Genomic DNA, 144,179 nt, shown 5'->3' with positions numbered 1-144,179 from the left:
TGTATTTTAGAATGTTCCATGTGCACTTGAGAAGAATGTGTATTCTGCTACTTTCAGATGGAATGTTCTCTCTCTATATGTATCTATTAAGTCCATCTGGTCTAGGGTTTCATTTAAGGCCAATATTATCTTGTTGATTTCTGTCTGGACAATCTATCCATTGATTTTAGTGGGGTATTAAAGTGGTCTACTATTATTATGTTGCTGTCAATTTCTCCCTTTAGGTTTGTTAATAGTTGCTTTATATATTTTGGTGCTCCTAGGTTAGGTGCGTATATATTAATAAATGTTATGTCTTCTTGATGGATTGTCTCTTTCATCATTATATAATGTCTATCTTTGCCTCTTGTTATCTTTTTTTGGCTTGAAGTCTATTTTGTTTGATATAAGTATGGCTACATCCACTTTCTTTTAGTTGTCATTCACTTGGAGTATCCTCTTCAATCCTTTCACTTTGAGCCTACTTTTTCTTTAGAGCTGAGATGAGTCTCCTGGAGGCAGCATATTGTTGGGTTTTGTTTTTTAATCCATCCAGCCACTCTGTGTCTTTTGGTTGGTGAATTCAAACCGTGTACATTTAGTGTGATTATTGAATAATGAGGACTTAATACCGCCCTTTTATCTTTTGTTTTCTGGTTGCTCTATATTTCCATTCTTTCTTTTTCCTTGTGTTATTCTCTGCCATTTTAGTATGGGGTTTTCTGTGATGTGTTTCTCAGTTTCCTCTTTTTTTTTACATTTTGTGACTCTACTCTGAATTATTGTTTTGTAGTTACCATGAAGTTTGTATAAAAGGTCTCATAGATGATATAGTCCTTTTTCCACTGATGGCATCTTATCTTCATTTGCCTATGCAGGTTCTACCCTTTTCCTCTTCCCCTTTTATGTTTTTGTTGTCACAAATTATCCCTTTTTGTAGTCTGAGTTTTTTTACCAAATTAAAGTGATTATAGTTATTTTTAATGCTTTCTTTCCCTTTAGCCTTTATGTTATAATTGTTTACTAACCTATTCTGATATAGAGTTGAAAATGTCTGACTCTATCTGTCTATTTTTCACCTTGCTTAAAGTTTTGTATACCTTTGTCTTTTTGTTTCAGGTAGGAGAGCTTTTTTCATTATTTCTTGTAAGGTAGGTCTAGTGGCAATGAATTCCCTCAGCTTTTGTTTGTCTGGGAAAGGCTTTATTTATCCTTCAATTTGTGAAAGTAACTTTGCTGGATAGAGTATTCTTGGCCAACAGTTTTTTTCTTTCAATATTTTGAATACGTCATTCTACTCTCTCCTGGCCTGTAGAGTTTCTGCTAAGAAATCTACTGATAGCCTAATGGGTGTTCCTTTGTAAGTTATTGTTTTTTCTCTCTGGCCACCCTTTATGTTCTTTCCTTGTCACTGACTTTTGACAGTTTTAATATAATGCGCCTTGGGGAATGTCTTTTTGTGTTGAGATTATTAGATGTTCTATTAGCTTCATGTACTTGTATATCCAGTTCCTTCCCCAGGTTTGGGAAGTTCTCAGCTATTATTTCTTTAGATAAGCTCTCTGTTCCCTTATCCCTCTCTTCTTCTAGGATACCCATTATCATTATATTGGTTTTCTTAATTGAGTTATTTCTCATAGAATTTCTCCACTTTTAAAAATCTTAGTTCACTCTCTTCTTCCACCTGAATCATTTCTAAATTGCCATCTTCAAGCTCAGTCATTCTCTCTTTAATACGGTCTGCTCTACTTTTTATACTTTCTACTTCATTCTTCATCTCATTAATTGAGTTCTTCAGCTCCAGCATTTCCGTTTGGTTCTTTTTTAGTGTTTCCATCTCTTTTGTGAAGTACTCCTTTTGTTCATTAATTTTATTTCTGAGCTCATTGAGCTGTCTTTCTGAGTTTACTTGTAGCTCGTTGAGTTTCTTTATGAGAGTTATTTTGAATTACCTATCAGTTACAGTGCAATCTTCTGTAACTTCAAGTTTGACTTCTGGAGAATTGTCATTTTGTTTTTGTGGTACTATGTTACATAGGTTTTCATGGTGCTTAATGACTTTTTCCTCTACTAGCACATTTGTAGTAGCAAACACCTTTCTTTTCTAGGTAAGGCTTTGTTTACTTTGACTTTGAGCTGCTTTTGATTGTATTTGAGAGCCTGTGCTTTCCACCATCTATTGTCTCTGCCGGAGGTATCATCAGTGCCCTCTTTGTGCGGCTTGTGCTTCTGAGGTTGCTGGTGCCTTGTTGCTTTTTGTGCCACTACAGTCATGGGCATCGCCATCTGGAGTCACCAGGCTGGCAAGCACATCTGCTGCTTCCAGGGAACTTGTAACAGGGGAATGGAGAGGATGGAGTGGGAGCTGTGATCACAGGCACCTCCGCCATGTGAGGGTTTGTTGAGTCTGCAGGTACTGCTGCTGGGGTGGAGAGGCCAGAGTTGCAGGTACTTCTGCAGCTGTGGTGGACCAGGGTCATGTGCTTCACTGTCGCTGTTACTGGGTTCTCCATGGCCCTGGGTGCTGACACCACATGTGCTGCTCTTGCTTCTGCTCCCAATGTTTCTGGGGGTCCTGGCACCACTGTTGCTGGGGGGCACTGGGTTTTGAGTGTCACCACCACTGCTGGGTGGGCCAAGGTCATGGGCACCACTGTCACCAGCATGAAGGGAGGGGTACCTGGGTCACAGGAACCACTGTGGTTCCTGGAGCCTGTGGTCTTGGGCAACGGTATGGTTCCTGGAACCTCAGGGCATGGGCATTGTCATTGTTGCTGGGGGCACCAGGGTCTCAAATTCAGCCCCTGCTGTTGGGAAGGCCAGTGTCAGAGGCACCACCACCAACGGAGAGGAAGAGAGTGGGTCGAGGGTGCTGCAATGGTTCCTGAAGCTTCTGGTATTGAGTGTTGCAGTGGCTTCTGGAGCCTCCAGGAACATGGGCTGCCTTGATTCTTGGAGCCTCCATTCATGGGTATTACCACAGTTCCTGGAGAATCTAGTTGCAGGCATGGCCACAGTTCCTGGAGTCTTTGGTCTCAAGAGCTGCCACCGCTGCTCCCCTGGTTCCACTGTCTCCACTAGATGCAGTCCACCTACCTTCAGATGTATATATGTGAGGATCTCAGGTGTTCTGGTGTGCTGTGCAGAGAAGATTTTTTTGCCTGTGGATTTCCTACTGGTTGTAACTTAGAGGGGGAGAGACAAAGGGAGCAATTCACTCTGCCATGATGTTGATGTTACTCTCCTATTCTTGTCCTCTTTGAACCTTCATTTTTCACCTGATTCTGCACTGCCATGAGTTCTCATATGCTTCCTTGATGATCTATTTTTTTTTCACATTGATCCAATCTCTTTTATCAAGGCTAGTAAGCCTACAGACAGTTTGTTGTAATTACTCCAATTTCAAAGATAAAGAGACTCCATTAAGAGTATTTCTATAGCTCATGCTAGATAATAAACAGATGTGTGCAAATACTGGGGATGGGATTCTACTCTATGACATAGTCCTTGGAAACATTAACTCCTTGTTGGGAATTGTTGGGAATGCATGTGATCACACCACCTTCTACATTTCCTCTTTTAATTTTTCTCTTCTTTCTTCCTTCTTTTTTTCCCATTATTAGTTTTTGATTTTAAAGAAAAGAAAGGTGGCTTTTATAAATAAAATAAAATAAAATAACTCTTTTAAATGAACAAGCAAACAAAACAAAAAATCTTTATGGTTATATTTTGGTTGGCTACTGCTGGAGTTTTGTAATTTAATCATTTAATTCCTATTTGTGTAAGTAACACACTTGTATGCTCAATATAATTTTGTTGAGATGATTTGACTGCATACAAATGTGTTTGATCAAATTTCTGTGTTGTCTGTTTACAGTGGTCATTTGGTGAACAGTATCATCAAATGATTAATTAGTTAGAGGGATAGATGCCACAAATCAAATTAGTAATATGTTTTGGAAAATGATTGCTTTATATAAAACAAGAATATATAAAAGTATGAAGAATGATATCTAGTAGGTGAATAGCCTGGTTAATAGCCAAACCCTTCTTTTGGAAGGAAAGACAGTGAAGCTATGAGAGTAGTAGAGTAGGGTGAGTGGGAGACTCTAGGAAAACGAAAATTCTGACTCATTAGGAAATTCTTCAAGCAAAAGTTTAATGCTAGCATCCCTATTCTAATATGTCTCTTCCAGGAATAGACCTCATGAAATAACTATCAGGAGGGCACCATTACTGAACCAGGGGCTCTAGGCTTTACGTACCCCAAGCACACACTGTATTCAATCGTTTGGGAAAAAACAAGTTCTTAATCCTGTAGCTTCCCTATCTTATTATTTACCTAGTGGGCAGACTTCACTGCCATTACTTCTTCCTTGCTACGTTTTGTCTTCAGTGCCAGGAGTCTGGACCTCCATTCATATTATTCTCCCTAGAGCATAATGTGTTGTATCAACATCAGTTCCTCAGTCCACAGGGGTAACGTCAACACCAGTGATATTTCTCAGTTTTCCTGGTGCTTCAGAAAGAAATACACTTCAAGATTTCTCATCAATACAACTTTCTAGCTTCGTATCCTTGTAATGAAGCACCGTTAGTTTTTAATTATAAGGCATCACACAAAAGATGATAGTGTATCAAAATCAACATTAAACATCTGGAAGAGCAACGAGTGCTTTAAGGTCCTTTTAACCTGAAGTCCTTGAACAGTTCGAGTTTGGTTGTGTTTATGTGATGACATTTATAATGACAAGTCATCTGGATGAAAAGTAAAAGTTCTGTGAATCAACCAGATGTGTCCAAGTATCTAAATTTTCAGCATCAAAAGACTGAGTGAATTTTTATCTTAAGATAATTACTTTCTTGTTTGACAGTGAGATTGATTGGAAGATTATTATATCACCAATGGTCTGCAGCACTCTGATAACATTTAGCCATCATCCCTTGATTGCAAAGAATTAGTAGAGGGCAGTGCTTAAGAGTGGGGCCTTGGGAGTTAGACAATACGTGGTTTGAATGTGACCTCTCCGATGTGGTAGCTGGGCACACTTGAGAAAATTATGAAACTGCTGTTCTCATCTACACTATGAAGATTTTAATCGTGTCTACCTTCTAGAGTTGATATGAGCATTATAGACATTGTTTAACATAAAGTAAGTATTAAGTCAATATTAAATATCAATTAAATATTGTTGCATGCATGTTTTATTTTTCCCACATATTACTATCCTCAATGTCAGCAACTGGTTTAATATCTTCCAAAGTGCCTAACATACAGGAAGTACTCAGTAAATATTTAATAAATAAACCTTAACAAAATTTCGTTACGTTACGTCAGATCCTCTTTTTAACATAGATTAGGTTTTTAAGTCCTCCCAGTTCTATCTCTGATAGTATCCATCAACTGATTAGTGCTGTCTCCTTTGGGTAAAGAGGTCACAACAGATGCATATCTTAGGAGAAAGTTAGTTGAGAAAATTAAAAACTTCTTACTACCAAAATTAAAAACAACGTCAAAATAGTTCTTTTTACTTTCTATTATTATGATAAAAGTCTTTTCACTATAGATGAACAAAGTGAGGTTTAGAAGTTGCTGAAAGCTGCCCAGCTATCAGGTGGGAGAAGTGGGATTCGAACCAGGTATTGTCTAACTCTCAAGGCCCCACTCTTACCACTGCCCTCTGTTAACTCTTTATAATCAGGGGGTGATGGATAAATGTCATCTGAGTGCTGCAGACCACTGGCGGTCTTGACTATAAGATTGGAAGATAAAAATCAGTCCGTCTTTTGATGCTGACAATTTAGATATCTAGATATTGTCACATTATTGTGACAAATGTACATATTCTACATAGTGAAATATATTTTTTTAAAAAATTTTAAGAATAGTATGTAAGTATGAATTTTATTTTATTCCTTTGTATACGTATTCCATATACACTTATTGGGTCCCTACTATACATGATACTCTGGAGGTATAGAATTATTTGTATTAGATATGGTTCTGGCTCCAACTTGCAGACTAATAGAAGGATACAGGCATACAAACAATTACAACACAACTGTAATCCAATATTGTAGATATGCGCAGAGTACAGCAGTGGTAAGAGGAGGGAGTGGTCAATTCTACCAGAGGGAGGGAAGAGTAGGATCAGGACAGCTCTAACAGAGAATGTGATACCTAATCTGAGTATTCAAAGAGTAGACCTTCAGTATCAGGACCAGGAAGACCATTACAGTAGAGGGGACATTAAGAGCAGAGGCATTCTCATAGCAGTATTATTCACAATACCCAAGATGTGGAAGCAATCCAAGTGTCCATTGACAGGTGAATGGATAAAGAAAATGTGGGGAATATACATAAAATGGAATATTATTCAGCCTTAAAAAAAGAAGGAAATCCTGCCATTTGCAACAATGTGGATGAACCTTGAGGACATTATGTTAAGTGAAATAAGCCAGTCACAGAAGGACAGATACTTCATGATCCCACATATGTGAAGTATTTAAAACAGTCAAATTCATAGAAACAGAGACTACAATAGTGGCTGCCAGGGGTTAGGGATTGGGGGTTGGGAGAAATGAGGAGTTATTTAATGGGTATAAACTTTCAGTTATGCTAGATGAATAAGTTCTAGATATCTGCTGTATGACATAGTATCTATAGCTAACAATATGGTATAGTGTACTTCAAAATTTGTTAAGAGAGTAGACCTCATGTTAAATGTTCTTACCACAAAAATAACACACACATACATACAAAACATAAAAACAAAGGGACACAAGACACTCTGGGAGGTGTTGGATATGTCTATTATCTTGATTGTGGTATCATGGGTGTTTGTATATGTTCAAATTCATCAAATTGTACAGGTCAAATATGTACGATTCTTTGTATATCAATTATACCTCAATAAAGCTGTTAAAAAAAAGGAGCAGAGACAGAGGCACAAAACACCATGGTTCATTTGGTGAACTGTGAACAACTCAGTTTGACTGTGATGCAGAAGAGCACAGAGGAGGAGAGGTTATGGAGAGAAATGATTTTGGATAAACAAGCAGAAAATAGATGATGGAAGTCTGTGTATGTCCTTCTTCAGTGTATGTGCTTAATGCTGGAGTCAACATTAGCCGTTGAAAGTTTCTAAATATAGATTTTAAGAAAGATCACTCTATTAGGAATAAAAAAAATGGCAAGACTGGAGACTGAGAGACCAGTTAGGAGATTACTATAATAATCTAGTTGAAGGGTGATTATGGCCTAGATGAGTGATTCTCAATACTGGCTACATAGTAAAACAACTTGGGGAATTTTCGAAATTATAAATTCCTGGGATCCACTCTAGACTAATTAAATCAGAATCTCCAGGGGGTAGAACCTGGCATGGATATTTAAAAAAAAAAATCCCCAAGTGATTGTAAATAATTTTGAGAACTCCTAGCCTGGACTATGATAGTAGCAACAGAGATGGAGAGTGGGAGTTAAATTAGAGAGGTTTTTTTTTTTTTTTTGGTGAGGAAGATTGGCCCTGAGCTAACATCCATGCCAATATACCTCCATTTTGTATGTGGGATGCCATCACAGCATGGCTTGATGAGCGGTGTGTAGGTCCGTGCCTGGGATCCAAACCCACGAACCCTGAGCTGCCAAAGTGGAGCGTGTGAACTTAACCACTATGCCACTGGACCAGTCCCAAATTAGAGAGTTTTTAAGACATGAATTATAGAGCAGTGCCTCTTAAACTTTGCTTTATATAAGAACAAACAGAGGATCCAGCAAAAAATGCAGATTCTGAGTCAGTAGGTCTTGGGTGAGAGCTGAGATTTTACGTTTCTAACAAGCTATCGATGGTGTCAAAGCCATTAGTCCTTAGACCATACTTTGTCGAATGAGATTATATATTTTGTAGGGGAGAGAGAGAGAGAAAAAATAAAAGTCAAGAATGGTTTCTTAACTCTGACTAGGATGACTAAGGATATCTGATGATACAAGTTGGAAGGAATATCTTGAATTCAGTTTTGAGCATATTAAGTGTAATGTGCCTGTGAAAAATATGAGAGAACATGCAAGTTCTAGAGCTTGGACTAGACCTCTGCGCAAGAGAGAAAGATGAGTATGTCATCAGCCTCTTAAGAGTAGTTGAACCATAGGAATTGAGAAAAATGCCTGGTGTGTGAGATGCGGCCAAAGATAGAATCCTGAGAACAGAAAGAACGGGACACTAAGGGGCAGGTTAACTGTTAAAGGAAAAAATACTAAGATTTTCCAAGATATAGGAGGATAATCAGTAAGACAGTATCACAAAAGCCAAGGGAAGAGAGAGGAATTCATCTGAATGGTTAACTCTGTCGAAACTTGCTTGAGTGTCCTTATACGATTACTAAAAGAGGCCCGCCAGATTGACCAAAAAAGAGCTCACTGTTGATCTTGGTGAAGGTGGCTTCAGAGTCCATTGATTGGATGAATGAATTGGAGGCAAAGAAGTAGGACAATATTTCTCAGAGATGCTGGCTGGGTTGTGGAGAGAAGAGGAAGAGGCAAATGGACAGGGGTAGTTACAGGGTCCAGAAAAGGGATTTTTTTTTTCTTTTACTAATTTGTTTGCACATTAATTTTGACCATCTCTCTTTTTAAGAGTTGGTTTATTATGTCTTTTACATATGAAAAAAACACATTTTTAATTGATTTTGTCCTGACCCATTACTTTAGTTCACACTATGCTGCTGGTTTGAGTCACTAAATACCTCCTTAATGTCTTTCTATTGCTAATTCTTGTTTTAATTCTGAGGATAAATTGCTCACAAAGGGCCTTTAAGTTCTAACATAGACAGTCTTCTCCCAGTCTCTGGTTCTCAGCCTTACTGACTGTTCTCAGTTCCCTCCTCCTGTGCAAGTTCACTTCACATCTGTTCTTAGCACTTTCTTTCTATCCAGGGTGCCTGAGCTGGTAGTAATTTCCTCTTTCAAGGCTGATCTTTTTATTCAGAGTGCTACAGTCTGACACTGTAGGGTGGATGTTTATCCTTGAGTGTACATTAGAATCACTTTAGAAATACAGATGCTCGGACCTCACCGCAGGCCATTTAAATCAGAATCTCTGAGGAAGGACCCTGGTCTTAGCATGTGATTCTTTAACGTGCAGCTGGGGTTGGGAAGCATTGCCATATAGACAATGGGACTTCTGCTTCTTCTGCACAATTTGAAGCAAAACAAAATATCTGTTTTAACAAGTTAACAGGTTTCTTCATGCATACGTATATAAACATATTGATTTGGGGAATGTTATTTTTATAATGTCACAAAAACTTATTGAAAGAAGAAAGAAGGATCATAGGCAGAAAGTTTAGGGCTAAGAAAACTCCTGGGAAGGAAATGCGAATTAAGATAGGAGATGGAAATGGAGGAAGCATCTAGAAACATCACCTGAAAATCTAAGAGATTGAATAGAAGTTTGGAAAGATATTAGAATCAAGCCAGAAGAAGCTGTAAGAAGGACAATGAAACTGCACATAGGACAGGGCACCAAGGGACAGATGATTCCATGGGATTCTGCATTTATGATGAAGGGAGAGAGCATGAGCAGCTTGGAGTGTCAGGTGGGCTTTTAGGAAAGTAGTCTCTACTTGAAACATGAATTACAGACAGGGAACACCTTGCTTTTATCAAGAACTCAAGAAATAGCCTACCCAGGCTGGAGGTAAAACATGTTAGTAATGAGACAGTAAGGTTTGCCAACCTCTTGTAACCTGGCTCTTTCCCGGTAATTTGCCAACAACATAATACCCTCATTTCAGGGTATTATGATTTACATTAATTCTGTGTTTGAGATATAGATGGTTTAAGTGAAGTTATGTTTAAACTCCTATTTCCAGCTGTGCCTATGACCATTGATTAATTTGAAGTTTGTTTCTGCTGTAGAAATAGATGGCCCATCAGTCAGTTGCTAAATGATCACTGCAATTTAGACACTGGCATTCAGATTTTTATTTAGTAAGTCCAAATGACCATTTAAACCACCAAATTTAAATGGCCTTTCATGACTGAACAATTGCTCAGTTCTCAGTAACATAAAAGCTGAAAAAGTATAATCAAACAGACAAAAAGCTAATTCAGGTCAGAACTAATTGAGTGTAGTTTTGGTCACATTACAATCAATTTTAGTAGTTTTTCAGACTTTTTAAATTATTGAAATTAAAAATTAGAAAACATTTAAATTCATTTTAAGTTCCCATAATAGCAATGTTACAATATATTAAGGATAAATGTTGTCAGCTCCTACAATTAGCCCACATTTATCACAGTAATTATGAACTTGCTATTGTTTATTGTTGCATTAATTTGATTATAAATGCCAAAAATAGTTTTAATGAAACACTTCTTTGTTGGTAAGGACATATTAGTATGAGGTAATTATATTGAAACTTCATAAATTGTTACAACACTAATATGTAATCATTACAAAGTGAAAAGTTAATACTCAAAAAAGGAACAACTATTAAATCTAGGGTATTAGAATTTAATTAGATAGCTAATTGTAATTTATATTGACATTAATTCAGCTTAGAAATTAATACATATTAGTTTGGAGAAAAGATTTTATTTCCTATACTTTTTTTTTTGACTTTAGAAAAATATTCTCTTGTTTGTGAAGCAAACAATTTATTCAATGACCTGTGTTTCTCCTCATCTGATACTCTCATTGACATTACCTTATTGGTTCTCTAGAACTATACTGCCCAGCATGAGTGCCACATGTGGCTGTGGCGCACTAGACGTGTGGCCAATCTGAATCGAGAAGTGCTGACTTAAAACTTAGTATGACAAAAGGGATATAAAATATCTTATTAATACTGTTATATTGATTATGTGTTGAATAATAATCAGTGGATATATTGGTATAATAAAAATGAACCTGGAGAGGTGGGCAGCAGTCAACACTAGGACTCTGAGGATACTGGTAAGGATTTTGGATAGACATGGACAGGTTTTGAGAAGGTAGTAACATGACTGGTGTTTGAAGAGATCGTTTAGTTTCTGTGAGAAGCGTAGAATTGGGGCAGGGGGGTGAGATTGATGTGGGAAAATTGCGATTCTTGCATTAACCGAAGTGACTTAGGCTAGAGTGCTGAGGGTGGAGATGGACAGAACTTATGGCTTTATTTTGAAAGTCGAATAAAATGAAGTGATGATAGAAGCAATATTCTGGAATGTACTTGTAGAAAGACATATTGAGGAAAAAACTCAGTTTGTTTGGCATGCAATGTCCAGATTTGCTCTCTTTGCTGACCTAACTTATTATCAATCTCTTAAAATTCAGCGTCTCTGCGTATATAGCTCTGTAGAATATCAGAAACCCATTTAGCTGGGTTTTAGGATAACAAGAAATCTCTCAGAAGAGCCTGTATTCTACCTGTCTTCTGAAAGCGTTAGGTCATCACAAAAACTCACTGGCCCTACTTATTTGCTATTACAGAGAGAACTGATTTTACAGGAGGGAAGGTGCTTTTGTGTGCTATGCTATTAATCTTTATGAGCCTGATATCACCAAAATTCAACAAGAGGGGAAAACTATCCAAAGATGTGGGGGGAAAGAATCTGTGCCTTCCACGGCTTTTATATATTTTGCCTGCTTGGAGCCTTTGAATCGAGGCTGCATCCCACTCAGCGGTGCTTAAAAAAATGAACACAACGCAGACATTTTTACTTTGGGTGCCTCAGTCACTATTTAACATTCCATCTTCATATACTGTCTACATTGTTAAATTGCCTGAAACTGCAGAGCAGTGAAGCAGTACACAAATTAAGCCACAAAGTAATCGGATTTCAATCACTAAATATTCACAGCTCAATTAAGTTATTTACTGAGATGTTTGTCTTAGCTGTTGAAATCTTTGCATATTTATGGGCACTTCACACTAACCTTTTAAAAATATCCTGATGTGAAAATAAAAATCCACATTTGTTTTATAAGGTAGGTTAGAGTTATGGCTCCAGGTATTCAAAAATGAATAAAAAGTCAATTACCTTCAAGTTTTCCAAGAGTATGATTTGGTATCTATAATAGGAAGCTGACTATGAGTTGCCTGATTATGCTTTTGTTTCTGAAAAAGAATACTTAAAAAAAAATGTGATCCAAGTTACAATTTAATCTTCTGTTCTTCCCTCCATTTTGCGATGTTATAGATGGATCATATTTCCCAGATTCAGCACTTCTATCTTCTGCTTCGTATTTAACCGTAAAATTCTGAGAGTGGCTCTGGATAACTTCGTTCAATTCAGTTTTTGAAGTTTCATTTCCTACACAGCAACGAGGGGATAATAATAGTTATCTAAGACAAGGTGGTTCCAGTGTTCATCTGATAATAGTAAAAAACACTCTTGAATGTCTGGTAAAAAGTATGTGCTAGTATATTTATAATATGTGATAACAGTGGCTGGTATTTGTAGCAAGGCCTTGCTAAGAATTAGACATTATTTAGAGTACTCTACAAATACTTCCTTTAATCTTTTCAAAAACCCTATTTTTATTCCTATTTTACACATGAGAAATATTCAGAATTGAGGATGTTAATTGCCTAGTCTACTAGTACATGACATGAGGCAAAGCAGCGTGTTCTGACTAGGTCTGTCTGAATTCAGAGCTTAATCTCTCAAATATTATACATAATTGATTCTCTGATACCAAATGATATGACTCTCATTGTATTAGTTTCCTGTTGCTACTGTAGCAAATGACTACAAATTTAGTAGATTAAAACAACACAAATTTATTATCTTGTGGTTTGGAGGTCAGAAGTCTGAAATGGGTCCTACAGGATTGAAATCAAAGGCTGAGTTCCTTTTAGAGGCTGAAGGAGAGAACCTGTTCCTTCTTTTTCCAGCTTCTGGAGGCTGTTTGCATTCCTCTGCTTCTGTGTCCCTTCTCCTTCTCTGGCTTGACCCTCCTCTTATAAGGACCTTTGTGATTCCATTGGGCCCACCTGGATAACCAAGTAAATCTCCCCAGCTCAAAACTCTTAATTTAATCACAGCTGCTAAGTCCCTTTTGCCAGGTAAAGTAACATTTGCAGGTTCTGAGGATTAGGATATGGCGTCTTTGGTAGGGGAGGAGGGCATTATTTTGCCTACCATATTCATACTGAAATAAAAAATACACTTTAGAATGTGTCTTGGAAAATGGATACTAATTCTATATATGGCAGTAAAGCATCTTATTCCTAGTGTGGTATAATTCAGTTGGTATTTTTTATGATGAAAGCTTGAGTAAATTTGATCATCTAAACTCTGAATCTGTAGGTTGCAAACTTTGGCCAGTGAGATTGTCAAAAGTTACCATGCAAGCTTCCTGCTAGGAGGTAAATTCTTTCATCTAAGGGCCATCTACAGAGGGCAAATCTCTATCAGTTAATATTTGTCAGACTTGGAGAATTTGTTTTATAATCATATGTGATAATTATGTCACACCATTTAAAATTTTCTACCCAAAATACTCCTGGTGTAAAGACCATTTACTTAATGACCAAATCATAGTCATTTAGAAAAAAATTACTTAAGGTAAGAGGGTAAGAGAGAATAAGAACAATATCTATTTTTTTAATTTCTTAGAATTAGGAGATATTTAGGACATTATAAAGACGTTTAGGGTATTAGAAGATATTTATGAGATTAAAAAATCATTAACTTAAGGGTATTTGTTCTACCCAAAAATAAATTTAATATATCCAATATTACTGTCAAAAAGTGATACATATTAACTTTTCCATGAATGGCTCAATTGAAAAGATTGTCATTATTAGCACTAGACTTTCAATTCATAACTTCATAGTGGAAATTCCTGTCCTTCGTCTCATCCCCCAAAATACCAATTAAGGAACAAACTTTTTGTTATATTGTGAGAGAATAATTCCTGTTTTCTTTCCTTTTTTTCTTCTTTCCTTTTTTCCCTCCTTCCTTCTTCCTCCCTCCCACCCCCCCAGCCCCTTCTCTCTCTCTCTGCTTTCTTCTTTCCTTCCTTCCTCCTTCCCTCCCTCCCCCCTCCTTCCCTCCTTCCTGCCTCCCTCCTTCCTCCCTCCCTCCCTCCCTCCCTCCCTCCCTCCTTCCTTCCTTCCTTCCTTCCTTCCTTCCTTCCTTCCTTCCTTCCTTCCTTCCTTCCTTCCTTCCTCTGTACCTCTTCTTGTGGCATACATAAGAGAAGATTATAGTGTAAAAGGACATGGTTAGAATCTCTTTATGCCCCCTTGCCTAAGTTAAAATGACATTAAATTTTCCCCCAAAATTAAATATGGGAGGACTTTTTCCTCCCACTCCCCCTGTAGCTGGGGCATGCTGCCTGCCAATTCCTATTCTTGGACCAGACACTTGGCAGGTTAAGAAAACTAAGGAAGGAGAGGGCTTCCCCCTGCCCCCCTAATGCAATTCAAAACAAAGAAAGAGACAGACATTTTTAGCATAATGCACCAAGGAAATGCCTCCAGGTGCATGGTTCTGAAGTCCTTTTCAGCATCAGAGAAAGTAAAACTGCAGGAAAGAAATGATTGGGCGTCTGGATCTGAGGCTGAGGAGAAGATTAGGGACATTGGAGGGTGGGAATGGAGAAGAGAAAGGGTTTGAGAACCTCAGAGAACAGTGGGGAGGGTATTGGAGAGAGCCCTGGATACCTTTAGGGATGAAAACCAGGCTGCCCACCAGTCTAGGGATAAGTAGGTGCCCTGCAAAGATTCCTGTCCACTGAGCACTCTGTGCATTGCCAGCATGGCTTGAGCCTCGAGTTAGAGCATTTCTGAATACCTGTCGAGACGTACCTCATCAGTGCTTCTGAGGAGCATTGAGGTTTTATTGTTGTTATTATTGTTTTTTCTTTATAGGAAATAAATGTGTTGCCCTGACTTTCTGATGTTAAGTGTGTAGTAAAAAGGGGTTGCACAAGCATTAAACTTATTAGAAATCATGTTTCAAAGGAAAAAGGCTTTGTTGGTGAAGGGCCTGGAATATGATTTGACCTGTCACTGAAAACAAAAATGCTATTGTCATATTTTCTTCTTTGAGGCTGGCAATACTGATTACTTCCTATAACACAAGAAATGTAGGAGCTGATAAATGAATGTTGGTTTTCTGCATCCAAAATTTCTTTCCAAATTGCTGAATCATCTTACTATGCTATTAGCTTCATTTTCTCTGAGATAAGACATTAAAAAGTTTTACTTTCTTTTCAGGATAAATGAAAGTTCTTAACAGGACCTTAGAGCATTTTAGAATTCAGGGCAATGTGTGTGTGTGTGTGTGTGTGTGTGTGTGTGTGTGTTTTAATTTTCAATGAAATAGTAACACAATCTGTTCTAATTATTTTCATCTTGCAAATTTTATGCTCCACCATAATGAGGCGTATTCCTCTATTAGAACAGTGACTTTACAGTATCTACTTACTTACATGTTTGTCTTATCATTAGACTGGAAACTCATTGAGAATAAGGACTGAGATTTTTATTTATTATATAAGAGAAACTCAAAAATTATCCCTTGATTAATAAATTAAAAATCAGTTATCTATTGGGATCTGGAACTCAGATGAGCAAGTTCACAAATAGACTCTGTTATGGTTTGAATTGTGTCCCCCCCAAAAAAGATATTTTGAAGTCCTAAGTCTCACTACCTCAGAATGTGAACTTTAGAAACAGGGTCATTGCAGATGTAATTGGTTAAGATGAGGTCATATTGGAGTAGAGTGGGCCCCTAGTCTAATATGACTGGTGTCCTTTTGAGAAGACAGTCTTGTGATGACAAAGACACACAAGGAGAAGTCTATATGATGACAGAAGACCAGAGTGAGGCTTCCACAAGCCAAAGAGAAGCTATGGAAAGGCACGGAAGGATTTCCTTACAGGCTTAAGAGGGAGTGCCAACACCTTGATTTTGGACTTCTAGCTCCCAGAACTGTGAGACAATAAGTTTCTGTTGTTTTAAGCCATCTAGTTTGTGATACTTGGTCATAACAGCCCTAGGAAACTGATACAGACCCTCCATATGAAATATTTCTTAATTATAAGTCTGACAGAGTCTTAAGGAATGTTCCTTTCTATTATGATAAACTAGTATATTTTAGAAATGGTATGTTGTAAATTTATCTAAGCCAGTTTGGTGGTTTATGTTTATTATATTTCCTTCTGCTGATATCAGTAGCCCTTAATTTTTGAAGGTAGGTAATGACTGTAGGCTTCCCACACAACCTTACCACCTGGTTGTATATTAAAATAAAGCAAATTACAAACTAAATTCTGCATACTTAAAAGCATATATTAGAGAGCAGACATGAAAGCAATTGTTCATGTTTTTTTTGTAAGTTCCATGAAGTCCCAGCTCTGTCATTTTAGGCACTCCATGAAGCGTCTTCTTTAAAAGTCTCACTTGAGGCAGAGGCAACAATAATCTAGAGCAGTTTCTCCCAGCCTTTTCTATATCATGACACCCTCAGCAACAGATACAACTGTGGGGAAAGAATGAGGTTACCCAGGGCCAGAGATGCTTGACCATTGAGTTTGGCTGCCTAAGACTGTACCCCGGAGCCCTGAGGTTCAGACTCCTCTGCACATTTCTGAGCACGAGGTTGAACAGAGCCCTAAGTTATAAACATCACAGGCTACTGAGCTTGTTAGATTCTCAGACCATGCTCATGCCAGAGCCGAGGGAACTGTGATGTGTTTCCAGTCATCCACGTATCATGGACAAAACTCATTCTACCAATTAAATATCATTTCTAAATCCTTTATGCCAATTCACAGCCTTGAAGTGCTTATGATAAAATAAAGATAATTAAAGCTTTTGTAGAAGCTGTCTCTGGAATGAGAATTCCTGGTTGAGAGTGTTTAAAATGCTAACTAACCACTTTGGCGTGTGTAATCCTGATTAAAATATTGCACATTTTATCTAATTGCCCATAGGGTGAACTATTATACTATCACACTATTTATGCTCAAGTATTTTAAAAATAAATGTTATAGCTTATTAGAGGTAATAGATTCATTTATTCAATAATTATTTATTGAACATTCATTATGTGCCAGACACGGTGATCGAACCTGGAAATGCCAAGACATATAAAATATGTTCCCTGCCCTTAGGTTATTCAAAGTCTAGTGCCGATAAATATGGGCATTAAAGAAGCAATTACTTGTGTGCCCTTGGGATTTGTGTGGGTAAAGCAAACCTGGATATGGTGCCTGTAATAATTCAGATATGTGTCTTTAGAGTATCTATATGCACATACATTCCTAGCACCATACATTGGCAATCTTCCTCAAATCTTCCAAATCTCTTTGCAATAAATAATCTGACTCCATGTTTTTGATGTTTGATTGCTGACAGATTTAAGCTTCACACCTTCCTTTTCCTCTCTACCTCTGTGCAAGCTAAGAAAGCCTGGATTCTCCATTCTTTGGCACTGGTGGAAAATTCAAACCACTCTAGCTCCTGAATGCATGTAGGATCCCCTAGCCTGGCCCAAACTCCTAATCACAATAAAACCTCCAAGCCAGGTTACTTTTCTTGCTCTCTCAAGCCATGTCAGACAAGCTTGGGAGATCTGCCTGCTCTCCCTGAAAGCCTTATTATGTAAGTAATAAACCTTTTTTACCCTCTTGGTGTGTGTGTGGCATTATTGATATTCACACTAAATTTAGGGTGAGTGGGGGTCCATCTTGCTTCTTCAGGGTGTCCAAAACACCCTTAAAATTAGGACAGGCCTCAAGCCGTAAGGCCAAGGTTCTCCAGATATGTTTCACCTAATACAATACAATGATATTTATGATGACTATCATAAGATTAAATGGCTTTCATCACTACCTAATTGCCTGATGACTTTTATCCTCTATTTTGCACTACAGTACTACAGTTTTATGTGGAAAACTTGCTTTTTAATATTAATCATACATCTCTTTCTCTGATTCTTTGTGGTAGATCTAGCACTATTTTTTGCACAATATTTGCCATCAATTATGGGTCAAAACCATTTGCCAAAGTATAAATTGATGGCAAAACACACAAGGCAGACATACATTCACATTGGGAAGAATTCTAAGCTGACCCAAATAACCTACACTCTTGTATAATTCCCTCTCCTTCTGTGTAGGTAGAACGTGTAACTTCCTTCTAACTGATAGAATATGGTAAAGGTGATGGGATGTCATTCTTGTAACTATGTTATATGACAAAGTGAAGGATTTTACAAATGTAATTAAGGTCCCTAATAAGTCGACTTTGATTTCATCAAAAAGGAAACTGACATCAGCAACATGGCTGAGTAAGATATTCCTTTTGTGTGTTCCTCCTTAGCAAAAACAATTTGTCATCCATCCATGGATGAATACAAATAGTAGCCTACTGACATGAGGTAGACACCTAGAGCAATGGAACAGAATAGAGAGCCCAGAAGTAAACCACTATATTTATGGTCAACTAATACGTGACAAGGGAGCAAAGAACACTCAGTGGAGAAAGCATAGTCTTTTCAACAAATGGTGTTGGGGAAACTGGATAACCATATGCAGAAAAATGAAATTGGATGCCTACCTTACACCACTCACAAAAATTAACTTGAAATGTATTAAAGACTTAAACCTAAAACCTGATTACTGTAAAACTACTAGAAGAAAACATAGGAATGATTTTTTAGATATGACACCAAAAGTACAAGCAACAAAAGCAAAAAAACCAACAAGTGGGACTACATCAAACTAAAAGGCTTCTGCACGGCAAAAGAAAATATCAATAAAATGAAAAAGCAACCTATGGAATGGGAGAAAATATTTGCAAACCACCCAATAAGTGGTTAATATCCAGAATACGTAAGTTACTTATAACTCAATAGCAAAAAATGAAACAATCCAATTTGGAAATGGGCAGAGGAACTGAACATACATTTTTCCAAAGAAAGCATCCAAATGGCCAACAGGTACATGAAAATAGAGGCTCAACATTACTAATTATCAGGGATATGCAAATCAAAACCACAATGAGATACAACCTCACACCTGTTAAAATGGCTATCATAAAAAAAGACAAGAGACAACAAGCGTTGGCGAGGATGTGGAAAAAAGGGAATCCTTGTGCACTGTCAGTGGGAAGGTAAATTCGTGCAGCCACTGCAGAAAACAGTATAGAAGATCCTCAAAAAATTAAAAATAGAGCTACTATGTGATCCAGCAATTCTACTTTTGGGTATACATCCAAAGGAAATGAAATCAGGATCTTGAGGAGATATCAGTACTCCCATGTTCATCGCAGCATTATTCACAGTAGCCAAGACTTGGAAACAGTCTAAGTGTCTGTCTACAGATAAAGAAGATGTGATATATGTGTATAATCTATATATACATATAAAATGAAATGTTATTCAGCCTTGAGAAAGAAGGAAATTCTTCCATTTTGACAACATGGGTGGACTTTGAGTGTATTAAGTAAAGTGAAATAAGGGAGACAGAGAAAGACAAATACTGTATGATATCACCTATATGTGGAATCTAAAAAAGCTAAACTCATAGAAACAGAAAGTAGAATGGTGGTTGTCAGGGGCTGGGGGTTGGGGGAAATGGGGGGATGTTAGTCAAAGGGTACAAACTTCCAGTTATAAGATGAATAAGTTCTGGGGATCTAATGAGCACCGTGGTGGTTATAGTTAATAATACTGTATAACATACTTGAAAATTGTTAAGAGAGTAAATCTTAAATTTCTCACCACACACACACACACACACACACAAATGGTAATTATGTGAAGTGATGGGGGTGTTAACTAACCCTACTTTGTTGATCACTTTGCAATATATAAGTGTATCAAATCAACATGTTGTACACCTTACACTTACACAATGTTATGTGTTAATTACATCTCAATAAAGCTGGAAAAAAAAAAAAAACACATACATATAACAAGAAAAGAGAAAATGCAAAGCCACCATAGGCCTGGTTTCTGTAATTTGTCATGAGGTCACAGTTGATATATAGCTTCCACCTTCAACTACCCATTCCATATTTTTCTTGCACACAGCCAGAACCTCAGTTGCTTTTCCGTCTTTACCTGGTGGAGTGATCCAAACCTTCCTTCCCGAATGGTCTGAATCCTCATTCATCCTGCCTTTTTCCGATTCCTGTAGTTTTCTGTTCACCATTACTCTTGGCATGGAAGTACTAAGAGGTGCCTCAGAAAATCTGGGTCCCAGACATAGTCCTCCTCGCTTCCATTGTAGCAGCAACCAATTCTCCTTGGTCATTGGGATCAGTCACTACAACCAATAGATTAAACTCTCTCTTTTTTGCCCATTGGTTCAGTGGTATAAGGAGTGCAAAATGGCCAGGTGGCAGTCTGTGGTAGGCAGAATTCTAAGATGGACCCCATGATTCTTTTTCCCTGGTGTACACACCCTATATCATCTCCTGTTGAGCATGGTTGGGATCTGTAAATATAATTGGATATCACCCCCTTGATTATGTTATATGGCAAAAGGGATTTTGCAGGTGTAGATAAGGTCCCTAATCAGTTGACTAGAATCCAAAGGGAGATTGTCCTGAGTGGGTCTGACCTAATCAGGCAAGTCTTTTAAAGCAGAAGAATTCTCTTTTCTGGAAGAAAAACAACCATGTTGTGAGAGGATGGGTCATATTGCAAGGACCTGCGGGCAACCTCTAGGAGCTAAAACAGTCCTCGACTAACAGCAAGAAAATGGGAACTTCAATCACACAGCCACAATGAAGTGAATTCTGCCATGAGCTAGGAAGAAGATCCTGAGCCTCAGATGAGATCACAGCCCCAGCTAATACTTTGATTTCAGCTTGGTGATACCCAGAGCAGAGGACTCAGCTAACCCATACCCAGACCCTTTACCTATGGAAACTCAGTGATAAGTAAATTTGGGTTGTTTTAAGCCAAAAAATTAAAAAGAAAAAGAAATTATTCTATGTGGGTTTGACCTAATCAGGGAAGCCATTTAAGAGAAGATCTTGAGGTCACAGAAGGGAGAAGCAATAGCTGTTGCTCTCCTGCTGGCTTGAAGAAACAATCTGTCATGCGTAGAAAGGGTCGCTGACCAGGAACTGCCAGTAGATTGTAGGAGTTAAAGGTCTCTGTCCTACCACAATAAGGAATTGAATTCTGCCAGCAACAAGGGAGTTTGGGAGACAAACATGAACTTTACGTGAGATCACAGCTCAGGCTGACATCTTGAGCAGAGGCCACAGCTAAGTCATGCCTGATCCACGGAAAGTGTGAGATAATAAATGTGTGTTGTTTTTTAGCAGCTAAGTTTATGATGATTTGTTACACAGCATAGAAAATTAATACGCATATTTATATAAGCATACTGGCATTTGAGAAAGATCCCTTGATAGGTCAAAAATTATTCATAGGGATATGTATTAGTTTTTGATACTGCCTTAACAAATTACCACAAACTTAGTGACACACACTTAAAACAACACAAATTTATTATCTTACACTTCTGTAGATCAGAAGATGCACACAGGTCTCACTGGGCTAAAATCAAGGTATCAGCAGGCTGTGTTTCTTTCTGGAGGCTGTAGAGAAGAACCTGTTTCCTTGAGTTTTCCAGCTTCTAGAGACAAGCTGCATTCCTTGGTTTCTGGCCACTTTCTCCATCTTCAAAGACAATAAAGTGGCAACTCTCTGACCCTTCTTCTGTCATCACATCTCTCTCTGACCAAAGCCAGGAAATGTTCCTGTTTTTAAGGACTCATGTGGTTAGATTGGGCCTATCCAGAAAATCCAGGATGATTTCTGATTCTAAGGTCTTTGACATTAATCATGTCTGCACAGTCTCTTTGCCATGTAAGGTAACATATCTACACATTACAGAGATTAGATTGTGCACATTTTTGAAGGGTCATTATTCTGCCTACCACAATGCATAGTTGGAGGTAGGGACCCTAGTTAGGAAGTTTATACAGGAATCTTGGTAAGAAATTATGAAAATCCAAAGGAAGTTGTAATGGCCAAAAAACAAAAAAAGAACAACTTGAAGAAATGATAGCAAGTTGAATGCTAGAATGGACATGTATATGGAGAGCACAGGGAAAAAGGAGCTAGAGAAATGCCTTGAATATTTAGTAACTGGGTGAGAGGCAGCATAATTTACTGAAACAGCCTCCCATGATGAGAAGATAATATAGGCAGAATATGAAAATGAGATCAATGCTTAATATGCTGGGTTTAAGCTCTTGTGGGATGTTGAGTTATAAAGGTGCAGCAAATATACCTTCAAAAATAATAACCCTAGAAATCTGGTGGTCAAGAAAAGGAAAGTGGAGTATGTGAGCCAATTAGAGTGTCCTAGAAGATAGACAGGAGAATGTGACAAGAAAAGTGATAGTCAAAATCATGGAGTGAGATTATACAGTGAAGGCTGGAAAGAGATATCAGTTGGGGGCAGAACTCTGAGAACAGCTCAATTTATGGATGATAAAGAAAAGAGAAGCCAGCTAAGAGGACTGGACTGTAATAGGTAAAAATATAAGATGAGAAATAGAGAGCACAGACAATGAAGCTGAAAAAGAAAATGTTTTCTAAGGAGTAATCGCATGACAATATTACAAGGGGACCAGGTCAGACAAAATCCAATCAGACTTTATATTAAGCACAGTTTACTTGTTTAATTGGAGGTATTGATAGTAGCTGCTGGCAGGGAGGTGGGTTGGGAGAGGGGGTTTTGCTTTGGCATAGAAGTTTAAGTCTTCTCTCTTTAAAAAGTTTCAAATAGGGGCCAGCCCCATGGCCTAGTGGTTAAGTTCATTGTGCTCCACTTCAGGGGCCCGGGTTCAGTTCCCAGGCGCAGACTTACGCTATGTGTCAGTGGCCATGCTGTGGCGGCAACCCACGTACAAAAAAAGGAAGATTGGCACAGATGTTAGCTCAGAGTGAATCTTCCTCAGCCAAAAAAAAAAAAAAGTTTCAAATAATATTGGTAATCATAATGAAAATTAGATTTTTAGTCACTGTTAGTTTTGCATATGCACACACACTTTTGATTTTTAACATTAGACTTCTGAGTAAACGGTGGGAAAGTTAACAGAAGGATAAATACATAATAGTGCTCAAAAGAGAAAAATATTGAGCCAATTTTCAGCATCTTTATTAGTATGGCCAAGATGGGTCTTTTAAATGTAAAAATTTAATTCAAATTTTCCATAAGTGGGAGTTGCAATTATTTTCTTACACAAAGGAGTTCCTACTTTGAAGAAATAACTTGTAATTATGTTCAGTTTAATTTGAATGTAAATGTGTTCCTGGCATTAGGACCCTGCTGAATCTAACACCTGCTGTCTCAAAAGGCTAATCAGTTGAAGCTGTTGCAGCTTTAAACAGCCCCTTTTCCTAGCTCCTATTTGAGAAATGGCCATTTTTGAAGCTCTCATGTTTGAAATTCTAGTTTTTCTGAAAAATTAAAAAAAAAGATTTTTAAAGAAACCCTACTACCGTCACCAACATAACAGAAAAAAGAAAAGAAGAAGATAATTCATGGAAAAAGTTTAGTTTTAAAGGTAGGAAAATTCCTTGGTCTTCTGCTAAATGCTAATGAGGCATAGCCTGTGGGCTGATGAGGAAGATAAATTAGGTTTACCTTTCTCCCTAGTTACTAAGAAAGCTATCAGATCTGAAAACATATTCTAGGCTTATATAAGAAAAGCATATCCTGCCTGTCAATATGAAGTTGACCCTATAGTTTGTAACTAGGCAATCCTGGCATTGTTGGTTTACGAGCTGTTAATTCCTGCCTTCCGAAGCCTGGCTTAAATCACGAGAGTTAACTGATTAACAATGAATGGCTGTGTTTTAGCCATCTAGGATGGGTGGCCTCAGGCACCAGTTAGAATCTTTCTGATTCCAAATCTCTCTTCTAATAGCAAGGGGTGGGTATTAACCTCTAGCTACCAAATAATATGAAAATTACTTGTTCTTGGATTGTGAGAATTTCGACTTTCTATCTTTGAGAAGTTTGCCATTAGGTAGTAATTTTTATCTTTCGGTATTAAATCAACATCATTATCCTATTTGCTATTTACATAGAATTTGCCATTGTTTTAAATACTTTACATATATTCACTCATTTAGTAGTTATGTAAAATGATACTGCACTTGGATGAAAATACTTCTTTTGAGATAAGTACATTTCCACATATAAATTGCAACAGCTTACTTATTATCTTTTCAGTTAATGTATATTAGCTGTGTATTAGTTATCTATTGCTGCATAACAGATTACTACAAAACGTAGCAGCTTAAGGCAACAAACATTGTTATCTTACATAGTTTCTGAGGGTCGAGAGTCTAGGAATAGTTTAGCTGTGTGATTCTAGCTCAGGGTCTCTCATGAGTTTGCAGTCAAAGGTCAACTAGGCAAACAGTCAACTTGGCTGGAGGTGGAGGTATCTGCCTCCAAGATCACTCACTCACATGGCCTCAGTTCCTTGCTAAATGGACCTCTCCACAGTACTGTTCATGGCATGGCAGCTGGCTTTCCCTAGAACAAGTGATATGAGAGAGAAAGAAGGAGGTAAGGATAGAGAGAGAGAGATCAAGACAGAAGCCACAGTAACTTTCACAACTTGATCTTGGGAGCAATATATTATCAGTTCTGTCATATTTTATTGGTCACACAGACCAACCCCGGTACAGTGTGTGAGAGGACCGCAAAAGGAAGCAAATACCAGAAGATTGGGATCATGAGGGGCCATATTGGAGGCTGGCTACTACACCATAACTGGTAAAATGTCTGAACATAACTAATAGAAACTTTACCTGAAAGTTGTGTGGTAAAAGAATGAATATTTTATTTCATAGAGTGTACTTATTTCAGTATTGTTCTTAACTTTATTATTCAATGGATACTTTGTCAATGACTCAATGTTAAAATGTATATTTTACAATAAATGGAAGTAAATGTGTTTTTATATACTTTACTTCTGTATGTTTATAATAAAGAGAATTTAGAAATATTTTCAAGGGCATGTAGAAACAATAGGGATAAGGCTCTTTAGGAGGTATACACACATACACACACACATACACGCGAGTCATTTTTTTCTGTTTGTTTCTGTCTATAGTATATCAGTCATCAACTGAGAACAATAAAAGATGCTATAGTGAACCAAGGCTGTCCTAAATCTAGGGCACCACTTACATGATGGGGAAATCTGGATGATTAAATGTAAGCTTGAGTTTTAATTAGACGGCTTTGGAAACTTGAAGTTAAGATCTGTTTTTCTTTCCTCGTTAGTTTGTTTTTTTGCAACAATAATATAAAGGACTATTTTTAATTTGTTGACTTCTTATATTATGATGTTGGAGTTAGTGAGGGAATTGAGAACAACAATACAGTGAAAAGCAGTGAACGAAGGTAAGGCAATAAATGGATTAACATTAGACTTGTTTCATTTAATTACATCCATTAATATAAACTATTATAGCCCTAGGGATTTTTTTTTTGTATTGTCAAAAAAGAAAAATAATTTTGACATTCAGTTCAGTAACAACTATTTCTCTTTGTGCTGATACTTCTAGTTGGATTTGAATGATCCTAAATGGTTCCTACCTTTGGGCAAGGCTTCTCTAACCTTTTAAATACCGGCCACTTCTTTGCAGATTAATCTGTTTCCAAATATGATTAGTAAGAACCTTATTATTTTAAAATGCATTTAATGTTTTATCAGTTGAAACAGACTTTAACTGCTATGGCATAGAGTTAACAAATTCTTTAGTCTATACAATGTAAACCACTGATTCTCTCCTCTTTCATTAGTCGTGTTATATCCTCTAGACTTACTTTAAAAACTTAAATACAAGCAGGAATGAGAGATACATTAGAAGTCAGATGTAGATTCAATCACCAGCCCTTTCCCAGTATTTCATTGCTGGCTGGAAATAAATGAAGACCACTTGAATGAGAACATGTACAGGCTATTTATTCAGAGCTTGCAACAGCAAGGGAATCAGACACTATCACTTGCAGTTGGCAGAGACTCAAAGGCAGGCAGGGAAGTGGGAAAGATTTATGGTGGGAAAAGGTAAGGCTCCAGGCATGTCTGATTGGAAAGGAGAGCAAATAGAGAAGCTGGCGGTCAATGACCAAGTCCTGACTGTTGCGAGCTGGTTTCTGTAGAGGTTGTGGCTCAGAGTGTGAGCCACTGGCCTTTGTATATTCAGTCCACTCTCCCTTTGTATATTCAGTCTCTCACTGGAATCTTAGAGTTGGGGCAACAGAGACCCATTTCTCCAGCAGACACAAGTCTTAGGCACAAGTCTAAGGCCTGAGAGATTTAAGGGGTCTATGGAAATATCTTGGACTAGAAAAGAAACGTTGGATGCAAAACATAAAGAGAGACTCTAAACAAACAAAATAAATAATGTACAATTAAGTGTCCACAAAATATAATAGTATGTCATCTTTATAATTTGTAAACAATTTGTGGGCTAAATTTTTCTCAATTGACTACAAAGAAATAATAGTCAATAATAAGTAACAGACTCAGAGGCAAATAATTTTAAAAGCAAATTTATAATACTCCTTGCAAAAACTTTTAAAGCAAATTTAATGTGGTTCATGAGGGCATGTGATGGGCTTGATATGATGTGGGGTGAAGCCTCCTACAGCCCAAGTGCACTGTGTATATGGGAGAATCCACCAGCACCAGCTCTTCTCCTCAGTGAGCCCCTGCAGCGGGAGTTCGGTTGATCATAAGGATAATGGTTAAGGTACACTTTCATGTTGCCCAGACTGATTCACTTAACCCTAGTTAAATTAAAAATTCTACTATCATCAGGTATCATTTAATTTAGATTGTGGGGGAATAGCCTTCTGGGATGCTTCGGATGCATCAGAGTGGCAAAGACATATTGTGCAGTTAATTAACCTGATGAACAGAAAGATGAAAGAAAACTACCCAGCAGCACAAACTTGACTTATGTTTATTTTTGTATTTGTGCTTTTGTCCTCATTTGGTTTTCTTTTCCCCAGCCCACCACCATATGCTGCTGGGACTCAGTGGTAATTATCCTACCCATAGACGAAACACAATGTGAGATAAAGCAAACGGAAACTTCACCACCGCCATTGGGGCTCTGCTTTAAGGAAAGTGCCTGCATTTAGCATGAGACAGAGCAACTCCTTTCACATGGAAAAAGGATATTGAAAAATTTCATGCAAACCTGTAGGTGTGGCCACAACTGATTCACGACTCATAAGTCTGAGCCTGTATTGAAACCCATAGAGAGAAATCAAAAAAATAATTCTATCCACTACGGTTACACATTAGAAATACCCGGGGTAAAAAAGAAAATCTAGCCCCCAGCTCCACCAGGGCCAAATGAATCAGAAATTCTGAGGGTGGAACTCAGGCATTGGTATTTTTTCACTTCTGTTCTCCACTCCACCCCCACTACTTATACAGGATTGAAAGCCACTGAATTATACTGTCTCTATATTTAAAGTAATAGTATAGCTGTGTGTGTTCCCTATGGATGTTCTCATTTGGGGTAGTTTTGTTGATGAGTAATTAATTAGTAGCCGTTGTCTTGTGGAATAGTAACTGAAGATAAACTATCCAGTTGATTTTCAGATCTAAACAACTCAGGGCTCCAGAATTTAAGCACTGTTAAGTGAAATTTCAGGGCCTTTTTCTTTGTCTTTTTGTATTGGTACAAGAGACTCCTAGAAATTGAATTTAATTATTCTGACTCTGAAGAGGTCAGTTTGGCCAAACAGAGGAAATCCTTTCATATTTTCAGTAGAGTGATTAATGTGGTGTTTTTAACAGGTCTACTCTGCTTTAAAACAAGCCAGTAGAGGTTACTTAGCAAACAGATTAGAAGGTGATAATTTACAACTATGTAAAGATCCAATTTGGAAGATAATAACCAGAGATTCCATTTTTTTCTTGTCTCAATGACAAAAAATAATGCATGTTTAATGCTCAAACTTCACTTACTTATTTCAGATCCAGAAAAACTTTACCAAAACTTATTATCTTATAAATAGAGAATAATTGTATTAAACTTTGGTTAAATATAGTCAGTGATTGTTATGAAGAAAGGAAGGCCACATCTCTCTTTTTTTTTTTCTGAGGAAGACTGGCCTTGCACTAACATCTGTTGCCAATGCTCCTCTTTTTCTCTTTTCTCCCCAAAACCCCAGTACATAGTTGTGTATCATAGTTGTAGAGTTGCAGCTCTTCTACGTGGGATGCTGCCTCAGCATGGCTTGATGGGCAGTGAGTAGGTCTGAGCCAAGGATCCGAACTGGCAAATCTTGGGCCACTGAAGCAGAACACATGAACTTAACCGCTAGGCCACTGGACCAGCCCTGGAAGGCCACATCTTAAAGAAAATTGTAAAGCAAAGCTTTATGCTACCTCACCAAAGAAGATATACAGAGGACAAATAAGCACATAAAAAGATACTCCATCTAATATGTCATCAGGAAAATGCAAATTGAAGCAACAGTAAGATACTACTAAACACCTATTAGAATGGCCAAAATTCGGAACACTAACAACACCAAGTGTTGACAAGGATGTGAAGCAACAGGGACTCTCATTCATTACTGGTGGGAATGCAAAATGGTACAGCCATGGTGGAAGACAGTATGGTGGTTTCTTATAAAACTAAACATACTCTTACCATACATACGATCCAGTAGTTGTGCTCCTTGAAAACATACATCCGCACAGCTTTATTCATAATTACCAAAACTTGGAAGCAACCAAAATGTCCTTCAGTAGGTGAATAACTAAATAAATGGTGGTACATACAGGCAATGGAATATTATTCAGTGCTAAAAGGAAATGAGCTATCAAGCCATGAAAAAATACAAAGGAACTTTAAATGCGTATTACTAAGTGGGAGAAGCCAATCTGAAAACGCTACATACTGTATAATTCCAACTATATGACATTCTAGAAAAGGTAAAACTATGAAGATGTTAAAAAATCAGTGGTTGTCAGGGACAGGGGAGGGAAAAGACAAATAGGCAGAACACAGAGGACTTTTAGGGCAGTGAAAACACTCTGTGTGATCTTGTAATGATGGATATATGTATTACACATTTGTTTAAACCCATAGGCAACCCACCAAGAGCAAACCCTAAAGTAAACTGTGCGCTGTGGGTGATCATGGTGTCTCAATGTAGACTGCTCTTTGGCAACAAATGTACCACTCTGGTGAGTGATGTTGATAATGGGGGAGACTGTGCATGTGTGGGGCAAGGGGGTACATGAGAAATCTCTGTACCTTTCTCTCAAGTTAGTTATGAACCTAAAACTTCTCTAAAGAAATGAAGTCTCAAAAAAAAACCATTGTTATGCTAATTGTGAAATAGACCATAAGACTACTAACTCCTGGTACTTCTTCAAGTTTTTTGTTGGGTTTTATTTTTTTTATTTTTATTTATTTATTTTTTAAAATTTTTTGTTTATTGCAGTAACATTGGTTTATAACATTGTATAAATTTCAGGTGTACATCATTATACTTCTATTTCTGCATAGATTACATCATGTTCACCACCAAAATACTAATTACAGCCCATCACCACACACATGTACCAAATTATCCCTTTCACCGTCCTCCCTCCCCCCTTCCCCTCTGGTAACCACCAATCCAATCTCTGTCCCTATGTGTTTGTTTATTGTTGTTATTATCTACTACTTAATGAAGGAAATCATACGGTATTTGACCTTCTCCCTCTGACTTATTTCACTTTGCATCCATGTTGTCACAAATGGCTGGATTTCATCGTTTCTTATGGCTGAGTAGTATTCCATTGTGTATATATACCACATCTTCTTTATCCATTTGTCCCTTGATGGGCCCTTAGGTTGCTTCCAAGTCTTGGCTATTGTGAATAACACTGCAATGAACGCAGGGGTGCATGTACCTTTACGCATTGGTGTTTTCAAGTTCTTTGGATAAATACCCAGCAGTGGAATAGCTGGATCATATGGTAGTTCTATCCTTGATTTTTTGAGGAATCTCCATACTGTTTTCCATAGTGGCTGCACCAGTTTGCACTCCCACCAGCAGTGTATGAGAGTTCCCTTCTCTCCACATCCTCTCCAACACACGTTGTTTCCTGTCTTGTTAATTATAGCCATTCTGAGGGGCGTGAGGTGATATCTCATTGTAGTTTTGATTTGCATTTCCCTGATAGTTAGTGATTTTGAACATCTTTTCATGTGTCTGTTGGCCATCTGTATATCTTCTTTGGAGAAATGTCTGTTCAGGTCTTTTGCCCATTTTTTAATTGAGTTGGTAGTTTTTTTGTTGTTGAGATGCATGAGTTCTTTATATATTTTGGAGATTAAGCCCTTATCAGATGTATGGTTTGCAAATATCTTCTCCCAATTGTTAGGTTGTTTTTTCGTTTTGTTGATGGTTTCCTTTGCTGTGCAGAAGCTTTTTAGTTTGATGTAGTCCCATTTGTTTATTTTTTCTATTGTTTCTCTTGCCCAGTCAGACATTGGTGTTTGAAAATATGTTGCTAAGACTGATGTCAAAGAGCGTACTGCCTATGTTTTCTTCTAGAAGTTTCACAGTTTCAGGTCTTACATTCAAGTCTTTAATCCATTTGGAGTTAATTTTTGTGTATGGTGTAAGGTAAGAGTCTACTTTCATTTTTTTGCATGTGGCTATCCAGTTTTTTGTTGGGTTTTATTTTTTTTTAGACTAGAAAAGTTGAATCCAATTTTAATGTATCTAAAATCTCACCAAATGCAAACAATTTCACTAATTTTAAAAATGGGCTTATTCCTCTGTTAGCTATAACATTGTCCTCAGCAGTTAAATGGAATAGAAGATTAGACCTTTAAAATGTCGTCTTTTAAATTATTTCTTGTGGAATTTTACCTCTTATCTCTGAAATCACAATTTAAAGCAATGAAAGAACGTATGTAATTTATAAAACTTCAATTCACGTACATTTGCTTCGGATCATGCAACTTCTCTGAAAGTGAAGTATGTCTATACACCTTGGCCAAAATCATGTGCTTGCTAAGCTGAAAGGGGCTATCTGCTTTTCAGTATGGAAAAGAAACTGATAGGCAAGAAATTTTTCCCACTTAGAGAATGCATACTTTTTTCTTTTTTTGCCAGAGGGGCCTTGGTATCATCAAGGTATGTATTTGATCAAAACCTCTACTATGAGAACATTTGTTCTAAGCTAGAGTACTTTTTTAAAGGAAATATCCAAAGAATCTGTATCTCAAAGTCAAAAATAAAGTTGCTAAACTATTTCAGGCTATGTATCAGCTTGGGCTGTGAACTAAAAATAAAATAATGATGAGTATCATGACTTTTCTGAAAGAATAACGATAAAAACTGAAAACTGAATGAAAACTTGGTAGCATTAATGTCATAAAAGGGATATAAAGAATTGACTAGCCTGAAATAGAGAAGACAAGTGCTTTGCAATCCTAGCAAAAGCAGTTGAGATGCAAAAAGTGTGTGCTAAATTGGATGGGGTTAGACACTAAAACTCAACTTCCACAGACAGGACTGACTACAAAATTTGCAGAGTCTACAGCAAAATGAAAATGTGAGACCTCTTGTTAAAATATTATTAAAATTTCAAGACAGTGACAAATAAGCATAAAACTAAGTGCAGGAGTGTTCTAGGTGTGGGTACCGTGTGACTCCATAGGTTGCAGGTTGATGAAGCCAGCCCTGACCAGAGAAGATGTAACTCAGCAAGACAATGCATAAGCAGTTTTGGTTGAATTGGAGAGTTCGGACGTGGCATGATATAAGCTATTGAGGAACCGATATCCAAGTTTGATGGCCTATGAATCTTTACGGGTTTTGCAGAGTAAGCTATCAGCAGTTTATCTCCTAGGTTGTAGATAACTGTTGAGAGTTTTTTTGGGGTAAGGCAGTAACAGAGAGTATTGTTGCTTAGGAGGATGAAACTGATGTTAATGGGACTGTGGGATGATGTCTTGACATGAGTACAGCATGTTTGGCCGCTCCATTGACCTACAGCCACCAGCACAAAAAGAAATACAAAAGCTGCTTTCTGTGTGGTGGGAACTGGCCCTTCTCCCACGGAGAGAGTTGCAAGTTGTAACATTTCAAGGCTCTTGGAGCGTTGTAGCATGGGATGGACTGGCCATCTGTGCCGGGCTAAGACGATAACCAAAGAGAACAATGCACGTACACAATTACTGGGCTGGGACGTTAGCCAACGGGCTCAATGCATGGACGCCACTGATAACCATTGGTGCATGGGAACACTAGATGCTTGCTCTGTAAACTCTGTAACTGCTTATATAAACTGCTGGAGACTGAGACCCGGTGAGAGTTCCACCTGTGGAAGGGACACCTTGCCCAGGACGTGTAATCCTTGCCCATCTGCGTCGATTGACAGGACTCTCCCGGCAGTGGGGCGTGGATGTTGTGAGTAATTGATTTATTGTGAAGTAATTGATCTGATGTGTTCTCTTTTCGGTCAACCTGGTGTTTCTCTTTCCGGTTGATTTGTGTCATTTCCCTTCAGTTGATCTGGTGTTTCCCTTTCCGATCGATCTGATGTTTTTCCCTCTTATTATATGACCTATTCGGATCTGCTGCTATCTCAGCCGGATGTGGATGTTTTCCCTTTCCAGTCAAGCTGGTGTTTTTTCCCTCTTATTATTTGACCTATTCGGATCTGTTTGCGGACTATCGCCTTTACTATATATATATTATATATAATATAGGATATATAATATCCTATATTATATATAATAAAATATACCTTCAGTCCATTTGTTTGGAGTAGAAAGTTTCTTTTATGTCTCCGATCGAATCCCCGAACCTCTCATAACAGATGAATAGAAGTAGATGAAAGACTGAAGACAGAATAGTAAAAAACAAAGCTATCTCAATAGTCCAGGAATAAGGTGAAAAAGATCTGAACCAGTATTCTGTCAGAGAAAACAAAAGTTATACATGTGATGTGGAAAGATTGAGACCATCATATATTGCTGCTGAGAGTGTAAAGTGGTACAGCTGCATTTCCACATATGTTCAATACTGAGTTATCACGTGAGCCAGCCATTCTACTCCCCACAGGCAGGCCCAAGAGAAATGAAAACATTTGTCTACATGTACAAAATCTTGTACATAAATGTTCATAGTAGCATTATTCATAACAGCCAGGAAGTGGAAACAACCCAAATGTCCATCACTGTTGGATAACAAAGCAAAATGTGGTAGATCCATACAATGGAATATTATTCAACATAAAAAGGAATGAAGTACTGATACCTGCTACGATGCGGATGAACCTTGAAAATGTTATCCCAAGTGAAAGAAGCCAGACACAAAAGGCCACATATTGTATGATTCCATTTGTATGAAATGTCCAGAATAGGCAAGTTCAAAGAGACATAAAGTAAATCAGTGTTTGCTAGGGGCTGGGAGGAGACGGGAATGGAGAGTGACTGCTTAACGGAGTGGGGTTTCTTTTTGCAGTGATCTAATTGTGAAACTAGATAATGGTGATGGTTGCACAATTCTGAATATACTAAAATCACTGACTTGCTTGCTTTAAAAGGTGACTTTTATGGTTTGTGAATTATATCTCAATACAGCTATTATTAAAAAAAGTAACACATAAGTCAAAAATTATCATATTGTACACTTTAAATATGTGTAATTTATTATATTTCCATTATATCTCAATAAAACTGTTTCCAAAAACCTTAAAAAAGATAATACTTACATAGAAAAATGCAAAGTGAAAAAAATAAAATAAAATTTTGAAGTACAAAATATTTTCAACTATTTATAAATGGAAACATTTATGTATGGATATTGAGAGGATTTGGAATGATAGAAAACTGAGATTAATATTTAGGATATTCTTTTTTTTTCTACTCTAAACTTTTGTTTGACAGTGTGAAGACTTAGGATAAAGAGGAATCAAAGAACTTGATGACTGAGTGGGTTATAGTAGGTAATAAGGGGTAAACTTGACATAGGTTGCTATGTAAACAGAGGGAAGGGTCACTTAGCAGGCATAGGGGAGGTTCTTTCAAAATTTGAGATTATTCAGGGCAAGGAGCTTATCTTTCTTGTTTATTGCTGAATCTCCAGTATCAACCCCTACCAGAGGTAGGTGAACTGTGGCCCATGGGTCAAATCCAGGCTGCCACTGGTTTTTCTATGGCCTGTGAGCTAAGAACGGTTGACCAAAAATCAAAATAAGAGTAATAATTAGTGACATATTAAAATTATATGAAATTTAAATTTCAGCATCCATAAGTAGTTTTATCATAACACAACCATGCTCACATTGTAGCTTTTGTGCTGCAACGGCAGACTTCAATAGCCACAACATAGACATATGGCCTGCAAAGCCTAAAATATTACTATCTGGGTTTTACAGGAAAAGTTTGCTGATCCCCAATCTAGAAGAAAGCCGGCATACGATAGGTATTCAAAGATCATTTGTTAAATGAAGGAGTGAAGGGAAAGGGAACTGGACTATGGAAGGGTAACACATTTTGTTTGTGATATAGTTAGTTTGACGTTCCAGTGGATCATTGATTGACAAATATCTATCAGGCATTGGGAAAAGGAATATTGGAGCATGAAGGAGGGGGATGGGATAGGGGCATCAAGTTGGGGGTCATTCCCATACAATGAAAGCTATGATGACACTAAGAAACAATTTCAAGAGAAAAAGAGTAGAGAAGTGGGAGACTAGAATGCGGGGAGCACCCTATTTTATGGAGTGGCAAGAGAAAGAGTAGGATAAGGTAGGAAAGGGTCTGTTAGGTAAGGGGAGATTGCTTGACAAGAAGAGTCACACAGAAGTCCAGAAGGAAGGAGATATTTCAGGAAGCTTAGTTTTGCTTAGTGTCAATGCTACGAGTATGAAGTTATTAGTGACCTAGAGAATAAAGTTGTTTTACAGAAGAGGAGGTAGCAATAAGGCTTGGATGAAAATACTAGTCAAATAGTTTTACTAAACATTATATTGGCTAAAGCATTGAGAGCTAAAAATCCTTTTCAAATAGTTATTATATAGGAACCTCTGAAAAGGAAATCATGCTGTGTTCAATCTGTAGAGATGTTTTGATCACCCAACCACAAAGACACACAGGAGAGCAATGCATCGTTAAAAATAAATTGTCAAATTAATTTGTTCATAACTTAAGGCAAGAAATCCAACACAATACACTTGGCTACAAGCTTTTTTTGAACTCATAATGACTGTATACATCTTATGCATTCTTGAAAGGAGAAAGATAAACACTTTAATTCAAACAACAGACATTTTCCCCATTTAATCTTTGCTATTATTTTATCATTTACAATAAATGGTTCAATAAAAATGAAATATGATTTTGCCGTCATGCTGTGGTTCTCTTCTGAGTTTCAGTAAACATTGTGTTGCATACCAGTCATTTAACTTTCCCCTAAGGTCTATTGGCATTACTAGAGATCTTGATTGATAACTGTTTCCATGCGACACTAAACCTTCTTGTGTCTTGCTTATTTCTAGTAAATGAAAGCAAGTCCCTCTAGACCTTGAGGCAAAATTTAAATCAGTATTTTACCTCACGCTGTACCAACTCACCTCTCACTGATCTAATGCTGCCAGAGCGAACGCTCTTTTTCTATCACAGCCAAAGCGATCAGGCAACTTTAATTGCTTCAAAGTAATGCAATTGAATTTATACTTTTATTGGCTAATTTCCAATTCCAGCAGTGGCTAAACCTGGGAGTCGAAGCACTTGTTATACATGTCACTTTCACTCAAATGCTTATGTGTGGTCTTTTAGTTTTGTTCTTTAACATACACAAACACTAGCATGTTCTGTTACAGTGCCACCAAATAAAAGATGTAAGAGTGGGTATTTTTTTAAAGGCTCTTTCATTTATTTTGATTATATTCTGTCTTATCTCTTTCATTTTAGACCCGTTAGGGGCAGTAGAACACAACTCAAAAGATTAGATTATAAATACACTGTATCTTTTTCATAAAACCATTTAATTTAACATGATTTGTTTGAAAAATGAATATTTTAGAAATATGTTTCAATGGAAATCAATAAGCATGTCAAATATAATAAATGTAGGAAAGAAAATAGCCTTTATCAAAAAGAATGGTTATAAAACAAGATAACGAATTCACATTGGCTTACTACTAATGTAAGATAATGTGTTTTTAATATTGATAGTGTTGAGTTTTATTTTCATTTCATCAATTGCTTCCTCTTTTGAGCTCCATAGAGTTCCCACTGTTAGTTTTATGTGATATTATTAGTCGATTTCTGTAAGAGAACGTACTTGACTTGCTGGGTCCAAACTGAGATCAACAGAGTTCAGCTCCTAAAAGCCGAAATGGCAGAAATCTGTAGAGCAACATACAAAAAGGGAATTCACTTTCTTCTGCCACTTTTTTATATCTGAACATTTATTTCTAGCCATCTAGTTGGTGGAGGTTTTCTTCTTTTAACAACTACTGGGGGAAAGTACAAGGTACTTTAGGTAAGAGCTGTGGCTAAAACTTGACCTTGAGCATTTTCAAATAAGAAGAGGGTGGGCTTGGGGGTAAGAGATACCCCAAACATTCTTATTTTAAAGCTACAAGTAGTTTTCTGTCTTAGAAGAAGAGCTCTGGATACACCTTTCTTGCTAATGGTTTTTGTAATGGACAGACCAAAGCAATGAACCGTCTCCTTCAGCAAATATATATTTAAAAAGTCCATAAGCATTGTACATCAAAGGGTTTACTCATTAGACCCACGTTGTCCAAGCTCTATACATTCCAAAGGTCTTCAGACTGGCCCTTGACCGGCTCCTGGGAGATAACCTCAGAGCCCTTGGACTATCCAGCTTGATAAGAGTGTCTTTGTTTACCTGGCACCTTGGGCCAGATAGTTTGTACTAACAGTGTGGTTTGTAGTGAATGCCTGTTTTCTTTGCCTGGCGTCCAAGGCTGTGCTGTATCAGTTCAACCTCTGGGGGTGCTAGAGACTGAATAGCTGAGGTCAATCATGCAGGCGCTTGGAGTCTCCGTGACTGAGCCCCAATAAAAATCCTGGACTCAAGGCTCTATGAGCTTCCCTGGTTGGTAACACTTTGAATGTCTTGTCACACATGGTACTGGGAAAATTAAGTTCTGTCCTTGGGCCTCCACTGAGAGAGGACAAAGGAAAGTTTGTGTCTGGCTTCTCCTGGGCTCCATCCTATGTACCTTTTTCCTTTGCTGATTTTAATCTGCGTCTTTTTGTGTAATGAATTGTAACCTTGAGCAAAACAGCTTTTCTGAGTTCTGTGAATCCTAGCACATCATCAAACCTGAGGGTGGTATTGGGGACACCCATCACAAGCAGAAATTGAGACGTATGAGAAGTTGCAACTCTAAGTTGTTAAATTACCCTGGGTAACAATGTACAATATTTTTGTGTTATAAGCAGAATTGCATCTTCATGTTATGCTTCCTCTTGAGAAAAGCATCTTTTTCAAAATAGATTTTAATTATAGTGTGATTGCAAATTGTTGCTTGTTTTTTGGAGATTCATATGTGGTTTTTTAAGATCCAGCTTGGAAGAGCCTAGAAGTGAGACTTACAAACTACAGGAAGGATCTAACTTATGCATTGTATCTTATTAAAGAGAAACCCCCAACTCTCTGGCTATCTGAGGTTCTAGCAGGATTGTGGTGTTGATGAGGACATCCATAGTTAATAAAATTGAATAATCCAAATATTAAGAAATGTAAAAGGAAAGAGTTCTTTTTTTTGATAATTCAGAAGGGTGAAATGTGATAAAATCACCCCTCTGCTATTGCACCCTTTGTACAGCTATTGGGCTATTTCAATTGTATATTATTATTATTCTCCAATTGTATATTATTATTATTATTTCAATTGTATATTATTATTCGCCATAACTTAAAGTCATAGGTAGAGGGCCGGTGCCATGGCTTAGCGGTTAAGTGCGTGCACTCTGCTGCTGGCGGCCCAGGTTCGGATCCCGGGCGCGCACCAATGCACCGCTTCTCCGGCCATGCTGAGGCCGCGTCCCACATACAGCAACTAGAAGCATGTGCAGCTATGATGCACAACTATCTACTGGGGCTTTGGGGGAAAAAATAAAAATAAACAAATAAAATTATAAAAAAAAAAAGTCATAGGTAGAGGGTGAGGTATCCGCTAAAGTAAGCGTACACTCCAGTTTCAATCACGGTGGAAAGAGGCAAGTCCTATGAAGAGAATAAGCCTTGGGGCCACTGGTTTTCCTTTTTTAAGTCTGGACTCTGGAGAGTTTAGCCAGGCTTAGAACGGTCCTGGGTGCTGGAGAAAGATAGTGTACCTCCATCACAGGAAAACAGGTTGGGAGCAAGGCAGGAGGAGAATCCTGCCTGGAGCAGGGAGGCAGGTGTATAGGCAGCCCTTGGGGATGGCCAACATTTTTCAGCTCTAGGAGCAATGTTTCCAGGAGCCAGTTGTGAGAGATCCTAAGGGTGTTTTTCTTTGCTGCTATCTTCAAGTGTTTTTCTAAAATATTTTAAATCGTACAGCCTGATTTTCTCCGTGCTATGGGAAATTAAAGAACTGTGACAGATATTTTCTGTTTGCCCCTCCAGATCTACTCACCGTTCTTCCTCTCTATTCTGTGCTCCAGGAAGCAGACCTATGAACAACAGAAATTCTTGCTTGCTGGCTTCCACTTGGCTACAGCCATGAGAGACATTATTAGGAGATCAGAGGTCAGGAAGAGATTAAGGCCAAGATGTTTATTACCCTGGCTCCTTCCCTGTTTGGGTGCAGCAGGTTGGCAGCTTCTCTCTGCCAAAGGCCGTGACTCCTTTCAGAGCTGATTTTCTCCAGATTCAGGCAACTATTCCCTCCCATTGTTCCTTCACACCCAAGGGTTGTTAACAGCTCCCACCGTTGCTAGTCCTGGTATGTGCTATTGCCTGTTGGTTTCCCTTAACTCTGTCTATAACTTTGTAATAGTCAATTACCATCTCCGAGCGTGCTATATCCTGCTAGGACCCTGGAAGTCTCAGTAATGATCTGTGTGACCTTGGGTGTTCTATGGAAAGAAGTATAAATATGCTGGAAGAATATTTACATTATTAGTTCTGCCCAGAAGCCCTCTGGTACATCTTCCTCTCTTCCTGGTGTTAGCCTAGTAATCCTTCCAGACTCAGTCTAAGCCCCTCTTTCTCCAGGAAGGCATCTCTCACACTTTTCTCCGTTTTCTATCTCTCTGTCCACTTTCCTTTGCCCGCTACTCAGTTTTGCTTTGGTGTTTTTTCTATATATACTTTATCATACCTGTGTCGTAATTATCTGTAGTTGCCTGTTTTAAATAAATAGACTGTAAGCTCTTAGAGTACTATGCCTTCATATCTCTTAACTGCTTGAACTTTGGAGAGTTTTTCTTTTTTTTCATTCTTTCTTTCGTTAATGAGGTAGACCATTGTTTCAGAGAGTTATAAAATAATTCAGAAATAAAATGATGAGAGACTATACTAGAGTAGTAATTATGCAAATGTAGAAAGAAGGATCGATATAAAAGGTATTGCAAATGAAAACATTCAAAATGTGGCAACTTAATGGAAGTATTCGGTAAGTTAATGGAATAAAAAGCAGTTAAAGATATAGGTAAAATCTGATGACAAAAAATCTCTTGTCCAAAATAGTCAGTTTTTAATTCTTGAGTTTAATGAGAAATATATTAGTTAATAGTATATTAAGTACAGATACTATATTAACAAATTAAATTAATAGTATTTATTAAGTATGTGCATAGTACTGAGGAGAAGTTGAAAAGGAATGTTAAAACATGGTTTCTGATTTCCAGGAGTTACAATCTAGTTACTAATACAAGAAATAGACACAGAGAGCAGTTGAGTAATTATGTTGCCAGAATCCAATCAAATGGATTGAAAAATGCATTAAGATTTTAGAAAAGGGAGGCTACTGTGTACTAGAAAGGATAGAAAAAGCAAAGCAAATGAACTGGGACTTCAACTGAACTTTGAACTAAGACATGGATGACTGAAATTGTGGGGAAGGACACTTCAGGCAGGAGGAACAACCTCACATAGACTAGAAGCGGGGATGGGAATAGTGTGGTTGAATGACAGGCGTCTTATAGGAGGAGGGGGCTTGTGAGGAGAAATAGGGAGAGAAATAAGTTTACACAGGTGTGTTGTAATTACATGCACAGAACCTGGAATACTCGAGTAACAAGGAACACCTGCTAGAAAAGGGAACGGCGAGTACTGAAATTTTTTGAGTGAATGATTGAAACAATGAAACTGGTGCTCTGAGAAGATTGATCTGACTATGGGGTATAAAATCAATTTGAACAGAAAGAAGCTAGAGGCTAACCAGTCAGGTAGGAAACCGATGCAACAATTAAGTTTGAGGTGGTGAGCACCAAATGCAGTTGGTGTCCATGAAATGAAGATGATCTCATTCAGATGTGAGAGATGTGGAGGAAGTAAAAGAGAGAGTATTGTTTTAGGTGACACCTATTTGGATTTAAATGATGTCTCTGACTCTTAGAAGTTGTATGAGGACTTCAGTGAGTACCAACTTTAAACTTTAGTTTTCTCATCCAAGTCATGGCAGCCACTTGAGAGATTGAGCTATTTCAAAGTAAATTACTAGAGCGCTCTGTTTTTATCACTGCTGCACCTCAAGTTTTTGGAGAAGTACCTGACACACGGCAGGTTCTCAGTCTTGTTGAATGAATAAATGAGTGAATGGATAGTGAATATAACTACTCTCATTGCTTTCATTAATGATTATAAATGAAGGAATTTGGTGATTGATTGGATTACATGGATGGCAAGTAAAAAAAAAAAAACATTCTCAAACTCAAAAACCTTATACTTGTAAAGTTGTGTTCATCTATCTGTGATCTCTATGAGTGGTCTTAAGGTTTAGTTCAGAACACTCCAAAACAATGCAGAGAATGCACAACGAATGGAGCACATGGAAGTGTCTATGATAGTAGATGACCACATTTTCTACTGGTCTTCCACCCCCATATTGCTGTTAAATTTCCCCTAAGGGCACGATAGGAGGGTATGTGATGTTGAGAATATGTGCATTGAAAGCAGAAGATTTTATCCTGTCCCAATTCTAACACTTATTAGCTAGGTGACCTAAGACAAGCTATCTGAACTTTGATTTCATTATTGATAAAACTAGATCAATGTAATCCACATCACAAGTGGTAAGTATACTATGAAAATTTGTATTCTATAAAAGAAATAAGTGAAAGACACTATCTTTATGATTAGCTTGAGAATAATATAATTATTATTCCAAGTAAAAGAGGTAAATTGCATCAAACGAATTAGGCTTAAATGAGAAATAGGACATAAAATTTGGTTATGCAAAATTGACTACTACTTGAAGAATTGGGAGTGACTTCAATTGCAGTCATAAGGCAATATTTTGGTTATTTTTTTTCTTCAAAAGGGTTTTCAATCTTGAGACTTAATTGCAATTATTAATTCTCCAGGTTTTCCATAGGATACAGTCTCTATCATATGGATAGTATTAAGCAATCTAGAAATTATTCAGTACTCTTCCTGACACAAATGATTGCTAATGTTATACATGAGGTATTTCATTAGGAAACAAGTCCTCAGTGTAATAAGTAAGGATTTCTTTCTTTTTTCTCTCTCTTTTTTTTTTTTTTTTTGTGAGGAGATCAGCCCTGTGCTAACATCTGCCAATCTTCCTCTTTTTTTTGCTGAGGAAGACTGGCCCTGGGCTAACATCCATGCCCATCTTCCTCTGCTTTATATGGGACGCTGCCACAGCACGGCTTGACAAGCGGTGCGTCGGGGGCATGCCTGGGATCCGAACCCGGGCCGCCAGCAGCGGAACGCGCGCACTTAACTGCTTGCGCCACCCTGTCGGCCCCAGTAAGGATTTCTTGACAAAATAAACATTCAACATCAGTGCACTCTGTCAGAAAGTCTCGACTCAATGTGCCAAAGCTATAAGTGTGTCAAATAATCCCTTAATTAGATTACAAACTGCAGCTATTATATGTCAAATATCTATTGATCCCAGGAAGAAAATGGCTTGAGGTTTCTTAAGTATGCAACACCAAAATTCATTTGCCATGCAATTAACTCCAAATTACTTCCTTGGAAAATTAATATTAGAAAGAATATTTAGGCATGTAAAAGCATATAATTGACATTTAGCAAAAATCTTAGTGATGAATAATACAGCGTTTTTAAAACATTTATTGTCAATGTATATGCAATTTATCATATTGCTCACTAATACCTGGTATTAACATGCATTTACCTAAGAATTTGTATGTTGGATTGCAAATGTAAAATTATTTGAGCTCTGGGAAGAAGGGATTTTTTCTTCCAACTATATAAGCCAGTATGCAACATTTGAGCATCAACTCTATTTGTGCCAAAAGGATTTAAAAGGACTCATGATTCTGGCCACATTGTACCTGCCTCAGGGGTAAGTGAGGCAATGCTATGGGAGGAGGAGCAAGTGACAGTGACGTGGACAGGACCAGGGCAACCGGGTAAGCACCAAAGGAGAGCGGATGCATACAGACAAGACCTCTTCTGGATGACTTCCCATCCTCTTGCTGGGCTCTAGCAATCTAGTGTAAGAGCTGGACTTTATTGCAGGAAGTAGACGGACCAGTTGCTGAACACAGATCTGCCTGCTAAGGAGCGATGCTCCTGCCTTGTGAGTAGGTGACAGTGCTCCAGAAATCACCCATGCAGCTACCGTTACCTATTGGAAGCAGAGTGTACAGACAGCAGGGCGCAGAAACAGGTTTCTGGGTTTACGATGGGAGGCTGGGGCTGACGATATTTGATCCCTGCATTTAATATGAGATTCAGAAGTCAAGGAACAGACACCCGTTTTATTTGAATGTTTTTTCCCTAGAGCTTATAAATGATATTGAGAAATGCTTACTATACAACTCTTTGAACTCTTTACTTCTAGCACCTATTTGGTGTTGACACTGTCTTCTGGATAACATCTTCTTTCACACTGTGTAAATTTAATAGTATGGTAGCTATCAGCTTGCCCAGTAGACTTATTATCTAAGTTTCTGGGTGGAGATGAGGGTGACACCCAAAAGGTAATCTTTCTTACTACTGTTTTTGGTTTCTGATGAATTAATTAAACATATTTACACAGTTATCTACAAATATATGTGACACATTTCCCAAAACACATACGGTTGCATTAAGATAAAAAAGAGAGAAAATAAATGTATTTTATGCTATCTACAAACACAAACAAGGCCACCAAATTTCCCGGGAGTCTCTGTAAGCGCAAATCCTGGAAAATCTGTGCATTCAATATTTTAAATGCTGCGAAAGCCAAACACGCCAAGGAGATAGACAGGATAACTGATATAAGAGGAATTAGAATGATGAATAAAAAATGATCAAGAAACAAAGGAGAGGATGGGAAGATAGACAATATTCTCAGCAGCGGTTTGCATGTATCGTCATTGCTGAATCATTTCCCAGGGAAGATCTGATCAGTTTATTTATAGGTTTAGAAAGTAACAGGGGAAGAAGAAGAAAAAGAGTAATTAAACAAAAACTCAGACATATATTCATTTCTTAGTTTGTCTGCAATACATTTGTGATATCCATGTAATAAATAAATAATGCAAGTATTTTTTTAAAGAAAATAAAGCAAGAAAAATAATAAATAATGCAAGTACTTTTTTAAAGAAAATAAAGCAAGAAAAATAAGTACAGATTTAAGAAGAGAGGAAGAGTGAAGAGGAGAAAGAAGAAAGGAGTCGTTTAAAATAGCGTTACATGCTAACATTGAGGACTCCGCGTGGGGTTGGTTCAATTTCTGTTGACTGTTAATCAACTGCATGTACCTGCAGACCAGCAATGCTGAAAATTAAAAGCTTCAGAACTGCTGCGAGGGAAGTGATTCATGGCAATATTTTGCTTCCCTCTCCAGGCAAATCTCTATTTATCTCCTACAGAGTTAGATAGTTTGGGGTTGACTTCTAAGACAGGCTGTCTTTCCCAATAGATATCTAATCTTTCCGAGAAACCAGTGCACAGCTTTTTAAAAAGACAGTGTTTATATTTGGGGGTGGGATTTCTATTAGCCATTGGATAGTTCTAGGAATTTTTTTTTAAGCAGAAACTTCTTTTTCATATATATTGTCTATGATCGTATCAGCATAGTTCCTGACAAAAGTCTGAAAATTCTAATTAAAAATCTGTGAGAAGAACAAATGAGATTTGAACTGGAGTTTTTGGAGTTTTCATTAAAATTATTACCTGAACCTTAACATAGCTATGTAATAAACTAGAGGACTTTGAAATGAATTTAAAATTATATGTTCAAGTATGATATGTGTCTACTCCTTATTAAACTTATATATTGAATATATATTAACTTATATGTTGAATGTTATATATATTATCAACTTATATATTGAATATATATTAACTTATATATTGAAACATGAAAATAGGCATAAGTATCATTGTTTATTACTGACATTTGTTAGGAAGTGGGCTCTGGAGCTGGACAGTTCTGTCCCAGCCCCACCTTTCCTCACCATGTAATTTAGTCTACAAAAAATATCAGTTTACTCATTTGCAAAGCAAACCATCTCATAAAACTGTTTCGGGGATTAATGTAAAGCTTCCTGCACAGGGCTTGGCACTGAGTACACATCCACTATTAGCTATCTGATTATCTATTTAGTATCTGTGTTTCTCTTCACCTAAACGTGTATATAAAGCATACGGCACCACTTAGAAAAGGTTCACATTTGCAATATTATTTTTCGGAAGGTGTTATTTGAAAATTAAAGGGGCAAAACAAAGGTCAATTAATATTTATTCCAAATGTCTATTATGTATTAGAGATAGCTCTGCTTATGAAAATTATAGTCTCATTTAATTCTTAAAACAGTCTTTTTTCCTTTTCCTTGTTGTGCCTCTGAAATCAAGATGCATCACCATCAGCTCTACTGGAGCCACCCATGAAAATGCATGGAAATATTATTTCCATATCTGCTTATATGGCATGGTCTGATCTGGAAATACGGACTCAATAATTGGTGCCAACTCTTCCATCACTATGCGAAGGATATAGGCTTCGTCAAGTTGGACTGATCCACCTTTTTTTTTTTTTTTTTTTTTTTTTTTTTGTGAGGAGATCAGCCCTGAGCTAACATCCGCCAATCCTCCTCTTTTTTTGCTGAGGAAGACGGCCCTGGGCTAACATCGGTGCCCATCTTCCTCCACTTTATATGGGACGCCGCCACAGCATGGCTTACCAAGCAGTACTTTGGTGCGCGCCCGGGATCCGAACCAGCGAACCCCGGGCCGCCGCAGCGGAGCGCGCGCACTTAACCGCTTGCGCCACCGGGCCGGCCCCTGATCCACCTTTTTAAAATGGATTTTCTGGACAGTGCTTGCTCTTTGGACACAACATGTAAAAAAGCTTCAATTAAAAAACAAAACAACCCATTCACAGTCTTTTGAAGTAGATGTATTTTATTCAGTTAGACAGCTGGGGCAGTAGGCAAAGAGGGAGTCATTTACCAAAAGGACGCGTTGGAAAAACCCAGCATCGGAATTTGAACCCACAGTTTTCAGCCTTTCAGTCCACGCTTTTTTCCATGTCATCACCTTGCATCTTCTACACAGAATTGAGAGTGATTTTGTGTATACAGAATAAATAGGTTTACTATTAGAAATAGATGCAGTCAATATTACACACATTATTGTTATCTTAGTTACTCTTATTGAGTCCCTAACACGATAAAACATCTGTCCTTTTGTTTTTTGGAGAAAATATGTGATAATGTTAATATAAATAGAATGATAAATTAATAATACAATGAACAATTTCTTGCATTTTTCCGTTTTCCTTTTGAAATGCAATGAATAGAAATTGAATCAAAAAACAGTGCAAAATCACTGTTACATAATTGTACACGTTAAAGCTTAAAAGCATTTGGACTCAGTTTAAATACAAAAATGTTCATGTGATTCCGGATTAAGGGGCTCAGAAAGTAATATTCTTGGGCTATCTATGGGAGATGCATTTCAAGCTATTCAGATGACAGTAAGTCTTCGTTTGGACACAGAAACAAGATTTAAATGTGGATCCAACATAGTGGATCTTTATAAGAGGATTTAGATGTTAAATTCAGAAGAAACATAATTTAGTTATTCTTATGAAATCATGCTATTCATTGTCTTTTTTGGAGCTTGTCTTACTCCTATCTACAGCTACTAACAGATGCTATTATAAGAACCCATAGGAAAACCTGAAAATGTGCTGAATTTTGTATATCCTAAAGCTTAAGCTTTAGACATGTTACACTTTAAAAAAATACTTAACAGCATGTGGTGGAATTAAGATCTGTAGCTCAGGGGCACTGTAGAAGTTGCTAAGGAAACACTGTGGGATATAGTATAACATCTCTAAGAGCAGCTTTTAAAATAAAGGTAGTATAAAAATGGGTAGTAGAAAATGGAAAAGATCAAGATTTTGTTTAGGTCAACTCATAGGCTTACTTTCAGGTCTTAGAATTAATAAAGGAAACTTCGCTGTAAGAAAAGATCATTCTGACTGCAAATGTTAAGAATCCAAAGAAAGGTTATGTGTAAACTAAAGGACCTCAACCAAAACACGATGAATAGTTGAGACAATTAGGTGGGTAATACTGCAGATAGGATTGTAGGTTTTAGGCTTTATCTCAGAGCATCATTTTAATGTTTGCCTTAGCATCCAAATAAAATACACGTGGATTGAGTTTTTTTGAGTTTCATCTTTCTCTCTCTCTGAGAATAAAGACAATTTCTACAGCTCTGCTTTGGATGTGGTGTTCAGATGTCTAGGGCTGAAAATCTAAGCACTTTTATTGTGGTATTCATTAGGCACTTGTAATATAGTAAGTGCTAAAGTCATATAATTTTATATAGGATTACAGCATATGTTTAGTCACTTTAATTTAAATGGACATTGAAATGAAGAACTAGGAAATTACTTGCTCTGTTTTTTTGTGTTCATCATGGCACCATGCCACCTAGGATATGCATCGCTTTTTATACAGCACCAAATGCAAAACCATAAACAAACAATAGAACAAAACAATGGCACACAGTGCCAAATCATAAATAAATACTGTTTATTGATGATGAAGCTTTATTGAGCTTAACCACTTACATGAACTTGTGATTAATAATCGGGTGCAAAAGTTAAACTAAATATTGCAAATATTCATTTTAAGTTTAAGTAGGTACTTAATGAAATAAACACAAATTTATATATAATTTAAAAGGTAATTTTGATTTTTATCTGATCTTGCTTTTATTTTGAGAAAATTGGTATTGAATAACAGAGAAATTGTGAGAACATGATGAATGAAAAGTGTTGTCCTAGATTCAGAAGTTATCATAGCATCAGAGTTTATAGAACACATATTTCTCTTATTCTTAGAATTAAACGTGGAGCTGAAGGCATTACAGTGCTCCTTCTTAGTATTTTGTTTTTAAAAGAACATTTAGTATTTAAGTGTAGGTTATTTTTATTAAAATGTTATTTTCATTTATATTTCTTTCTTGTAAAGGTAACAAGTAATATTTGCATATCAATTTTGTAGCCAGATGTGCAGCGTTTCTTTAGACGTATGTCTTTGTTTCACTGGTTTTAGAGTTCATAACTTTTAAAATATATCCTGAATATCCTATCCTTGAGAGCTTAATTTTGCTTCATCTTTTTTGTTTGATACTAATATATATTCAAGTATTTTTTTAATTATTATTTTTTAATTTAGGCATTTGGTTTATAACATTATATAAATTGCAGGTGCACAGCATTATATTTCGACTTCTGCATAGATTGCATCGTGTTCACCACCAAGTGTCTAGTTGCCTTCTGTCACTGTACACGTGGTCTCCTTTATTCCTTTTGCCCTTTTCCTGCCACTTCCTCTCTGATAACCACCAATCTATTCTCCCTTTTTGATTTTGTTTATCTTCTACATATGAGTGAAATCATATGGTAATTGTCTTTCTCTGTCTGACTTATGTAGCTTAGCATAATACCCTCAAGGACAATCCAGCAGTCACAAATGGCAAGATTTCAACTTTTGTTATGGCTGAGTAGTATTCCATTGTATAGATACACCATGGCTTCTTTATCCATTCATCCGTTGATGGGCACATACATTGTTTCCAAGTCTTGGCTATTGTGAAGAATGCTGCAATGAACATAGGAGTGCACATATCTTCTTGAATTAGTGTTTTTGTTTTCTTTGGATAAATATCCAGAAGTGGAATAGCTGGATCATATGGTAGTTCTATTTTTAATTTTTGGGGGAATATCCATACTGTTTTCCATAGTGGCCGCACCAGATTACATTCCCACTAGCAGTGTACAAGGGTTCCCTTTTCTCTACATTCCCTCCAACACCTGTTATTTCTTGTCTTTCTAATCATAGCCATTCTGACGGTCGTGAGGTGATATCTTGTGATTTTGATTTGCATTTCTCTGATAATTAATGAGTTTGAACATCTTTTTTTTTTTTTTTTTTGTGAGGAGATCAGGCCTGTGCTAACATCTGCCAATCCTCCTCTTTTTTTTTTTTTTTTTTTGCTGAGGAAGACGGCCCTGGGCTAACATCTGTGCCCATCTTCCTCCACTTTATATGGGACGCCACCACAGCATGGCTTGCCAAGCAGTGCGTCGGTGTGCGCCCGGGATCCGAACCAGCGAACTCCGGGCCGCCGCAGCGGAGCGCGCGCACTTAACCGCTTGCGCCACCGGGCCGGCCCCAGTTTGAACATCTTTTCATGTGCCTGTTTCCATCTGTATATCTTCTTTGGAAAAATATCTGTTAAGATCCTCTGCCCATTTTTTGATTGGGTTGTTTGTTTTTTTGTTGTTGAGTTGTATGAGTTCTTAAGATGTTTTAGATATTAACCCCTTATTGGATCTATGATTTGCAAATATATTCTCCCACTTGGTAGGCTATCTCTTCATTTTCTTGATTTCTTTTGCCATGCAGAAGCTTTTTATTTGATATAGTCCCATTTGTTTATTTTATTTTATTTATTTATTTATTTGTGTGAGGAAGATCAGCCCTGAGCTAACATCTGCCAGTCCTCCTCTTTTTGCTGAGGAAGACTGGCCCTGGGCCAACATCCGTGCCCATCTTTCTCCACTTTATATGGGACGCCGCCACAGCAAGGTTCGACAAACAGTGTGTCGGTGTGCGCCCGGGATCCGAACCAGCGAACCCCGGGCCCCCGCAGTGGAGTGCGCGCACCCAACCACTTGTGCCAACAGGCCAGCCCCCCATTTGTTTATTTTTTCTTTTGTTTCCCTTACCTGAGGAGACGTGTTCAAAAAGAGACTGCTAAGACCAATGTCAAAGAGCACACTACTTATGTTTTCTTCTAGGAGTTTTATGGTTTCAGATCTTACACAGTCAAGTCTTTAATCCATTTTGAGTTAATTTTTATGAATAGTGTAAGACAATGGTCTACTTTCATTCTTTTGCATGTGGTTGTCCAGTTTTCCCAACACTATTTAATGAAGAGACTTTCCTTTCTTCACTGTATGTTCTTGGCTGCTTCTAAAAAAATTAGCTATCCATAAATGTGTGGGTTTATTTCTGGGCTCTCAATTCTGTTCCAATGATCTGTGTGTGTCTGTTTTTTTTGCCAGTAGCATGCTGTTTGCGTTACTATAGCTTTTTAGTATATTTTGAAATCAGGGAGTGTGATACCTCTAGCTTTATTCTTTTTTCTCAGGATTGCTTTGGTTATTTGGGGTCTTTTGTTGTTCCACATACATTTTAGGATTCTTTGTTCTATTTCCATAAAAAATGTCATTGGGATTCTGATTGGGATTGCATTGAATCTGTAGATTGCTTTAGGTAATATGAACATTTTAACTATGTTAGTTCTTCCAATCCATAAGCATGGAATATCTTTCCATTTCTTTATGCCTTCTTCAAAATTTAATTCAACAATGTCTTATAGCTTTTAGTGTACAGGTCTTTCACCTCTTGGGTTAAATTTATTCCTAGGTATTTTATTCTTTTTGTTGGGATTGTAAATGGGATTGTATTCTTGATTTCTCTTTCTGCTAGTTAATTGTTAGTGTATAGAAACACAACTGATTTTTGTATGTTGATTTTGCATGCTGCAACTTTACTGTATTCTTTAATTATTTTTAATAATTTTTTGATGGATTCTTTAGGCTTTCCTATATGGAAAACCATGTGACCCGCAAATAGTGACAGTTTTGCTTCTTTCTTTCCAATTTGGATACCTTTTATTTCTTTTTCTTGCCTGATTGCTATGGCTAGGACTTCCAATAATATGTTGAATAAGAGTGGCAAAAGTAGGATCCTTTTCTTGTTCCTGTTCTTAGGGGGATAGCTTTTAATTTTCACCATTGAATATGAAGTTAGCTATGGGTTTATAATATATGGTCTTTATTATGTTGAGATATTTTCTTTCTAAACCCATTTTATTGAGAATTTTTATTATCAGTGGATGTTGAATCTTGTCAAATACTTTCCTTGCATCTATTGAGATGATCATGTGATTTTTATTCTTCATTTTGTTATTGTGGTGTAACACGTGATTGATTTGTGAGTGTTGAATCATCCTGGTATCCCTGGAATAAATCCCATTTGATCATGGTATATGATTTCTGAATGTATTATATTTGATTTGCTAATATTTTGTTGAGGATTTTTGCATCTATGTTCATCCTCAATATTGGCATGTAAGTTTCCTTTTTTGTGTTGTCCTTGTCTGGTTTTGGTATCAGGGTAATGTTGGCCATGTAAAATGAGTTAGGAAGCATCCTGTCCTCTTCAATTTTTGGAAAACTTTGAGAAGGATAGGTATTAAATCTTTGAATGTTTGCTAGAATTCATCAGAGAAGCTGTCTGGTCCTAGACTTTTGCTTTTTGGGAGGTTTTTGATTACTGTTTTACTCTTTTTACTAGTGATTGGTCTATTCAGATTTTCCATTTCTTCTTGGTTCAGTTTTGGAAGGTTGTATGATTCTAGGTTATCTAGTTTCTTCTAGGTTATCTAGTTTGTTGGTGTATACGTTTTCATAGTATTCTCTTATAATTTTTTGTATTTCTGTGGTATATGTTGTAATTTCTCCTCTTTCATTTACAATTTTGTTTATTTGAGCCTTCTCTCTTTTTTTCTTAGTGAGTCTAGAAAAGAATTTGTCAATTTTGTTTATCTTCTCAAAGAACCAGCTGTTAGTTTCATTGATCTTTTCCATTGTCCTTTTAGTCTCTATTTCATTTATTTCCGCTCTAATTTTTATTATCTCCTTCCTTTTACTGACTTTGAACTTCATTTGCTCTTTTTCTAAATCTTTTAGGTATGCTATTAGATTTTTTAGTTGAGATTTTTCTTGTGTTTGAGGTAGCTCTCTATTGTATAAACTTCCCTCTTGGTACCGTTTTTGCTGTATCCCATAGATTTTGGTATTTTGTGTTTCATTTTCACTTGTCTCCAGGTATGTTTTCACTTCTCCTTTGATTTCTTCATTGATCCAATAGTTGTTCAGTAGCATTTTGTTTAGTCTCCACATATTTGTGACTTTTCCAGCTTCCTTCTTGTAATTGATTTCTAGTCTCATACTATTGTGGTCAAAAAGGATGATTGATATAGTTTCAATCTTCTTAAATTTATTGAGACTTGTTTTGTTTCCCAACATATGGTCTATATTTTAGAAAGTTCCATGTGCATTTGAGAAGAATGTGTATTTTGCTGCTTTTGGATGGAATGTTCTATATATATATGTTAGGTCTCTCTGGTCTAGTGTTTCATTTACTGCCAATATTTCCTTGTTGATTCTTTTTCTGGATGATCTCTCCATTGACGTAAGTAAGGTATTAAAGTCCCCCACTGATATTGTGTTGCTGTTAATTTCTCCTTTTAGGTCTGCTAAGGTTGCTTTATATACTTTGGCACTCCTATGTTTGGTCAATATATATTAATAAACATTATGTCTTGTTGGTGGATTGTCCCTTTTATCATTATATAATGTCCATCTTTGTCTCGTCTTTTGGCTTGAAGTCTATTTTATCTGATATAAGTATGATTACACACACTTTCTTTTGGTTGCCATTCACTTGGAGTGTCATCTTTCATCCCTTCTCTTTGAGCCTATGTTTGTCTTTAGAGCTGAGAGGAGTCTCCTGGAGGCAGCATGTTGTTGGATCTTGTTTTTTAATCCACCTAGCCACTCTGTGTGTTTTGATTGGTGAATTCAAACCATTTAAATTTAGTATGATTGTTGATATATGAAGGCTTAATACTGCCATTTTATCTTTTGTTTTCTGGTTGTTCTATATTTCCGTTCTTTCTTTTTCTTGTGTTTCTATCTGTCATTTCAGTTTGATGGTTTTCTGTGATGTGTTTCTCAGTTTCCTCATTTTTATGTTTTATACTCTGCTCTGAATTTTTGTTTTGTGGTTATCAGGAGATTTGTATAAAAGAACTCACAGATGAGTTAGTTCTTTTACTGCTGATAGCATCCTTTCTCTATTTGCTTATGCAGGATCTGTCCTCTCCCTCTTCCCCTTCTCTTTTTCTTGCCACAAAAATTATCCCTTTTTGTATTGTGAGTTTGTTACCAAATGGAAGTGGTTATAGTTAATTTTAATGCTTTCTTTCCCTTTAGACCTCATGTTATAATTAAGTGTTTGCTAACCTATTCTGGTGTAGAGTTGCAATTTTCTGATTCTATCTATTTATCATCTTGTTTAAAGCTTTGTAAACTTTTGCCTTTTCATTTCTGGTAGGAGAGCTCTTTTCAAGATTTCTTGTAAGGCAGGTCTAGTTGTAATGAACTCCCTCAGCTTTTGTTTGTCTGGGAAAGGCTTTATTTCTCCTTCATATTTAAAAGATAACTTTGCCGGATATAGTATTCTTGGCTGACAATTTTTATCTTTCAATATTTTTTAAATTTTTTTTTAATTTTATTTATTTATTTTTTTCCCCCAAAGCCCCAGTAGATAGTTGTATGTCATAGATGTACATCCTTCTAGTTGCCGTACGTGGGACATGGTTTCAGCATGGCCAGAGAAGTGGTGTCTCGGTGCGTGCCCGGGATCCGAACCCGGGCCGCCAGCAGCAGAGCGCGTGCACTTAACCGCTAAGCCATTGGGCCGGCCCTCTTTCAATATTTTGAATGTATCATTCCATTCACTCCTGGCCTGTAGAGTGTCTGCTGAGAAATCTACTGATAATCTAATGGGGTTCCTTTATTGGCTATTATTTTCTTTTTATCTGGCCCCCCTTAATATTCTTTCTTTGTCATTGACTTTTGACAGTTTTAATACAATGTGCATTAGAGAAGGTCTTTTTGCATTGAGATAATTAGGTGTTCTATTAGGTTCATGTACTTGTATATCCTGTTCCTTCCAGGTTTGGGATGTTCTCAGCTATTATTTCTTGAAATAAGCTCTCTGTTCCCCTCTCGCTCTCTTCTCTTTCTGGGATATCCATTATCCTTACATTGCTTTTCCTAATTGAGTCAGTTATTTCTTGTAGAACTTTTCCATTTTAAAAATATCTTAGTTCTCTCTCCTCTTCCACTTGAATCATTTATAGATTTCTATCTTCAAGCTCACGAATTCTTTCTTCCATATGATTTGCTCTATTTCCAATGCTTCCTACTTTATTCTTCATCTCATTTATTGTGTTCTTCATTCCAGAATTTGTTTGGTTATTTTATAGAGTTTCAATCTCTTTGGTGAAGTACTCCTTCAGTTCATTAATTTTATTCCTGAGCTCATTGAACTGCCTTTCTGAGTTTTCTTGTAACTCATTGAGTTTATTCATGACAGCTATTTTGAATTCTCTGTCAGTTAGATTGCAATCTTCCATGAATTCAAGTTTGGTTTCTGGAGAGTTACCATTTTCTTTTTATGATACCATGTTATTGTAGTTTTTCGTGGTGCTTGATGAGATGTTCCTCTGCTGGTGCATTTGTGGTAGTACATACCTTTCTTATTTGGATGAGGCTTTGTTTGCTTTGAGTCTGAGCTGCTTCTGGTTGTATTTGAGTGCCCATGCTGTCCACCCTCCACTGCCTCTGCCAGAGGTGTTGTCAGTGCCCTCATTGTGCTGCTTGTGCCTCTGCTGTTGATGGTACCTTGCTGCTTACAATGTTGCTACAATCACGGGTGTTGCCACCAAGCCATGGGGCTGGCAAGCACCTCTGCTGTTTCTGCGGTTGTCTGAGTCTCAGGTTCCCTCACTGTGGTAAGGTGAGGAGAAAGTAGGGTGGAAGTTGGGGTCATGGGCACCTCTGACATGTCTAGGCTTATTGAGTCTGCAGGCACCTCTGCTATGGGTGGGGGACCAGGGTCATGGTATCCACTGTCACTGTTACCTGGCTCTCTGCAGGCTTTTCGTGGGCTCAGGCACTGTGCCACATGTGCTGCATGTGCTGCTGCTCCCAGGTTTTCTGAGGGTGCTGGCACTGCTGTTGCCAGGGACATTGAGTACTGGATGTCACTGCCACTGCCTGGTTGGCTGAGGTCATGGGTGACACCACGACTGCCATGGGAGAATGGTACCTGGGTCACAGGCACCACTGGGATCCCTGAAGCCTGTGGTGTTGGGTGCTGATGCGGTTCCTGGAATCTCAGGTTATGAGCACTTCCACCACTGCTGGAGGCCCAGAGTCTTGTATATAGCCCCAAAGTCTGGAAGGCGCAGTGTCAGAGGCTCCACCACTGGGGGAGGAGCTGGGTCATGGGCACAGCTGTGGTTCCTGAACCCTCAGATTGTGGGGACCACCCACCAGTGCTGGGGAAGTGAGAGAGGCTGAATTGCAAGTGCTACTGCTATTCCTCCAGCCTCTGATCTTGGGTGCCACAGAATTCCTGGAACCTCAGGTCATGGGCACCACTGCCACTATTGGGGGTAGCAGGGTCTTGGATGCAGCCTCTACTGCTGGGAGGACTGGTATCAAAGGCACCGCCACCAGGGGAGGGGGAGGAGGCTGGTTCATATGTAACACTGCAGTTCCCAGATCCTCTGGTTGCGGGCTCCTCAGTGGTTCCTGGTGCCTCTGGTTTCCTGGGGGTTCCTTTTGCAAGTATTACCACAATTCTTGGGGCCTCTGGTCACAGGTGTGGCCACAGTTCTAACAGCCCTCAATCTTGGGCGCTACTGCCACTGCTCCCTTGGTTTCACCACCTCAGGAGGTCCAGTCAACCCACCTTCACATGTATAGATGTATGGATCTCTCAGCTGTTCTGGTGTGCTGTGCAGAGAACCTTTTGTTGTTCTATGGATGTCCTACTGGTTGTAACTTAGAGGGGAGAGACTAGCGATCAATTCCCTTTGCCACGATGCTGATGTCACTCTCTCAAGTATTTTTTTTAAATAGTATATTTTTATAGCTCTGTCTTTTCCATATTTGACAAATAACTTTGCATAGTATGAAATATGCAGATCCTAAACTTTTCCCCTTTATTAAACTTTATATTTTGAGACTATTATAGATTCACAAGCAGTTGTGAAAAATAAGACAGAAAGATCCCCTGTATCCTTTACTCAGTTTCCTCCAATGGTAACATCTTAGAAAACTATACTAAAACATCACAATGAGGATGTCGACATTGATACAGTCAAGGTACAGAATAATTACATCATCACAAGGATCCCTCATGTTGCCTTTTGTAGCCACATCTACCTCCATTCTGCCCCGAACTCTCCTTAAAACCTGGGAACCATTCGTCTGTTCTCCACTTCTGTCATTTTGTCGTTTCAAGAAGGTTATATAAATGGAATAATATAGTATGCAACCTTTTTAGATTGGCTTTTTTCACTCAGCATCACTCTCTGGAGATTCTTCTAGGATGTTGCATGTATCACTGATTTATTCCTTTTTATTGCTGAATAGTTTTCCATGGTATAGATTCACCACAGTTTAACCATGCACCTGTTGAAGGACATCCGAGTTGTTTCTAGTTTTGAGCTATTGTGAATAAAGCTTCTCTGAACGTTCTTGTACAGGTTTTTGTGTAAACAAAGTTTGAATGCCTAATATGAATGACCAAGAGTACAATTGCTGGGTCGTATGGTAATTGCAAGTTCGGTTTTATAAGAAACTGCCAAACTACTTGACAGAGAGTCTATATCGTTTTACATTCCTACCAGCAATGCATGAGTGATCCAGTTTGTCTACATCCTTGCCAGCTTTTAATGTTGTCAGTGTTTTTCATTTTAGTTATTTTGAAGGTAAGTAGTGATATCTCATTATTAAAACATTTGCATTTCCCCAAAGGCTAATGATGAACACTTTTTTCCTGTGCTTATTTGCCATCTGTATATTCTCTTTGTTGAAATATCTGTTCACATATTTTGCCTATTTTCTAGGATTGTTTGTTTTATTACTGTTGACTTTTCAGAGTTTTTTTTATATATTCTAGATACTAGTTCTTGGTCAAATACGTGGTTTGCAAATGTTTTCTCCAAGTCTGTAACTTATATTTTTATCTATTTAACATGGACTTTGATAGAATAAAAGTTTTTATTTTGGTGATATCCATTTTTATCAAATTTTCCTTTTATTGATTGTGCTTTTACTGCAAAGTCTAAGAATTCTTTGTCCTCTTTAGATCTCAAAGATTTTCTCATTTTTAAAAAATTTTTATAGTTTCACATTTTACATTAAATCCATCATCCATTTTGGGTTTAGGTCCAGGCTCATCAATTGCCTATAGATATCCATTTGCTTCAGCACCATTTCCTGAAAAGGCACCTTTCCTCCATTGAATTGGTTTTGCACCTTTGTTAAAAATCAGTTAGAGATATTTGTGTAGGTCTCTTTCTGAGTACTCTATTCTGATCTATTGATCTATGTATCTATTCTTCCACTAATAACACATGTTTGGATTACTGTAGCTATATAGTAAGGCTTAGTATCATATAGAGGGACTTCTCCTATTTTATTCTTCTTTGTAAAAATTGTTTAACTATTCTTGGGCCTGTGCCTTTCTGTATAAGTTTTAAAATAAGCTTGTCTATATCTACAAAATCCTTGCTGGTATTTTGGTAGGAATTACATTAAATCTATAGATGTAGTTGGGAAGAATTGACATCTTTACTATGTTGAGTATTCCAATCCATGAACATGGATATGTCTCTCCATTTATTTAGGTGTTCTTTGATCTTTTCTTACATCAGGCTTTTGTAACTACCAGCATACAAATCCTATCCTTGTTTTATTGAGTTTATTCCTAGGTATTTAATTTTCTTTGTGGTTCTTATAAATTGCATTGCGTTTTTAATTTTGATCTCCACATATTCATTGCTAGTACACAGAAATGTGATTGATTTTTGTGTGTTGATCTTGTATCTTTCTACCTTGCTAACTCACCTATTAATTCTAGAATTCTTTTACAGACTCCTTGGGGTTTTCAATATAGGCAATCATATCATCTACAAATGGGACAATTTATTTTTTCCTTTCAAATCTGTATGCTTTTTCTTTCTTTTTCTTGCCTATTCAGTATCTAGAACTTCCAGTACTATGTTGAATAAAAGTAGTGACAGTGGACATCCTTGCCTTTTCCCAGATCTTAGTGGGAAAGAGTTCAATCTTTCACTCTTAAGTAAGATGATGGTGTTAGCTATAGGTTTTTTGTAGATTATATTTATCAAGTTGATGCAATTCTCCTCTATTCACAGTTTGCTGAGAGCTTTTTATCATGAATGAGTATTCCTTTATTTTATTTACTTTTTTAAACACATTAATTGAGGTAAAATTGACGTACAATAAACTGCATATGTATTAAGTACATAATTTCTTAAGTTACACACACACACACACATCTGTGAAACGATCACTACAATCAAGAAAATGAACATATTCATCATGTTCTAAAATTTCTTCCTGCTCCTCTGTAATGCCCTCATCTTGCTCTTCCCTGATCCCTAGCTGCTTCTGTCTCCAGGCAACCACTGATTTTCCTTCTACCACTATAAATTTGCTTTCTTTTACTAGAATTTTGTATTAATTGGGTTATACAATATGTACTCTTCATTTGGTCTGCCTTCTTTCCCTCAGCTGTTTGAGATTCATCAAGTTGTCATGAATTGTGAGATTCATCTATATTGTTGCATATATCTATAGTTTACCCTTTGTTATGGCTAGATATTATTCCATTGAATAGATACCCTAAAATTTGTTTATTCATTCACCTGCTAATGGACTTTTGGGTTGTTCTAGTTTGTAGGCATTACATATAAAGCTTCTATGAATATTTATGTGTAAGTCTTTTTATGGGACATATGCTTTCATTTCTTTAGGAAGATTTCTAAAAGTAGAGTGGCTGAATAATAAATACGTATATGTTTAAATTTGTGAAAAAACTACAAAACTGTTTTCCAAAGTGTCTGTAGCATTTTATATCGCCAACAGCAGTGTATGATGGTTTTAGTTCCTCCACCTTCTCAATGACAATTGATATGGTTAGTCTTATTAATTTTAGCCATTTTAGTAGGTGTGTAGTGGTATCTTATTGTGGTTTTAATATGCATTTTCCTAATAATTAATGATTTTGGGTTTCTTTTCATGTGCTTATTTGGTGAAGTGCCTGTTCAAATCTTTTGCTCATTTTAAAATTTTGTTTTTTGTTCTCATATTATTGAGTTTTAGGTATTAGTTTTACATTCCAGATGCAAGCCTTTCCTTTTTTTTTCTAAGAATTATTTTTTTCAGAGAAGTTTTAGGTTCACAACAAATTGAGAGGAAGGTACAGAGATTTCCTATATACCTCTTGCCCCCTTAAATGCATAGCCCACCAAATATCAATTTCCTTCACCAAAATAGTACATTTGTTGCCAAGGATGCGCTACAGTAGACACCATAATCAGCTGAAGTCCATAGTTTACCTTAGAGTTTGTTCTTGGTGCAATACATTCTATGAGTTTGGACAAATGTATAATGACATATATCCATCATTATAATATCATACAGAGTATTTTCACTGCCCTAAAAATCCTCCGTGCTCTATTTATTCATCCTTCCCCTCCCCTATGCCTGGCAGCTGCTGATTATTTTTACTGTCTCCATTGTTTCATCTTTTCCAGAATGTAATATATTTGGAATCATGCAGAAGGTAGCCTTTTAAGATTGGGTTCTTTCATTTAATAGCATGCATTTAAGTTTCCTCCATGTCTTTTCATGACTAGATAGTTCATTTCTTTTTAGTGCTAAATAATATTCCATTGTCTAGATGTAGCACCACTGAATTCCTGCTGAAAATTAGAATTATGAGTTCTATACATCTTCTCTCTGAGAATATAATTTTCTCATCCCTAAGGTGGAGAGAAGACAGAATCATGGGCAATAATACCAGCTTCTTGTTTAACAAATACTAGTGAGAAAAAATCTTGTCTTAAATGATAGTGAATAAAGAAAAAAAAATCATGAAACCAATAAAATTTGTTTTTAAATTATGAATAAGATTAGAAAAAGGGAAGAAAAATAACTTTAAAAAATCAGAAAGAGAATTGTCATCTGGATTGTATTTAGTTCAAATTCCAAAAGGCAATGGCAGAAAACTGCTAACAATAGCTTATAAGTCTTGGCTTCTCTGAGAAGGCAAGAAGATGAAATGGAATATTGACAAAACGAGAAGAAAATTAGATAGATGAAATAAGAGAGGATACCAATAAACAAAAAATTGAAAACTCCTTTAGAGGCTGAAAAGTTCAGAGGATATAAGGACCATATTAGGAACTCAATAAATATGAGTTAAATTATTCAATGAATAGAAAAATACATCTGTGAGTTGTAAACTTGTGCTTTCTTGAATTATAAAAACAAATAAATAAAAATAATGGAAAAGTGGGGCTGGCCTGGTGGCATAGTGGTTAAGTGTGCTGCGGCAGCCCGGGGTTTGGATCCCGGGCGTGCACCAACGCACCGCTTGTCAAGCCATGCTGTGGCGGTGTCCCATATAAAGTGGAGGAAGATGGGCCAGTCTTCCTCAGCAAAAATAGGAGGATTGGCGACAGATGTTAGCTCAGGGCTAATCTTCCTTACAAAAAAAAAAAAAACAAAAACGGAAAAGAAGCTGATAGACAAGAAGACTAGAAAATGAAAATCTATTTACATGCTGATAAATTTCCTTAAGGACAGACTAAAACAAATGACACAGAAGAACTATTCAAAGATATTTTAAAAAAGATGTTTCCCAGAGAAAAGAGAACCACATTTAGCATATTCAAAGTAAAATATTATGTAAAGAGACTTATTTTTACACCTTATTGTAATGTGTTCATGACAACAGTAAGGTCCTACCATCAGTCAGACAGCTGGGAAAAAACCACAACCAGCAAATCGTTTACAAAAAAATAGAGAGGAGTGTTAGACAAAAATGTTCATAAAAATCAATGTTCCTAAATGACATAAAACTGAAACCTCACAAATATATACTGTTAGGAGAATGGGTAAATAAATCTTAGCATATTCATAAACTAGAATATTAATAAGTTATAAAAATAAATGGTTCATAACAAAAATGTGGTTGAAAGCTAGAAACATGATATCAAGTAATGGAAGGAATATTCATTTTTATACAGCTCAAAAAAAATAAAACCCCAATAAGTATTATATTGCTTAAACATACATACATTGGATAAAGCTATTTTTAAATATCAAAGGAATAATTGACATAAAAATGAGACAATTGTTAATACTGAAGGCATGACAGTGTTTAGAAGTAGGACAACATAGAATTATACGTAGGTAGCCAAAAGTCATTCATAATATTATATTTCTTGTGTTTCATGGTGGATTCACTGTTATTATTTATATTATTTGTTGTAGTTTTATACAAATTACATATATTCTTTTTATGCATTAAATATCATAATAAAAAATAGAAGATACTTTTACTTCCGGCAAGATGAAATAATAAGGACTGGATTCACCCTCCTATCTAAACTAAACTACTGAAAAATCAATTACAATACAAAATCAATGGTTTTTAGGATACTGAACATTAGACAATAATAAAACGTAATTTCTGAGATATAGAAAACAAATGAGATTATTCTTATAATTGTTCCGTCTTAAAGCATTAAGAGGGTTTTCAGGCTGTGATACAGGAGACAGAATACAGGCAGACTCCAATGAGACCAAGGTGGTTAGAATTTTCAGGGGAGAATACAAAATAGGTGAAAACAGCACTCAGCAAGATTCTGGACATATGCAGAGGATCCAACTCAAGATTCAGCAGAGTAGTAATCAGTGTATGTATGTGAGGAAATTAACTATGGCCAGGAAAAGAACCACCTGAAGGAATTGGAGGGAATAGTATTCAGAAATTACACAAGGCCAGAAATTGTGTTCTGTTACCAAAAGCCACACTGAAAATTTCCTAAATCATGGGAAATTGGGCATGATATTGAGAAGGGTCTTGCTTCTGTGCAGGAGGAAAACTAGCTCTAGACTAATTGCTGCTCTGGTCCTGCATAACAAACTTTAAAAGCAAGACCTGAGGATAAAATTGTTTCCAAGGTGCATAGCTGTTTCCCAGAACAGCTCAAAAATGTTTATAGAAATAAAAAATACAAAAATATCAAGCACCCAACAAAGTAAAACTTACAATGTCTGGCATCCAGTAACAAATTATCAAGCACGCAAAGGGCTTCAAAAGATTACTCATAATGAGTAGAAAGATCAATCAAAACCAACACAGAACAGACATAGATGCTAAAATTACTGTATAAGGATGTATCCTCTCACCACTCTTTTTCAACATTCTACTGGAAGTGCTTGCTAATTCAATAAGGCAAGAAAAGGAAATAAAATATATACAGGGAAGAAAGAAATATATGGTCTTTTTTCCCAGATGGCATGATTGTCTATGTAGAAAATCCAAAAGAATCAACAAAAATACACCTGAAACTAATAAGTGATTATAGCAAAGTTTCAGGAAACAAGGATAATATACAAAAGTCAAGTGCTTTCCTATATACTAACAATGAATAAATGGAATTTGAAATTAAAAACAGTACCATTTATATCATCATCCCATGAAATGAAATACTTGTGTATAACTCTAGCAAAACATGTATAAGATCTATGTGAAGGAAACTACAAAACTCTGATGAACAAAATCAAAGAACTAAATAGATGGAGAGAGATTCTATTTTCGTGGATAAGAAGACTCAATATTGTCAAGATATCAGTTCTTCCCAACTTGATCTATAGATTCAATGCAATCTCAATCAAAATTCTAGCATTTTATTTTGTGGATATTGACAAACTGAATCTAAAGTTTATATGGAGAGGTAAAAGACCCAGAATAGCAACACAACATTGAAGGAGAAGAACAAAGTTGGAAGACTGACACTATCCAACATCAAGACTTATTATAAACCTACAATAATTAGGATAGTATAATATTGAGGAAAGAATAGACAGATAGATAAATGGAACAAAACAGAACCCAGAAATAGACCTGCGCCAAAATATAGTCAAATGATCTTTGACAAAGCAGCAAAGACAATACAACAAAGCAAAGATAATCTCTTTAACAAATGCTGTTGGAACAAATGGACATTCACATGCAAAAAAACGAATCTAGACACAGATTTTACACCCTTCACAAAAATTAACTCAAAATAGATCATGGACCTAAATGTAAAATGCAAGACTATAAAACTTCTAGAAGATAACATAGGAGAAAACCTAGATGACGTTGGGTATTGTGACACCATTTAAAAAATTTTGCTCTGTGAAAGATATTATCAAGAGAATTAGAAGACAAGCCACAGACTGGGAGAAAAAATTTGCAAAAGATTCATCTGATGAAGGACTGTTATCTGAAACATACACTTTAATTTCAGGGGCTGAAGCACTTACAAATCAATATATGAGTCATAGTCACTTCTAAATCCTCCATTTGTGATTATGTCCGTGCCTTTCAAATTAATCTAGGCACAGATTTTACTTCCAATTCCAATGGGATTTTATGAACTTGTTAAAGTAATTGTAAATTTAATCTCAAAGAACATACACAAGTATATACAATAACATTCTCTGAAGAATTGTGTTCAATATGAAATAATTCAAAATAGCATGGGTATCCACTTAAAAGAGATTAGTTAAATAAAGTATGATAATCAGGGTTATAGGGTTTTGGGAGTTCTGGAATGAAATAACCTTCTTTCACAGAGATCTTATGAAGATTGTTCACTTTCTTTAGAGATATAGAGATATAGTAAGAGAGAGACTTCTATTGACTGCTGTTTTTTGATGTTGGAGAGATGACAGGAACTAACTGGCATAGTTATTCTTCAGGATGTTCCTGAATAATCTGTTAATTTCCCCATATCTCATGCTTGCTCACTGTTATTTGATAAGTATGAGCTTAAGAATTTTCCAAGGCTCAACTAGGAAGAATGTCTATGAAGGGGAGGAAGACTATCCCCTACCCACTCTAGGTCCTTTCTGGCTGGGCTACAAATTAAATTGACATGAGACCAAATAGCAGTTATATACATTTATAACATGTATACATGGGAGAGACCCACTGGGTAACTTGACAAGATGGCAGAGGTTCTCATCTTGAATATTATCCTCAGCTAAAGACAAAGGAGGGTGTTGGAAGTGGGGGGAGTCAGCTGTGGGAGATTACCAGAAAGCACAGTAAACAAGAGTATGCAGATTTAAGTCCTCTTCTTCTGCACTGATAAGAGTTTCTAGAGATAGGTCATCCCCCCTTCTTCCTGGTACAGAGAGGGAGATATCTTTACAAATGGAAATTTCCCTCATAAATGTAAATATCTCTTGCAAAGGATAACTTCTACTTTTACTTGGAATGGGCATAGCAAGGACCCTCCCAGTCTATCCATACCCAGAGTTAAATTCTTTTAGGCAGTTAGTGGGGGTGGGGGAGGTGAGGTCAAAGTTTCTTTCAGTGAAAATAATCAAGGTAAAGAGATATACTTTGAGGTGGCCAATTCTGATCTCCCGCATCTACTATATATTTTGTAGCCATCTACAGTACAAATTCTAAATTGTAGATCTTCATTTCCAATTTATTCTTTTATTCAACTTATCTATCTTTTCCAAAAATTCTTCAAAATCTCTAGTCTACTGATTTCCTCTTTCCTTCTGCTGTTTTCTGTACTCATGATTTATTTCTTTATGTTAATTTTCAGTTCCATTTCAATAAGATTTTAGTAGGGTTGGTAAATAATGCATGTGCTCGGTCTACCACCTTAAACTAAAGGCCTGAAGTTACTTTTATAAGTAGGAAAATAACTCTACATTGTGAAAAAGAAAAAGCATATAAGCCTGAAGCTATTAAATATTAAAGTCGTTTCCATTTTAGGAAAAAATATTGTTTCACTAAAAGGTTCCGACTCAATTTTTAAAAGATGATATACATTAAAGAGTTTAATATTTCAAATGAAGTCAGGAAGGCAATGTAAACAAATGAAACTGTGTAATGTATATGGGTAAGGGTGGACTCTGCGACATTCAAATTCATATGCAGTCTAGACCAAACACAACTCCTAGCTGGATTCTGCCTGCAAGTTGTGTGTGACCCTTGGTGTTCGCAGAGGTATAGAGAGATTCTAACAGCAGAGATGTTAGCATATGAGGGTGAGGCCAGGCTATGGCTATAGTTAGGGCCAGTGCTAGGTTTGGGAATGAACACAATGCATAGGCACCTTCTCTATGCATTGCACAGTCTCGCTTCCACATTGTTTATCCGTTATCTTTCATCAGAGTTATAAAAAAATGCCACATGAATGTGTTACTCTGAAAAAGTCTGTTAAAATACCACTTCTTTTAGAGGAGAATGTTCCTCGCTTCACTGAGATGATACTGGGTATAATGTGTAAAAGAGAAGTTAAATTAGACAGTCAAAGAAGACTTATTCAAAACTCTTGTAATAGGGGAGAGAGATTGAACTCAAGCCCTCTGAAACAAAAAGCAGGAAGGATTTTTAAGCACTGTTGGAAGCTGTTAGAAAAGTACTGGAAGAAGTTAAGGGGAGAATGGTCAATATGATTGTGCTACCTGTGGTTGCTAACTGTCACTTACGGAATTGCTCATTGTCACTTATCCCTCAGAGATTGGGAGATAAGGGCATTGTCTTTCTTGAGGGTTACATTTCAAAGGAATAGCTCTCAGGCCCTTGAGAAAGACATTCTGAGGCTGTAAAACTGGCACAAAGCTGGAGAGTATTTACATCTCAAAGGGGCAGAGAAAGAATTTACTATTGCACACTGTCTTAAAGTAAACGCTCTAAGCAAAGTGGTCTAGAGTCGGGAAGAAGCCTGTCTGTAGTTTAGCCAAACTGAGGGTCATGCTAAGGCCATCTTGGTTAGATGGTAGAAAGAGGTGATATTTAAATTAATTATATAGTTATTTTCAGAGCCATATTCTAGAATATTTTAAATGAGCATTAATTACACTTCTTATAAAAATTACTAAATTTTATATGTAAAATTATTATAAAATGTATCAATGGTAACAAGGTCATCATTATCACCAAATGTGTACATAATGAGGTATAGTAGAGTACTTTGGAGGATATTTAGAAAAAAACAAGACAAATGTTATAATTTGTTAATAATTTCAGAAGATATTAACTCCTCGGAATATTCAATTAGAGACATGTAATGCTTGAATTCATGTCTAGAGATGATTGATTTCCAACTAAGGCATTAAAATTAGATCAGAACATTGTTTTCTTTTCCAATTTTTAATCAGAATAGTTTAATTAGAAACACTTATGAAAACACTGTAATTCAGAATGCCTGAAATGTCTAAAGCGTTAAATGCATTAGCATAGAATCCTGACATTTATACAAACGTATTATTTTTTCTTTTGTTTTAATCTTTGCTTTTGTTTGATCACAGTTGATGATTTTCATTAGAAAACAAAAGAATTGGATGAGATATTTTGGACTGTTAATTTCAAAAATAGACTCTGAGGACTGTGTATTAAATTTCTATGATTTGACTTTCAATTTTATTGATGTTTAAAATTTTACTTTTAAGTTAAAGCTTCTTTCTAGACAACATGATTAAATGTATGTAATTATAAATTAACAGTGCTCATGGTATAAGAAGACACTATTTAAGTCAATTCAACCCAAATTGCCGTCTAAATATCTTCAATATTTTCAGTTTTCATTCTACAAAGGCTTCTTAGTGCAGAGAAATGAAAGTGAGTGGGGGAACTCTGGCAGATGGGTGAGGCGCACCTTGCCTGAAGTGTGCCTCTTCCGCCCATAATCTCTCTGATTCTCATGATCTTGTTTTTATATTGCTTCCTTTAATGACTTTTCAGAACAGTCCTAACCATCAGGTCAATATATTATCTTTAAAATTTAGTTGATACAGTGTCAATTTTGAAGAATCTTCTCAGAGGATCATCTGTTGGCTTGCTGAGTCATAGAGAAATGGGGCTCCTGTTCAGTGATGAACAATGGCCTGGCCCTTTGATATAAAGCACAACAAATGTGTCTAAGCTTTCCTGCCGTGGCACTGTCTTCTTTTTGCTAATTCTTACTTCCTATTTCCAGGATACAAACTCTTTGAAAGATATTTAAGAATCACTTCTTTCCCAAGATATATCCTATTTTTGTTTTCTTTGTTGTAGAACCTTGTAGTATCTAGATAAATGTTAATAATCAAGTTTGCTTTTACTGTTATTCTTCTAATTGGATTTACTTTGCTTTTAATTTTTAGTAACTCTCGACCTACCTACTTCTAATCAATTTTATCCTCTGTCTCTAATTGCATTCTAGTCCTCGTCCTTATTGATACATTATCATAAACTCGATAATTAACTTATTGCTGCTCTAATCAAGTGTTACCACTTGCCATTAAAACTTAATAATACAATTAGCCCTACTAAAGTGTTAAAATAGTTTGCCTCCTCAGCGTTCAATTTCTGAATATGGTTCATTGTTTCTTATACCAATGGATCACATCAAGCGTTGGAATTTCCTTTTTTTTTTTCTGTCATCTCAAGAAAACAAAAAAATTCTAAAAGCTTTGGGAAGAATATTCTTCCCCAAATTTTATTTTGTAGTCTTACAGAATAAAACTGAGCCATGAAAATATTTTGCTTGTGTTAATATTCCTCTGCGTCTCTTTTCTTTTAGTCTATACCTTTTAAAAACTCTGCACATCCCCCTTACTGTTTCTTAATTTGTTCCTTTGTAACTCTCTACTAATTGGACTATACTGTAAAACCGAATTTTAATATTTTAAATAAATTATTACATTTTTAATAAACTTATATGTTCTATATTATTTATTTTAACTATAGTTTCTCTTTTCTTTCCAGAAACAAACTGAAATTCAAACATTGCTAAAGCCCAAATTAGACTGGGTTTTTTTACTGTGGGCCACAACTGATTTGTTTTCTTCTGTGGATCAGGAGATGTATAGTTTCTAAAGTACTAAAGCTCTTTACTTTGCTCTTGGTTCATTATTGATGACTGGTAAACCTCTGCTGTGTTTATTTGATGCCAAAAGATGGTTAGAGATGCCAAGACATGATGAATGTGGTTAGGAAGTGGGCACTTCAAAACACTGAGAGTTGTTAAATATACACTAACTTATGCATGGGCAGAATTATTGCAAATGAGTTATTATGGAGTCTGACACTTTGGCAACATGAATGTATGTTATGAGGATAAAGAAAGAACAAAGCTTTATACTCTCAATTCATTTTAGGGAAATATTTGTCATGTGATTTCATAAGCAATTTTCAGTGATAGCAATAAAATTGACTTGGACAGGCATCTCTGGAGTGAATTAACATAATTAATATAAATTTATTAACACAGCCAAAATGTTTTCCTTCTAGAAAATTTAACAGAACCTAAGCCTAGCAGTACTTGGCCACTGGCAAAGTGGAACTGTGTGTCCCTCCACACCCCCTGTCACAAACCCATCGGTACTGGTCCAGTGAGTATTCATAGGCAGAACTCTTCAAGCAGGTGTCAGATGCCAGGAATATGAGAGATCCCAGTTAAGTGAATGTGACAATTAATAACTTTTATTGAGTTCCCAATTTGTTCAGAGCCCCAGGCACTGTAGGTGATCACAAAGAAACAGAAGGAAACAAATCATCTCTTTCTGCCTCTTGGAGTTTTATAGTCATGGCAAACAGAGGTCATCTATTGGGTTGATGCAGCAACAGAGAGCAGGAGTTGGATAAGGAACCAGTCTATGCTGTAAAAGAGTACATCGAGATTCAAGGAACAAGAATGGAGTTGCCCCTGGAAGGATAAATGCAGGAAGGTTTGTTTATTTCTAAGAAGCACCATGACTCACCACTTCTGTGGCATCCTAACCCTCTGTGGTTTGCAAGTCTTGTCCCTATTAAATGTAATTCAGCAAACATTTATTGAGTATTTGCTGTTATGTCTAATATACCATGTTGGGTGTCATTGCTGCCGTAACAGTAAACAGAGTGTTAGATTTATCTTCAAAAATTAATATCTTCTCTTTCTTTATCTCTGTCTATACACACACACATGTTTATGTGTACACTTAGACACACAAATATAATGCAGATATTGACAAAAACAATACTTATAATTACAAAAAGATTATAATAGCATAGAGGAAAAAGCAAGTACTTTCCATTTTTATTTATTTATTTATTTATTTTTCCCCCAAAGCCCCAGTAGATAGTTGTATGTCATAGCTGCACATCCTTCTAGTTGCTGTATGTGGGACGCGGCCTCAGCATGGCCGGAGAAGCGGTACGTCGGTGCGCCCCGGGGATCCGAACCCGGGCCGCCAGCAGCGGAGCGCGAGCACTTAACTGCTAAGCCTCGGGGCCGGCCTGCAAGTACTTTCAGATAAGAGAATTAAACTTATATTGTGAATCTCCATATTTATGTTATTACTTAGTAAAACCTCATATAAATGTGAATTACGATGGACAGATGTAACCATAAATTCATAAGCAATGAATGGGCAGCAGAATAATGAATCAAAACTGATCTACTGAAAGCAGAGCAACACATGAGCATCTAAACGATGGATGGGAAAGTGTAGTGTGGATTTGCGGACACAGGTAAATAAGAGAAAGTAAATAATGAAATATACATGGGAGCTACTTTTTGCCAGCCCTGCACAGTGCCATCTTAGCACTTTACGTATCTTATATAACATGATTCTTCTAATGACTCTATGACCTAGGAATTGTGTTCCTATGTATAGGTGAAGAAACAGCTTCGAGTGATTTACTTGGCTAGGAACGCCTATAAGATTATAGAGAAGCTTTAATGAATGAGAAGCCAGGGGACTACTTACAACATTGAGTGGGAAAAGAATTTATTTACATAGATTCCTGGAGGAAAAGGAGGAAAGCAACTGTTTGGTACTGCTAATAGGAGCAGATTAAACCTAAATACAAAGCATAACATGAGTAATTAAGCAGAGACAGACCTGGACTAGGAAAAAGAGTCTTTGAGGAATAGAATGAAAAGAATCTGAAGAAATGTGAATGCTGTCTATTCTCCTCCTCTGGATTCCACGGAGATAAATTCTGGGCTCTCCATGTATAGTTTAAACGCTTCTTCCTCACACTATGGTGAAACAGTATTTTTGTGTGCTACATGGGTGGCCTAATGATATGGTTGATAACCAAGTTATTATGAGAAGGATTGGAAAGAACTAAAGGGTCAGTGCTGTGCTGCTAACAGTGTAAATAAATAGAAGATCTTTCTTCTTTCCCCAAACTAGAGGAATAATATCAGAATTTGCACAAGAGGATAAGCCGGCTGCCCCCTGTTTGTGTCTCCTGGATGTCATTCCACCCAGGCTTAGTGCAGAAACTTATTCATAGAGTATTTCTTTGAACTGTCTTGTGACTCATATGGGACAAAACCGTGTCTCTAGGAGCTATTTTCACTTACACTAATAGCAACGTAAAATAAATTGCAGAAATGTCGAAATTCTCAGCCTGATTTACCTGACAAAAAGCTCCAGATTCAGTTCTTTTGATATATATCAGTTGTAAAGTTTCAAGGATTTTGTGTGATTTGGAAAAGTGCCTAAGTATTAGGAACTCTCAATTATTTATACAGATCTGTTTGAAATAGGCAAACACCTCAGTTTTTACTATTAGTCCAGCAATTTTAATGAAAGCAGACAGGATACTTTCAGTGGTATATATAAGCATAAAACAAAAGATTTAGTATTTTTCTTACTTGGCCAAGACCAATTCTTTAAGATATATTGCTATAATATACAGCAAGTGTCAAAGCAAAGGATATCCTCTTTTTCAAGAATGCGTAAGAGAAAAGAGTTTATAGTAATCTGGGCATATTTGGCTGAACTGTATATTTTCTTCAAAGAAATATACAGATCTTCTTCAAAGAGTAAAGTTTTCCTTGACACTCTAAGACTCTTCCTGAATTTGGCATTAGAACACAAATTACTTCATTCTCCCATAGGCTTCAGGAAATCACTATAAGCAAGGCAGTCTATATTTGCACTCTGTGAGGTCTTCTGTTTTATTTAGGTATAAATATTTTTCTACTTCTTCACATATTGGGAAGAGAGATCCAAGCAAACAGAAGGTGAGTGAAATCACTCTTGTGTTTGTCAACTTGATTTCTGAGGGATAAATTGACAACAACAAGGTTTTTATCTGTTATGTTCACTCCTCAATCCCCAGTGTTTATAACATTGCTTGCTTAGCACATAGAAACATTCCATACATATTTGTTAAATAAATGAATAAGTGGGTGAATCTGTGTTAGTCGTATATAGCTAGTAAGTGCTTTTCAGGATGGCATCAAGCCAAATAATTAGTGAAGAATTAACTTCACAGCAGACTTAGAGGATGGACATATAAATGACAAAAACAGCATAAAATAATTTTGAACCGTATCTGTGGATAGAAAGAATAAAGTGGTTTTATTGATTTTCCTAATCATTTTTGTTAATGTATTTATTTTAAACTTTATCCTTCAAAAAATCTATGAATATCAATTAATCTAAATTTTGAAATCTTCCTGGAAGGCAAAACTCGATCTAGTGTTGGGAGTGCCAAATGGGAGATTTTGATTGTAAACAGCTAGAGATCTTTATCAATTAAGAAATAATAGATGACCTAAGAAGGATTCCACAGTGGTGGATGTTCCAAATGATAATTCTAATATTTCTCCCAATTAGAACATTGTCTGGTGTTATGATTCTTTTCCAGGTTTCTTTGCTCACTATTTCTTCTGAACTCCTGCAGATTTTGTCTACCCCAAACATAATTTAGCCACATGCCTTTTTACTGCCCATTTGTACTGTAAACCCTTAAGGGCAGGGATTATGTCATATACTGTCATAGCATTCCCTGTAGAGCCTAGCACAGTGTTGTCTACAAAGCATACCCCAAGTATCTATTGATTATTAAGTAGTTGAAATGGATACGAGAGAATCTTATTATTTGCAGCAATAGGCTCTAGGTACTTTACTTATATTACTTAATTTAATCTTGACTACAACCATATGAGATAAGCAGTAGAACTGAGATCAGAATCTAGGCCTGTCTAAATATATCTCTGCATAAGTCATGCAATTTAAATGATTATCTGTCAGCATTTCTAATCTGAAGTCTTGAATAAGTGTTCTGCTTTTATATGGTAAAACAGTTCTCTTGGATTCTGTGGCTTAACTAAGCCGTGTATAGGGCTTTTGATGTATATTATTCTCTCTATGCATTACTTAGGCGTTGGTGAAGTAATATTTTTTCTTATATATTGGATGTTTGCCTGGAGGAAAAATCATAGATGGAGCATATATGAAAACTATGAATTTTGAGTCAAAATTGTTACAAATGCCAAGTGTTGTCATGGCTAAATGTTTTCATCTCTTTTAGTTCCTTGAATTAAATACAACTATGATTTAGCTTAGCATAAGTGAAGGAATGTATTGTTTAAAATGTATTATTCATTATTTTTATCTTATTTTTTTCTGTTAATTGCCAAGCAACATAAAGCAATTTAAAACTTACTAAGTGCTTTAAGAATATTTAATAAAAATACATGGTGTTTTTATTTTCTTTTCAACCCATATCCATTTTTTATTACTTGCAGAATCTACTAGTTTTCAATTCTGGTAATTATTATAAAAACAAGTTTGTGCACAGAAATAAAGCTAGTCTTTTCCAAAAGAGTAAAAACCTACTTATCTCCTGCTTGGTTTGGTCCTGGTGTAGACTCTTGTTTATCATTTTATCATTTTCAGTGTGACCCTGAGATTTCACTGACAGTGTTTAGAGACTCTTTTCAGTCTTAATTTTGGAAATAGTCATTTATGTTATTATGCTAATAAGTTGAATAAGTTTAACATTGGCCTAGGTGTGGATTTGAGTGAGCTTCTGGGAAACCTCTGCAAATTCACAAAGTTAATGGCTTGACCTCCCAATTCTCCAATGTAAAATAAGCTATAAGGATTTTTCAGGCTCTTAGCTCCCCTGTATTTCAAAAAAATGAGCTTCCATTTACTTCAAATGACTTGACTTTCCTTACAATCTAATTGTAAATGAATAATCCCTTATTTATCTTATGAAATGATTCATGTCTGTGTTTGGTGGGGATCCTTCTTCATGACAGAGAAGAAAAAATTTCTTAGCAGATGTTCTGAACAAAGACAGTGAATTCTTTGGAATTTATGACACCAGGAGGATATTTCAAAGTAGCAGCTCATATATCTGAGCAAATACTTAAAGAAGAAATATGATAAATACTTTTAATATTTATTCACTTGATTTAGCAGAAGGGTGGTAAAGTAGGAAGGAATGTATGTAATATATAAAGATTTGGCATATGTCATTTTAAGAACTTAGAAAGGAATAGTTGAATTTTAATTTCTTTAACATCACTAAATTTCAACATTTTCTTTTTAAACTGAAACTTTGCCTACCACATTACATATATGGTTCTGTTTATTTATTTATTTATTTTGGTGAGGAAGATTGATCTTGAGCTAACATCTGTTGCCAATTTTCCTCTTTTTGCTTGAGGAAGACTGTCCCGGAGCTAGCATCTGTGCCCGTCTTCCTCTAGTTTTTGTATGTGCGACACCTCCACAGCATGGCTCCACCAGCAGTGCATAGATCCGAGCCCAGGATCCAAACCCATGTACCCTGGGCCACCAAAGCAGAGTGCACGAAATTAACCAGTAAGCCATGGGGTCAGCCCCTATATGGACTTATTCACAGCTAATACTTGAATAAACTGGTGCCAGCGTAAAGGAAGATCTTACTATTTTTCTGCAGTTGAAATTAATGCAAATAGGGAAAAAATAGCAAGATGATTTTAAAATTATTGTAATGTTGGTGTAAAGGTGTATTTTTTCTATATGAACAAAAAAGATTATTATTAATAATAGAAGCTAATAGCATAAGTTTAAAAAGGAAGTTAATCAGGGGCCGGCCCAGTGGCGCAGTGGTTAAATGTGCCCGGCTACACTTTGGGGGGCGGAGTTCGCAGGTTTGGATTCTGAGCATGCACTGACGTACCGCTTGTCAAGCCATGCTGTGGCAGTGTCCCATATAAAGCAGAGGAAGATGGGCACGCGTGTTATCCCAGGGGCAATCTTCCTCAGCAAAATAGAGGAGGATTGGCATCAGATGTTAGCTAAGGGTTGATCTTCTTCACCAAAAAAAAAAAAAAAAATTTAATCAAATAATTGTCAAATTTGGCAAGGACTGATTTCAATCTGACCAGTGATATTCTTTGTATTTATTAAAAAGATAGTAACAAAACCTTTTACTTATGACTCTTTGGTTGAAAGAGCCACCATTTTTCTGGAACAATCACACTATGGGATATATTGATAGGCTTTTAGTCTTGATTTTTTTCCCCTCTCTTGGCCTAGGAATTTACAAAGCAACAAGTAGATTGCTGTATTAGAGGAGTCAATGATTATCAATGTTTCCTGACATTAGAGGAGAAAAGGAAAGCCAATTTCTTGTTTCTTTTGGACCAGAGTCTCTCCCTTTAATAGATTCCTTAAAGTTGTTCACTTACTCGAGTGCTTTCTAATCAACATCTTTATTAGTTTTGAGTTTTAGGAGGTAGGTGCTGAAGGGCTGGTTATATAATACCTGTTTCCCTGATATAAGGATTTATTCAGAACTGACTTTACTATTCTTAATCTTCAAGGTCTGGCTCTGAGCAGAAACAGCTCACATACTTAATTTCTTTCCAATTCTGTAGAGCTAAATGAGATGGGGGTATAGTTAAGCAAAGATCTTAGAAACTAAGTATTTTGCCTTCCATCCTGGATGCCTTGTCTCTGAAGCCATTAAGAATATGATTAAAATCCAAAGGAGAACAATGGGCAGCTTTGAGTGAAAAACTGAATCCCAATGGGAAATGTCCTGTTTTCCCTGGATGATTTTGGCAGGGAACACAGGGCAAAGGGCGACACTAGAGATAGTTGCCTAGCGCCTGGTTAACAAAGTGGTTGGTACTTTTATAAAGTGAATGACCGTGGCTGTGCTACCACAGAAGGGTCATCGTGTGTTGCTGAAAGATTCGTTGTAAGTCTACAACATAGACAACGGTGCTGAAAAGTACTTGTTTAGATATCAGCTGTAAAAAATAAATAAATAAAAAATCTCAAGTTGCAGTTATGTTGCTAACTAATAGCTTGAAAATGGTCTACTTTGTGCAAAACTTAAGGTATATTCCCTTAAAACAACATTCTTATCTCTCATGAATAGCAGCTTTGAAAAACAGATATGTTCCTGTGATGTTTTCGAGAATAATTTGCTAGGAGACAGGGTTATTAAAAGAGGGAAACTAAGAAAATATAGCATCATGAGTGTCGATTCTGAGAACTTTTTAATACGGTTTTAATGCAGACTGTGAAAGATTAAAGAGAGATATAAATTACGGAAAACTCACTATGTCTACCCGATGGTTAATTTATACACTTTTTATAGCAACCTATTATTTGACTCTTATTTTTGCATTGATCAGTGGGTTCCTGTAGCCAATAGTTTCTAAAAATTGAATTGCAACGATTGAAATATATGTAAGCATTTCTCTTCTGATAGAAATGTCGCTTGTTTGCCATTGAAGTGACATTCACAGCATCGGAATTTCTATGTTTGGCACACTTGGTTTCTATAGTATACACAGGCGTATTGGCACTATTGCTTAGTCCTTTGGAATCAACGACTTTGGAACATGGCTGGGATTTTGCCACTAACATATTTGGAAACTTTCAGTTCTAATTGGAACTTCTTTCTATAGAAAGTTTTAATCAATGTAACAAATAGAATCACAGATAGGAAGGGACTTCAAGAGATCATTTATTCCCTTCTAGGTCTTCAGGCAGTGAAAAAAATAACTCTTTAATAACATCAAAGTCTACTTATGTAGCAAAAGCTAAATGGAGAGTTGTATAATTCTCCAGTGAATTTTGGTTTACTTTACAGGTAATGTGGGTATTTTTTAGGGAAAAAATTCCATTTCTTCCTGAAGGATCCGTCTTAAACTAACTCATAACTTTCCTCAATACTTTGACTATGTCAAGATAATTCAAAAAGGATAGTTAAATGATTTGAAGTCCTTTGAGAAATATAAAATATCAATGATATGTATCATTTTCTCCAATTTTTCTCAGAATTGAGCCCTCCTGTGTTCACACCTGGATTCTATAATCTGACCAGTGGGAATGGATGGGCTTGTATGTTATGGGATAACAGTGATAACTGACATTGCATTCTCTCTGTCTCTCTCTCCCCTGATCCTCTCTCTTTCAGTAATAGTGAGCCTTTCTATCCCCTGCAAATCGTCCCTCCTTATGAATCCCCTCTGCTCATTTTGGCTGCCACCTATTTTCAGAAGTTTTACTAGGATGTTTTCCAAATGTATTCACCAAAAGTATCTTCTGCAAACTTCTCTCCTCAAGCACTGGAGATACTTTGTCAGACACCATCATCAATAATGAAGGATGTCTACAGTTCCAATATTGCACAGTGGTGTAGCAAATTTGGAAAGAAAGTCTCGCTCCTCTTGCGTGATGTTCTTATAGAGGTAGGTCCACCTGTGTTCCAATGTGGAACAGAGTTTTAGTGTCATAGCTTTCTTAGTTTTTACATAGTTTCCTTGCTCTTCAAAAGAATTATTGAGGAGGCAGATCTAAGGACAAAAGTCATGCTTTCAGAATTGCCCTACTGTTGATGGTTTCAGATGCATGACAGGTTTAAGGCCATGATGCCTGGGTTCATTTCACCTCAGGGTGAGTCCTTCCAAGAGCTCTTTTGAAGACCCTGGAGAAATCATTTCCCTACTTTATAGACTCACCCGGATATTTCCAAGTACCATTTAGGCTGTGACCTCCTCCACACTCTACTTGCATTGCTATTCATTACATTACTTCATGAATTTATGAGTTTAGTAGCAAATTAACTTTTGCTTTATAACTTCTTTAATTGCTCAGGGCTTCGGTTATTTCACTTATCTGAACTAGAGCACAGAAAAGAGCAACTATGTGTGTTTCACATAGCTTTTTATTTGGAGGTATGCATACTTAAAGGAGTTGTGATTTTATTTACACCTCTAGATCTCTATTTTCCCTGTATTGTAACATTCAGATGGAGACGACTTACAAGATTTGAGGCAACGTTGTCTAAATCATTCCAATTGTAACAAACTAGAGCTCACACTTTCTTTTCTGTAAAACCCATGAAATTTGCAATTTCTTTTGGAGAATATTCATGTGGGAAGTGTAGATAAAAGGATATACCTGGAGGAGATTAGCAGTTCTAGCCGAACTATATTGAAGCTGTGATGTTTTTTTCCATGTGCTATTCTCGGTTGAATTTTTTTAGTTTATTTGCTCTAACATGCAGTTTGCACTATCTAAAAATGACTTTGACTTCACTGAGATCAAGGTACGGAGGATTTGGGATTTACATCATTTGCCGAAGCCCCCAATTAGGCTGCCACATTGCAAAGCGAGCTATCCATTCACCAGGATCCAACATTTCTGCAGACAGAAGGTGGTGCTGTTGATTAGGAACAATACATATCCCCACACTTTTCTATCAAACTCACGATCAGGTTGTTATCACTGCGGTCATTCTTTACTGAACAGAAAAAGAAAATCACAGCCAACTGGAACTTATTCTGGCATTTGACTTCAGTTACTTCTCTGTTTAAAATCGACTTGAAGAATGCTCCCACCATGTTATTCTCACTATTTTATGTAAATCTTGGAAGCTGCGTGGAAAAAAACCAAGTTCTAAAATATCGTACATGTTGTTTCTCTTTCTGCAGTGAGGTTTAACATTACCTGTGTTGACTGCAAAACATCCAGGGTCCTGGATGACTCAGTGGGTACAAAAAAAGCCAGACATTTGAAACTAATGCAATATTGTTGCATTTGAATATTAATGTTTTGCGAACACAGAATATTGAAAGAACATTTTCTGACTATGAGTAGTTCACTGGATAAATACCTGTGTGGCGTGGTACTCAAGCAAGCTTAGGTCCCAGGAAAGGATTGTCTTTCCCTGCACATGCCGAATAGTCCTGTCACATCTCGAGGCCCCTGGGTGTGGTTCTGGGGAGGGATGATGAGTACTAGGTACAGGCACAGACTCATGTCCTCGGGAAAGACCCAGGGAATGGCGGGAAAAGTAGAGGTCAGGTCACCTAGCATCATCTGCAATATCATGGAAATAGGTCAATATTGCAAAGCAGTTTTAGGGTTTAAAAATGAGGTTTAGGGCTAAAAGTCAAATCTGGGGAACCATGAGCTGACTGAAAATCTAGGCGGCAAGAGCCGAGGGACAGCAAGGCATGGTTTATATAGTTGCTGAAAAAGAGGTCCAGATGCCTCCTATTAACACATTAGTTAACACCAATTTGGGAGAACTATGTTTAGCTTTAAATATCTGTTTATGTCTTGTGATATATGGCTACATCCTTTGGAGGAAAGCTCAGACAAGAAGAGAATCTTAATTAGCAATAATCGTAAGCTTGAATCTTTCCACCGAATGTGAGAATATGTATGTTCTCCTTTTTCAAAAATCCCCAACATTTCTTCTTAGGTTCCCTTTCTCCAGCGGTTGTAGCTGAATCTGTATCTCTGGTGGGAGGAACCAGCAGAAAGATCTGTGGCAGGAGGCAATATGATATACTGGTTTGAAAACAGACTCTGAAAGCTGATTGTCTGTATTTTTAATCACATTCCACCATTTGCTGGTTTCTTTTCTGTGTCTCAGTGTTTCATTTGGGGATAACAGGAGTACCTAATTTATGGGGTTGTATAGAATCAATCAGTTTATAGAGGTAAAGCATGATGAAAATTATCTGGTCCATAGTAGGTGTGGCATAAGAACTTGCTACCATTATTTCTGTTCACTCAGGGAAGGCTATGAAAGGATGCAAAGAACAGCTTTACCGGTGAGCATGCTTTCTTCCAGATGACACCTATTCTCTATACCAAGGCATGAATACTTTTTGGAATATGCGCTGGGACTTCTGGCATCACAGTTCCTTTAGGCTTCATTGTGTAAATGTATAGACAGAAGGAATGAGGATGTCAATGATGGCAATAATTTGCCACTTGACAGCCAAAGACAATAAGCTTGTAAACTGTGTACTTAACTAGGTCCCTAAATGACATTCCAAACAGATGTATTTTTAGAAAGAAAAAAAAAAGATGTTTGGTATAGTTGTACTGAGATCTTCATACACTTAAGTGGGCATATATATGTGATCTTAAACATTAAGACAAAAACAAACAAAAGCATGTGTTTGGAGATACGCTGGATGCTAAAGATCCTTTTCAGTGAGTTGGCAAATCTGATACTCTTCCGTCAGAATTCCCATGGAGCAATTGTCCTTTCTCCAAAGTGCCTCAAAATTCCATCTCCAAAGAGGATCCCCTTAGGTTTACATTCTCTGCTTTTTCTATTTGCTTCTGATACTATTTTTTGGGAGCATTAGAATTTGATATAAGCTTTGTTTTTTTCCTTTAATGATTTAAAAGTTACAGCTCCAAATATTTCCCAATTTTAGAGACTTCATTTTTATAGGATCGAAAAAAATATGCATTTATGTTAGAGTATGTCATTTAAATGAACACTGAGCTCTACAGAGAATAACATTTGTATACAAAATCTATGGATAATCTCAGACTTTTGATCTACGTGACTCAAAATTCCCCAGATTGAGCAAGTTGCCTTATCTTTTCCCAGAATATTCTATGCTCTTTCCTATCTTTAGGAGAATAGCATTGTAATTGACTAATTGCTTCTCTAGCTTTTCCCACTAGCTCTGTATGTGAGCAAAGACTGAATTTTTTTCATTGTTGCATCCATAAAATTTAGCAAGGTGTTTATAGTAGGTACTCATTAATATTTAATATTTCTTAAATGAATGAATCAATGAATGAAATGAGTGGTGGAAGGTAATCAAGTGTGTGTGTGTGTGTGTGTGTGTGTGTGTGGCAGAGAAAGAGACAGGGAGATGAAACTGGCATTGGAGGCAAAACATTGCCGTCTGAGCTTTAGAGGAAAGGGTTGGCAGACAACTCGCTTGTCTGATTTTCCCCTAGAACTTCTTTGAGGGATGTGGGTCCCAAACTCTGTGCTGGTTCTCTGAGGACTTCAATGAATTTAGAGGTGCTATGGGAATTTTAATTTTTTGAGGGAAGCACCAGTACTTGACATCTGTTGAATGCTGGGAGAACTACTAGCTCAAGATCGTTCACACAGACTCAACCTTAGATCATAGGATATTCCTTTCAATTACATAATGTCTGAAAAGTTATGTTTTTTTGACAGTTGTTACCTTAAAAAGCAAGTCCCAAATAGGTACTTTGGATGTTCAATCTGCTTCCAAAGTGTCAGAAGTTATGCAGTGCCCAGCAGGAACACACATCTCACTAGTAAGACATTGCAGTTATTTAAGAATGAAATAACGCTATTATTCTTTCTTACAATTTATGTGTACATATTATCTTTCAAACATCTACTAAGTTGTTAGGACATAAATGCTTAGTACATTGTTGGCATCTCACAATTTAATAAATGGAATCGTTAGGTATTTCTTTTGGCCTAAGGGCACTGGTAAGAAATTGCTGACACACTGGTGAACTGAAAAATTTGGGGACCTCTGCTCAAGGGTAAAAAATGGAAAAATGGAAATGGGGCCTAGGATGAGAAGATTCAGCTTTTTGAAGGTGGGATGCTGCCAGTATTACAGTTTTGTTCCTGAACATTGGTCTACAATTGAAGGTCAAGACAGATAATTAAACAGAGACCTTCAATTCAAGTCTAGGTGAACAATTTAATTATATTATTGTTTAATAGAGTTATTGCTACATGAGACTTTGTTTTATTTCCACAGACCATAAAGCCTTCCCAATTAAATATTTTTTTCATTGCTCATGGATCAAATACTATAGAACCTAGAAATATGACAGGCAAATATGAAATAATTTCTAAACTTTTCTTTAGAAAGGGAAGATAACACTTTATTTTTATCCTTCTTTTTAATACTGCCACAAAATTCTAAAGCAATGATTGGCAGTATTGTTTCACTGAGTTTTACCTGCAGTTGATATTAGCCTTTTTAGGCTTTCTATTAGTCCAATTTAAAAAATTAATGTAGAAGTATCACATGTTGTTATGATTTTGGGCGCCAGTCAAAATTGAGCTTTTGTTTTTTTCTTACTTTACACAGCTAACTAACAATCTAACTTGACTGCATATTTTTTTCTTATGTCATTTTTAGAAAAGATCATAATTCAAGAGACTTTGAAAAGCAACATAATTCTGAATTTTAGATTCATATTTTAATAAAAAAGCTGTTTAATAACCTCATTTTTCTATAAAAGCTTTTAGATGTCTCTCTATATTTGGCAAGCGTCTTCAATATTTGCTACTTGTGACATACTTAGGAAATATTTCCAGAGTCTGCATATTAATCTTGTGATTTTCTCTATTTGAAAAGAAAAAGAATATGCATGACCTGGCAGTCAGTCTGAAGGCAGTACCTTTCCTTGATGAATATCTCATGTTTTTTCTTTAGCACTGCAAAGTACTTTTGTCTTTTATTTGCCACTAATGCTTATGATAAAAAATTAAATTACTGATCATCCTTTCAATGTGTTTTCCTCAGAGGATCTCTGGTGAAGAATAAACATTTAAGAGAGGATGCGGAAGGTTTGGTTTTATACATAGCCCTGCTATATTATTCATTGTAATGCATTTTTAATGTTCGAGAAAGAAAAGTAAAATATATGTTAATTTCTAAGGTGAGTCAGGCAGTGATCGAGAGAATGATAAATTCACAGAGGCTGGAGATGTGTGCATGATAATAAAATAAGAAAGCTTCTCTCTTGCAATTCCTGGGCGTTTTTCTGCATGTGGGCGGGACACTTGCAAGGTTCTTTGAATGAAAATTTCAAGACATCATCTCCAATAGCTAACATGTCTCAGACTCTTCATATTTTCAGTTGGAAAGAGGTCACCAGAGCAGGATTATTAAAACTAAAAACAAAAACAATATAAACAAAACAAAACAAAAAAAGGAAGCTCTGACTGTCAACATAACTGCTAGGATTTTACTGTATCTTGAGATGCAGTAAAATGAGATCGCTAGCTTTCATCTCTCCAATTCAATTTGCATTCCTTATGAAATTTGCACCCTCGTTGTTCTTAAATAAACCAATTATTTTTCCTAAACAGGTGAAAAGATTTTCTCAAGCATTCTTTTCACTTTTAAAAACTGATACTATTTTGCAAAACAGAGAATGAGTAATATGCTTTATTCTGTCTATGAATTGTCAAGGTTAATAGTTTTGTTTGTATCTATTCTCTTGGAATTCAACAATTTATCTTCAATCCAAAAGAATTACAGCATCTGGTAAGGAATCGATTTACAAATTTCTCACAATGTAAGAGAGCAGATTAAACTTTATGGACTCTGTTCTTCAAGATCTCATAAGCTTTTCTGCTCCCGAGAAAGGGATGGGCAGGGTTTGATGTAAGCAGGAGACAGTGAAAGAACATGAGTTCTAGGATATTTTCTCAAATTCTCCAAAGCCATATTCAGTCGATTGTCACCGGAAAACACGTATTTTGAATTTAGAGAAGACGAATATGTAGGAAAAAAAAGCAAAACCTGTCATGTAGAGAATTGTCGATTCTTGATTGTCTGCCAAACATTAAATAGAAATCGAGTCAGTATTTAAAAAAAAAGAGGGTATTTTCTATTTTGTTTTGTTGATTACAGATGAGTAAAAAGGGAAGAACCACACATTTAGGGAAATATGCATGAGGCATGGATTACTTTTTTAAAATATTTAATTTTGTAACCCATGAGCTAAAAACAGTTTGCTTTAATATATACTCAATCTAAGAGCATCTTATATAACTCAGTTTTTTCATGCAATCACTCTATGTTAGCTCTTCTTTTCACCTCTTTCAGATGCATTAATGTAAAATTAGAAATAACCTGCTGTTTAGAGCAAATGTAATTTTTATTTCAGTGCTTTAATGATATATATAACAACAAATGCCCACTTTTAGAGTATTACCTCATTGATTTTATTCTAGACATGTAGTGGTCTTAATTTTATTTTGCTCATTTTATAATAACTGTCACCATAGCAACTAGGCAAACTTTACAAAAATGAAAAAACAGTCATTATATGTAGCTACCTACAATGATTCATGATAAACGGCTATACATCAACACTGAACAAATGATAATGAAATTCAAATTATCAGTTACAATCGAAGACTAACAAAGCCATTCACCCCAAAATATATTGTTTTGTCTTATTCATTTCTACTTCTTTGTTTTCTTCTGCTCTATTGCCAAGGAAACTGGGCACTTCATTTGTTTAAATTACAGAAACCTGGAATTCTTGGAGCAAAATGTCTATTTAAAAAAACATTGCTACTGTTATCTAAGTCTGTTCAAATTAAATCTGTTAGAGAGGTGTGCTTTCTGTAGAAGAGAAGTAGTTAAAGTGCCTTAGGCCAGCCCAAGTTTTTAGTATGGTCCCAGTGTGTCTGTGCCTCAAAAGGCAACGTTTATAGAAGCACAACATATTTGTTCTGGAAGGCAGGGTGGTATCTTGTCCCATACTATTGTGAATCTGCCGTTTTCTGGTTGTGTAACGTTAAGCGATTGATTTAAAAATCCTGAAGCTCATCTTTTTCATCTTTAAAAGGGACTTCTGCAACAATTAATTGAAGCAATTGTGTATATCTTTAAGCACCGTGCCTGATACGTGAAAATTGCTCAAAACTGTTAACTATGATAATGATGGTGTTAATGGTGGAATAACATTACCCCTATAAATGTATCTTTCTCCTTTTCCATCTCAAACCATATTTGTTCATATTATCTGGTGGAACTAAAGTTACATTTCTGAAACATTTACTTCCAAATAGATTTACAAAGTCAACTTTAAAAAAATAGGTCCATCCTTTCTGTCAAGTCTGATATGTAGTCATATGAGCCGTGCTTCAGTGTCAGCGTCCAATAATATTTCAATCTTCCACCTACTTATCTTGGAAAAACACTCGTGTGCAAAAATGAACTAATTTGTTTGCCTATACAACTCATATTATTTACAATTACAAAATATTACTTTGAAACTTTCAACAGTATTTTCTTGAAATAAATTATTGTTGTTGTTGTTTTTTCCAACATCTCTACTGGACCCTGGCTAGATATTAGCATCCTTTTTCCTTGGCATAACCAAGGCCTATTAGTCTCACACTTGAGCACTATAGTGCAGATCAGAAAGAAATGGGAATTCTAGGTTTTCTATGTATTTATTGATTATGAGCCTTTTATGGTTATTGCATCCAGTGTAAAACATAAGTCAGAATACCATCACTTGGAAAGTCACTTCCATCTATAAAGTCAAGTCAGAGGGATACAAAGATCAGAACTTGGGGTCAAATCTGAGATCTGTGCTAAGTTTTCTCAAAGGGTCTTATCTTTTGTTAAAGCTAATGAAACACATTCATAAACTCTAAGACGATCCAAAAAAGAGATAAGCAATAGAGGTCAAGAGTGGGCTTCAAAATTCACCCGCCCATCAATCCCAAGAAATTAATTAACAAGCATGCACTCTTTATTGTGTAAAGCATAGCAATTATAGTTAATAATACTGTATTACACACTTAAAAGTTGCTAAGAGAGATTTAAATGTTCTCACCACAAAAAGAAATGGTAATTACATGACATGATGCCCATGTTAGCTAATGCTACAGTGGTAATCATTTGGCAATATATAAGTGTATCAAATCAACGTGTTCCACACCTTAAACTTACACAGTGTTATATGTCAATTACATCTCAATTAAGCTGGAAAAAAATAGCATCCACTCAATGTTGTGTACCTATTACGTACTGAACATAGTACTAGACACTCTAAAGGCATCCTATATTTAATTGTAACAACATTTGAGAGTAGATATTATTAACTTTGAAGCTCAGAGAGGATAAATAACTTGTTCACAGCTAGAAATGACCTTGAACCCAGGTCTCATGGACTCCAAGGCCCCTTACTCAACCACTGCAATGCTGACTGCCCTGAAGTAAGTGGGCTCTCAACCCTTGAGCAATTGTGGAGGGGGTACAGGGGAGGTAGAATTTATTTATTTTTCTTACCAGCTAGCACTAGATACCCTTTGAGAAGAGATATATCTTCATTTGGAAAACACTTTGTGTGCATTCTTAGGATAGATGGGGCCAGGGAGGCATGAATATTGTCAGATATCAAAACATCATAAGTAGGAGAAAGCAGCTGTATATGTGATAAAAGGGAGGGATTAGGAATTTGTAGTTTTTGCTTCAAGAAGGGAGAAGAGAGGAATAAGGAATGATGATAAATAAGAGAGGAAAAAGAGGAGTTCATAAAATGAAGAGAAGCTGGAATGATGGAGATTAGTAGGCTTGGAGGAGGTAGGTAGGCTAAAGGACAATTAAAAATGGTGCTGATTCATGTTCCCTTAAAGGTTGTTTGTCTTGCTGTGATATAAAGCACTCTTCCATCTCCTCTGGTGAAATTTACCGTGCTTATGAATACATTTTGGGAGTGGCTTTTGGCGTCACTCAGAGATTCTTCTTGGCTTCACATCTGGAGAGACGTGGTGAAGCTCAGAGATAATGTACACAGAAGCAGAAGCCAGGTTGGCGAAGCAGACCATGAAAATGTGTACCTGAGACATTTGCAGATCCTTTTGCGTGTTAATAAGACTGGTATTGAAAAAAATTCAATTCAAGTATGCCTAGCTCGCAAAGGGGAATTGCTGACATCTGTGTGACATTTTTAAGTATTGAGTGACTGTTTACTTCAAGGGCAGGATCAGAGTTCCTTCATATACTTTTGCTTCTTAGATGTTAGCATACAACAGAGGTTTATTAACCAGGCTTTTCTGGAAGACAACAACTCTCCGAGGTGTAGCGCAGGCTGAAGCCACTGACTAGGCCACATTCAGCCATCATTAGTAAATCCTCCATACTCTCTTCTGACCTGTGAAGCATGTTCCAGACTTTGTGTCATCACCGTTGTTTACTTTGCCCATGCTTACTTCTGCTCCTGTTTATCGGAGGCTCATTACTGCTGCAGAAAATCAGAAAACCATGCTGACCAAGGGACCTCATCGCAGCCTCTGCGACCTCAGATAGAAGAGCTCGCATTTACTAAGACTGGCCGTTTGTCGGATATAATCGCACATTTCACAAAGTATCACAACACTTGCTGTGTTGGGCATGGTTATCCCCATTTTGCAGATAACAGAAACTGGAATTTCAAGAGGTTATATAACTAAGGATCAAAAAATTGGTAGGGATAGAGACAGCATTAAATATCAAACCTCAGCAACAATAAAAGTGTGCTGTCTGAAGTCTGGCATGAGACTTGTGCCCATTAGTCACTATTGGTTGGGTCAAAGCTCAGGTTCTCTGCTGCTTCACTACCATTCAGGGATATTTTGAGTCATCTCCCCTTGAGTCTTCATTTTGTTTACTCCTTTTTCTTTTCCAAAACTTACACTTTCCTCAAGCTCTAATCTCACCTCTGCTCCTCTCAGCCTTAGGAGAGGTCCCTGGCTAATACTTCACTGAGAAAATTGAAGAAAACTAACATAAAATTCCTCAGTTTTACTCTTTAGCAAAACTTTAATGTAAAAACATCCTCACTTCTACATCAAAATTTCTAATCACCTTCTCTCATTATTATTTCCTTTCCTTTGTCTCCAAGGAAAACTAAATCTATTTTCTAAGGTGAATTAACCTTTCCACCTATATTCTTGATCTCATCCTGTTTATCTTCACAGGACCTGGTCAATCAATTATATTCTCATTTCCATAATCAATCCCTACACATCCCCCAGCATCAGAACTTTTCTTTATGCCTATAAGCGTTTTCAGATCCATTTCTCCAAACCAAAACTAAACGTTAGAAAAATATCTGCTTTAGACCTAGAACTTGATCATTGCCCCTCTCTCACAATGACATTCTGTTGTTCTTTTTCCTTTCCTGAATAGATTTCTTGAAACCATCACCACTATTTTATGTCTACATATTCTCACCTCTATTTCATTCTTGTACATCCTATGGTCTGACCTTTTCTTGCAGTCTTCTATTGAGCTCCACTGTCACAATTCGATATGGAGTTCATATAAGTAGTACAGAGTCAATACAGAACTTTCAAGGAAAATCAGATCATCGTTTTGGCTTAATCATGGCAGGGAGCAAGGAAATTGTTGCTGGATAAGTAGTATAGTCGTTAAATTGTGAAGAGCCTTGCATTTTGGTTAATATTTTGAAATATTTTGTGAAAAAAATGCATGCCTGGAGGGATTTTAAACACATGGTGATAGAATTAGGTTTGTGGTATAGAAACAAAACAGCTCTGTGAAGAATATAGTAACATAGGCAATACTACAGAGCTATCAGTTCAGAAATTATTGCAATCATACAAGAAAGAAAATGATGATTTTTGAACTAAGGTAATAACAATGAGAAAGGGGAAAAGGGAATAGATATAAAGCTATTTCTTATTTTTTAATTTTTAAATTTTTTATTATGGAAAATTTCAAACATATATAAAGATAGAAAGAATAATATAGTGATTAACCACATATTTATCACCCAGGTTCAATAATTTTTCTCCAGCTTCACTGAGATATAATTGACATATACCATTGTGTAAATTTAAGGTGTACAACGTAGTGATTTTCTATATGTATACATTGCAAGATGATTATTACAATAGTTAACATATCTATCACCTCACATAATTACTATTGTTTTTGTGGTGAGACTTTTAAAATTTACTTTCTTAGCAACTTTCAAATATACATTGTAATATTGTTAACTATAGTTACCACGCTATACATTATATCTCCAGAACTTACTCATCTTATAACTGGAAGTTTGTGCCCTTTGACAACCTTTAGCCATTTCCCCCACCCCCCACCCCCCACTCACCACCTCTGGCAACCACCAATCTGTTCTCTATTTCTATGAGTTTGTTTTTTTTTTAAGATTCCCCATATAAGTGAAATCATACAGTATTTGTTTTTCTCTGTCTGACTAATTTCAGTTAGCATAACACCTTCAAGTTTTATCCATGTTCTCACAAATGGCAGGATTTTCTTCTTTTTTATGGCTGAATAATATTTCATTGTATGTACATATATATATATATGTGTGTGTATATATACATATGCCACATTAATCTACCATTCCTCTGTTGATGAATGGCATAGATTGTCTCCATGTCTTCACTATTGTATATAATGCTGCAATAAACATAGAGGTGCAGATATCTCTTTGAAATAGTGATTTCATTTCCTTTGGATATATACAGAAGTGAGACACTGGATGATACGGTAGTTCTTTTTGTTTTGTTTTGTTTTGTTTTTTGGTGAGGTAAGTTGGCCCTGAGCTAACATGTATGCCAGTCTCCCTCTACTTTGTATGTGGGTCACCTGTCATGGCTTGATGAGAGGTGTAGGTCTGTGCCTGGGATCTGAACCTGTGAACCTGGGCTGCTGAAGTGGAGCATACCAAACTTAACCACTATGCCACCAGGCCAGCCCTTGGTAGTTCTATTTTTAATTTCTTGAGGAACCTCCAAGATCTGAGTACTGGTTGCTGTAAGCCTCACCCCTCTTCTCCATTTCTATCTGATCCTAAGTGGTCAAGCCCCACAGATTTCTCCGGTTATCCCTGTGAGGCAAGACCCAAGTGGGCTTCCTGGGAAGCACCCTGCAGCAACTGGATGTCCACCTTGGGCTCTTTTTTTTCCCACTGGAGAAACCATAGGCCTGGGGGGCCCTCTCTGTTTGGTGCTGTGCTGGCCTGGGGGAATAGTGATGTGGTCATGTTGTAGCTGCTCCTCTTACCTTCTAATGCAGTCCTTCTTGGTCTCTGTGGTCCAAACTGGTCCAGATCGTGAACCACCGCCTTAATCCAATTATACTTTTGTTCCTACCTCTCTGCTGAAACCACTTTAGTCAAGTGATGTGTGACTTCTATGTGACTCAGTTCAATGAATAGTTCTCTCTTCGTCTTGCTCAGTCTCTCAGATGCATTCCGTAAATTTGACCCCTCTCCACCCTTCTTGGAACGCTTTTCCTTTTGTATTCTGTAATCATGTTCTTTTCTGGTTTTCCTCCCACTTTACTAAACTCTCCTCCTTAAAACTTGTTTACTACTTCCTCCTCCTCCCTGCTAAGCTTCTAAATATTAAGGTGATGCAGGGCTTGGTGCCATACTACTCATCTCTAGATACACTTTCTGCCAAGGTGATCGCATAAAATCTCAAGAATTTAAACATCCTCTATATGCTGACGACTCCCAAATTTATATCTCTAGTCGGAATTAAGACCAATATATTTACCACTTACTTGCACTCTCTGCTTGGCTTTCCCCACTCTTTCTCTAAATGGTGATCTGTCAATACTGTTAACTTAACAGAGCCATAACAGATAGTTTGGTTTTTCCCTATTCTCACCTTGGTCTGAGCCAAACGTGGAACTCCACGTCAAGCTGCATTCTTCCTCATCATGCATATTCAATTACTCAAAACAATTCTATATCTAACATATATTTCCATTTCCTTGCATCTCTCCATTTCTTCCTATCTCTGCTGCTACTACCCTGGTTCTGATGACCGTCATCTCTTACTTGTGTTGATGCAACAATATTCCAACTGGTCTACCTGTTTCAACTTTTGCCCCCACTAAATATATTCTACAATTAATAGGCAGAGACTTTTTAAAAACCTAACCAAAATGTGATACCCATTGCTTAAAACATTCCAGTCTTTTGTTGCATTTACAATAAAGTCCAAGTATTTTACCAGAGCCTATAAGATCCTTCATGATGTGACTCCTGCCCAACTGTCTGTTCTGACCTCATCACCTACAAACTTCCCTTCTATTCTTTATGCTCCAGGCACATCGACCTTTCCTGTCCTCGAGTGCCAAGCTAATTCTTCCCTGAGGACATTTGCCCTTGATGATCCGTCTGCCAGGCATTATTCCCTCAAGTCTTCTCCTATCTCTTATGGTATTCAAGTCTCATGTGAAATGTAATTTTTCGATAATGCCTAGTTTGACACCTAATCTAAATTAGTACCTCTTGCCAGTAATATTTTTTTTTGTGTGTGAGGAAGATCAGCCCTGTGCTAACATCTGCCAATCCTCCTCTGTTTTTGCTGAGGAAGACTGGCCCTGGGCTAACGTCCATGCCCATCTTCCTCCACTTTATGTGGGACTCCGCCACAGCATGGCTTGCCAAGCAGTGTGTCGGTGCGTGCCCGGGATCCAAACTGGTGAACTCTGGGCCGCCGCAGCGGAGCGTGTGCACTTAACCGCTTGCACCACCCGGCCGGCCCACCAGTAATATTTTTTAAATCATCCAGCTTAATTTGTTGTTCTCAGTTCATATCACTATCCGAGAGTCTCTCTTTTATTTATACAGGTTTACTGTCTTTCTTCTTCCACTAAAATATTGGGCCCAGACGTAGTGCTGTGTCTGTCTTGATCAACAAGCAGTCCTTGTTCTTAGATCCATGCCTACAGCCTCTTCAACACTGGCATTGAATGGACAAATCTGTGTCTGCAGGTTCTGAATACTTGCCCCATTCTCTCTCACACATTTTCTCCTGTCACTGGATTTTTTTCATCCGAGTTTCGTACTGATTGATGGCTTCAAGTTGGCCTATTGACAGCAAAGTTGCTCTCTCACTTTCCAAAATCAGGTCTATCATCTGACTTTCCTGAATTCTTCATAGTGTCATCATTTTCTTAGTTGTCCAGACCTGATATTATTTTTCATTTATTTTTTCACTGAGGAAGATTGGTCCTGAGATAACACCTGTGCCAATCTTCCTCTATTTTGTATATGGGTCACTGCCACAGCATGGCTGCTGACTTGTGTAGGTCCACACCCCGGATCCAAACCTGGGCTGCTGATACAGAGTGCACTGAAGGTAATCACTAGGCCGCAGGGCCAGCCCCCAGACCTGATATTTTAGAGCTATCTTTGAATTATCTACCTTACCTACCACTTTCAATCAATCCCCGAGCCTTTCAAAATTTTTTCTTGGAATATCCTTAACATCAATTTCATCCTTTCTATTTCTATTGCTACATACCTATTTCAGGCCCCTTTTCAATCTGGAGAATACCTGTTCCTTTGTTCCCTAATGGATTTTCTTATTTCTAGTCTTTCTTCATTCTGACTTGTTCCATATATAGTCAAGATCAATCTTCTTTAAAATAGCCTATAATTTTGACACTTCTTACTTCAGTGTTCTTCTATGCTGTAATACTGTCTACTGAATAGTATCTCAAATTCTCCCTCTGGCATTTATGTTCTGTACATTCGATTTCTTCTCTCCTTATCCCAGTTTATCTTTGCTCCTTATCTTTTATTCTACCCAAACTAGAGAGAAGTCTTAATTTCTTCATTTTCTATTATTTGGTTAAATTGATGTGGAATAGGAAAAAAAATTTTTATGGAACTAATAATTCTATATCTTTTCTCAAAATTGTTTTCCTAAAACAATTTTAATTTTGTTAAAATTAACCTATATCTTCAACATAGAGTTTTTGACTCTACACTCGGGAATGGGTTTTGTGGATAACATTTTAAACTGAGACATTATTTTTGCATCTAACCAAGTATTGCTTCTATCTTCCAACTCTGACAACAAGGAAAATAATTTTTATCATTTAAATGTACATAGAAATTCACCATATTTTTAAAATAAAATTTGGTATAAAGGTATTATTTCTGCTAGGATGATGGCACTGTACTTCTTTTGGTACTTTATAGTATTTAAAGACAATTTACTATGTGATTTCTATCTCAAAAAGGAAAAAATATATTTTAAAAGTAACTTGTTTTGGGATTTGAGAAAGTGTTAATAATCATTTGATAGATTAACCACATAGTTCTGTCAAAATAATATGATATTATTGACAAGATATTTTTAATTATATCCTATACCTTATAAAACAGCTCAATAATAACTATAGAATATAAATCACATTTCCTTTCCCTTTTTTCCTTTTCAGATAACTCATTTGATCTACATGATAGGTAGATATCATATGGGGATTTGGTGATAAAGACAGAATTAGAAGTTATAATCCTTAATTTCTAGTCCACAACTTTTTAGCAATTGACATTTCAATTTTTTTTGATGTTTCACTAAACAAAAATTTTTGAGTTTCGTGAGAAAAATTAAATTCTAGTTCTGTTTTATATCTCACTTTTTTGTTCCAAAGAAAATCATTAAAATGACTTTACATCTCAATTTCAATAAATATAGAAATAGAAGAATTTGAGAAGAATTCAGGATGAGAAAAAAAGAGAACAATGAATATTTTGTCTCTGTGTACTGGCCCTTAAAGAAAATGAGGCCAGTTTCCACCAGCACTGTTCCCCAGTCCAGGGACGCCATTCACTTCTTCAGATCCTGCAGCAGAATAGTGACCACCTGTGTGATAAGCATGAGGAGTTTGAAAGGGTAGCTACATGGAAACATCTTCAATGGCCCATCTAAAACTTATACCACCAGAATTGTTTCTAGTTAAGGCACTATTTACATTAAGTAACTATTAAAATATACATTATCTAAGAAAGATAATACATGCACTAGTTACCATATGCACTTTTTCAGTATACTTACTGGATATCTGGATAACGAAACGTTCCTGAACAAAAGGAGCTCGGACCAGCAGAGTTTTGATGGAGATATAAGAAGGTCAATAAAGGTCCATACATTTACTTATTTATTTATTTTTTCACTAGAATCCTGCAGTTTGTGCTGGAAACAGTTGCTCCTTAGCACTTTTCTCCTTCCACATTATTTGGCTTCTTGGATAACTCAAAATTCTTCTCTCTGGCATAGGAGAAATAAAATATAACCTTATTGCTATGCTGTCTGTCAAGCATTAAGGTTGTAGCTTTGACATAATGAATTGACTTTCTACAAACCAGACTTGCATAAAATTTGGAAATCCAAGCAGCTTTATGTTGAAATATCCAATAATCATTCAAAATTTCACCTTGAACCTGCTCTGTGACATCTATGCAACATGGATCTCCAGATGGATTATAAACCTGTCTTTGCCCTCCTGTGGGCTGTTACTTGACTAATGAGTAGTTTACTAATGAACTTTACTTTTATTCTGATTTCTTCCATTAGGATATCCATTCAATGCACACAATGCTATATAACTCAGATTGCACATTACATGTGATTTATTTATCATCATTCTGAGAAACAGTGGACCCATGTGTAGCAAAATAGCGGCAAAGGCTTAAATTGGTCACAAATGCTTTTTTCCAGACTATCGGATCTTGTTCTCTGCAATCTTACTCCAAAAAAGTTATTTTCAAGTGTAGAAATGTAGCCACCACTTTAGTTCAGGTTTTTGTTTTTCTCCTTCATAATCTATGAAGGAATATCCTTTCATCGTTTAAATGTTTTAAATTGTACGCGTACATGTGGCTGAAAAATTAAATATCCCAGAAGAACTTAGTACCACTGCTCCCCACTTGTTTCATTCCACAGAGGCATATATATTTTTTACTTATCTTTTTCATATTAGAAAATGATTGTACTACTATTTCTTGATTTTCAACTTTAGATTTGTATTTTGACTTAGTGCTGTGCTAGGGTTTAGTCCTCACTTTTTCTGATTGTTACTTTTTTGTAGGATTTGATTCTTGTTTTGTAGATGCAATATCCATGAAGACACTAATTAGGCTCTTTCCTGCCCTCCCTCACTCCCTCCCTTCCTCTCACCCTCCCTTCCTTCCTTCCTCCTTTTTTCCTTCCCTCTCTTATTTCCTTCATTGAGTTTCTCTGGTTCCCTGAATTATCCTCTAGGGTCCATTTTCTGCTTTTCTTTGTTTCCTCATCTGGGTTCTGAGAATTCCTTAAATATCTAATGATTCTCACTTGGTCATTCATAATAAGAATGGAGGAACGGGAAAATGCCTTGGGTTTCTGTTTATGTGGATAGAACTTTTGAGTGGCAAGTATTGCTTAGCACGTGAGGAATTGGTGATTTCACTGAAGGCTCCTTGAATGCCTGAATCTGGAGAGTGCTCTTCCACTACACCACACAGAAAGTGCAGAGAGTTTGTACAAATTTTTTCTTGGCTAATAGCTTAGCTATTGGCCTTTCCACATGCCAGAGTACCTTCAATTAGTACCTGATTTTTACCTCACTTCTTACTTTCTTCCTCTGTTATATCTGACATAAGTGAGTCTGGGGTCATTCTGGGTTTTATAAAGCAGAACTCTTCCCTCCACTATTGTCAGCCTCTCTGCACAGTTACCAGATATTCACCAGATGTTTGCTGAGTGCCTATGACATGCCAAGCACTGATGTTAGCACTGAGGATGCACCATATAGATCAGTAAACAGAACAGACAATTACTCTCTCGTGGAGTTTACATCCTAGTAGAGGAGATATTTCTTCTACTTCCCATGAGGCTGAGCATTTTAAAATATGATCACTGTCCCCTTGGATTTCCCTTTTTGAGTTGTCTATTCATAATTCTTGTACATGTTTCTGGGAAAACACCCATTTGGGGTGTTTTCTTTCATTATTAGTGTATAGAAGATTATTATATTTTGGAAACATTAACTATTTGTGTCACATATTTTGCAAATTAAATCAACAATGAGGTATCATGATTATTTCATCAGATTTAGGAAAATTATAAATAGTAATAATATCTAGTGCTAGTAATGATGCAAGGAAATGAGCGCCATCTTGCATGGTTTATGAAGGGAGAATTGATGCAATATTTTTAAAAGTAACTTGGAAATTTCTATTTAAACTTAAAAGTCAAATACCATTGATGAGCAATCATATTTCAAAATGAAAACATCAGCAGATAAGGATATGACACTGAAACCATTATATTTTTAGCAGGAATACAAGGCAATGTAAAAATGATGATGACTAACATTCCTGCTAAAGTTATTTGTGTTGTTGTTATATAACCTCCATTCTCTGTCTTCTATAACTCTCAATAAACTATATTGTGTTCAAGAATATATTGGATTTGGAGATCACCTAAAAAATTTCTCTCAGTTTCACCTCTGGGGGCACCCAACACAGGACAAAAAGAACATGTGTAGAAGCAATGCCTAAATATCTACCAATGTGGAAAGGATTTTAAAAATTGTAGTGTATCATGGCATGAAATATTGCACAACAATTTAAATAATGAATTTGGTCTAAATCTATTGAAATAACACCTGTAATGCATTATTAAGTGGGAAAAAGCTGCAGAGGAATGTGCATTATATAACCCCATTAAAAACAAATACAATGAAACAGATAAATGTGTTTACTTGAGCATAAAGAAAATTGTAGAGGGATTAACAGCAGATTGTTATCTAATAGGTGTGAAAAAAAAGAAGAGAATATAGGTGCATATTTACCTTATTCTTCATGAATATTTAGATTTAAAAAGCTTTCTTTTAAACAAGCATATGTTATTTTTAAAAAAACTAAAGGAATTTTTTATTAAAAAGAAAAAAACCAACCAAGTATACTATGGTCCCTGCCTGAGAATTTCAACATCAAAATCTTTGGGATGAATGCCTTAGAATTTGAACTTTTAAAGTGCTCCATACCTGGTCCTAAAGCACACTTCAACACTAGACTCACTGACTTAGAGAAAATCAATAATTAGGAAAATAATAAAAAATTTAATTAATGTATCCAGATTAAGATTTATCCATGTATATACAAATAACGTGAATTAAATTTAATGACTAAATAATTCAACATAGTATAATGTAGTCCTGTAGGGGAAAATTTATTGGACATTGATTCAAAAGACAAGTTTGCAACATGGTTATGAATGAGTTTTGCTATTTTAAAACAGTCAACAATTTCCTTTACTGAAGATGTGCAGAAGAATGTGTGCAGGCTATGAGAATCATTTCAAATGATGACTTACAAATGATGACTTTAGCAATGTAACATCATTGGCATGGGTGCATAGTCACCCAGAGTAATTAAGTTAGAAGGTGAAGACTGATTTTTATGTAAAAGTTGTGATATGAATACAACTCAGCTGGGTTCCAGCATAAGCAAGGCTACTGCATACAAGACAAGGTATGGTAATAAAAGAGGAATCCTGGATGTGGATCATGGACACAATGCAGAGAGGGGGGCAGAATCCCAGCACAGAACTGACCCCCAGGAAGAATGGGCAGCAAATAGAAGCAGATAAAATGCCCCAAAGAGCATGGCACACTGTGGTAGTTTGTTGATAGATTGGGAGATCCAAGACAACACAATCTCACAGTAGAGGTTATTTCCAGGAAGTGGTGATAGCCAGACTCTGGAGATGGCATAATTGTTAGCACTGCTCTTCGAGGGTTGACTTGGGGAATAGCCAGGTTTTCTTATTCCAAGACTGTTCTGCATGTCTTGTATCTGACCACTATTTTTTTCTATGCTTTAAAAACATATGAATACACATACATATTTGCATATCCTGTATGAAGATACAATTGTGTGATGAATATTTGCTGTTTCTGCTCTCGTTCACTCTTCTGATAACAGTCAACTAATTTGTTCCAGGGAGCTGCTCGCTCCTCCATTCCCCACTGATGTTCCTCAAGTGGACATGACTTAACTCCTGGCTTGAGGAGTGGCCACGTGTGACCTAGACCTGGTGAATTAGAGTTTTTTGGTCCCTTAGTCACTGTGATTGGTTCAAGGATACACATCTATCCCAAACAATTACACACACTAAGAGATACTGCAGGATTTCGTTTGTTTGTATGAGGGACCGGAAAAAAATAAATTTCTTTTTCGCAGGACTTGAACCTGAGAGGATATAGTCTAAAGTTGTAGGCCGCAACGGTGCTACCAAATATTCCCATAGGTTGTTGCTAACACAGAGCCAGAAGTTGGAAAATGACCAGGTTCTAGATCCAGAGGTCAAGCCCCTGGGTCAAGCTGCATTCAAAGCCCATTGATTTTTTTAGTTACGTGACCAACAATTTCTTCTTATTGCTTGATGCAATTTGACCTTAGTTTTCTGTCCGTTGCAACCCAAAGAGCCCTGGGCAGATTAAAGATGGCTGCAAATTCTTTGATACTCTCTTTATTGAGAGATTGAGTCTGTGATGCCTCCCCTTGAATCTCAGAGGGCCCTATAACTGCTATGCTTAATAGAAAATGGCAGATGGGGCACTGTGCCAGCTTCCAGTCCAGGCCTTAAAAAACTGGCAGCTTCCACGTCCGTTCTCTCGAAACACAACCTCTGGGGGCTCTGAGACACCGTGGAAAGAATCCAGCAGCCTTGGGACTGCGATGCTGAAGAGATCGTGTGTAAGTGCTCTGCTGATCAGTCTGGCTGAGAACAGCCTCCAGCCAAGGCACTGGGCATGTGACTGAAGCTGTCTTGGACCCTGCAGACTAGTTCATCCATTTGAGATGCACTCAAGTAGAGAAAATAAGTAGCTGAATATCACCGTGACCTCGGTTGACACCACACGGAGCCAAAGAATCATCCAGTTGAGCCCTCACTAAATTCTTGACTCACAAACTTGTTAGATATAATAAAATTTCTAGTTTTGACCTGAAAACAGATAAAAAGATTTTTTGCCTCTTAAAATTTAAACTGTTACTTAATAATTCACCTATTGCTAATTAGTTTCTTTTTCTTTTACTATTATATATAGCCCGTAGGTATGAAAAGTAAGAAAAGATTTTCTTTTTCAGGTGGACAGTGATAAACAAGCTGTCACATCTCATTTGATGACAAGTAAAGATGGGACTTCTGATGTCTTAGGTGTGAGCTAAATCAGACAGTGTTTCCTCAATATGGCAATTTTAATCCAATTATCTCATTTGTTTGATCCTGGTTCTTTAGGGTTAATGAGATCTACCTTGCCTATTACACAGGCTAAATATAGGTTTCAAATGAACTAAGATATATAAAAAATCCTGTCATAAATTATAGTTGCCTGTACAAAGCTTAAAATATCCTTATGATTCCATTCCTAAATTCATATATATAAAGTGTGCATCATGAATACATTAGTGATTAAAAATTAATTCCTACAATGACCATCACCACCTATATTTTATTTTGTGGAGCATATACATATTCAATGTAAAATAATGTTATTTGTGTTGGAAGGAAGATTTAGAATTATAGCTAAGGAAAGAGTAATTGCAAAGGAAAAATAAAACATTCACTTCAAGTTTGGTGAAAATGTGAGAATTCAAGTGAATAGGACTTGTGGTCAAAAACAATGTGTAAGTATCATGTTGAGGAGGAAGGGTGATATGAAGGACTTTGTGGCTCAGAAGATATGATTCAAATTCTGGCTCTGACACTCACTAGCTGTTGTATTTGGGACTCATATTCATAACGGAAAGTGGAACAAACTATACAGATAACGTTGTTTTGTTTTATGCATAATTTACTAACTAATTTTGAGAGTAACCCCTAAATGCATGAGTGGTGTCTACAGCAAGTCCGTGATGTGACAACACGAATATCTTGAAAGGCTATGCTTTTCGTGTGTTCAGATGGTGTCCATTAAAAAAGATGTGTCGTTCCTTTGTATCTATGTCAGACTTTGTTCCCTGCATTCCTCTAGTATTGTGAATAAATGGAAAAAGATAGAGCTGTAGGCTATCTTTCATGAAGCTCCAAATTTACTTAAAAAGTAATGTAAAATAATGTGCATTGAAAATTGCTTCAATGCAATTAAAATTTAATAAAGTTAGAGCTGTTCATTGAATTATTTTCTGACATTTTATAAATACTAAACGAAGATTTATTTATTTATTTTCAGAAGAAGATAATTGCAAACATTACTGTTGCCTGGAAAGAGTCACTGTCAGGGCTTTCTCCTTCCTTTTGCTGTTAGCAAGCCACATTTCCCATAATATCCTTTTTGACTGGTGATGAGTGATGCTTGATTTCTTTGCTTTTCCTGCTTTGTAACTCAGAAGCCTAATTTTAAATGATGCAATTTTTCTACTTTAAAACTTTTTCAGGTTTCTGTAGTGATTTAAGCCTATCAATATTTCTTACTTAGTTTCTAGCCTACAGCAGAGTTATGGAAAACATTATTATTTTCCTCCTGAAATTCTGGTTGATGCTGCAGTTCATATAATTGAAAACAAAAAATAAAAAAAAAAATTTGCAATCCTATTTCCATTAACCAGCCCCTGACATGGAGAATTATATTCAGACATTTTTTCCTAGTATGGCTACACGAAAAGCAACATTCTGTTTTACCAGTTCTTTCTACCTGAGTCTATTAGATTAATTTGTAGACCACCTGCATTAGAATCCCTCTTAGGAGCTTGTTAAAAATGAAGATCCCAGGGCCGGCCCAGTGGCGCAAGCAGTTAAGTGAGCATGCTCTGCTGTAGCGGCCCATTCCGATCCCGGGCACGCACCGGGTGCACTGCTTGGCAAGCCATGCTGTGGCGGCGTCCCATATAAAGTGGAGGAAGATGGGCATGGATGTTAGCCCAGGGCCTGTCTTCCTCAGCAAAAAAAGAGGAGGATTGGCAGATGTTAGCACAGGGCTGATCTCCTCACAAAAAAAAAAAAAAAAAAAAAAATGAAGATCCCAATATCTCATACACAAGATTTTAATTTAGTTGGGCTGGGAAGGAAACCAAGGATCTGCATTTTTAATAAGTGTCCCCGGGAGGTTGTTATGGATACCTATAATAATCCACACAGTAAATATTAGACCCATTGGTAATAAAGTTTCCCTATACATATAACGTGTACTCACAGACAAAATGAAATGGAAAATAGACATCATAATTTGACTAGTTTTGGGGGAAAAAATCTTTAGTGTGCAGGAATATCTACTTGGGATATTATATGACTCATTTTATTATAAATTGAAAATCTCACAACCTCAACATTTTTTTTCCCTATATGGCTATAGCAACAGATAAGGAGCTACACATAAAATCAGCTGAATAGTTGTTTGCATTTAGGTGGTTTAAAAATATGTCTGCAAATTCTTTGATATTCCTTCCTTTAAAAGGAGCAGCCTAATTCCTTCCCTTTCCTGAATGTGAGCTATGCTTAGTGACTCTCTTCGAAGAAATGGAAGATTGTGGAAGTGACAGTGTGTGATTTCTGAGGCTAGGTCACAGAAAACACCATGGCTTCTACTTTTAGCTCTCTTCCTCATTCATTCTGGGAGAAGCAGGCTGCCATGTTGTGAGCATGCTCAAGAAGACCCGGTAAAAGCCCAGGTGGGCGGACCTCCTGCTAACAGTCAGCATCTTGTCAGTCAGGCGAGTTGACTTTAAAGTAGATCCTCAAACCCTAGACAAGCCTTCACATGACTCCAGCCCTGGCTGACATCTTCACTCTAACCGCATTAAGAGACACTAAGTCCTAACTGTCCAGCCAAGCCATCCCCAAATATCTGACACACAGAAACTGTAAGAGCTATTAAAGTTCATTGTTGTTTAAGCCACTAAGTTTTGGATATGCAGCACTAAATAACCAGTAAACACACTCAGATAATTATATTACATGCTAATATCTTTATTACTCCATTTTATGAAGAAATTATTAAAAACATTTACATATCCAGTAATCTAATAATTCATGCTGAAGATTGAAAGTAGTCCATAGGCCTGTGTTCATCTACTTTGCACTCACCATAACCTTTTTGTTATCCCCACAATTAATAGTACATTTTTGAAAAGGACATTTTAACAATAATATTACTCAATGAGCTTAGGTGAGAAGTTGGATATTTTTCCTGTGTGTCATCTATTTTTCTTGCAACAAATATTTATTGATGCCTATTATGTGCCAGTCACTCTTCTAGGAGCTTGCTATACATCAGGCAACAAAAGACATAAAAGTTCCTGCTCCCATGGAACTTACATTTTGCTATTAGTTATTAACTGTTCATTAAATAAATATGAATTGAGGTCATGCTATGTATACAGAGGAATATGTGTATGGCATAGGCTCTGCCTTCATTTAAGCTATCATGTATCTTCCACATAAATGCTTTTTTATGAACTCAACCATCTTCAAAAATGAACTTTTAAACAACTTTTGTGAATTAAAATGTGTATTACAACACAGTAATTTTGTCTACTTCTCGTCTCTTGGATATTCTTATAAATGCAGTAAGAATGTCTGAGTTCTTTAGATTATTCTGTCTGCTAGCCTGTCACATTTTAATATCAACTCTCTGTTCATGAGGGACAGTCCACCCAGGGGGCTCTTATCTTATTGTTTCTTTAGTAAAGAGTGAGACTGTCACAAAGCACATGAAATTTTTTTGCATAACGGCTCCTTGACATACCAGTACTCTCACAGTGAGAAGGAAGGCAAGATAGCTGTTTTTTTTTAAGCAGAGGATAATGCTGTCTACTATTTTTATAGCATTTATATTAATATTGTGTGTTCCTGGATTATCAGTGATCTATAAAAATACATTTTAAACATAAAATGATGAATGCAGGTTTACAGATGTAAACCTTATTTCAAATGAGTTCGACTTTACAATGGAAATGTAATTAGTAATAGCTGTTAGTAATAACAACCTTTCACAGACTTAAAATTTTTTTATTCTTTCCTTTAAAGCTTTTTATAGACCAATAGTTAATTGAGTTCAGATTTATCAGTTTACGGATAAGAAACCCACAGTCCGAGGAATTTTAGTCAAAGTTAGCCATTGGCAGAAAAGCAACAAAACCCCAGCCTGTGACTCAGCCCACAGTCTTTTTCATCACAATGAGGTTTCATCTCATTATTACGTATAGAAAGAAGCATTATTATATATAGAAAAGAAGCACTTCAAGGGCTTAATTTTTCATTTTGCAGAGAGTAACTTCGAACTTTAATGTCTTATGGTCTTGTTTGGCCAATGTGAATTTATTCTTTATTTTTATTTTAAAATGGACTTAACTCGAGAAAATGACATTATAGAAAGTTTTTAAAATAGAAGAAAAACATCTGTAAAATCATCGCACAAAAAATTTGCATTTATTTTTGTTTTTACATCCTAGTTTTTAATGTCATTGTAGTCACAGCAAATATGTCATTATATGCGTGAATGTTTGTGTGTGTTAATCAATATTCTATAGGTTGCCCAATTTCTGACATCACACACACCATTGCAAACAACATCTTGTGTATTGGGCTTTATCTATAATTGTCCTTATTTCATTAGAATTAATTTTTGAGGAGCATTAATAACCTGAAAGATATGAATATATAGGCCCTTGATATATATTTCTATGTTACTTTCCAAAAAGGCGTGGTACTAATTCTCCATGCTGTTAACAAAGGAACCCCACTGAAGGAAAATAAATCTTTTTCCGTTTTGTTCCTCAGTGTTTCTGCATCACCTAGTCCACAGACTGGCGCAAAATAAACACCTAAAAACCTCTGCTGAAGGGATAAATAAATATAAAGATACCAGTTTCTATTCCAATCTAGTGTCTATTCCTCTGCCACGGACATTTCTATTTAAAAATATTTTGGTTTAATTAGCCATTTATATAAGTTTTAGTGTTTTTTATTATAATCAACATGGATTCAAACTCTCCAGCCACCAAGTATCTACTCACTTACATTTCCAGAACTTATTCACTATTTGCACACTGTGAAAATGTAAGCCCTTTTCATACGCCAGGACCTCTGGGGTAAGAGAGAAGCTCAAATACCCATAAATTGGGAAAAATTGGCTTGTCAAGTAACAGAAAATGTGGTGGATTTCATATTTCATGTGGGAACTTGTCATCTTTAAATTTGTAAAAACTGTGATAAATTTAGGGTGTAAATGGGTAGAGTGAGCATATCATTTGTGAACTGAAACAGCTTTGAGAGTGAAAGAGGCTGCTCTTCATCATTATACCGAGACAACAGGCATAAACAGGGAATCTTCTGTGAAAATCAGAATGCAGTCATGCAGTTACTCTGATTATGGGCATAACAACAACGTTGTTCTAAAGTTAGTTTTGTCTGTGAACCTCTACTTACATTATTAGGAAAGGACATTATGTTGTTGGAAGAAAGGTGCTGGGGAGGGGAAGTCCGTTGGAGCTGCGTCGTGGTAAAGATTACTCCTTTATCAGTAGAGGTCCAAGTCACAAAGGTGTTAGAGGCGTTGAAATTCAAAATAAGGGACAACAAAGCAAACTAGAAATTGCCTTGAGGTTTCTCCAGGCCTGTAACCAGGAGATGGGGTGTTGTTACCAAAAGTTGGCAGGTAGAACTTCCCAACAGTGATCAGAACCACTGTGGAATTGTCCAGGCAGGAGCTGAAGGGAGATAAAAGGAGCTGTTTGTGGAGGCTGGAACCACACGGAGACACTGCCACTGCCATAGACGCATCTCTGAAGCAGACGTGGGGGTGGGAGTTACCCTGACTTTTCTCTTCCTCCTGCTCTCAGTATCCTACCCGTGCCTCCCTTTGGTTGAACCAGAGATGAGTTCTCAAAGGAGCCTGGGGACTATACTTTGCAGAGTCAGCCTCCAGTGATATAAGACAGAAAAGCATAAGGGAAGAAAATGGATCTGAGAGCAACTGGGAAAATGGTCACCACATCCAGTATCATCAGCATTTAGAGAGAAGGAAAAGCAACGTACAAGCCAAACTGGCTCATTAGAAGGCTGTGCTGTTTAGGTCTGATGTACAGCTAGACATGGTGTGATTTTTCATGAGAGCTACAGTCAGCTATTAGCCATTATAGAGATCCCCAGGAACTTGGACACGGGGCAACAGGCACTGATCTGACAGGCTCTGGCAGATATCAGTCTCTAGTCAAGGGCATAGGACCGTGCAGCTCAGATTTTTGTTGCTGTTGTCTATTAGAATATGTAAGATAACGTAAGATGTATTTATGCTATCTATTTAAAATTTCGCTTTTATTTCTTTTACTGAGAGACAAGTAGGAGAAAAGTCAATACAGAAATGGAGTTCATTGAAATTAAAAATCTTGCTGCATATGATTAATTAGTATTTAGAATGTGTTCCTCTTTATATTTTAAGTAAATGGAATGTTTAGGCGTCATTTGAGAGGGGATGCTGCTTTTATCTCATCCTCATGGTGTCTATAGTTAAGATTTTGATTTTTCACTTTTTGACCACTCTTAATTTGAATAGGCACAAACATGGTCCATGTATTCTCTCCACTGTGTCTAGACTAGGACAACAGCCACTTCTGCTGATTTCAGTATCTCTCACCTTCAACTGAGACTTTCTGAAGCAACAAGAATCAAATATCCTTCAGTAGAAATTGGACAGCAAAGCTCCTTTTCTGAGAAAGAAAATGACTGCTGGCTAAAGTCTAATTAGAATTCTAAATTACGGGCTTCAAAATTCTTAATCACTAGGATTCTCTCTGCTTAGTTGATCTCATTTTCTGTAACATTGAAAGTCTCACACTGTGCTCTGCAAAAGCAAATATGTTCAGTCTCACCCACACCAAACTCAGCATCCTCACCCTCGAATCCTAGTCTCCTATCATTTCACCGCCTAACGTTGGCTCATTGCTTTCCACAAGTCATAACACTTTTCTCTCGGTTAAAACTTTTTTATAACTCATCCTAACCATAATGATTTCTCCGACTATAGGTAGAGTGATCATGAGATTTATTACCCAACCTGGGACAGTTTAAGGGTAAAAAAGATGTTATTAATAATTACAACAGGAAAAGGCAAAATTCACAACTGTCCCTGGCAAACCAAGATAAATGTGCCCACTAACTATAGCCCTGATCATTCCATAAACCTCTGAGCATCATAAACACATTTCAATAAATACGGATATGTACAGATATCCTCTCTCCTTTCCCCACCCGTATCTTTCCAACTATTATTCATTGTGACCTTGATTTTGCTTAAGATCCAAGGAAAGCATTATATTGATATTTAAATGTATGAGTTTTTCCAACTACCCGCCTTCTCTCTGGGGACTACTTTTTAGTTTGTTCTTTGGTGACCCTGAATACTACTGTGTGTATTACCTTTTGCTTATGCTTCTCATGACATTGTCTATTCCAAACTGAGAGGGTTTAGAGGAATGGAGGACTTCTGGGTAAAGGTGGGACACCTTTTTGTCAGGAGGGGGGCTAGAGGACAACAGGATAGACTGACCAATAACAGTAAGGATCAGTCCGACTGGCCAGGGAAAGCCCATAAAATATTGTGAATCTAGGTAAGCAAATTGTTAAGATCAGAAAATTCAGCTGAAGGGAAGGGAAGAAAGCTGTAGGCTGTTCTATACGGCTGTGCAAGAAGGACCCAGATTCCTGGAGACCCGGTGCAGCACCAGTACTGTTAGCTGGTGCATGCTGATGCCAGATGGCTGCATGCCTTCCTGTTTTCACTGTAGGACATGTACAAGTAACTTTTAAGCCACAACTCTTATCCTAAGAAGTCACCCTGTGGCTTGCTGGTGTATGCACTTTGTGAATTAGTTCAACAATGATTATGGTGTTTAGCATGGAAGGTCTCTAACCCTTTAACGAGCAAGTTTGCCTCAGATTTTTTGAATTTAGAATTGAATTCACAGTATTTGCCCATGTGTTACTGACATGTTTGGTAAATATTCAGCTAATCTTTGGAGGATTCAGTTGGATAAATAAGTTGCTTCTCTTACATCAAGGAAAACCTTTTGCAGTTGTATAATAGATTGATTTATGATCAATCACCAGTAAAAATGGACATGAATTTTTTATTGTTTTTAAAATTCTTTAAAAAATGTTTACTTGGTTTTATAGTGGATGTAAAAAGGAGGAAGAAAAGGGTTGAGCTTAAAGCTTTTGCTGTTGATGTGTCAATAAAGCAGCAAGTTCCTTTGAACTCTCTTGCCCTCTCCTTTTATCAAACATCATTATCTATCTCTGCTGGCAGAGATGACCTAAAACTTGAAACCACTCACCACCAACAAAATGGTCTAAGAATTGAGACTAACAAGGGGGTTTGGAGAGAGAGTTTAGATGTCTCAATTCATTTTCTACCTTTAGTGTTTAATTTTTACTTGTTCTTCTTTTGTTAAAAGTTTTCTCTATTCCATCAGGGCTCTTATCCAACTGGAAATTTTTAGTCCAAATATTAGATCACTTTGGAATGCCCTAGCCCTCAGTATGTATATGTATACGTATATGTATATGTATATGTATATGTATATGTATATGTATATGTATATGTATATGTATATATATGTATATGTGTGTGTATATATATTATACATATACATATACATGTAACTATGACAGATTATTGTATTTGTTTCAAAACTGTATATTCCTAGAGTCCGGTAACTGCATTATTTTCCCTCTTTCCTTGGTGTCTCCAAAACGTCTCCAATAATCATGGTCATATGACAGGTGTTCCAGAAATAGTTGCACAATAAAGAAATACTTTGCTTGTAAGAAATGCACTCGAACAGACTTTGACTATCATAAGAAGGTAAATGTGGTAGAAAGTTTTTTTTTTTTTTTTTAATCAACTTAAATAACACTAAATAAGAGGGTAATCAGAATCATCTTCCTATGTCAGGACTGGTGCTCCATAGAGTTAAATATCAGCAACCAATGAAAGATTAGAGAATTTATTCTAGATTCATAGAGATAATTTAGGGGTTAAAAATAAGGTCAACATCAAAAAGAATTATCTGGCTAATCCTTCCCCCTTATGTGGCAGAAAACTATCTGTTATAAACTCTTGCTGTCAAAGCAGAGTAGAGGGGGCTATTCCTTGCTTCCCTGCAGGCCCCAGAGACATGAGTCAGTTTTCAGATTGGTTCTCTGCTTCTACACAATCTGTAATAGAGCTGGCAACCAACACTGATGGATACTAAGGAGTAATTGGTCCCTGATCCACTTTGCAAGACGACTGGCCTCAGAAAGTTTATTATTTTGAAATTATAGTTCATTATTCTTAATCAATACCAAGAAAAGATTAAGGAAAGACATCTTTTATATCATTTCATGTATATATAAGAAAGAGTCTTTTGGAGATAGGCCAGTGAATGAATTTCTTTGATCTTCTTAAAAACTTCTTCAAGATTTTCCTCTGCTGTGACTTAAGAATAGTCTTGCCTAGAGATTGGGAAATAGTTTAAAGATAATCTTCAATTTCCTTCAACCACCCTCCTCCATGAATCTCCCAAATATTTGTGTATATTATGCATAAATGTGATACGGTCCTTTTAATTTTTTGCGTATGTGTGTTTATTCACTCATTAAAAACATTTTAAGGACAAGCAAATTCTGGGTTATGTTTTTCATCCTAAATATCTTGTTTCTTTAAAATAACAGCCTGGCGAGATGAAAATCAAGTTGACCAAATACAAAATTAAGGTGAAATTTCTCATGCAAAGGTATACAAAAGACATACCAAAAAATGACTGAAGTGGCTTTACTTTTTTAAAAATCGTAAATGAATATATCTGTACCTTTAGTATGTCTGGAGGCTGATAAACACAGCTGTCCATAATGATAAAGCAGATTACATCATGTTACTCTAAATAAGCCTTCTAATGAGAAATCAGAATTAAGTCGAATGTGGAGGAGAAATTTGTATTTGCCTCGAGAATTGCAAGCTGATCTCCCCCAGGGAGAATGATGGAGCATTAAGAGATTTTAATTTGAAATGAGGTTATGGGATTGCAAATTGCTGACAGATATTTAGTAAATGATTTAGTGCTTGTGTTTACATTCTAGCTTAGGAAAGATTTGACTTTTCAGCAAATTGAAGAAATGTCTTCAAAACACATTTAGCTAATCAAAATGAAGTGTCCAAAGAATGGGGAAGAATGAGCATTATATTGATATATTTGAATTATGCATTAAAATTCAACAATAAACTTTTATTCTCTGAGCAAGCCTGTCTTTATTAAGTATTTTAGTGCCATACAATTAATCTATTAGAATCAATGAAAGATCTGGTGGTAATATCCTGAGCAGATATTATAACTTACAATATCAGGCTTATTAAAAATACTTGTACACCTCTCCACATTTCTAGAAGAGATCATAACTATACAAAATCCAAGAAGAATTATTTTTTGGTGATTTATCATGTACTCTTTCTGAAAACATTCAGGAAGTGAAGAATATGTGTGTAAGATGTTGTGTTTATTGTACACCCACCAGGAGTGAGCAGCATAGCTCATGTCCAACTAGCTCTGTACAAAGGTAGCCCTCTGGGGAAGATGGATAAGACCAAGACTGATAATACAACTTACTCCCTTTTTCCTTTTGAAACTTTTATTTTCAATGTGACACCTACTATCACACACAGTCTCTTTCTCTTCTTTGTGACAAACTCACACAGCTTGCAAAAAGTGATTCAGCCTTCATTAGAGAAATGCCACCCAAAGGGTCTCTTTCAAAAGCTTTATGTTTTTCAGCTGGAGACAAGACTGAATGCATCATGGTTTCTATGGCCCTACAATATCTAGTCCAAGATAGACGCCACTGTCATTACAGAGACTGCAGGAAAATGTACTTTTTCTTACTGAGCTGCCTTGTGGACCAGTGTCACTGGGGAAATATCACAGCCTGGTTTATAGGAGACTGTCCTATTTTATATGCAGGAACATCATAAAGAGCTTTATGCTTGGGAGGCTAGCTAGGAATTCAGTGCTTTCCACCCAGCCAAGATTCTCGTTTTTATTTCTTCTATTGGAAAAAGTGACTCACCATTTACCTTTTTATGTCCATTTCTAATTTAGAGTAAACCTTTTTCTCTCAAATTTCTAAACCTGACACCCTCTCGGCGTTTGTGTCCTTCTCCTTTGCTTCTTCACGTACATTTTCTTCTGCCCTGAAACCTGTGCAATTAACTTCTGTCACCTTAAAAGCCTTTCTTACAGCACATTGCTCCAGCTGTTGAAGCATATGTAATTACATCCTATCCAACCTGTCCTGGGGCATGCGAGTTTCATACAATTTTCATATCACCCTTTTTCATTATTCAAGCAGAGTGAAATTTTAAGGGCAGTGTGATTAGTCTGAAATTGGAACTATTCAAGGTTTGGTATTGTGTGAAAAAGCAGGTTCTTTCCTTCCCCACACCGAACTAAAAAGCTATTGTTAAAAAAAAGGTTCAATCAGCTTGGCACACACACTGGTCACATATTCAGGACTGTCGCAGTTAAGACTTTTCATGGAGCCATATTAAGATTCATTAGTATTTTCATGACTGAGTTGGAGTTTAATCTGAGGGAAGTAGTGTTAATGATTAAGCATTTTATAGATTTATATAGATTCTGTCCTAATTTTGGCAATGAGAACCAAGAAAGGCACATTGAAGTAATGTGAACAGTACAGGCAAAGTACTTATGCAAAGTAGTCCAGTGAGGTGCTTAAAGAATATTGAACACTACTTAAAAAAAATCATTGTACAAAAAGAGAAAAAGGAGTAAAAAGCTTAAATAGCTGTTCTCTCTTTACATCTAAACAAAAGTCTGTAAAGCAGACATAAAGATGGAAAATGAACTCAATCCGTTTTAAATTAATAACTATTTCCCTAACATCCTAGTCCCTTGGTTCGCTAAGATATACTGTGGTTCGAAATAATCAATCAACTTTTAAATATTTTATCTCCTCAGGATTAAATTGGGCTACTGGAAACATTAAATTTATAAAGTCTCAGTGATTTTGATAATTCCATTTACTGCCCATCAATTGAATAGAGTTGAAAAGTCAATCAATGCAAAGCCTGTAGTCCTATAAGACATGCTGTCTCTCGTATGCAAGTCTATAAATGCTCTATTAATTTGGAAGAATTATGTCACACGATCTTACTGTATTTATCAAGTGATTAAATCCGTTATTATATCACATCAAGTCATCAGAGGAATTAAGTGTGTTTTGAGCTTCCAGAGACAGACCACAAGTCATAGAGCATAAGGGAGGCCAGGCATACAAGAGGTATGTAAATATTCATTTGTTACAATATGAGAAGATTGTGTATGTGTGTGAGCACATATAAGTAATTTTTGGATTTTTTTTGTGTTATTTTACTATCATCTGCAATTTTTTCCCTTCTTAATTAGCAAAAATAGAAAAGACCTGACTACATATAATCCTAGATACTAAGGAAAAATTACAGAGTACATTTGAATGCATACCATTACATTTTACAAGCATGTAAAATTTTGCTTTTTCTCAATAGATATGAATCTGTTTGAGAATATAGATCCATGTGGTAAAAATTAAGAGGTTTGAAAATATCAGATACTGGAAGGGCTACGTATCAACAGGATCTTTTGCCTAATACTTGTAGGTGTGTAAATTGGTACAAGCAATATGGAAAATAATTTGGTATTATCTAGTAAGATTGAAGGTGCACATATCCTTTGACTGAGAAATCACACTCCTAGATATATTACCTAGAAAAATTCTTGCATGAGTGTACCAAGGGATGTGCTAGGAATGTTTATAATAATATTTATATAATAGAAAACCACTGGGAAATGACCTCAAAGTCATACATAAATAAAGAATTTATAAATAAATTATAATTTATAAATAAAGAATATATAAATAAAGAAATTGAGGTATATTTATAGAACAGTATGTTACATACAAGTGAAAACAAATTAATTAACAATCATATGCATAAACATGATTAAATCCCAAAACTTTCATATGAGCAAAGAAGATAAGTCTTAGAAAAGTACAGACAGTACTATTTTATTTATATAAAGGTAAAAAAAAACTAGACAAAGCAAAGATTGTATATTTCTTGGAGATACATACATATTTGGTAAAAGTGTACAGAAATGTAAGAGAATGATTAGCCTCCAATTCAAGGGTGGTAGTTATTTCTGAGGGAGATAAGACTGAGGAAGGAAATACAGACGCATTCAAAGGTAATGATAATGTTTAATTTCGTAAGGTGAGTGGTAAGCTCATGAATGTTATTTCTTATTCCTTAAACTACAGATATATATATCCTTTTGTATGTTTGATATATTTTAAAATGAAAAATAAAATAAATTGAAAAATTACACATCCTTTAAAGTTCAGCTCAAATATCTCAGATCATCTCATTAATTCTGCTGGGATCGTCTGTAAGTACATACTATTTCTGTAAACGTTTAACAATCTAGCAACTGTTCCTTTGACATTTACCATCATCTGCTGGTTATTGTTATTATTTGAAAGAATGTGATAGGCAATGGAAAGTGGTAATGCTGGGATTAGAGACAAGGCAGTCAGAATTTCTTACCCTCTCACACTGACTTCAAAATGTTTTTCTGGTTTTTTGAAGTAGCTCTCAATTCGAGCGTTATGTAAAAAAGAATACATTGACTATGCCATACATACAAGTAAAAATAAAAGGAGACAGTATTTCATAGGATGTAAAATTGATCCATGTGTAATGGTGTATACCTTTGATTTTTTCTCCAAAGTTTAACAATATTTTGCATATCTATAAAAATAAACTTGCTTATGGGCCGGCCCCATGGCTGAGTGGTTAAGTGTGCGCGCTCCGCTGCTGATGGCCCTGGGTTCGGATCCCCGGCACGCACCGACGCGCAGCTTCTCCCGCCGTGCTGAGGCCGCGTCCCACATATAGCAGCTAGAAGGATGTGCAGCTATGACATACAGCTGTCTACTGGGCCTTTGGGGGGAAAAATAAATAAAATTAAAATTAAAAAAATAATAATAAACTTGCTTAAATAAATCAATTTGTTGTTCTCTTCACTTCTACTTATTTACATGAAGTTTTTTTTCAGTTTAGAGATCTGGTACACATACATTTTGATTCTTTGCTGTCGCAAATGACCCAGCTTATTTTAACTGACAATTCTTAATGCATAAAAGCATTCCAATTTTTAAATGGCTTTGGAACTGAATGAGGTGACCTTTGTGAAACTGTTATATCCCAGATCTGAAGCAATAACTCTGTTGAAGAGACCTACTGTGGAGTCCAAGCTACTGGAGGATGATGGTAGATGAGAGAGAGAGAGACAGAGAGAGAGAGAGAGAGAGAGAGAGATTCAGGTCCCATGATAGTGGCAAACAAACCTAGCTAAAGACCTTCTTCAATATTTGTACTCTGAATCCTTGCATTGTATTTTGCAGTTCAACTCATTCGCCTTTAGAACTTCAGCACACACTACGAATACACTAAATAATTTTTTGAATAATTATTTGAAGCAACTAATATCACTCAAAATATTGTTATGAGCCTGTTGCTACCCTGTCTGTTCCCTCTGAGGAGAGAGAGAATAATTGGTGGAAATTAAGCTCTGCAAGAACACTTTACCAAAAAATACTTCAATCCTTTTTGATGTACAAGAGGAGGCAGTTATAGATTTTCTTAGCAGATAATTTGTCCTTTCTAGTCAATTCTTCACTTGCTTATAGAGTTTGTAAACCACGATCATTTTTATAGCTACCTTTTACTGAGTGCTTGCTACATTCCAGCACCATTCTGAGCACTTAATTTATATTATTTAATTTATCCACCAGCAACACTTTGAAGTAGGTATTAGTAACTTCATTATATAGATGAGAAAACAGAGTCATCGAGACTTTCAGTAACTTGCCAGAGGTTACACAAGCAGAGTCTAGATTTGAACTCAGGTCTGTTGGACTCCAACGTTGATGTTCTTAACTACCTGTACTTCTATGGTACTATTCTCATTAGCCTCCCAGAATTTCTCACGCTCTGATTTTCCCTGCTAAAGGGATTTCCCTTCTTTGCAAAATTAAGTTTTTTTTGGATATCTAACCAATTAATATAAAACAGAATTCCCTTAACTTTTAAAAAAGTTTTTTTTTTAAAAAAACTATATTTTTTTCCTTCATGTGTGTAATCTCTAACTGCTGATGTTTTCTCGTGTGCCATACTGTCAACACTTCCTGTGCTGATCTGCTTGGTCCTGCTGATCCATTTAGTCCTTGAGTCCTATGTAATGTGACTTTCACTTGCACCATTTGATGCTGAGGAAATGCAGTGCAATGTAAAAATAAACTTGCCTGAGCTACAAGAAGATCTTAAGATTTTAAGATACATCTTAAAAATGATTATCCTGTCGTATTTCCTAATAATATTGAGAAAATTCCATATCAATGAAAACTATATCCACGTAAAATCACCAATTATGTTCCAGAATGAAGTCCATTTCTCATTTTATTCAGTTTAGTCAGCCTCTTTTCTGGAATCTACCCCACTGACTACTTTTATATTTTATGTTTTGATAACCTCGTTCTCTCTGTCTGGAATGTCCTTGTCCATCTCTATATTCTAATACAATTTATTTTTCATTACACTTTTACGTTTTTCCTGATTCCTCCCATGAAAAGTTAGTTTACGTGCCTCTATTATAACACCACAATTTTTCTAAAATCATTCTTCACGTCTGCATCTATGCTGGTGTTTCCCACTGGGAAGGAAGCTTCAGACTGTCAGAAATTATTTCATACCCATCTTTATTTTCTCACCTTGCCTAGCACAATGAATATCACATGTGAGCTCTCAATAAATATTTACTAAATTGAATCAAGTTTTTACTATAGCATTTTGTCAACAATTAGGAACTTGACCAATATAAAATATTTGCTGGGGGGTCGGCCCGGTGGCATAGTATTTAAGTGCGTGCGCTCCTCTGCTGGCGGCCAGGTTAGGATCCTGGGTGCCTACCCATGCAATGTTTGTCAAGCCATGCTGTGGCGGCGTCCCATATAAAGTGGAGGAAGATAGACACAGATGTTAGCCCAGGGCCAGTCTTCCTCAGCAAAAAGAGGAGGATTGGCATGGATGTTAGCTCAGGGCTGATCTTCCTCACACACACAAAAAAATAAATAAAATAAAATATTTGCTGGGAAAATAATGAGATAAGGCATTACTTATCTGAGTAGCTATTATCTGTTTAAGTATGTTTTTGTCAGTCTAGCTCATAGCCATGAAAATGATACAGGAGATAATCAAATAGTAATTTATTTTTATTTCCCATCATTAAAAAATCTATGTATGTCTTCGATGAAATCAAAGCAATTCAAAATAATATTCTTCTTAGGGTGAAATTCACCACATGCAGTGTTTTATGTCATCTTGAAAAAAATGCCATTTGGAGTCATTTAGAATCAGGATAAAATTATGTAAAATGTAAATGATAAAACTTCAAGGATTTTTTTCTACCACACGTGTAACATTTTCCGTGAAGATGTTACTGATTTTTGCAAAATAAAAACAATAACATTAAATGTAGTACACTCTAAATTCGTGGTTTAGAAGGGTTGGAGATCTGGGGATGTGGTTTCTCTATAGGAGCCTTGAAGTGAGTGTTGATGTTTCAATTAGTGCCAATTCACAGCCCATGAGAGCTATGGAGAGCTACCATCTGGTGGCTTACTACACACAGAGAAGAGATGAATGTCTCGTGGATATAACTAACTTCCTGACAGATAATTTCTCTGTGAATAAATCCTCAGAGTAATTCAAGTATATATTTATTTCAGTTTTTTTATTGGAATAGATGAGACAGGTAAACAAATATCCATTAAGGAGTTACTGCTTTTCATGGAACTTATGGTGACAAGAAGGCAACATAAGATTCTCAATCATTCACAGAAGAATTGTGCAGCACAGTTTTAAGAGAGCCAATGGCACATTTGGACAGAATAAGTGTCTGTTGTTCTCTTAGATTAATATTCCAAAAATTGAATTTAGAGCCCCAAATCATGTGGATTTATTTTAAAGTTCAGCTATAAATCTTCCCAAAGTTATAACCTAACCAACTAGGAAGGCATTGAGCTAGGAATTTTGTGGCTCATGCTACTTGAGGATGAATATGGAAATATGGTATTAGACAGCTTGCTGTCAGTTTCCAAAAATCATTACACCCACAGAAATTCTATTTGGCTCACCAAATTTGCACTCTCCCATCTCATACTTCCTAGCATCATCTCTGCTATGCTCTTTCACATCATGAGGCTAAAGCAAGTACTTGCAAAAAAGTAGAGTCCAACTCCTCAGAAATATCAGATTTCTTCCAAAATTGAGTTATATTGGAAAGGAAATGAGAGAATAACTATGTTTAATTAAGTTTTCTCATACTAAACCCTGAATCTTATTAAGCTCACTGAATATTTAGGTTATCAGCACTCGCATTAGCATTTATTTTCTATTTCTCTTTCTATGTTACCCTTCAAAATAGATTAGTGACATATTGACCATTTATTGAGTGCTTCTTAAATAACAAATCTTCTGTCAAATCATTATATGCATTTAGTCATTTAATGTTAAAACCCTACCTTTAGGGTAGTTACCATCTTCATTTTCTAAGGAAACTTGCCCAAAGTCACCAGCTGGGAGGCAGTTGAGACAAGTTTCAAACTCTGTTCTCTCTCTCACGCCTGTGCTCATAGACAGAATGACATTTATCTTAAATATTTTTATTTGCAAATTCTTATTCTACACTGCATATCTTCAAAGATATTGCATCATATTTGAGGTCTTTTCCAAACGAGTACTTTATTATAGTAAATAAAGTGATAATAATTCAATCAGCGATATTTGAGATTTTTGGATATATATGAAACCACAGAGGAATAAAGTAGGGTTTATTTTAGGAAAAATGTACTCTTTCTCAAAAAAACACTTTATTGAGGTATGATTGACATACAAAGAACTATAGATAATTAATGTACAAACTTGATGAGTTTGGAGATAGGTATAGACCCATGAAACCGTCACTACAATCAATGCCATAAACAAATGTATCATCTCCAGGTTTCCTTCCACCCTCTTTATTATTATTATTATTATTTTGTGATACTGAAATTTAACATAAGATCTACTCTCTTAGTAAATTTTTAAGTATGCAATACATTATCATTAACTACAGGCTCTATGCTGTACAGTAGATCTCTAGGACTTATTCATCTTGTATAACTGAAACTGTACCCTTTGATTAATACCTCCTTATTCCCACTCCTCCCAAACCGTGGCAGCCACTATTCTACTCTCTGCTTCTATGAGTGGCTATCTTAGATTTCTCATCAAAGTAAAACCTTGTAAATTCCTCATAAATAACAATTAAATTCCTCATAAATAAAAAGCCTTGATTGTGGTGATGGTTTCACAGGTGCATACTTATCTCCAAGCTCATCAAGTTATTTATATTAAATGCACAGCTTTTAATATGTCAATCATATCCCAATAAAGTGGTTTAAAAAAGAAAAGAAATTCAGAGCACCAAAAAAAAAAAAAAAAAAAACCTCTGCACACCAAAGGAAACAATCAACAAAATTAAAAGGTAACCTTCAGAATGGGAGAAAATATTTGCAAACTATATGTCTGATAAAGGATTAATACCTAAATATATAAGGAACTCCTACAACTCAATAGCAAGAAAATAAATAATCCAATTAATAAATGAATGAATAGACATTTATCCAAGAAGATATATAAATGGCCAAGAGGTATATGAAAAGGTGTTCAGCATCACTAATCATCAGGAAAATGCAAATCAAGGAGATAGTGCTTCACACCTATAAGGAGGCTATTATCAAAATAACAAAAGTAACAAGTGTTGATGAGAATGTGGAGAAAAGGAGACCTTTGCACGTTGTTGGTGAGAATGTAAATTAATGCAGATACTATGTAAAACAGTATGGAGGTTCCTAAAACAATTAAAAATAGAACTACCATAAGATCCAATAATCCCGCTTATGGGTATATATTCAAAAGAATTGATATCAGGATATTGAAGAGATATCTGTACTCCCATGTCCATTGAAACATTATTCACAATGGTCAAGACATGGAAGCAACCTAAGTGTCCATTGACAGATGAATGGATTAAAAAATGTAGTATATACATGCAGTGGAATATTATTCAGCTTAAAAAAGGAAATCTTGCCATTTGTGACAATATGGATGAACCTGGAGGCTAAATATACTCTAATATTGCATAATCTACCTTATTTATTACGTTTATTTATGGCTATATATCTTATTAGCCTAAATATTATGTTTCTATAAGGCTATTTAAGTACTTGCTATGGTATAAAAATTGATTAGTGGTTGCTCTGAAATCTTTAATGACATAAGGAAAGAAATCTTGGAAGCTACCTTATGAAACATGTTTTCTTTCAGCTGAGCTGAATGTATTTACAGCCTTATTATTATTATGTCAGCAACTATCATGAAAGATTATTATATGTGTAACAGATTATTCCAAGTCTTTTTTATATGAAGCAGTACTGTTTTCTGAAAGAATCTATAACTTAACTTTTCCAGGAACATATTTACTTCTATTAAATCTCTTCAAAGATTTTCTAACACATAAACATGCTATTATGAACATTTAATATCTGTATTTTCATGCATGAAAAACTTAATTTAATAAAGATGCTATATAGAAAATGTCAGAGTTTAATATAGGTCCTTGATAATGTTTATTAAAAACTAATAGTAAACATGAGTACAAACATTCCTTAACAAGAGCATGATTGTTATAATAAAAAACAAATTGGAAATATCTGTATGTTTAGCTAATATAAATTTTGGTCAAAAGTGTATCATTTGAGCTTGGCTGAATTAATCTATAGCCTTATTTCATTGATGTCAGTAGCCATCATGGAATCGACAAATCCTTGCAAGACTCTGTGATCCAAACCAGTGTCCTTCTTCTCTATATTGCCACACAGGGCCAAGGCAACACAAGATGATAATAGAAAAAATATTAAGTGATGTAAAACTTATGAAGACAATAGTTTAAAATGCACCATGACCTAAAATAATATTTCCCCAAAATTTGCAAAATAAAATCAGAGAACTTTCATGAACATAGTTATCCTAAATCATTTATCCCTAGGTAATTTATATTTGATATTGCCCTTTAGCTGTTTTCTACACATTATGATTCCTATACTCAATGCAACATTTCAGCTTCACACTGTTTCTTTCTGAGCCTGTGTAAAACCATTAGAAGCAGATTATTAACTATTTATTTTGATGATAGGTGTTTTACCATGTGTAATAGAAAAGAGATTCAAAGTTCATGATGCTAGGAAATCCTTCTGTAGCCGTGCTTTCCATCTCAATCCTGAGGGAAGAAAAGCAATCGATGCTCATGAGAAGGACTATTCACACAGCACATCCATAAACTCAATAGCTATTTTTCTTCTGTAACACTTTAAAGATTATTATTAACAGTTAATACTAAGTGATTGTTTTTGTCTTATTACATATTTCTTATGTTCAATTACTTAATGGATGGAGATTATTTTTTGTTTGGTATTTCATTTTAAGAGTCCTTAATGATGCACTATTATCTTGGTCTATGCTTACTTGCTTTTTTATTATGATACAATGTACACCCATGAATCAACATATATCAAAATCCAACACTACTTGTAAAACACATCTGTGAATGTGCTCCTCCCCTATCCCATCTTCCTACCTTCTCTCCTTTTAGGATAACCACTATTCCAAAAATAGTATGTTATAGTAGGTATACTATACTATATACTATATGAATACTTTACATATACCTACTATAGTGTGCTATATAGTATGCTATAGTAGGTATATAGTTTTTTTTAATTAATTTATTTAATTTATTTTTTTTTTTGCTGAGGAAGAGTCACCCTGAACTAACATCTGTTGTGAATTTTCCTCTTTTTTAACTTGAGAAAGATTAGCCCTGAGCTAACATCTGTGCCAGTCTTCCTCTACTTGGTATGTGGGTCACCACCAATGCATGGCTGATGAGTGGTGTAGGTCCACGCCTGGGATCCGCACCCATGAACCTGGGCTGCCAAAGCAGAGCGCAGCAAATTTAACCACTACACCATGGGGCTGGCCCCAGTAGGTATGTAGTTTTATCACACATATATGCAATCCTATATAGTATATTGTGTTTAGGTTGACCAATTTGGAATCATATAAGTGTATCATAGTATAACATAATGTATTACATTTTAAGTACTAATCCCTGTTGATAGTTATATTTTCTCGGTCCTTTAAAGAAACATTTCATGTCCTCTGGCTTCTGTTGCTACTGAGAATTTCATGGTCCTTTTAACAGTCATTACATTGTAGGTAAATCTTTCCTTTTCTCTCTCTATTTCATGATTCTTGTCTTTGGTATTTTTTCAGTTTTCCTACAGTGCATCTTGGCATAGATTTCTTTTTATTAATCCTGATTGGAATACATTTGAATCTGTGGATCCATATTTTTATATCCAGAAAATTTGCTACTATTATGATTTTAAACATTATCTCTTCATCATTCTGCCTAGTCTTTACTCCTAGAACTTCAACTAGATACAAATTAGGAATTTTCATTCTATCCTCTACGTGTCTCAATCTCTCTTTCTTGTTTTCCACCTCCTGATCTTTCTTTATTGTTTTCAAAGTAATTTTTTACGTGTATTTTTCAAGTTCATAAATTCTCTTTCAAATGCATCTAAAATGTCATTTAACTTGTCCATTGAGTTTGTTTTTATTTCAATGATTATGTCTTTAATTTCTAGAAAATCCATTTATTTTTTAAATTTGTCAATCATTCTTTATGGCTTTTTGTTCTATGCCTACCCTACAACTGCATTTTTTATTTCCTTAAATTTTCTACATAGTTATCCTATACTCTATATCAGACAGTTCCCAAATATGCAGTCCTTGCTTCCAAATCTTTGTATCTTATTTTGCTGTTTATCATCATAGAGATTTGGCTTCTAGTTTGGTAATCTTTGCCTGTGATCTTAATCCTATAAGTATCTTGGGCAAACTTTCCTCCAGATACAGTTTGTTTCTAATTCTGACAGTTGCCAACCCTGACCTACAACCACTTCAGCAGCCTGTGACTCAGAGGAGATGTCTCAAGTTCAACTTTCTCAACTTACTACTCTTCTATTGTCACATGACTGAGGGTATCTAGGCTCAGACCAGCCCACCAGCTTGTCTGCTCCAACCCTTTGCTGCTCTGTAGTTGGGGCTCTGCCTCTCAGCCTCTCAGCCTCATCTCCAGATCCAGCTTTCTGATGCTTCAACTCCAGGCTACTGAAGATCTGATTCTTGGTCTCCTAACCCTGCTTAGGTTTGCTTTTTGTTTTGTGAAGGTGGAGCCTGGAGACTACTCCTACCACTGGTGAAGAGATCAATGGTATAAAGAGTGAATCTCAAATTGGGGACACACCATCACTCTGGTGAAGTGTTAGAAAGCTTTTCAATCTTCTTTTTAAACACATGCGCTATAGAGATACAGAGATACAGATAAAGATAGAGATAATACATTATAGATACATAGATAGTACATTTTTTTCTGGCAATTTGCTTTCATGATTTTTAAAGAAACCAATAAACTATTCTACACAGGGGAGTTATTTTACATAACTCAAAGGAGTATCAGAGTTTAAAGACTTTTGTACTGTTTCCCTAATATTCAAAATCAATTTTCATTTTGTAATTTTATACTTCTGTTTCCTGAAAACAATACTTCCTATAATTGTAGATAATGATTACAGTCTCTTGGGTTTATATATTATATCCATTTCTTCAATTTTAATAACGTTCTCTTATGTTAGCTTAAGCATTTTGTAGAATTTTTAAAAGATGGTTAAATACTTACATAGCTCTTAAAAGGAGACATGCAGTGGGAAAATCCAGTCTGTGTAAAAGAGTAATTGGAAACACCACACAATATATAGTAAAAACGCAACTACTTTAAAAATGAAATCTGTGAACTAGGTCACTGAAAAGCTGTACAAAATATTTTGGTTTTCTTTTGGTCTCTAACTTTTTAACAACACTATTTTCAAAGAAAAGGAAGTGAAAGTATTGTCTGTGAGTTAAAAATTGAAAGAAAACATGACATTATAAGAAAGGCTAATGATCTTCACATGCCTAGATTAAAAAATATATGAGATGATAAATTAAATATATGTTTACTCAATTGCAGCACCTAGATAAAAATGCAAATGTGGTATATAAAACTATAAATGGTACTTAATTAAATAATGACTCAGTGTCTGGAGAAAAAGAGACCTATGCAATAACTATCTTTTTTTTCTTCTTGATGAAAATGCAAATTAAATCATTAATAGTTTATAAATGAACCTAGCTAAGAGACAGCTATGCATATCCTGTTCTAAATTAAATAAAAGCAAAAGTGTTTCATTGCATTCATTGAGGTAAACTCCAAAATCACTTTATATTCATGAAATATAAGTTTTAAATGTTTATCTTATTGTTTTTCTCCCATGAAATCATTCTTTCTGCTGCTGTGAATTTTGGCATAAAAGGAAAGTCAGTTGGAACATCATTTTCTTTCATTATTCTATTTGATTTCCCCCCTCCTTTCTCTGTCTCTCTCTCTCTCTCTCTGCAAATACATATGCACACACATACCACCCCCAGAAATATTTATATCAGGAGAAGATAAAAGAAACAATAAAATTGCGTCTACTTATTAGATTTTGGGTCAGCCCCAGAATTAGATAACTACATTTTTTGCCACTGAGAGTTATTGGTCATATTTAGAATAAGGGCTTGTTATGGTACATTTCACTTTAATATTTACAGAATTTGTTTGCAGCTGGTCCCTTTACTTAAGGACTTTATAATATAGTGGAAAAATGGAATCAATAAAAACAAATGTGTTATGTGATCAGCTGTTAATGATTAGTATATTTTTAAATTGTGTCTTCTTCACGATGGAGTTTTGTTTATATCCAGACCATCTTCTCTCTGTACTCAGAATCTTTCTCCTCAGTATCTCCCTCTTCCCTGCCCAAGGAATGTAAATAAAGTGTAATTCTAGCAAGAAAAAAAAGTAATTATGAAAGCAAATCCTCTGAAAAAATGTATCCCCAAAACAAACATAAACTTCCCTTAAAACTCTTTTAGATTATCAATGTCCTTATTCCCTTTATTACAACTAATAGTTGAATTTCCTGTAAATAAATTATTTGAATAAGGCTATATACAATAAACAAAGAGTATAAATTATAGAAATGAAGAAATAATTCTTCAAATATTCAAATATACTTTGAAATTCACATTGGTCGCTGGAGTGAGCATAATAAGTAGGATGGGAAATTAGGGGAGAATTTTGAGGAGGAAATAAATATGTTTTTTTATTTAATCTTTTTAACTTTCATTTAATTATAAATGGATAAATCCAAAATCTTATGGAATGCTATGTCATAAGAAGATGACGTACCGTTACGAAATCATGATTGAGCAAAGAAATTTGTGTGGAAGAAGGCATAATGTTGATAGAGCAGAGCAGGATGAGCCAAAGCAAATTATAACCATCTAATAATTCATATTTGTGTGGTAATTTGCTGCTGGTGAAGAACTCTAACATCCATTATTTCATCTGATACTTAACCTTTTTTGTTAATAAGGTAGATGGTATCATTCCAATTTTAAATATGAGGAAACAGAAAATATTAACTGTCATAACCAAGATACTCAATTTGAAATTTACAGAACTGGGTCAAATGGTACAAAAGAGTATGATAGAGAATTTTATGCTTTTCATGGGGGCCACTATCCCTGAAAAATGTAGGTGGAGAGTTTAAAATTAGTGACATCTCGGGGTGCTATCTCCCAATGAGTGCAGTGAGTGTGTACTTGAGGGAATTTTTACTGTGGTGAGGAACATAAGCAGAGCAGGCAGTTTCTTAGGCACTCAGCCTACCAAAATAATGTTGATGACCTTATGAAAAGCATGAAATTGTTTTCAAAGATGGTCGTAGCAATTCTTGCTATGCTCCTCTGACGGAGAGGCAAAGTCAGCTTCCTCATCCCTTGAATACAGGGTAGCCTTGGGACTTCTGCACCAAGTTTTTATTAGGCTTTTAAAACCGACTTGCAGATGGAAAAAGATTTATAAATATTATTTTACTATTTCTCTTTTGAGACATTGAGAGCAACACTGTCTTAGTCAACTTGGGCTGTGATAACAAATTGCCATAGTTTGAATGGCTTAAACAAGGAACATTTGTTTTTCACTTTTCTGGAGGCTGGGAAATCCAAGGTCAAGACTCAAGCAGATTTTTTATCTGGTGAAGGCCCACTTCCTCGTTCACAGGTAGTCCTGTGCTGGTGGATGGAGTGAGGGAGCTCTCTGGGGTTTCTTTTATATGAGCACTAATCCCATTCACAAGGGCTCCACTCTCATGAGCTAACTCATCCCAAAGGCACTGTCTCCTAATACCATCACATTAAAGATTAGGTTTTAGCATATGAATTGTAGAGGACACAGTCAGTCTACAATAAGCATTTCATTCGTCTTTGAACACTCCTTTCTCTCCATCTCAACCGTTGCAAAGTACTTAACTCTAAATGCACATGCCAAAAATGCTTGTGGTATAAATGAACAGATTGTACTTGTGACTAAACCAGCTAGTTTATTAGTCAATATTTATTCTTCCCTACCTCCTTACTAACAGAGGACTGATTTTGTTGTATATGAAAGTGGCTACCTTAAAAAAAAACTGCATTTCCTAGCATCCCTTGTAAATATGGGATACAGTTCTGGCCATTGAGACCTAAGGGAAAGTAAAGCGTGTGTCTGACTCCTTAAAAGGAAGCCAACTCAGCCAAAATGGCCCTTTGACCTTTCGTTCTTTCCATCTTTCTGCCAGGAATATCGTTGTGATACCTAAGCTCCAACAGCCACCTGTCACAATAGAATGAGATGAACATGCTAAGGACAGCTGAGCAGGGGGACAGAAGAAACTGGGTCTCTGGTAGTATCATGGAGCTATTAAGCCTGCCCTAAATTGCTAACTATGGAATTTTCATTATTTGAAAAGAAATATATACTCAACTTATTTAAGCCTCTATTACTTACTTGGATTTTCTGTTATACATGGCTGAACTCAATATATTATCCTCTTGCAGTACACGTTCATTATTCCATTTCCAGATGACTAAACTGAGGCACCTAGAGGTTAAATGGTACCAAAGACCACATACCAAGTAGATTTCAAAGTAGAAAGAGGGACTCTGGTTTTCTGGGGTTTATGTTTTTCTTTCCCAGAGCTTTTTTTCATTGTAACACAGCTGGAGTGCTTACAGAGTAGTGAGATCTTTAAGGGCAGGAGTTTACTTTTATTTTATTTCTTTTAATATATCTTTGTATCTTCTGAGTGTAGACATAAGTGCCAGACATTGTTTTTGGTGCTAGATCCCTAGAGAAGAAAAACAAATCTCCTGTCCGTATGGAACTTATATTCCAATGAGTGGATAAAAGAATGTGTGAATAACCAATCCATTGCTTTCTCTTTCTTTCTGAATGACTGACTTAACTAGAGGTGATAATGATTTATTTCATTTCTCACATTTAGAATAGCACGTGACTGTGTTTACTTTTGTACCGCCTCCATTTTGCCAATGAGTAATTTGAGATCCATTGACAGCAAATGTTATGCTCAAGGACACACAAGCCTGGAAGAAACTTGAACATCAGAGGGCAAGTTGATATTACCAAGGTCATAGAACAAAGTCAATCCGTTAAGATTCATGTAATGAATTACAGGATGCTTCTACTAGGCTAGCTGTAGCTGAGAGCTACAGGGAGTCGGGGTTCCTACTCTTTTACTGGGCACATGACAGTGGAAGGAATTTTGTTTACTCTAAGCAGCCTCATAGGAAAGCAAACAAAACAAAGAATGATGGTTTCAGAACGTTTGCAAACTGAAGAGTCTACCGCAAATTGTACAGAGACAAAATGCTTTCTTTTACATCAGAGCAGTAGATAAACTACCAAGGACCAAAGGACCAAGCAGAGTCTGAAACAGCAGATGGATCCCAAAAATGCAGCAGCTTTTGCAAGCTTCAACACCAAACACTTCCCTGAGGTAGCGACTCAGGACACAAAGGATCAGCCCTGGGCAAAGTTGCTCCCTTAGAAGCTTCTCTGCAAAGTAACTTTTACAGGATAACTTTGGTTCATGATGAGTGGAAAGAAACTAACCAGAACTGGGTTTTATTTACATGCTTAATCCCTAATGCAATAAGTCAACAATTTGAATCAAGTCTTTGTCACGGGCGAAATAGGGTTTAAATCAAATATTTCTCAGCTGTTTGAAGAAAATCAATACTATTTACAGTTATAGTAAAAGTTAATGTGGATCTTATTAAATCTTGTCTCTCTCTCTCTCTTTTTATTTTTTTTTGGTGAGGAAGATCAGCCCTGAGCTAACATCCGTGCTAATCCTCCTCTTTTTGCTGAGGAAGACTGGCTCTGAACTAACATCTATTCCCAATCCTCCTCCTTTTTTTTTGTCCCCAAAGCCCCAGTAGGTATGTACGTTGTAGTTGTAGTTGCACATCCTTCTAGTTGCTGTATGTGGGACGCGGCCTCAGCATGGCTGGAGAAGCGGTGCGTCGGCGCGCCCGGGATCCGAACCCCGGGCCACCAGTATCGGAGCGAACGCACTTAACCACTAAGCCACGGGGCCAGCCCTTTGGCTCTCTTGTTTATTGGTTCTTATCAGTAAATCCTTTAGGACAGGTTGCCTTCCTAGAGGATGAGACCATGTAGGTGACCATGTATTTTGAATGGAATGATAGGTTCTGTTTTCATTTTTATATATTTATTTTTTAACTAGTGGAACCAAGTCAAGCTTAATGCATTTTATTGATTTTATGTCACCCGGTTTTTAACACATGTGTCTGGTTGGTACGATGGCATAAAGATATCTCAACCACTTCCAGTGGTTTTCTTCTCAAGCATGTTGTATCAATCCAGATTTCTAGACTTTTGTTTTATAGCTTCCCCAAACTATGAAGAGACTGTACAGGACAGCACAGAATAACTATGGAAGGCCTCATGGGGAAACTTATCCACATGAGAAGAAACTCCTAGATTTACTGCTTGTGTGATATATTGACTGAATGTTCTGTTCACATAGAGTTACCTTATTAAAGCTAAATTTTAAGCAAATTTCTCACTTTAACCCGTGGCATTTATTTTTGTGTGTGTCTTTTACATGATTACAAAAACAGTGAAAGAGAACAGTTTAAAGTTTAGGAAGTTTACCCTGAGATATCTTTATTCTTTATGGAAAGAAATGAGATTACAGAATTATGAGAACTTGAAGGTTTTTCTATATATAGGGTATCTTCTGTCTTTTTAAATATGAATTCGTATAATGTATAATCAAAAATTTTACTGCATTCATTTTATACAAACATCATGGAAATGGTTATCTTATATGGAGTCTATTAGGTATAAAATTTAAGCTTATATATTTGCATACTGTGTGCATTGTCAGATTACATTTTGAAAGCCATATTATTCTATATAAATTGTAAAATTTACCCTTTCAAGAAAGATGTTTATATTGAAGGCTTGTATTTTTGCAGCTCTTAGAAATTATAGATCTTATGATAAATGCTGGTCTTTTTACATTTAATACATTCTAACTGTAACACAGATGTGTCAGTTGAGGTCACCCTACCCTTTGAGAAATATATATACATGTATATGATGTAGACATGTAATATATATATGATGTATGTATGCACATATATATACATCCTAATTTTAGTAACCCATCTGTGTCTGCATATTATTTTCTTACAGTGGCATACCCAGGGAAGGGAGGTGGGTGTGGCATTGTCTTTAAAGAATCAAAAAATTATAATGAAACCAACTCAAAATTAATATTTTTATCACCATATGCACCATTTATCACCATATCACCATAAATAATGCCAGTGATAAAATTCTCCTCCCTGAAAATATCTTTGTTGACCAAAGTAATAAACAGTTGCGACAGTTACTGCTGAATTTTAATTAATTAAATATACACAGACATATGTGTGTGTATGTAAGCGTGGGTGTTAGTGTGTTTTAAATTAGCACAATTTATTACTTATCCTCTAAGTATTTTCTGCCTTATTTCCTTTGTTCCTTCTGTTCTCTATCTAACCAGATATGGAACATCAACCCATTTTTCATGATATTCTAGCCTACAAAGAAAATACATTAAAATTTCCCTACAAAACATTTTTGCGTGGCCTTTTCTACGAAAAAGCTGATCCTTTTTCATTGAAGAGGAAAAACTTCAAAACTCTTGAAAACTCAATTCCATTTGCTCTAACATACAAAGAAGTTTAGTTCTCTACTCCATCAGATTCTATTTTGCCATAAAAAAGACTCGTTAATGTGCTCTGCTTGACCACAGAAAAATTATCTACTTCAGTTTCTACCATTTAGTAGCACAGAAGAAATGAAATCAGTTTTGGCATTTGCAGAATAGAGAAATATTTCCAACTCGTATGAGCTGTACAATTTCCCTGAGATGGGGCAAGTGACTACTGCTAATTTTGGTTATAAATAATATTTCCACTTCACTATCTAGCAATTTAAAAGAGATCTCATATTCATAAAAGTAGATTTCAGGACACTCTGGCTTTGAGAATCAAGTTGGCCTTGACAAAAGTCATTTATATCTCTAATTTTCAGTCTCGTTACTGTAAAAGGGAAGCTCATTTCAGAATTCCTATTAGGTATAAATACTGATGTTAAGGAACCTTGCATGGGACTTTTTATGGCTGCCATAGTCAAGTGCACAGATCATGTTTTATTTTTTTATTTTTCTCATTTTCCCCAATATTTTGTTGTGAATATTTTCAGACAAAGGAAAAGTTGAAATAATTGATCAGTGAACACCATATCTCACCACCTAGATTCTACTATAAACACTTTGCTTTAGTTACATTACTTGTTGCTAGATCTGTCCATTTGTCAATCTATCTTATTTTTCATGCATTTCTAAATAAAGTTTAGACATCAATACATTGCACCTCTAAACTCTTCAGGATGCATAACATTAACTAGAGGTCAAATATTTGTTTATAGTTTTTCTTTTATTTTGAGATAAAAGTTACCTCAAGGAAATGTACACATTTTAAGTATAACATCTGATGATTTTTGACAAATGCTTTTGCCCTTCTAACTCCAAACCCTGTTAAGGTTTAGAACATTACTATCACCCCAGAAAGGTGTCTTGTACCCTTTCCCAGTCAATCCATGCCCTTACCCTTCTTGGAGGCAACCACTATTCTGATTTTTTTCAGTAGGGATTAATTTTGCCTGTTTTATAACATATAAATAGAATTGCACAGTATTTACTCTGACATTTTTTAAGTTGACATAAAAGTCTTTATTATAAGTTTGAATAGTTGCAAAAGATGTCATTTCTGATGTATTTTATATTTTTAACTAATTTTTTTACTGAGGTAATATTGGTTCATAACATTATATAAATTTCAGGTGTACATCATTATATTTCGACTTCTGTATAGACTACATTGTGTTCACCACCAAAAGTCTAGTTGCCATTTGTCACCATACACATGTGCGTGTTTACCTTTCTCTCTTTCTCCCCTTTCCCCCTCGTAACCACTAGTGTATTCTCTGTATCTATGTGTTTGTTTGTTGTTGTTGTTTTGTCTTTCACATATGAGTGAAATCATACGGTGTATGGCACTCTTCCTCTGACTCATTTTGCTTAGCATAATATCATCAAGGTCCATCTGTGTTGTTACAAATGGCAAGATTTCATCTTTTTTATGGCTAAGTAGTATTCCATTGTGTATACATATATATACACCACAGTTTCTTTATCCATTCATCCTTTGATGAGCACTTAGATTGTTTCCAAGTTTTGGCTATTGTGAATAATGCTGCAATATATCTTGGGGTGCATGTATCTCTTCGATTTAGTGTTCTTTGGATAAATACCTGGAAGCGGGATAACTGGATCGTATGGTAGATCTATTTTTAAATTTTTGAGAGAATCTCCATACTATTTTCCATAGTGGTTGCACCAGTTTACATTCTCACCAGCTGTGTATGAGGGTTCCCTTTTCTCCACATCATCTCCGACACTTGTTACTTCTTGTCTTTTTAAAAATAGCCATTCTAACTGGTGTGAGTTGATATCTAACTGTGGTTTTGATTTGCATTTTCCTAATAATTAGTGATGTTGAACATCTTTTCATGCGCCTGTGGCCATCTGTATATTTTCTTTGGAAAAAGTCTGTTCAGATCCTCGTCCCATTTTATAATTGGGTTGTTTGTTTTTTCTTGTTGAGATATATGAGTTCTTTATATACTTTGAATATTATTGCCTTATCAGATATATGATTTGCAAATATCTTCTCCCAATTTGTAGATTGTCTTTTCATTTTGTTGATGATTTCTTTTGCCATGCAGGAGCTTTTTAGTTTGATGTAGTCCCATTTGCTTTTCTTTTATTTCTCTTGACTGAGGACACATATTCAAAAAGTTACTGCTGAGACTGATGTCAAAGAGTGTACTGCCTATATTTTATTCTAGGAGTTTTATGGTTTCAGGCCTTACATTCAAGTCTTTAATCCATTTTGAGTTAATTTTGGTGTATGTTGAAAGACAGTGGTCTACTTTCATTCTTTTGCATGTGGCTGTCCAGTTTTCCCAACACCATTTTATTGAAGAGAATTTCCTTTCTCCATTGTATGTTCTTGGCTCCTCTGTCAAAAATTAGCTGTCTTTCAACACGTGGGTTTATTTCTGGGCTCTCAATTCTGTCCTATTGATTGTGCATCTGTTTTTCTGCCAGTACCATGCTGTTTTGATTACTACAGCTTTGTAGTAAACTTTGAAATCAGGGAGTGTAGGGCTGGCCCGGTGGCATAGTGATTAAGTTCACGTGCTCCGCTTCCAGTGGTCTGGCGTTTTCAGGTTCGGATCCTGGACGCAGAGCTGTGGGCTGCTTATCAAGCCATGCTAAGGCAGGGGTCCCACATATAAAGTAGAGGAAGATGGGCATGGATGTTTGCCCAGGGCCAATCTTCCTCAGCAAAAAGAGGAGAGTTGGCAACAGATGTTAGCTCAGGGCTAATCTTCCTCCTCACCCCCCCAAAAAAAAAGAAAGAAAAGAAAAAAAAGAGAAATCAGGGAGTGTGATACCTTCAGCTTTGTTCTTTTTTCTCAGGATTGCTTTGGCTATTTGGGGTCTTATGTTGTTCCATATACATTTTAGGATTTTTGTTCTATTTCCATGAAAAACGTCATTGGGATTCTGATCGGGATTGCATTGAATCTGTAGATTGCTTTAGGTAATATGAACATTTTAACTATGTTAATTCTTCCAATCCAGGAGTATGGAATATCTTTCCATTTCTTTATGTCTTGTTATATTTCATTCAATAATGTCTTACAGTTTTTTTTGTGTGTGTGTGTGTGAGGAAGATCAGCCCTGAGCTAACATCCGTGCTAATCCTCCTCTTTTTTTTTGCTGAGGAAGACCAGCTCTGAGCTAACATCTATTGCCAATCCTCCTCCTTTTTTTCCCCCAAAGCCCTGGTAGATAGTTGTATGTCATAGCTGCACATCCTTCTAGTTGCTGTATGTGGGACGCAGCCTCAGCATGGCCGGAGAAGCGATGTGTAGGTGCACACCCGGGATCCGACCCCGGGCCACCAGCAGCGGAGCGCGTGCACTTAACTGCTAAGCCACGGGGCCGGCCTTGTCTTACAGTTTTTAATGCACAAATCTTTCTCCTCCTCAGTTAAATTTATTCCTAGGTATTTTATTCTTTTTGTCGGGGTTATAAATGATTGTAAATGTATTCTTGATTTCTCTTTCTGTTAGTTCGTTGTTAGTGTATAGAAATGCAACTGATTTTTGTATGTTGATTTTGTATCTTGCAACTTTACTGTGTTTGTTTATTATTTCTAACAGTTTTTTGGTTGATTCTTTAGGGTTTTCTATGTACAAAATCATGTCATCTGCAAATAACGACAGTTTTACCTTTTCCTTTCCAATTTGGATGCCGTTTTTTTTTTTTCTTGCTTGATAGCTCTGGCTAGGACTTCCAATACTATGTTGAATAAGAGTGGCAAAAGTGCACATCCTTATCTTGTTCCTGTTGTTAGAGGCTTAGCTTTCAGCCTGTAGAGTACAATGTTATCCGTTTCACTGTAGAGTATAATGTTAGCTGTGGGTTTGTCATATATGACCTTTATTGTTGAAGTACTTCCTTCTGTACCCATTTTATTGAGAATTTTTATTATAAATAGTTGTTGAATCTTGTTAAATGCTGTCTCTGCATCTATTGAGATGATCTTGTGATTTTTATTCCGCATTTTGTTAATGTGGTGTATCACATTGATTGATTTGTGGATGTTGAACCACTCTTGCATCCCTGGGATAAATCCCACTTGATCCTGACGTATAATCCTTTTAATGTATTGTTGTATTCGATTTGCTAATATTCTGTTGAAGATTTTTGCATCTATGTTCATCAGCAATATTGACCTGTAATTTTCTTTTTTTGTGTTGTCCTTGTTTGGTTTTGGTATCAGGGTAATGTCAGCCTTATAAAATAAGTTAGGAAGTATCTCCTCTTCAATTTTTTGGAAGAGTTTGAGAAGGCTAGGTTTTAAATCTTGTTTGAATGCTTGGTGGAATTCATCATGGAAGCTGTCTGGTCCTGGACTTTGTATTTTGGGAGTTTTTTTATTACTATTTAAATATCCTAGTGATCAGTCTATTCAGATTCTCTGTTTCTTCCTGATTCAGTTTTGGAACGTTTTATAATTCTAAGAATTTATTCATTTCTTCTAGGTTCTCCAAAATCTTGGTGTATAGCTTTTCATAGTATTCTCTTATAATTCTTTTCATTTCTGTGGTATCTATTGTAAGTTCTCCTCCTTCATTTCTAATTTTCTTTACGTGAGGCTTCTCTTTTTTTTTCTTAATGAGTCTAGCTAAAGTTTTGTCAATTTTGTTTAACTTTTCAAAGAACCAGCTCTTAGTTTCATTGATCTTTTCTATTGTTGTTTTAATCTCTATTTCATTTATTTCTGCTCTGATTTTTATTATTATTTTCCTTCTGCTGATTTTAAGCTTTGTTTATTCTTCTTTTTTCTAGTTCCTGTAGGTGCAGTGTTAGATTGTTTATTTGAGATTGTTCTGGTTTCTTAAAGTAGGCTTGTATTGCTATAAACTTCCCTTTTAGTGCTGCTTCCGCTGTATTTCATAGATTTTGGTATGTTGTGTTTTCATTTTCATTTGTCTCCAGATATTTTTTGATTCCTTCTTTGTTTCTTCATTGACCCAGTAGCTGTTCAGTAGCATTTTTTTTAATCTCCACATATTTGTGGATTTTCCAGTTTTCTTCTTGTAGCTGATTTCCAGTTTCATATTGTTGTGATTGGAAAAGATGCTTGGTATTATTTCAATCTTCTTAAATTTATTGAGACTTGCTTTGTGGACTAATATGTGATCTATCCTGGAAAATGTTCCATGTGCATTCAAAAAGAATATATATTCTTCAGTTTTTGGATGGAATGTTCTATATGTATCTATTCAGTCCATCTAGTCTCATGTGTCACTTAAGGCCAGTGTTTTCTTACTGATCTCCTCTCTGGACAATCTATCTATTGATGTAATCAAGATGTTAAAGTCTCTTGCTATTATTGTGTTACTATCAGTTTCTCCTTTTATGTCTGCCAGTATTTGCTTTATGTATTTAGGTATTCCTATGTTGAAAGCATAGATATTTGCAAGTGTTATATCTTCTTGTTGGATTGTTCCCTTTATCTTTACGTAATGCCCTTATCTCTTATTATAGTTTTTGTTTTAAAGTCTATTTTATCAGATTTAAATATTGCTACCCCAGCTTTCTTTTCATTTCCATTTGTGTGGAATATCTTTCTCCATACTTTCACTGTTACTTTTTATTTATTTATTTATTTATTTTTCGTGAGGAAGATCAGCTCTGAGCTAACATCCATGCCAACCCTCCTCTTTTTTGCTGAGGAAGACTGACCCCGAGCTAACACCTGTGCCCATCTTCCTCCAATTTATGTGGGACACTGCCACAGCATGGCCTGACAAGCGGTGTGTTGGTGCACGCCGGGATCCGTACCTGGGCCAGCAGCAGTGGAGCACGCATACTTATCCGCTACACCACGGGCCCGGCCTCACCGTTCCTTCACTTTTAATCTGTGAGTGTCTTTAGATCTGAAATGTGTCTCTTGTATGCAGCATATACATGGGTCTTGTTTTTTTTATCCATTCAGCCACCCTATGTTTTTTGACTGGAGCATTTAGTCCATTTACATTTAAAGTAATTTTTGATAGATATGTACTTAATGATATTTTGTTACTTTTTTTCTGGATGTTTTTGTAGTTCTTCTCTGTTCCTTTCTTCTTCTTTTGCTCTCTTCCCTTGTGATTTGATGACTTTCTTTAATGTTATGGTTGGGTTCCTTTCTCTTTATTTTTTGTGTTTTTATTATAGGTTTTTGGTTTGTGGTTACCATGAGGTTCAAATATATAGCAATCTATGTTAGGTTTATGGTCTCTTAAGTTTGACCGCATACTTAAAGTCCTATGCTTTTACTCCCCCACAATTTTGTTTTTAACATCACATTTAACCTCTTTTGATTTGTGTATCCCTGACCCTCTTATTGTAGATATAGATGATTTTAGTACTTTTGTCTTTGACTTTCTTGCCAGCTTTATAGGTGGTTGATTCACTACCTTTTCTCTATATTTGCCTTTACCAGTGATAATTGTTCTTTGATAATTTTCTTATTTGTGTTTGTGGCTTTTTCTTTTCCAGTTAAAGAAGTTCCTTTAATATTTCTTCTAAGGCTGGTTTACTGGCGATGAACTCTTAGTTTTCACTTGTCTGGAAAACTCTTTATCTCTCCTTCTATTCTGAATGATAACCTTGTTGGGTAGAGCATTCTTAGTTGTAGGCTTTTTCCTTTAAGCACTGAATATACTGTGTCACTTCCTTCTAGTCTGTAAGGTTTCTGCTGGAAAGTCAGCTGATAGCCTTATGGGGTTCCCCTGTATGTAACTTGCTCTTTTTCTCTTGCAGCTTTTAAGATTTTCTCTTTATCTGTAATTCTTGACTATTTAATTATCATGTGTCTTGTGTGGGTGTCTTTGGGTTCATCTTGTTTGGTGTTCTCTGTGCTTCCTTAACCTGCGTGTCTGTTATCTTCCTCAGGTTAGGGAAGTTTTCAGCTATTATTTCATCAAATAGGTTCTCTGCCCTTTTGTCTCTCTCTTCTCTTTCTGGGACACCTATAATGTGAATGTTAGTATGCTTGATGCCATCCCAGAGGCTCCTTAAATTGTCTTTATTCTTTTTAACTTTTTTTTTTTTTTCTGTTCAGCTTGGGTGATTTCCTCTACTTTGTTGTCCAGATCACGGATCCATTCTTCTTTGTCATCTACTCTGCTGTTGATTCCCACTAGTGAATTTTTCATTTTAATTATTGTATTCTTCAGCTCTGCTTGGTTCTTTTTACATTTTCTAATTCTTTGTTGAAGTTCTCACTGTGTTCATCTATTCTTCTCCTGAGTTCAGTCAGCATTCTTATGACCATTAGTTTGTAGTCTTTAAAGGGGATTGTTTAACTCCCTTTTCTTCAGTTCTTTTTTGGCAGATTTGTCCTGTTTCTTTATTTGGAACATATTCCTTTATCTCCTCATTTTGCCTACGTCTCTGTGCTTATTTCTATGTTTTAGGTAAATCAACTACATTTCCCAATCTTGGAAATGCAGTCTTATATAGGAGGTGTCTTATGGGTCCCAGCAGCATGCTTTCCTCTTGTCTCCCAATACAAATATTCCAGAGGTGTCCTCTGTGGGCTGTGTGTGCCTTTCTGTTGTTGTGGGGCCACTATTATGACAGGTATGCCAGTAGGCTGAGTTGGCCCTCCTTGTGGCTGGATTTATGGCCTGGAGGCAAGGCTGTTGCTAGCTCCCTCTTGGATGGAGCAGGCTCTCCGTGTGAGCTGGCTGTGTGGTCCCAGAGTGTGCAACTGCCCCAAGTGTGCTTGTATGCAGGGCAGGCCTCTGGCAGGCAGCAGGCAGTGCACAACTGTTTCAGGCATGTTGGTGGGTGGGGCAGGTCCCTGCAACAGGCTGCCTACACTGCCTGGCTATGCTTGATTGCCTTGGATGCTATGTTGAGTGGGGGCAGGACCCTGTGCTAACATAACAGGCTAGAGGTAGGATTCCAAATGGCACTTGCCAGCTTCTGTGTCAGCTCCACTGAACTAGGTCACAAAAACGGCGACCACCAGTGTCTCAGTCCCTGGGGTGGGGAGGGAAGCCACCTCCTGCCTCTCTGGGATGTGCTCGAGCTTAGTGAATCTCTTTAACCAATGGACTATTCACTTTTTTATCTGGTATTTTTGTGGAGGTTTCTGGGTCGAGTGAGTCTGCATGGGCCTTTTTAGAGCAGGTTTTCCTTTCCCTGGAGTTCTATAGTTTTCCTGGGCATATTCCCCATTGGTTTTCAAAGCCAGATGTTTTGGGGTCTTGTCTCTCTTGTGCTGGATCTAAGGGCTGGGGTGCTGAATGTGGGTCTCAAACCCCTGCTCCTCTAGGAAAAGCTCCTTACTGTTGAGATCACTCCCAACTGTGAAGGGCCATGGTTAGGATGTGGTTTTTTTCCTCAGCAGGGCTGTATCTCTGCCTCTTCCACCACTCTCTGTGTTGCCCCTTGTGGTGCAGGTTCTTTCCATCCAGTTTTCAGATCTCTCTCAGAGGAAATTGTTTCACAGGTAGTTGTAGGTTTGTTGTCTCCATGGGAGGAGGTGAGCTCAAGATCTCCCTACGTAACTATCTTCCAAAAAAAAAATCATGTTTTATTTTAAGAGTTTTATAGTTTATCAATACAGGCAATCCAGTTGTGATAACAGTAACAAAAATGGCATTAATTAAACATTTTCATGCTTTGTACTAAATACTGCATATGTATCTTTCAATTGATCTTGGCTTTTTCAAGTTTTCTTAGTAAATGGAATGACCATCCTTTGACTTGTTCAGGCCTCCAACATTTGATTCTTCTATATTCCTCACCCCTCCGTACAATCCTTTGGTGTGTCCTATCTGTCCTATCTACTCTAAGCTACTATCACCTCTTATCAGGACTGCAGCAGTAACCTCGTAATAAGTTTTCTGCTTCCATTCTCTCTCCTACAATTCATTTTCTGTTTAGCAGACAGAGTGAACTTTTAAAAATGCCAGTTAGATCATGTTACTGACATGTTTTAACCTTCTAATGGCTTCAGAGTTGCACTAAAATCCATTTTCCTTACCTGCATTGACCTGAGTCACCCAGACACTGTGTGCTTGGCTGACCATCGCTGTCACTTCTCTAGACCCCCACTGTAGCCAGCAACCACGCCTTGTTCAATTTTTCGTAAATTCCATGTTTGTTCTCACCTCAGGGGCTTGGCATTTACTCTTTCTTCTTGCCGAGAAAGTTCTGGCCCAAGTGCTTCACACTGCTGTCTCTTTCTTGTCAAAGGTGACCTCCTCAACGCCACCTGCTCGTGAATGAGTATTACCACAAGGGCACATTTGTTGCTTTTGCTACATTCTATCTGTTTAGTGTCAAAGTCTCCTCTCAGGTGACATCAAGTCTCCTTATGTATATGCCCTGGAGCAATTTGTCATTTGTGTGCAGTACCATGTTGTGTGATTGTGCGTAGGTGCCGGTTAGAAACAAACAAATACATTATCCATTATAGTGCAGGATTTCTCCCATGGGCTGCTCCTTCATGTAAGAGAGAAAATCTGTCACATGCATAGTTTATATAAGACATTTTCTTAGGCAAAAATCTAGAAATTCAGGATAACTGTCTTGAAGGAAACCATATAGGATATATTTGAATATGCATACCTATACACACATAAAAATACAAAATCCTGAAGGTGCAGTTTGGTCAATTTTTATTGTGTTAACATATCCATGAATCAGCACCCATTTTAAGAAACAGAGCATATTAAGAAACAGTACCTGAGAAGCCACCCTCATTTCCACTTCTAGGTACTGTTATCTCCCTCCTCCCTTCCAAGGGTAAACTTTATCCTCACTTCTAAGCAATTAGATTAGTTTTTCCTGTTTTTGACCTTTTTATAAACAAAATCATACTATGTGTATATACTCCTTTGTGTATGGCTTTTTGTTTTTGCTCGACAGTATGTTTTTCAAGATTTGTCCGTGTTGCTGTGTATAGTTGCAGATTTTGGATTGCTCTATAGTATTCCACTAATTGAATAGAACAAATGTATTCCATTTGGATCATTTCCAGGTTTGGGGACTATTAAGAATAGCGCTGCTATGGACATTATTGTACATGTCATTTGGTGACCATGTGTGTGTTTGTTGGGTGTATGGCTAGGAGTAGAATTGCTTGGCCACAGAACGTGCATCTGTTCACCTTAAGTCAATACTGACAAATAGTTTTCAAAGTGACTGTAACAAACTTTACTCCCAACAGAAGTGTATCCCTCTTGCATTATTATTATTATTTTCTTTTTTTATGGAAGTATGATGTAGGCACAGACTACAACATTAATTTAATTAAAGCCATCTTCTCCAAGTTATGTTCATTCTGCTAAATCAACTAAATAAGAACTTCAAAAAGTAAAATGTTTCCCTCATTTCTGCAGTCATTTCCAGGGGGGTGCTGGTTTCAAAACAAAATAGCTCTAAATAAGATAAATTGACAGAATTCTGGGATAGTCAGGCAGCATGATATACAGAAAGACCATAGGCCCTAGTGTGAAACGGACTATGTTCCAATCTTGATTGCTTCCTCTACTGGCTATGGATTGTTCAAATCATTCAGTCTGCCTATTTTCTCAGTTTCCTCATCCATAAAATGGGAATTAAAGAAAAATCATATATAACTAAGCTTTTGTGAGGTCCTGATAAAGCAATGTGTGGGATTCTCTCTCTTTACCAAGAATTAGAATAATCCTCACTTCAGTCAGAAAAAGGTTAATAAAAAGGAAAAAAATGACTGCTATATTTGACAGACACTTGTGTATGCCTTTATGACATTCTTTGTCCCCACTCCCTCCTTTCAAAAACTCCTGAATTGCATTTGGAGATCCATGTGGTTCCTTAGAAACTCATTCTACTCGTGGTCTCATGAGTAGAGTTGCAATACTTTGGCATTTTCAGTCCATGCATGGCATTTTCCTGGCCATGAGGATTATTTTAGCAGTGAGTGCTACAATCAGTGTAATTCCCAGATCTCTCCTAAGATTGTGGGCAACCTTTTCTTCATTTTCATTTTTTATAACAGTTTTATTAAGATATAATTCACATATCATATTATTCACCCATTTAGAGTGTATAATTTAATGCTTTTTAGTATATTCACAGAGTTGTGCAACCATTATCACTATCTAATTTCAAGGTATCTTCATCTCCTCAAAAAGAAACCCTATAGCCATTAGCAGCCATTCCCCATTTACCCCAGCTCCACTCCCTCGTAGACGTAGGCAATCACTAGATTTGCCTCTTCCTGATATCTTATATAAATGGGATCATACATATGTCTTTTGTGACTGGCTTCTTTCACTTGGCTTAATGTTTTCAAGGTTTATCTATGTTGTAACTTGATTTTGGGCTTGACCATTCAATGCATATTTTGGCAGATGCTGCTGCTGGATCTGAGAATGTGTCCTGAAACTAGTAGGAGCTGAAGATCTCCTAGTAGTTCCCTATCTTATTAAATTATGCTACACTGATATAGATTATCCTCTTGTCCCTAGCCCTGTAGACAAAGAACATTTTTTCCTATGTCCTCAAAAACGTATTTCCTGAGCTGCTCGTGGCCTAAACCTATGCTGGACTTCTTCACTCTCCTTCTTCTCACACACATTGGAGATCTCTGTAAGTTTGAATTTCTGTAGCTTTACTTTCCTGTTGTCTTTTAAATTTTGATCTCTGAGATTGGTCACAAAATTCAGTGACATTCAGCATTTTCCTCTACTCTAGCATCTGGCTTTGGAAACAACTTTGATGATGAGTAACATTGTTCCTTGTAAACAATCCTCATCCTCACTAGAGAAACCTCTTTCAATGGCCAGAGTCAGCCTTCTTATTTCTTTCTGGTTCAGAGTCTATTCATCCATGTTGTATTATGTCTCAAGGCAGACTAAAGTAGACAGAAAAATACTGGGATTAATAATGCTGAAATCTTCTCTCTAGGATCTCCTATTCTACTTAGTTTCTCTGGTTCTTAATGATTTATTAACTAGATTTTCTCCCTTTGTTTCTCTTCCCCAACATCCAGGCCAGGGGTAATCCTGCATTACAAATTCACAAAGCAAATCATCACAAACATATGATAGAATGACTAACGAAAATAGTGAGCGAGTTGCTTCCTCTTTATGTGTAACAACCTAGAAGTGTTACCAGGACTTATAAATCTATCACAATGTTTTAATGTTTCTTTTTAGACTTCCCAGAATAAAATGCTAGCTTTACTGTCTGCCAAACTCTTATTTCAACATTTTAAAGACTACAATGGCATACATTTGTTGCATCTTTTGCAACTTCTGAAAGATAGAAACAAAACTGGCAGAGTATTAGTTTGTTCATTACTTAAACTTATATCATAATTTGAGTGCCTTTCTGGACAGCAGCAACCAAATATTCCTACATGAATTGTTGTTGCTCTTGTTATTCAAAACTGATCATGTCATTTAGTTCACAATAATTTTATTAGCTTTATACTACTCTTATACTTACTACTGATGCAATAGTCCAAAAAGTTTTAATTTTGTAATATAAGCTCCCCCAGCCCCTAACTCCAGAAAAATAACAACAACAAAGCAAGAGAGCATGGAAATAAGAATAATAGGAAAAATGAAGAAAAAAGCAACGATTATCTTTTTAATAAAATCGTGGTAGAAAATCACTTCAGACAATACAGTGCAACTAAGTATACTTTCCTCTCCATGATTTAAATGGTTTTGGATTTCAAAAAATACGTGTTAATTATTTACTATAGTCATGACATGAAGGAGCAATAACAAACTGAGCAAAGACAATACTTGACTAAAAGGACAGGCATCATCTTGATTAAAAACAACCACCACCAGAAACGAAACAAGAGGCTAAGAATTCCTCACAGTTTGGGGATAGTTATTTAAAAGTAACATGTGATTCAACTGGGATTTTTACTTGAAAGTCTTAAGCTAATAACACAGGGAAGCACACATCTGTAAATCAATGATTATCAAAAATTGTATTTTGGGGGTTGTGGGGAACATGGAATTGGAGAGGAAATAAGGTAAAGCTGAGCAGTTAAATTTAAAAGAAAGCAAAGATTCAGGAAAATCCTGGTTTCTGAAAGTTAAAGCCTTTGTTGGAGCCACCTCTGATTTGTCTTCAATACCCCTTCCCAGTTTGTCCATTTTAGCAATTTTCAGGTCCAATTCACAGCCTAAGGCACCTCAGGAGACTTTCTACAGAGGATTGGGATTAAAAGATGGCCATAGTAAGTAAAGGCTATTGAATAGAAACTCCACATTTGATGCTTTTTCTTCTGGCTGAAAAAATGAAAAGAAAATAAGAGTTATGGAAAGTTAAAGAATAAAAGAATAAAAAAAGAATAAAAGATTTCTTTAATGGCAGAATATATATAACATATACACAAATATGGCTGTATAATAATTCCAGATAAAGATAGGTCTTTCTCAGTTACTTCACAGTTCCCCACAGGGACTTAAATTACTGATGCTTCCACTCGCATGAGTTAGGATTCTGACAGATGGAAAAACTTGCTCTCCCCCATTCTCTCACCGTCTTGCTTTCTGGTGTCTCTGGAAATGCTGCTACATGTCTGTTTGGTCACCGTTAACAAGGAAATGTTACAAAACTACCATTGTTCATTCTTGAGTATTTACCATAAGCCTAGTAACCTGAAGGTTAATTTTTCAAGTCTCTCTGAGGTTTCTAGCAAGACAGTTCTATGATTAATGGCAGAGTGGACTTTTTAGAATGTCTAGAAAAGACTGATGAATTTGAAAATAGTAATAGAAATGATCTGAAATGCAACACAGAAATAAGAATTTTAAAAATTAACAGAGCATCAGTGAACTCTGGGGCAAGGTCGTGTGGACTAATACACGTGTAACTAGAATCCCTGAAGGAGAGGAGAGAGACGAGAATACAGAATAAGTATTTGAAGAAATAATGACTGAAAATTTTCCAAATATGGTGAAAACTATGATACCAAGAGCTCAATGAACCTCAATCACAAAAAACACAAGGAAAATTGTACCATGACACACTAATAAAATTTCTCAAAACCAGTGATAAAGAAAAAAATGTTAGAATTGGGCAACGAAGAAAACACACTGCATATAGAGGAACAAACATAAGGATGTTACATTTATTATTTGAAACAAAAAAGCAAGCAAGACAGCAGAAAACAGCTTTAAGTATAAAAAGAAAATATTGTCAGCTTAGAACTCGATACTCAGCAAAAATGACTTTTAGAAATGATAGTAAAACAAAAATTTTTTTCAGACATATAAAGCTAAAAAAATTGATAACCAGCAAACTTACACTACAAAGAATGTGAAAAGAATTTCCTCAGGCAAAATGAAAATCATTCCACATGTATATCTGAATATACAGAAAGGAATGAAGTATATTGGAAATGGCAACAACATGAGAAAAGATATAATTCTTTCTCATTATTTTAATCTTTTTAAAACGTAACTGCCTGTTTAAATAAAAATAATATCAATTTTTATGGGGTTTATTTAATGTATATGTATATATTTAATGTAAAATGTGTAATAAAAACATAAGGACTGGGATGAGAGAAGTGTAAGTAAACTATTGTAAAGTTATTCTATTGTACTTGAAGCACTATAATATCACTTGAAAGTATACTGTGATAACTTAAAGATGTATACTATAAACCTTAATGCAAACACAAAAATAATAAAGCGAAGAATTATAAAAGACATTCCATGCTCATGGATTAGAAGAATAAATATAGTTAAATGTCCATATTACCTAAAGCAATCTACATATTCGATGCAATCTCTGTCAGAATCCCAATGACATTCTTCACAGAAATAGAACAAAGAATCCTAAAATTTATATGGAACAACAAAAGACCTCAAATAGTCAAAGCAATCCTGAGAAAAAAGAACAAACCTGGAGGTATCACAATCCCTGACTTCAAAATATACTACAAAGCTATAGTATTCAAAACAGCATGATACTGGCAAAAAAACAGACACACGGATCAATGGAACAGAACTGAAATCTCAGAAATAAAACCACACATCTAAGGCCAGCTAATCTTTGACAAAGGAGCCAAGAAAATACAATGGAGAAAGGAAAGTCTCTTCAATAAATGGTGTTGGGAAAACAGGACAGCCACAAGAAAAAGAATCAAAATAGACCATTATCTTGCACCATGCACAAAAATTAACTCAAAAATGGATTAAACACTTGAATGTGAGACCTAAAACCATAAAACTCTTAGAAGAAAATATAGGCAGTACACTCTTTGACATCGGAATTAGAAGCATCTTTTCGGATACATGTCTACTCAGGCAAGGGAAACAAAAGAAAAACTTAACAAACAGGACTACATCAGACTAACCCATCAACTGGGAGAAAATATTTGCAAATCATATATCCAACAAGAGGTTAATCTCCAAGCTATGTAAAGAACTCATACAACTCAACAACCAAAAAACAAACAACCTGTTCAAAAAATGGGCAGAGGATATGAACAGACATTTCTCCAAAGACGATGTACAGATGGGAATGCAAACTGGTGCAGCCACTATGGTAAACAGTATTGAGATTTCTCAAAAAGTTAAAAATAGAAATACTATATGATCCAACTACCCCACTACTGGATATTTATCCAAAGATCTTGAAATCAACAATCCAAAGAGATTTACACACTCCTATGTTCAATGCAGCATTATTCACAATAGCCAAGATGTGGAGGCAACCCAAGTGCCCTGCTATGGATGAATGGATAAAGAATATGTGATATATATACATAATGGAATACTCAGCCATAAAAAAAAGACAATATCGTCCCATTTGCAACAACATGGATGGACTTTGAGGGTAGGATGTTAAGAGAAATAAGCAAGACATACAAAGACAAATACTGCATGATTTCACACATATGTGGAAGATAATCAAACATATGCATAAAGAGAACAGATTAGAGGTTACCAGAGGAGAAAGGAGTTGGAGGGTGGGCAAAAGGAGTAAAGGGGCACATATGTATGGTGATGATAAAAATTAGACTACTGGTGGTGAGCACGATGCTTTCTATACAGAAATTGATAAATAATAATGTACACTTGAAACTATACAATGTTATAAACCTTTGTGATTTCAATAAAAAAATTGAAAAAAGAATTATAACTAATAAGATAACAAAGGAGATAAATTATAATCATAAAAAATATTTAACCTAAATGAAGGAAAAATCAAGGGAAAAGGGAACAAAGAACAGTTGAGGCAAATATAAAACACAAAACAGCAAGAAAAAAGACTTGAGACTCATCTTATCAACAATCACATTAAATATAAATGGCCTAAAAATCCACTTCAACTATAGAGATTGTCACGTTGGATAATAAAAGTAAAACTCTACTACATGCTGCTTATAAGAAAGAGACTTTAAATGTAAAGACAAACATAGACTAAAATTTAGAGGATTGAAAAGATATACCATGCTATCATTGATCTAAAGAAAGGTGGAATAGGTATATTAATATCAGATAAATCAGACTACAAAACAAAGAATATTGCCAAGGATAAAGAGAATTATTTCATAATGATAAAGAGGTCAATTCATTAAAAGTACATAACAATCCTCAAAGTTTATGAACCTAAAAACAGATACAAAATGTTCGTAACAACTTTATGGGGAAAATATTTTCAAAGCTTTTAATCTCCAAAGAATTAGTTATCAAACTATATGACGGAGTCCTCTGAATAATAAAAGAAATATAAACCTATAGCAAAATGGGAGAAGGCTATCAGCAAGGAATTTGCAGAAAAGATATCCAAATAGTTAATAAATAAGTGAAAAAATGCCATTTTCTTTAATAATCAGCAGAAGTAAAACAAAACTGAGAAAGTATTCCACAATCATCTGTTAACAACAACAATAAAAAGGTCAGATAATACCAAGTGCTGGTGAGGATGTGGGGTAATTTGAACTCTCAAGCACTTGCTGTGAAGTATAAATGAGTAATAATTTGGAGAGTAATTTGTCAATACCTAGTATAGTCGAAAATGCACAAGCAATGCCATACTCCCACATGTGCATGAAAAGATGTTACATCAGTGTAAATTGCCGCATTATTTATTAAAAAAAATTTTAAATACAAACAACCTCAATTTCCAATGAGAAGACTGTAGAAATATGGCCTTGTCTACACATTATGGCATATTTATACAATGTAATATTTTATAGAAGTTAAAATGCCATACACACTGATAACCATGACACATACCATGTTGAGAGATTCTTTAAACGCTTTGACATTCCATTATTTTCTGTTTTCTGAGTGGAGGAGATTTGTCAAGATTTGTCTTTTTAATGTTTTCCAACTCTTAAGAACTAGAGATTTACTGTGTAAATTGTTAGAAGTCATCTTTTCATCTTCACATATCTAAATAACAAACTCCTACAACAATGTTATTCTATCCACAGAGGGACAGATTAGGCCAACTAATTCAGACTAT

The sequence above is a fragment of the Diceros bicornis genome, chromosome 16 (assembly GCF_020826845.1).
Source record: "Diceros bicornis minor isolate mBicDic1 chromosome 16, mDicBic1.mat.cur, whole genome shotgun sequence".
NCBI classification, from domain to species: domain Eukaryota; kingdom Metazoa; phylum Chordata; class Mammalia; order Perissodactyla; family Rhinocerotidae; genus Diceros; species Diceros bicornis.
This window is presented reverse-complemented; position numbering follows the sequence as displayed.